Below are 144,179 nucleotides of genomic sequence, written 5' to 3'. Positions count from 1 at the left end.
AGACCTTTATGACATTTTTTGAAAGATTTTATTTATTTTGAATTTTACAATTTTTCCCCCTCATCTTTCTTTCCTCCCCCCACCTACTCTCCAAAGAAGGTAGTTTGTTAGTCTTTACAATGTTTCCATGGTATGCAATGATCTAAGTTGAATGGGATGAGAGAGAAATCATATCCATAAGGAAGAAACATAAAGTATGAGATATAGCAAAATTACATAATAACATTTTTTAAAAAAATAAAGGTAATAATAGTCTTTGGTCTTTATTTAAACTCCACAATTCTTTCTCAGGATACAGATGGCATTCTCTGTCACAGATAACCCATATTTGTGCCTGACTATTGCCCTGTTGGAATGAGTAAGTCCATTAAGTTTGATCATCACTCCCTGTTGCTGTTAAGGGTATACAATGATCTTCTGGTTCTGCTCATTTTGCTCAGCATCAGTTCATGCAAATCCTTCCAGGATTCCCTGAATTCCCATCCTTCCAGTGTTCCATCACATACATATACCACAGTTTATTAATGTCCAATTAATGGACATTCACTCAATTTCCAATTCTTTGCCACCACAAAGAGGGCTACTATGAATATTTTTGAGCAGGTGATGTTTTTACCCTTTTCCATAATCTCTTCAGGGTATATAGACCCAGTAGTGGATCAAAAGGCATGCATATTTTTGTTGCGGTTTGGGCATAATTCCAAATTGCTCTCCAGAAAGGTTGGATGAGTTCACAGATCCACCAACAATGTATTAATGTCCCAGATTTCTCATATACCTTCCAACATTGATCATTGTCCTTTCTGGTCATATTGGCCAGTCTGAGAGTTGTGAGGTCATACCTCAGAGATGTTTTAATTTTTATTTCTCTAATAATTAGTGATTTATGTCTAAATACTGTATCCATTTTGATTTTATCTTGGTATAGGGTTGGAGGTGTTGGTTTAATCCAAGTTACTGCCATACTAACTTCCAATTTTCCCAACAGTTTTTATTGAAGAGAGAGTTTTTATCCCAATAGCTGGACTCTGTGTTTATCAGATAGCAGATTACTATAATCAATACCTGCTTTTGCAACTAGTCTATTCCACTGATCCATCACTCTATTTCTTAGCCAATGCCAGACAGTTTTGATGACTGATGCTTTATATTATAATTTTAGATCTGGTAGTACTAAGCCACCTTCTTTTGTACTTTTTTTTCATTAAATGCCTGGAGATACTTGACTTTTTATTTCTCATATGAATTTTCTTACAATTTTTTCTGACTCATAAAAGTAATTTTTTGGAATTTTGATTGGTAGGGCACTAAACAAGTAGTTTAATTTTGGTAGAATTGTCATTTTTATTATATTTGCTCAGCCTATCCATAAGCAGTTGATGTTTGCAGTTATTTAAATCTGATTTTATTTGTTTTGTAATTGCTTTCAAAGTTTCTGAGTTTGCCTTGACAGGTAGACTCCCAGGTATTTTATATTGTCTGAGGTTACTTTGAATGAGATTTCTCTTTCTAGCTCTTTCTGCTGCATCTTGCTAGTCATATATAGAAATGTTGAGCATTTATGAGGGTTTATTTTATATCCTGTGACCATGCTAAAATTGCTAATTATTTCTAGTAGTTTTTCAGATGATTTCTTGAAATTCTCTAGGTATACCATCATGTCATCTGCAAAGAGTGAGAGTTTTGTCTCTTCCTTCCCTATTCTAATTCCTTCCATTTCTTTTTCTTCTCTTATTGCTGAAGCCAACATTTCTAATGCGATATTGAATAGCAGTGGTGATAATGGGTATCCTTGTTTCACACCTGATCTTATTGGGAGTGCCTCTAGCCTCTCCCCATTGCATATAATGCTTGTTGATGGTTTCAGATAGATACTTCTTATTATTCTAAGAAACAGTCCTTTTATTCCTATGCTCTCTAGTTTTTTAGTAGGAATAGGTATTGTATTTTGTCAAAAGAGTTTTCAGCATCTATTGATATAATCATATGATTTCTGATAGGTTGTTAGTGATATAATTTTAACATTTTTCTCTTAGGTTTTTGCAAGGCAAATGGTGTTAAGTGGCTTTCCCAAGGCCACACAGCTAGGTAATTATTAAGTGTCTGAGGCCAGATTTGAACTCACGTACTCTTGACTCCAGGTCCAGTGCTCTATTCACTGTGCCACCTAGCTGCTCTGTGCCACCTAGTTGCCCTAGAGATATAATTAATTATACTGACAGTCTTCCTAATATTGAACCAACCCTGCATTCCTGGGATAAATCCTACTTGGTCATAATGTATTATCCTAGTGATAAGTTTGTTGTATTCATTTTGCTAAGATTTTATTTAAGATTTTTGCATCTATATTCATCAAGGAGATAGGTCTATAATTTCCTTTCTCTGCTTTAACTCTTCCTGATTTAGGTATCAGCGCCATATTGGTGTCATAGAAAGAGTTGGGCAGAGTTCCGTCTTCACCTATTCTTCCAAAGAGTTTATATAGATTTGGAACCAGTTGTTTCTTAAATATTTGATAGAATTCATTTGTGAATCCATCTGGCCCTGGGGTGAGTTTGATAATAGCTTGTTGAATTTCTTTTTTTCTGAGATAGGGTTATTTATGTATTTAATTTCCTCTTCATTTAACCTGGGCAACTTATATTTTAGTAAATATTCATCCATTTCATTTAGATTATCAAATTTATTGGCATAGAATTGGGCAAAATAATTCCAAATTATTACTTTAATTTCATCCTCATTGGTGATGAGTCCACCTTTTTCATTTATGATACTAGCAATTTAGTTTTCTTCTTTCTTTTTTTTAATCAAATTGACCAGAGGTTTATCAATTTTATTTTATTTATTTTTTTTGCAAGGCAAATGGGGTTAAGTGGCTTGCCCAAGGCCACACAGCTAGGTAACTATTAAGTGTCTGAGACCGGATTTGAACCTAGGTACTCGTGACTCCAAGGCCGGTGCTTTATCCACTACAACACCTAGTCACCTGGTTTATCAATTTTATTAGTTTTTTCATAAAACCAGTTCTTGGCTTTATTTATTAGTTCAATAGCTTTCTTGCTTTCAATTTTATTAATTTCTCCTTTAATTTTTAGAATTTCTAGTTTGGTATTTAACTAGGGGTTTTTAATTTGTTCTTTCTCTGATTTTTTTAGTTGCATATTTAGTTCATTGATTTCTTCTTTCTCTAATTTATTCATATAAGCATTTAAAGATATAATATATCACCTGACAGCTGCCTTGAGTGTATCCCATAGGTTTTTGTACATTGTTTCATTATTGTCATTATCTAGGATAAAATAATTAATTCTTTCCATAATTTGTTGTTTGATCCAATCATTCTTTAAAACGAAGTTATTTAGTTTCCAATTAGTTTTGGGTCTCTATCTCCCTGGCCCAATATTGCATGTGATTTTTATTGCATTATGATCTGAGAAGGATATATTCACTATTTCTGCCTTTCTGCACTTGGTTATTAGGTTTTTATGCCCTAGTATATGGTCAATTTTTGTGTAAGTGCCATGTACTGCAGAAAAGAAAGTATATTCCTTTCTATCCTCATTCAGTTTCCTCCATAAGTCTATCATGTCTAGGTTTTCTAACAATCTATTTACCTCCTTAACCTCCTTCTTGTTTATTTTATGGTTGGATTTATCTAAATCTGAGAGCGGGAAGTTGAGGTCTCCCACTAGTAGTGTTTTGCTATGTCTTCCTGTAACTCCTTCAACTTCTATTCTAAGAATTTGAATGCTATATCACTGGGTGCATACATATTTAGTATTGAAATTACTTTATTGTTTATGGTACGTTTTAGGAGTATATAGTTTCCTTCCTTATCTCTTTTAACACTATTTTTACAGCTGCTTTGTCTGCTTTTTTCACTTCAGCTGAAGCAAAATATATTTTGCTCCAACCTTTTACCTTCACTCTATATGTATCTGCTTCAAATGAGTTTCCTGTAAGCAGCATATTGTAGGATTCTGGTTTTTAATTTAGTCTGCTAACTTAAGGGAGAGTTCATCCCATTCACATTCAAAGTTATAATTACTGACTCTTTATTTCCTTCCATGTTATCTTCCCTCTGTTTGTATTTTTCCCTTTATCCATATTCCCTGACATTTTGTTTCTGAATAGCACCACCTTCAGTGTGTTTGCCCTCCTATATCCAACCCTTCTCCCTTTTATTTCCCCTTTCCCTTTGCCCCTTCTTCCTTCTGTTGGTTCCCCCTTTCCTCCTCCTCCCCTGGAATTCCCCCTTTTAACACTTTAAAGGTAAGATAAGTTTCTTAACTGAGTGTGTATATATGTTCATTTTAAGCCAATATGATAAGAGTAAGATTCAGGAGGTTCTTACCTCCTCCCATCTTCCCCTCTATTGTAATGAGTCTTTTGTACCTCTTAATGTTAAGAGATTTACCCCAGTCTCCTCTATCCTCCCATCTCTTTACTGTCCTCTTTTTAAAGGAGATATTATTTTTAAGTCATTCTATCTGAGAAAGGTCATGAGTGTCCATCACTTCTGGCTAAGTTTATTCTCTCTACTAGAATTACAGTTATTGAGTTATTAGTCTTTCTTCCAGGTAAGGATATAGCCAGTTTCATCTTGTTGGAAGCAGTTTCTTGAATAAGTCATGAGTGTCCATCTCTTCTGGCTAATTAAATTCTCTCTAATAGAGTTACAATTCTCTAGAATTATTAAAGTTTTTTTCTCCCAGATAGGGATATAACCAGTTTCATCTTATTTGATAACAGTTTTTTTCTCTCCCCCTTTTTTTATTTTACCTTTTCATGTGTCTGTTGAGTCTCCTGTTTGAAGTCCAAATTTTTCTATTAAGCTCTGATCTTTTCATCAGGAAATGTTGGAAGTCTCCTATTTCATTAAATGTTCATCTTTTGCCCTGAAAGAGAAGGCTTGGTTTTGCCAGATAATAGATTCTTGGCTGCATTCCAAGCCCCCTTGCTTTTCAGAATATTGCATTCCAGGCCCTTCAGTCCCTTACTATTGATGCTGCCAGGTCCTGGTAATCCTTATTGTGGCTCCTTGGTATCTAAATTGTTTCTTTCTAGCTGCTTTCAGGATTTTTCTCTTTTATCTGATAGTTTTGGAATTTGGACACAATATTCCTTGGCATTTGTATTTTCGGATCCCTTTCCAGAGGGGATTGATGTATTCTTTCAATAACTATTTTGTCCTCTGGTTCCATGATATCAGGGCAATTTCCCATCACTAAATCCTGTAATATTGAGTCTAGGCTTATTTCTCTTTAATGTTTTCAGGAAGACCAATAATTTTTAGGTATCTTTTCTCGATCTATTCTCAAGGTCAGTGGTTTTGCTGATGAAGTATTTTACATTTTCTTTTATTTTCTCAACTTTTTGGTTTTGTTTAACAGATTCTTGTTGTCTCATGAAGTCATTGGTTTTTACAGACTCCATTCTTTTTTTTTAGGGAAGAATTTCCTTCATTTGTATTTTTCAACTCCTTTTCCAATTGGTCAATTCTATTTTTGTAAAAGTTTTCCATTTGACCAATTGAGGCTTTGAAAGAATTATTTTCCTTTTGCATTTGTCCAATTGTATTTTCCAAGGATTTGTTTTCTTGTTGCAAGATGTTAATCTTCTTTTGGGTTTCTTTTCCCAAATTTTCCAAATTTTCCAATTGATTTTTAAACTCTTTCCTGATTTCTTCAAGGAAGTCTTTCTGTGCTGGTGACCAATTCATATTCTCTTCAGAAGTTCTATGTCTCTCTGAGTCAGGGTCTTTTCCTTCTAGGAATCTTTCTATGGACCCCTCTTACCAGTGGCCTTTCTTCATTTTCCTAAGATCTTATGTTGGGGGAGGGGCTGGTTCACAAAGGTTTGGTGTTGGGATCCCTAGAGGCTTTACTCGCTGGGTTTAGGAACTCAAAGTGGACCAGCCACTAGGGGTGCTAGAGGTTTTGCTCACTTAGTATAATTTCTCCTCCCAGCCAGTAGGGAGTGCTAGAGGCTGGAACTCACCCTTTAGCCCTTCCAGTAAGTCCCAGACTACCAGTCCCACTGCCATCTCCACATTCTGGTTGTTTCTCAGAGTGAAATCCTTCCAGGCTGATTTTAGGCTAGTCTGGCTCTCACCCCACCCCTGCTGGCTGTCAGCTTTCTGGGCTTGGCTCACCCAGGATCCCTGAAGACAGACTTTGAGATAGGTGTTATTCTCCTAGCTTCTCTTTTCTGGGTTTTTTGATAAGATTTCCATTAAGAGGTTGTTTCATATTATATAGGGGGGAAGATCAGGAGACTTTAGCACAGGACCTGGCTTCTCTCTGCCATCTTGTCCAGAAGTCCCTTATGGCATTTCTGATGAATATACAGGTCTTGTCTGGAACCCCATTGTCTATATCTGTGTTGTGTTTTGAGGACCCTCTAGTGTGAGAGCAATGTGGGTTTTCCCTGGAGTTTGGGGGCCTCTCTGACTTGAGGTGCTCTGCTTCAGTTTAGTTGTTTTAAATTGTGTGCTCCATATGGTACAGACAGAACTGGGCTCTCAGCTATCTCTGCCTGGTCAGGTTGTTTTTTTTTTAATTTTTATTTATTTAAGGCAATGGGGTTGAGTGACTTGTCCAAGGTCATATAAGTGTCTGAGGCCAGATTTGAACTCAGGTACTCCTGGCTCCAGGGGTGGTGCTCTATCCACTGTGCCACCTAGCTGCCACTGCCTGGTCAGGTTTGTTTTCGGTTTCTGTGCCTTGACTGGTCAATTTCCCTCTTCAGATTGGATCATTTTCTTTTCCCAAAACTCATGGTTTGGTGCCATAGGACAGGTTTTCCTGAAAATTCTGTTGTTTTTGAAAGAGAAAAGGTTTTTGTTTTTCTTTTTCCTAACTTTTGTTAAGTTCTGGTCTGATTGACTAGTAGGGTTCTCTCTCTTTCTCATGTTAATTTCTCCTATGATTTTTTTTCTCAATTGTAAAATGGGAAAAAAATAGAATTCTTTCTTAGAATTTTATTTTTCCTATTCTGTTAAACTGGCTGCACATATCTTGCTCTGTTCCCTCTATGATAAATTATTATTCTAAAACTCTGACAACAGTTGGGAAATAAGATCCATGGGCAACAAGCCCATTACTTTTTTTAATAGACGATATTATTTTTTTTTAAATTTTTATTTATTTAAGACAATGGGGTTAAGAGTGACTTGCCCAAGGTCACACAGCTAAAAATTATTAAGTGTCTGAGGTCAAATTTGAACTCAGGTCTTCCTGACTCTAGGACCAGTGCTCTATATACTATGTCACTTAGCTGCCACTAACTGAGTTTGTTTCTAACCTGATCTAAATGAAATGAAAGTCCTAAATTGTGAATTACTACTTTTATTTGTTTGGAGTTTGAATTTAATTGCTTTAATGAGGCTAATTCAAAATTAATAAGCAAAAATAGATTACCATCTAAGGATGACATCATTTTTAAGATTTCAGGGCCCAGCTCCTTGCTAGGGAATTTTTAATAGTATAAATATCTTGGCTTTAGTTAGAAACTATAAGGATAATCTTTGCCTTTAGAAACCCAGTTAGTAAATTGGATTTAAGTAGAAGAAAGGGTTTGAGATAACTATATAAAGGAAGTTTCTTAAAGCAAGTCACAAATCATAGTTGGTTTCAGAAACAAAAATCTGTAGTTTTTCAGAGCCAAGATTCAGCCCTGAAAAGGAAAAAGGAACAGGACTTCCTATTGTTAATTGATATTATTTTTTTTTTAGGTTTTTGCAAGGCAAACGGGGTTAAGTGGCTTGCCCAAGGCCACACAGCTAGGTAATTATTAAGTGTCTGAGACCGGATTTGAACCCAGGTATTCCTGATCCCAGGTACTCCTGACTCCAGGGCCGGTACTTTATCCACTATGACACCTAGCCACCCTTGATATTACTTTTTAATTGGAAAACCATATATATGTGTTTGGGCTGATTCATGCCCTACTAAAATATATTGTATTAACTTAAAGGCTTTTTTCTTCATTTTTGAAAGCATAATTGTGATCATGGTATTTTGAGGGTTCTAATTGTTATATTAAGAAATCCTGGTAAATTTAACAGGATTATTAAAGGAAAGATTCTCTTATAAACTAATCATTTGAGAATTTAAAATTGTAGTTAATTATAAACACTGTATCTGTCCTAAAGTTATGGCCCTTATTGCCTTTCCTCTGACAAGTTTTTATTGGCTTGATCTGATTGGAATTTAAAAACTAGTTTCCTTGGGGTGGTCAGAGATGATCACTTATGTTGTTTCTATAATAGCATAGGCCACTGCATGCCTACAAGAGTGTTTTGTAATTATTACAAATAAGGGAAAGATGTGGAACTCTTTGAAAGGAGAATACCCCTGGGGTTAAACAAAATTAGGGATTTAGTAAAGGAATTTGACTTAAGGTTGTTTGAAAATTGTGAATTTTTTAATTCGAATTATTGGGGCATGTAGTAGATGAAACATTTTGGACAGGGAAATATATTTAATAATTAATAAATTGTTCCCTTTGCACTGACCATGTATCTTACATTGCTCAAAGCAATGTATGCCCCAACCCCATCCTAGTTTTCAAGTTCTTGAGACGAGATCAATAAACTTGTAGTAAAGTCCCTTGTCCCTCCATGACAAGGATTTCCCCAGGCAAGTCCTTTTAACTAAACAATGGATCCCTGGGCTAGCCTGAAAGGATGAAATCTTTGAACCTTGCCCCTCATCTACATGTCTTTAATTACCTCATCTCTGAACTGAATATTTGGGGTTACTTTGAGTGTTTTACTTGAGGAAGAGTATCCGAGTTGTAGAAATCTGGTAAATTCCTTCCACAAAATAAGAATGTAATTATAATTGTCAAGCTTGCTTCAACTATTCCAACTTTGATTAATGAACCCTGTATATTTTCATTGTACTGGTTTTTTGATGCAGAGTTTTTGTTTTGACTCAGCTGAAGTTAATTGTTGCTAATCCTTCTGTTCTCAGTGAACTGTGACTCAAAATAAATTGGAATTCTCTTTTGTAATGAAGTGAGCCTTGAATGTTTCTGTTGGAGTTTTCCTAGGTCTTGTTCACCTGATTAAACTATGTCCTTGCTTATAGGTTTCATAGAAAAGTTTCTATTTTTCAAGTAAATTAAAAAGTGGAAGTTTATTATTTATGAAATATTTTGTCATTGGATAGAAGCACTTAAAGTTACTGTAATAATTGTAAGTAGAAAGCCTGGCTGATGTGTTACATTTGAAATTAGCAACACCTGTTGAAATTTTTTTAAGTGATCTAAGATGTTCTAATTGTTCAAAAGAATTCTAAAATCAAAGACTTGTATTTATGTCTATTTTTTAAACATGATTAATAACTAAACATTCTACTATAAACACATTTTTATAAAGTCTGTTTCAAGAGGCAGTTAGGATTATCGATACATTTTTTCATCCCAGTTTATATTTCATTTTTTAAGCACAGTCCTTATGAGCAACAATAGAATGTTGTGAAATTTTTATGTGATATTATTGTTACCATGATAAGATGTCTCCAAATGGCATATTTTGATCCTTTAGATAATAAAGTTTAGAGTTAAATCTCTGTATGATTATAGGAAAATTCCATTAAAGAGTATGAGATTGAAAATGGCTTTCTGAGTCTGTAATCCAGGTATCAAGGATATTTAGGTTGGACCACTTTCTATAAGGCAGGCAACCCTGTGTGGTTCATGGATATTTGTGGGGGGACAGGATCATTGAGAAAGGTGGGGAAAGCAATTATCAATATATTCTGAGATTGGTTTTTCTAACTTGATTTCTCAAATATGACATTTGGAAATATCTAGCCTGGAAGATTTAAAATTTGGCTCAATATATTTGGTCATCCATCTAGCCTTACCTGGAAACTGATATCTAAATGAAAAAGGATAGTTGTCCTTTCTTATGTCTTGGTCCACATGATAAATTCCAATAATTATGTCAGATGATCAGTATAAAAAAATACATTCAAAGAAAGATGACCTGTGATCTACTTTAAAATTTTTTTTTTATTTTTGTTAATTTTCAAGAGCAATACAATTTTTTCTCTTTCTGTTTCTTTCAAACATAGGCAAAAGATTAAAACTGATTTATAAACCACCCTCTAGATTCATACTGTTCCAAAAATAATTACTTTATGGAAGTTATTTTTCTTAGTGGAACAACATCTTCCAAATGGGGGAAATAAAGTAATGCCAAGTGCTTTAAAATAAGTCTTTTAAAACTGGATTGTATATAATTAATTTGGTTCTTAAAATTTTCTATTTGTAAACCAAGGACTCTGTGTGACAATTAATAAATCAAAGAGGTTCCAAAATCATAGGCTTTGATCGAAAATTTGTGTTGAGACATTTCTTTTACCAGAAGGGAAGATATACACAAGTAACCTGAATGTACTTGGAAAGATCTGGCCGTTGACAGACTCCTGGAGATACAAAAGACACCCTAGCTAGCTAGCTAGCTATCCCCGCCCCCCGCCCCCCATATATCTGTCTCCTCTCCTCTCATGGAAGCTCCTTCCATTTGGAGCTCCTGGTGTGGAAATTCATTTCTCTGTCTCAGATTGGCACCTCATGATTCTGTCATTTACAGTCTTAGAGAGCTACCTGATGGTTAAAGTGGCATAGACAATATGCATTAGAGGCAGGATGGAAACTCAGAGAACTACTAGTTGACTGTATTTTAATAGAGATTCCTTTTATATAATTTGGACTCTATGGATGACTTCTAAAGTTCCATCCAAATCTCAAATTCTGTGACTCAATGATTCTGTCAAGCTAAGTCTTCTTGACTCCAAGGAAAACCCCTAGCAGATAGGTAATGTTGCTGATATGCTAAAAGAGATGGGAAAAAAAAACAGTTTTACTCTTAGAAACTTAGTATCTAATAGTTAATAAATATATGAGCATTTATTAAGTCCTTAATATTTCCCTGTTATTGTCCTAAGTGTTAGGGATTGGGGACAAAGACAGGGACTGCAATGGTGATTTCATGGGTAAATAGAACTCCTGTAGGAAGAAACTTACTCTACCCATGCAGGTAGGCATCTTCTCTATACCTTACAATCTTAGAGCAGGGTCACACAATCAGTATGTCATGCAGGGAGGAGCTAGAAGTCAGTGCTTCCTGGATTTGAGGCTAGGACAGCTAATCTGGGAATGCAAATGAAAAAAAGCAATATAATTTCTGTCTTCCCAGTTTACATCTTAATTGAGGAAGACAATATATAAGGAAGTGGTAGCTGGAAAGAGGTGTTCGATTTGCTAAGCTGTTGGGATTCTGAGCAGGGTCTTAGAAATGTATTCATTGTCAATCATTTCCAGGGAAAATGTATTGATTTTTTATCCCTAGAAGTAGAGGAAGAAAGTTAGTGGGGAGACAATGAAGGAATGAAAAAGTATTTATACAGGGTTTACTATTTGCAGAGCAATGTGGGGATAGAAATAAAAAAAAGTAAAGCAATCCTTTGTCCTCAAGGACCTAAGGGTGACTTTGGAAAGATAATTTTGTTCTAGAATTGGAAAACAGGGGAAGGAAGGGAAAGGGAAGTCAGGGCAAGTGTGAAGTAAAATTTAGGCAGAACTGCTTCTGACTGAGGCAACTACCATTCAGCCATAACTGCCCAGGGCAGGATTCTGGACATAAAAGATCATAGGTTTGGAATTGGTAGGTTCACCTTATCATCTGTCAACTCCTACTTTCTCATTTTACATATGAGGCACTCAGAGGTCAGGACAGTTAAGTGAGTTGCCAAGGTCATATAACTAGTGTCTGAAGCAGGATTTGAACTCAGATTTCTGACTCAAAGCCTAGCATTCTAGGCCCTGACCCATGTAGTCAGTAGAGTTTAAGTGAACATTCAGCTTTCAGAGCCAGAGCCTTAGGGCAGGACCTGCCCTGAATTTAGGGTTGTGAGCCAAGTAGAGATCTGTTTTAGGAAGAAGAGTTGTACACAAGTTCGAGATGTACTGGTAAAGATAGAGAAGAAAGCAAATGATCAGCAAATATTGCACAATATGTAGCTAGGCAAAGCACTGGGAAACAAATAGAAACAGAAAGCTAATCCCTGCCCCCAAGGAACTTACATTTTAATGGAGGAAAATATCACACAAAGGAAAACTGAAAAGGAGTGGGAAAGGGAGACATGGTATTTTTGGAGGTAGGATGGGGAAAATGGAAGAGAAAGTATATAAAATATAAATATGTGTAAATACACACACACACACACACACACACACACACACTCATCCTGGAGAAGTCTGAAGACATGCATTGTCTGGGCATCAGCCTTAAAATCGAGGTTCTAAAAGGAACTAGTCAATCAGAAGAAGCAGCCAGGGTGGCTAGGTGGCGCACTGGGGCGGCTAGGTGGTGCAGTGAATAGAGCACCAGCCTTGGAGTCAGGAGTACCTGGGTTCAAATCTGGTCTCAGACACTTAATAATTACCTAGCTGTGTGGCCTTGGGCAAGCCACTTAACCCCATTGCCTTGAAAAATATATATTAAAAAAAAAGAAGAAGAAGAAGCAGCCAAAGTGAAAAGCTCAGAGGTAAAGTGAACTTGCAGAGTGAGGACAAAATACTATAAGATATAGGATGAAGAGATCATTTTCAGTTGAAGGAGAAGGGCACAGTCAGAGAAGGTTTCATAGGGAGGAACTGACTTAGATGTGTTTTAAAAGAACAGAGGGACTACAAGAGAGATGTGGAATGGGAATAGGGAATCCATTTCAACAACAGCGGACAGCTTGAGGAAAAGAATGGAGATAGGAGACAAGTAGGCCTTTACCCATAGTCTTGTATATATACAAAAATAAGGATTTTAGATTCAACTGGGCAGATATAGATTATATGGATAAGAGCATTATGAACAAAGGTAAGAAAAGAAGGATCTTGAATGCTAGAATCAAGAATTTATATTTTTTTTAAAGTAGGTAATGGGGGCAGCTAGGTGGTCCAGTGGATAGAGCACAGGCCCTGGAGTTAGGAGTACCTGGGTTCAAATCCTGTCTCAGACACTTAATAATTACCTAGCTGTGTGGCCTTGGGCAAGCCACTTAACCCCACTGTCTTGCTAAAACCTAAAACAAACAAACAAACAAACAAATAAATAAATAAATAAAGTGGGTAATGAAGTTACTCTGAATAGGGAGAGGTTTCAAGGGATCAAACATGTAACTTAGAAAAGTCAATTGTGACAGATGAATTGGAAGAGGAGATAAAGACCAGTTATTAAGATCCAGGTGAGAGGTAATGAAAGCCTGAACTAGGGTGGTGTCTGTGGGAGTGGAGAGAAGATAGTTTGGAAAGATATTGCCTAGGTGTGATCAAAAAGAATTGGCAAATAATTCCTTGTGTGGGTGAGAAAGGGAGGAGTCAAAAAGCGATTACTCAAGTAATGAGCTTGAGTCCCAGGAAGGATTGCAGAATTAAGATTGTTTGTGTGTGTGTGTGTGTGTGTGTGTGTGTGTGTGTGTGTGTGTGTGTGTGTGTATTAAAGAGGAGTCACACACATCAGAGACCATGAGCCTCTAAGCACTTGTTCCAGGAGTGGGGTACCTTCTGGTTACACTTCAATCTCTACCATCTCGAGATGTTAAAGATATCAAGGAAATGGTCCTTAATCACCAATATTTATTGGTTTTTCCAATTGATATTTTATTTTATTTTTCCAATTATATACTATGAAATTTTTCAACATTCATCCACATGCATATGCATATTTTTAAGTTATATAATTTCCATCCACCCTCCCTTCCCACCCCCACCACACAATGGTGAACCATCTGGTGAATATTGTGCATATTTGTGTTTAACGTATTTGAGGATTAGTCATTTTTCTGTATGAGGAATTTGGATTAAGGGAAAAGAAAGAAAGTCATGAGATAGGAAAGAAAAACTTAAGGGAAAAAAATTTTTAAAAGTGAATGTAGTGTTCATTCAGATGTGGTAGGGTTTTTTTGGTTTTGTTTTATTTTTCTTTCTCTGGATGATCACCAATATTTATAAGACAGTTGGCTGACCAGAATTTCCTATCATTACTACCTACAACCTGTCCTTGTAAGTTCCCATAATTGAGTCTCATCCTCAATTCTTCATTCTCTTATTCTATATAGCTATTCTTTTCTCTACCTTAAAAATATCTCTTGAACTTATCTTTTTCTCTTCATTCATATAACTACAACTCTAATCAGACCCTCATCATTTCTCCATAGACATTGCAAGTCTTTTAACTGGTATCTCTGCCTCAATCCTTTTCTCATACCAATTCATCCTCCATTTAGACTTCAAGATGATTTTTCTAAAGTGTAGGTCTGATCATGTCATCACCTTGCTCAGTGGGTCCCTGCTACTATAGAATCAAATATAAAAGTCCCATTTGGCATTTAAAGCTAAATAATGTGGTACTTTCCTACCTTTAGAACCTCGTTGTACCTTATACCTTCCCTCCATACATTCTTCAGTCCAACTGCACTGGCCAATTTTCTATTTCTTGCAATGACCATTCATTCTCAATCTTATACCTTTGTATTGAATGACCCCCATATCTGGAAGTCTCTCCAGTCTTACCTTGATAGGCCTGGCTTCTTTCACATCTCAATTGAGAACCCACCTTCTGCAAGAGGCCTTGGTACTTTCTTCACCAAGGTTATTTTGCTTCTATTCTGTATATATACATATATATATATATATATATATATATATATGTCTATATGTACAGATATACATATTTCCACATAATGTAAATAGGTATTTAGATACTTTAGTATTATGTTATATATAATATAATGCTCAATACATGATATAAACAATCTAATTATTGTTTAATGTATACTATGTATGATATACTGTATATAATATATTCATTTTATTTACATTTTGTCTCCCCCCATTAGTATGTAAGCTTATTGAGGATAGGAATTGCTTTTGCCTTTCTTTGTAAGAGAAATAACTAGCATTAATTACTAATGATTGGTGGGATAGCTAGGTGGTACAGCTAGGTGGGTTAAAATCCAGCCTCAGGCATTTAAAACTTACTTAGCTCTGTGACCTTGGGCAAGTCACGTAACCCCACTGCCTTGCAAAAACCAAAAAATAAAACAACTGATTTGGGGAAGATTCAGATTTCCCCCTTTTTCTATCCTCACAAGACCTCATTGCAATAACCTCCTCTATCTGACCTTATCCAACCTTAGAAGAGTGATGGCTTTCACTCAATCAAACTTTGGTGTCTAAATTGAATGGAGACAAAACTTTAAATCTAAATTGCTCAAGGCTAGGAGTGGTTTGGATTTAGAGATAATTGCTCTGCCCAGGGTGACATCATAGCACTCTCAGTCCTTTAATGTCATATTCATTCTCTCATTACTTGTTACCTAATCAGAGTTGATTGTCACCCTGGAGAACACACCTCTTTCAAAAGGACACATGAGCCCTATGGCCCTAATTGTCTAGTCTATTATAATGCTGGTGTTATTGATAAAAATGATTAAATTACCTATCTAGTTACCATTTAGTTTTTCTTATATTCTCTAGTTCAACAAATAAAAATAATGCTCTTTGTGACTGAGAGTTTAATAAATGTAATTCAGAAACAGCAAGTTGGTCAGTGCAATTGGACTATAACTGTCTGGGAAAATTTATTTGAGGGAACAAAGGAGTGGTATTTGTCAATGCAGAGGAAAATATCATAGTTATGTGAAAGGGGGAGATAATCCCTGACCAAATGATCCCTTTTTCCCCAGGGCATAAACACAGATGACATGTATTAAACATTTCAGAATTGAAAGATGTGGCATCACTGGACTGGTAAACCCCATTTACCTTCCTGATCACCCATAAAGAAAGCTCTGCAGACAATTCAGGTAGGACCCAAAAGTTGAGAAAGAATCTGGCCCATGAGATGGAAACATTAGTGATTAGAGAGAGAGATTTATTTCTCCTCTCCTATCTCTCCTCCATCCTGGCCACAGGGCTTTGAAGCAGATCTATTTAATCAGTAAGAGATACAATATTCATTAGGGAGCAGAGACACATACCCTCTTCTATAGACAGACACACTGAAGCAGCTTTCCAGTAGCTTCAATGAGTTGAACTTTTTACAAGTACGAATAAAGCCATCTATGGATTCAACCAAGAAAAATCTCAGGCAATCAAGTTGAACTGCAGATAAAAACAAATTGATGAGTTCAGCTGAGTAACCCATCTAGCACATTCTGCCCGGAAAATAACTGTGTGAGAAGTCCAAAAGAAAACACCAAACCTTACAAAATCAGTTGCAAATTACATGGTATGAATTATATACATGGGTTCTTTTCTATCATTGTTTGTAAAACTCATTAATGCCCACTAGTTCCATGGACCTTGGTGGCTTTGTTAGAATGCACCCCAGTTTTATGGGAGAAATATTTTTTAGCCACTATCCTTAATATTATAATAAATGCCTTTGCTTTGAAATGATGTCTTCTGGCTGACAATTAAAGGGAAGAACAGCAGTGGGAACTTGTTAACTATAGTTTTATGAGTGTGGAAATATGGAACTTCAAGAAACCTTGATACCTGGGGTATCAGCCAGCCCAGGTGGAATCAATTTACAGGTGTGAGTGCAGATTTGGAGAGTAGTACAGATATATAATCCTTCTAGGAGGACTCAGTTGTTTCCTCAGAAAATATGGTCCTTGGGGCAGCTAGGTGGCGCAGTGGATAAAGCACCAGTCCTGGAGTCAGGAGTACCTGAGTTCAAAACTGACCTTAGACACTTAATAATTACCCAGCTGTGTGGCCTTGGGAAAGCCACTTAACCCCATTTGCCTTGCAAAAACCTAAAAAAAAAAAAGTATGGTCCTTTATCATTTTTTGGCAGCTGAGGAACTGGGCATTAGGAAATGGGCATCATAGCAAGAATATTCTGAGGGTGGTAGCCAGGAATCTCCAAGGAATGAAGTATTCCCTATGAAATTAAGAAGGAGGTATAAACCTAAAGATAGATGCCTTTGGGACCTTGGGATAAAGTTCTATAAACCTGTACTAGACTCACATCTGGAATCAGTAAGAATTGTTGGTTTCTTCCATCATCAATAGGGGAGGGGATTGACAATTACTTGAGTGGGAAAGATGGAAAGGAGTAAAGGGTGGAGGAGATTGAAGTATTAGAATCAATATTGTGGAATCACTTAGTATCAGTATTGAGTCAAGATGAAATGGAGGACAGAACAGAATGAACCGATTACTAGAATAGGGAGAAATAAAGGAACTCAAAATTTTGGTGAGATTGAAGAACAAGAAAAGGAGAAATAGGGGAGTGGGACAAGTGGAAAGAAAGATAAGATTCCATGGTCAGAGAGGAATTTCAGTTTAGAATCCTGATCAGAGAGTAGTTTAGGGTGATAGTGAGACCTTGACAAGTACCTGAAGAAAAGTAAGAATGGATCTCATAATAGTTGAGGTCAGATTGCAGGAAGCATGTGTCCCCCTTCTTACCAGAAAAGTAAAAGTAGAGTTAGACATACATGTTCAGATATGGCCAATCTATGGGTTTGTTTTGCTTGACTGTATTTATTGGTTACATGGAAAGGTTTCTATGGAGGTGGGGATAGGGAAGGATAAGAAGTTGGGCCCATCAGTTAGGTCCCTGCCCAGTGTGCCCCAATACAGCTCCAGTGTCCTAACCGATATGAAAAGAGAATCCCTCTGGCAATAAATTAAAGCAGAAATGTCTGCATTACCTAGCCAGTGAATATAATAATGTGTAAAAGGTTGGAATTAAATTCAATAAACTCTTATTATCAAGTATATGCAGAACACTTTGTATTCCTACTCCCTTTCTTATTCTTTTCTAAATCCTTTCTAATCAACTTTCTGACATCACTCAATAGAAAAATGCTATTTTCAGAGTTTAGAAATATTCATATTCAAGTAAAACAAATTACTAAATTGGCTACATTAAAAAATATGTCTCAATCTGTACTATGAATCCATCATCTCTCAAGAGGTGGAAAGTGTTTCATCATGAATCCTCAAATTGTAATTGGTTATTGTGTTGATTAGCATTCCTAAATGTTTTAAAGTTGTTTTTCTTTACAAAATTGTTGTTATTATATAATTTTGTTTGGTTCTGATTACTTCACTCTGAATCTATTCATATAAATCTCCATATAAAGTTATCACATTCATATAACATAATTTGTTCAGTCATTTCCCAAATGAAGGGCAACATTTTAATTTCCAGTTCTTTGTACTGCAGAAATAATTGCAATAAATACTTTTGTATGCATATATATATGTATGAGTCCTTTTCCTTTTTCTTAGATCTTTTTAGGGTACATTCCTAGTATTGTTATTGTTGGGTTAAATGGTAGGGATGGTTAGGTAACTTTTGTGGCATAGTTCCAAATTTTTTCCTAGAATGACTAGACCAATTCATAGGTCCCCAACAATGCATTAATTTATTTTCCTGCAGTATCTCTTACATTTGTTGTTTTCCTTTTTTTTAAGTTTGCCAAATTGAATAAATATGAGGTTGAATCTCATGGTTGCTTTAATTTGTATTTCTCTATTAGTTGGAAGAATTGGAGCATTTTTAAATGGCTTGGATTTTTTTCCTGAGAAAATTTTCTTTTCATATCCTTTAATAATTTATCAATTGACAACTTACTCATATTACAGATGGAGAAACAGGCTCAGGAGATTAAATGACTTGCCCAAGATCACACAGTAAGTATCAAAAGTAAATTATGAAAATCAATTCCTCTGATTCCAATCCTTGTTCTTTACACTGTATCATGCTGCCATCTCCAACTTTATGCTATACATTTTTAGGGCTAAGGATTCTAAAGCCCTTAACTAATGGAGTGAAGTATCTTTTCAAAACAAAACTTTTCTCTGTAATATTGTGAATTCCATCCCTTCCCCAAAATTGAAATAGATATTTTCAGGTTTTCTTCAGAGAAGCCATAGATTAAATAAATAAGTGTCTTTCATTGTACCCAGGTCCATTATAACATGAGACAGTCTCTGACACAAGGATTATATCACTACCTCTGGATTCCACACCACCAACTCCCCTCTCCTACCAGATTCTAGAGCTCTTCCTTCCTTGTTTTGCTGACTCCTTGAATTCAACCAGTTACCTATTTGTTGTCTTCTTGAAATTCTAGCTGACTCAATGGTTTCAATCTGTTGCCTGTTTGATCTATAATGATCAAATAGATATTTCCTACCTAGTCAGACTCTCATCTCGGTCACTCTTGACCCATCTGTTCTATTGATATACAGCTACATTCTTTGGTGTTGCACTATTATAAAGAGACTTGGTAATCAGAATTGTGTTATTATAAAGGACTTTACAGGTCATCTAGGTCAGTGGTTTCCAACTTTTGTGACTTCCACATATCATGGTTCACCTCATGACAGTCATTGTTGACAATTATTGTTCTATTAGTAATCTGTCTTGTCCTTCATTCCTGAAGAAGATCATGACATCAGGGAGGTGATGCCATGACAAGCACATTGAGGTGCTGTGCTAAGTCACCAACTTTACTTTCTTCTCCAGAGCCATCTGGATCCAGTGGAGATGGTCCTGGATGCCAGATAATCAGGGTTAAGTGACCTGCCCAAGGTCACACAGGTAGTAAACTTCTGAGGCTGGATTCAAACTCCCATCCTCCTGATTCCAAAGTCAGTGCTCTAACCATTGAACCATCTAGCTGCCCTTGTTCTATTAGTAGCTATTGATACAGAAAACATATGACACCTGGGGCATTATACAGGTTACCCAAAATGAAGGGTATTTTATGTATCTATATCCACTAAGAAACCATAACTCATCAGCCCCTATCAATAACCTTACCTTTACTAGCCATCTGAACAACAAAATTTGTTAAAATCAAAAGTATTTAATGAAAAAGAACAGAAAAAAAATAGCAACAATTTTTTTCCCATAAACCTAAGGAACAGTTGACCAGAAATCCAATACAACATCAGTGGGAAAAGGAGGCACACACAAAAACATGCAAGGACAGGTGCATAAACAAGGAAGGCCTTACTCAGAACACAAGACAATATATTTGTCTCTTTATTGTTCTCATAATTCCTTGACAATGAAAACAATGTTATAAAATTTTTGTAGATATTTTCCCCTCTCCTTCTATTCTCATCTTTAAATGTCCTTAGTATTACTTTGCTTAGCTGGATATGTCATAAAATTTTCTTTAAACTAGTCTTATCCTGTATTGCTTCTCATGTTTTTGAGGCAACTGTTCAGAATCATGCATCATTATAATCTGTAGGATTTTTACAAATGTATTTATATTCTAAACTAGTATTGCCTTTGTCATTGCTCTCTATTTGTCAAGGAAATCAAATATTTACTGACTATAATACTTTTGGGCTCTTTGGTATTTTTATTATGACTATTGATCTATACTAGCAAAGCTTCATGAAATTCTTGTAATTGTTATCTATGTCCTTTTTTCCAAATTTTCCATTTCTTGTCATTAATAAATTATTTAAATCTGTTAACATTGCTTTAATGGAGTTATTTTAATACACCATTTATCTTTTTCTTTTCTTCTAGCTTTGTGCTAAACTCATTACTTATTTTCACAGGTGTATGGTCTCACTATACATGTAGCTAAATTAGGAATGACTCCTAAAAATTGTTTTATGACTACTAAAACTAGTTTTGGAGGATGATATGAAAAATAGAAATAAGAAATAACAGTGTTAAGCAAAATTTCAAAGAGAAAACAGATCTGGTTTAAAGGACAGAGTCACAAAAATTTATTTATAAAGAATATGACTATTGACTAGACCATGACAAGTATATGCTGTTAGTCCTTCAAGAAAGGTAGCTTAGCTGAGCTTTTAGGATGGCAAGGCAGTAGTTGTAGGCAACAGCCCTAAAGAATGTTCCAACCTTCCTCCCATACTGGAGGTAGCTTCTGACAAATAATAATAGAACTTTCCCTGGTGCTATTTAAGAACAATCTTCTTGATGCTGTTTATGTAGCATACAGTGTTTGCCAAGGAAGAGTAGACAAAAGGGAACATCTTGTTGCATGCATCAAAGCAAGATGGACACAAGAACCAGACTTTTTTGGGTGTACTTCTCTGCATGTTTCTATGTATATTCCCTCAGTGTTCCTTAGAGAGTCTTGCATACTGGACCAGGTTAATAAGCTACCCAAGGCCAGAAAAGAAAAACAGTCTTCTCCATTATGATTGTAAAGGCTGAATACAACAGATAAAATTTTGCCTTAGAAGAGGGATTTGGTCAAAAGCAGTATGATAGCCAAGAATTAATCATGTATGGAACCCTTGCTTCATCCATTTATTTGAAAAGTATTTTTCCATGCATGTTAAATGCAATAGAACGACCTCTGACTTTAAGGAGTTTACCTTCATTTGGGTATGGAGTAGGAGGTCAACATGTAAAAAAAATATGATATATGTATATATATATATATATATATATATATACACACAAAATATATACACAAAGTAATTTCTGGAGAAGGGCACTAGCAATGAGGGAAACATCATAGGCTTCCTGGAGGAGTTGGCATTTGAGTTAAACTTTGAAGGGAGTTGGGGGTTCTAAAAGCAGAGGTTAAGAGGGAATGCAGGTCAGACAAGAGGGACAAGCTGTGAAGAGACTGTTGTGTATGGGGAATAGAAAGCAAGCTAGTTTGACCACAACCAAGAGTGAATAAAATTTAGCCATGTGCAGTAAGCCTGGAAAGATAGGTTGAGGAGGCTTTGAGAAAAACTTTAAAAGGCAAAGGTAAGGGCTTATATTTTACTCTGCAGGCAAGGGTTTCTTATGCAGGCAAGTGGTGGTCTTTATCTTAAGTCATACCTGTCCTGGCAAGTCAGGACAGAGAGCAGCTTATCTACATGGAAAAGAATGGAATAAACAATTAGATAGGGTCTACTGGAGCAGTTAGATGGTACAGTGGTTAAAATACCAGTCCTGGAGTCATCAGAATTTGAATTCAAATCTGGAACTTGGATACTGTGTGACCTTGGACAAGTCATTTTACCCTGAGTGCCTCACATCCAGGATCATTTCCAGTTGTCCTGATTCACATCTGGCCACTGGACCCAGAAAACTCCAGAAGAGAAAGTGAGACTGTGACTTAGCACAACAATCCCTCACTCAAATCCAATTCACTTGAATGTCATGACAGCACCTCCCTGATGTCATGGCCTTAACTTTGAGAATGGAGGACCAACAATAACAACTCTGTGTCAGTCACTTTATTAAGGCTTTACAACTACTGTCTCATTGGATCCAGACAACTCTGAGAGGTAGCTGCTATTATTATCATCTCCATTTTATCTCTGAAGAAACTGAGGCTAAGTGGCTTGCCTAATGTGTGAGGGTAGATTTGAATTCAGCTCTTTATGACAGCAGGTTCTGTTTACTGAACCATCCAACTAGTCAGCATCTCCCCTTCACCCCTGAAGCTTTGAGGCAGCTTTCTAATGCTATTGGTCTGAGTACACATTCTGGTGTGTTCTTTCCAATATCAATCAATAGTTAGTTTATAACTTCTTTATATCATTAACTCGGTGATTAGCACCCCCAACTTAAATAAAATAGCTTTCATAGATGGATATTTGCCTTTACAAAGATATAGCAAGGGTGGCTAGATGGCACTTTGGATAGAGCACCAGCCCTGGAGTCAGGAGTACCTGAGTTCAAATCTGACCTCAGACACTTAAATAAATACCTAGCTGTGTGTCCTTGGGCAAGTCACTTAACCCCATTACCTAGCAAAAAGCTAAAAACAAAACAAAAACAAAAAGATATAGCAAGAACCAAAGTACAAAAATATCCCCTTGAGTATAATCTCTCCTTCATCATCTGTCTTTGGAAAGAATGGGTTCAAAGATAAAGTGACTGCTATTCCCTTACAAAGTTCATAGCTTCTGGATAATTCACTCCTTTTTTGGAGGACTGGGAGACCAAGGTCCCTTGTTGGGTTAGGTTAATTGAGCAATTTATTCCTTTGGGCTGTGATGCTATGCCAGGCTCAGCTACTGGCAAACTCTGGTATGGGATCCTGCCACTGAACTTTGGTTCCTTTGACCTTTGGAAGTTCACCAGGCCCCATGCTGATGCAGAGAATATACAAACATGACATGCTTAATCCTGGGTTCAGACTTGCCTAGGAGGGCCATACCCTTACTAGCCTTCCCAAGTTGGCATGGCAGCTTTTGAATGTAGGGATAGAAAGAAAAATTATTTTAAAAAATAATGACTATAATTTCTTCTTATCTTTATACCAAAACTTCAGAAGAGAAAAATTAGGAGCTGTTGCCACAGTTCAAATTGAGAGGAAATGAGAGCCTGAGCTAGGGGCATGACTGAAGAGTGGGGAAAAGGGGGATAGATATAAAATGTATTCCTCCAAGAGACATACTCAACAAAAACTGAACACTCATTATACATACATCTGAGAGATCATTTATCAGTCTACCTAAAGACCCCTCTTCACTGTGAAGACCAGAAGCAGTCACAGAATCTTTGTATACACTCTGAAGTGGACTCTTTGGCTCCTGCATTATACATAAACAGAAACAGGTTCATCCATAACCATGTGGGTCCCTTGCACATGCTCTCAGGATTGGGCCTTCATTGGCCAGTCCCCCTTACACTAATATCATTTTGGTAGCTGTGAGAAAGATGAGTTAGGGCAAGGAGATACTGCAGATTGATGTACAGGTAGGTTATTGCAATAACCCAGATAAGAGGAGTTTGGATGGTAGTTATGTGAGTGGAGAGAAAGCACAGACATAATAGTTTTTTAGAAATAAAATCAACAACATTTAGCAACTGATTGGTTATGGGATAGATTGAATGAAATGCTATTTGCAACATGTTTGATGTATATGATAGTATTTTTAAAAATTCTTCATGAAGACACTGCATTTTTAAAGGACCTGTTAGAAATAAAAAAATCTATTCACTAAAATTCCATTTATTTTTATGCGCAAGTATTTTTAAGAAGTCTAGAAACAGCACCACCTTGTGTCAAACAATGCACCATTCTGGGACTCAAAATCCCCAGCTTATAAATTTATATAACTTTGAGATACTTCAGTTTGAGGGATAGGTTACTTTTATATCGAGAGGGAGAGAGAGAGAGAGAGAGAGAGAGAGAGAGAGAGAGAGAGAGAGAGAGAGAGAGATGAATGTGTGTCTTCCACTATGATTAGTACAATTCTAGGCAAATAGTTTGTGCTTAAGGAATATTCAAAGAACTAAAATGTTATTCCTATACTATCCTTTACCCAGTCCTTCATCATGAGTAAGAGGCAGTGATCAATTAGATTTGTATAATTCCTTAGAACAAGAAAGACTGATGATATACTAATCACTTAGGTAGAAGCACGCTTGATTCTCTCCTAAGATAGGTGCAGATTGAAACATATTTTTGGACATGCCTAAAGCAAGAATATCCTTTACTTATGTATATTTGTTATGAGGAATTTCTTTTTCTTTCCTTTTTTTGTTCAGTTGGAGGAAGGAAAAGGAAAGGAATAGAAAGAAAAATTATTATTTTTTTTTGTAAGGCAAACAGGGTTAAGGCCACACAGCTAGGTAATTATTAAGTGTCTGAGGTTGGATTTGAACCCAGGTACTCCTGACTTCAGGGCTGGTACTTTATCCACTACACCACCTAGCTGCCCCTTTTCTTATCTTTATACCAAAACTTCAGAAGAGAAAAATTAGGAGACTGTTGCAACAGTTCAAATTGAGAGGTAATGAGAGTCTGAGCTAGGGGCTTGACTGAAAAGTGGAGAAAAGAGAGATAAGATAGAAAATATATTGCTCCAAGAGATAGACTCAACAAAAACTGAAAACTGTTTACATGGGTTGTGACCAGGGACAAATTGTTTTTATCCCATGATAGCTCAGTTCTCTTATTACAACAATGGGGTTTTAGTGCCTGCACTATCTCATAGAGCTGTTTGGAGCAAGCATTTTGTAAACCTTTAAGCTCTCTTTGTAGGCTATTATTACAAGAAACTTGGTTCTGAACAAGTTAAAATTGGTCTGCTGAGGGCTCAGGAATTAGAATGGCTTCAGCCCATAAAGGAGATAAAATAATTCAAAGTTATGCAGCACAGCATCTCTTGCCGTTGTTCAGTCAGGTCCTTTCTCTCTCTCTTTTCATTTTTAAGTTTTTGCAAGGCAATGGTGTTAAGTGGCTTGCCCAAGGCCACACAGCTAGATAATTATTAAGTGTCTGAGGCCACATTTGAACTCAGGTCCTCCTGACTCCAGGGTCGGTGCTCTATCTATTGCACCACCTAGCCTTCTTCTCCATGACTCTAATTGGGGTTTTCTTGGCAAAGATATTGGTTTGCCATTTCCTTCTCCAGGCCATTTTACACATAAAGAAACTGAGGCAACCACGGTTATATGATTCTCCCCGTCCGAGGCTGGATTTGAATTCAGATAGGAGAGCCTCTAGGCTATCTACAATATAATAAATATTTATTAAGCTCCTGCCTAGTACATAGTAGGCGCTTAATAAATATTTATTATATTGTATCACGTAGATAATGCTGGAACACACACTGAACCGCAACTGCAGGGACACAGAACAACACTTTCAGACCAAAAGTTTGGGGCCGAGGGACCCTTAAAGGCCAGAAGCTGTCAAATGCTTTCTCTAAATAACCAATTAGACTGCACTCGTTCAACATGGAGGGAAAGCGACTCGCCCGGGTCACACAGGCTGGACGCGCCCCGGTGACCCCGGCTTTGGGGCTCCGACTCGAAGCCGCCTGCTCGGGTCTCCCGGGGAACCGCAGCCTCAAGGCCAGACCGTCCAGTAAGAGCCACGCCCCCACTGGGAGCCTCGCCGGGAGGCACCGGAAGAGGAAGTCGACGCTCCTTCCCGGAACCCCCCGGGCATCCGGTCCCGCCCCCCTCGCCTCCTCTCATTGGTCGTCACCCGTTGCTTCCTGACGCCAGGGGCGTGACGTCACGTCCGGGTCGCCTCCGGGTATCCCGTGATTCAGCGCGGCGGACTCGCCGCCTTCGTTTGAATTTGAAAACAAGGAACGCGCCTCCGGCCCGGGCAGCAGCGAGACCTCGGCTTCCTGGGCCGAACAAGGCCGAGGTAGGTGACTGAGAGCACGGGGAGCCTCGGGGGCAGCGAGGGGGCTTGGATGAAGGAATGAAGCGGTTGTAGGCGCTAACTGTGTGTCCAGCGGTTGGATAAACGGAGGAGCATTTACTGAGATCCTCGGTACCGAGGGCGCGTGAGAGGGCGTGAGAGCGACGCCTTCCCTGTGGGGGGGATGGGGTCCGCCTGGCGGGGGCGAGGCCCCGGGGAGGGGGGCGGGTCCCGGGGCGCATTTTACCTCCGTTGCAGCGAGCTGAGACCAAGCGAACCCCTTCTTTTCAAGAATAGCCCTCGTCCCCGGCACCAAGTGTACATCACTTCGTTTATGCTTCCCCTTTCTGGCTTCTGGAGGCTGCGGATAGAGCTTGGCCCTGGAGTCAGGAGGACCTGGGTTCAAATTCGGCCTAAGACACTTAATAATTACCTAGCTGTGTGGCCTTGGGCAAGCCACTTCACGCCATTGCCTTGCAAAAAAATAAATTAATAATAATAACAACAACAACAATAATGATTACCTAGCTGTGTGGCCTTGGGCAAGCCACTTCACCCCATTGCCTTACAAAAACTAAAAAAAAAGAATGGGAGCTTCTGGGGGCAGCATTCCCCCCCCCCCCCCCTTAACATACTACCAGGCAAATAATAAGCCCTTCATGGATCCTAGTTGATGGACTGTTGAAACAGAAGGTGCTGGGCTTCTCCAGTTGCTCAGGAATAGAGAGACAAGGAACACCTAAATTCAAAAGCAGCCTCAGATGCTTATTAGCAGTATGTGTGTCTCTTAGCCTCAGATTCCTCATCTGGAAAAGGAGGATAATAAATGCATTTACCTCCCAGGGTGGTTGTGAGAATAAAAATGAGGTTATTTGTTAAACATTTTGCAGACTGTCAAGTCATTCCTTTCCCCCTTCCTCTCTCTTTGGTTCAATGAATAGGAACTGTTGGCAGTATTTAACTTTTTCATTTTTTTTTCCAAGTGTAGCTGTAATCATAATTGGCTCAAATTCATGCTTTAGTGGATTCTATTCCTCAAGGATCTTTGATTTTCATTTTGTAAACAATTGTGCTGCACAAATCTTCTTGTTTTGCTCTCAGTAACTGTTAGCATAAGGAGGATACTGTTTGTGCATGTGGTTAAATTTAAGGTATGCATAAAAAGAAAATTTTATTATGAAGTCATGATTTCATATACAATTCTCTTTTTCTATCCTTATGGCAGGAATATTCTTTTTCTTTTTTTTTTTTTGCAAGGCAATGGGATTAAGTGGCTTGCCCAAGGTCACAAAACTAGATAATTATTAAATGTCTGAGGTCAGATTTGAACTTAGGTACTCCTTACTCCAGGGCGGTGCTCTATCCACTGCACCACCCAGCCACCCCTGTGGCAGGAATTCTTAACCTTTTTGTGTGATGACACTTGGCAGTTTGGTGAAAATTTAAAGACTCCTGAGAATCATGCTTTAAAATGAATAAAATAAAATGCATTATAAAGGAAATGAATTACACTGAAAACATGCTTGTAAAAATATTTTAAAAAGCAAATTCATTGTCCTTAAGAACTGACAGCACAGAGAATTATAGTCATGTCATGTTTGTTAATGTGTTTATCTAGTTAATATTTGTTTTTTAGTTTTAAAAAGTTGCTATGGTAGCATTATCCTTATAGACCAACTTAATATTATAAAACTCCAAATTTGGCTAAACTGCTTCTGGGAAACAGTCTAATTCTTGAAGCCTTTCCAGCTTTTTAAAAAATTTTATTTATTTAAGGCAGTGGGATTAAGTGACTTGCCCAAGGTCATGCAGCTAGGCAATTATTAAGTGTCTGAGGTTGGATTTGAACTCAGGTCCTCCTGACTCTAGGGCCGGTGCTTTATTCACTGTACTACCTTTCCAGCTTTTTTTTAAAGCTTGCCTTTAAGAAATGAGAATTACCACTACACCTTGAAGCATGAAAGTTGATCAAACATATTTTGGAAGATCTTTTAAGTTGTAAATTTGCAAGAAAAATCCTAAGTTATAAGAAAAACCCTTGGGAGGTTAAGAAACATTTATGAAGGTTATATTTATAATACAATGAATGAAATGCAGAAACCAGCCTATTCTTGGAAAATATAGGAATGAGAAAATAGATTCCCCCCATGAGAATTACATCCAATTAGAAAAATAGTAGCTTCCTGCAACTAGCAGAACAGGAGTAGTTTGCCTTTTGGGTAGCAGAGATTTATTTAATTTAAATTCCAAATCAAATTATTAGCAAAAAAAAATCATTGCTGATCATTGGTCACTATTTAGGAATATTCCTTCCCTCCTCAACCCTCTCTTAGGGAAAAAAATTGACCAGGACATATATGTACTAGTACAAGATTCTGTTCACAGAAGCAAAAATCACTGTTCCTCTCCTGTAGTTTATATTGGGAAAGAAAGAAAACCAAGACAAATGTAAACTTATGTAAGGGAAAAAGTTCCCATAATGCCTTATGATATTTTTTTCTACTGATAAATTGCCAAACGAATGACATAGAGAAGTGGTGAATTATGTTAAACCTTGATGATCATCTGTGTAACCAAGGTATATGTGTTTCTGAGGCATAAACATAGCTTTTTAAATTTTTTTTCAGGTTTTTGCAAGGCCGTGGGGTTAAGTGACTTGCCTAAGGCCACACAACTAGGTCATTATTAAGTGTTTGAGGGCAGATTTGAACTCAGGTACTCCTGACTCCAGGGCTGGTGCGCTATCTACTGCGCCACCTAGCCGCCCCACAAATATAGCTTTTTAAAGGTAGTGATTCATTTTTTTAACTACACCAAGACGTACTTCTTTGGTTATTTTACTTAATAAAGTTAGTTGAAACTGTGTGGGATAAAAATCCACTTAAAAAATATAGAGACACCTCTGAGCAAAAAAGAAAGCTTATTTTGGCTTTTCTCTAGAAAAGGTAGTGAAGATCAAGGAGCTACCCTGAGGTGACAGTCAAGCAAGATTATATGGCCTAGAGGGATTCCTCCTTCCCTAGCCCCCTCTTTTCCAACCTGATTGGTTAAGGTTTTCAGAGTTACTATCTTTTTTTTTTTTTTAAGGATTTTGCAAGGCAAATGGGGTTAAGTGGCTTGCCCAAGACCACACAGCTAGGTAATTAGCAAATGTCTGAGGTCAGATTCGAATTCAGGTACTCCTGACTAAAGGACCAGTGTTCTATCCACTGCCACCTAGCCTCCCCCAGAGTTACAATCTTTATGTGAAAAATCTACCCAGTAACAAAGAGAAGAATAAAATGCTTTCATAGAACATTACCTCACCATCCAGATGGTGAGAGTATCTGAAGATTTCTAATGACCTTCTGTTATCTATCTAAATGAATTAATGTCTGAGTATGCAAGGTCTTCTTAGTATTTATCATCAAATAAGAGAAGGCAGTCTACTATTCTCCCAGTCTATCATCAAATAGGTGGCTAGCTAAGAATGCAAGGTCTCTTCTCTAGTATTCCACTATTTCCCTCCCTAACAGAATCAGGAGGGTGTCTGACTGGGAATGCAAGGCCTCTCTCCCTCTTTCTTCCAAGAATAGTCTAAGAGTAATCTGTCTTTGTTAACCCTGAGAGGACTTCACTAGGAATATTAACTCTTAAGAGGGAATATTCCACTCAAAACAATTCATTACTATGGACTTTTCTGCCTAGTTACTTTGTAAGATCTGTTAAATAATGGAATTTTTGTAAAAGCAGCAGGATAAAAGGTATTCTTTTAACTCCCTTGTCTTCCTTTTTGATCATTTATCAAATGAAGCCAGTTCCAAGCAAATCTCCTAAAATGAACTTGTTACGCATCTTTGTATATAAAAAAGCAGAAAATAATATGTACTTATGTTTTAATTGGACAAGAATACATATATGGGGAGGCAAAGCCAGAGAGGTATCATTATAGAATGATCCAAGTGCTCTGGGAGGAAGTTGACACAGCTTCTCTAGTGGGCCCTAGCAGCTGATTTTCTGGAGAAGAATTGGTCTTAGAGTGAAATTAAGTATGTTGGCTGGTGCTAGGCCTTGGGGATCAGTGTCTTTATTTCATAAAGACATTCTATGTGGAATGCATTGGACCAGTAGAAATAATTTTTTTACATAAGCAGAACTTAATTATTATGCTCAAGCATTTATTTATTTACTTATTTTTGGCAAGGCAAGAGGGTTAAGTGGCTTGCCCAAGGCCACACAGCTAGGTAATTATTAAGTGTCTGAGGCCAGATTTGTACTCAGGTCCTCCTACTCCAAGGCCGGTGCTCTATTCTGTACTACCTAGCTGTCCCTATTTTTACTATTTTTGATGGGAAATAAGAATATTAAATATTTTATGTGAATGGATGGTGGATAAGGTTGAATGGGTATCAACCCCAAGAGTTGGCCTGAATCTTTTTCTTAAAAAAGTACCCAATACCTGTATTAATTTGCTATTTTGGATTGCCATATGAGGATAAGTCTTTCGTTTTGGAGTAGTTCATTGCTTTGAAACAAAAATTAATTAGACATTTTTTATGTGATATTTTTGAAAGTTTTAGGATAATTATGATTCTATATCAGGAAATGAGGTTAAATTTCTTTTTAATGAGATCCTTGAGTATCAAGAGCTGAGCCTGCAGTACAAGGAGGACAGCAATACAGCAATATGAATGAAAGTGAAATGCAAAGCTATTCATTGAAGGAAAGAACAGCAGGCTTAAACTCCCAACAGTGTGTAATTGGGGAACATGCATACTATAGGAAATTAGGGTATTGTGGTTTCCATAGGGATTGAGAGTTGTTTGGGGTCTCCCTGGAGATTGAGTTGTTTGGAGTTTCTTTGAAACTTAGGATTCATTTTCTTAGGAAATAATACTCAACTGAACTCACCTGGGCGAGAGTGAAACCTAGTCCTGGATCCAACATTCCAGCCTTTTGTTTTACTATTTTGGGATTAGGGTTTATTAGGGGGAAAGCAACTGCATTTACACACTGGTCAAGGGAAAGTACCTTGTCAGCAAAAACCATGAGAGATTCATTAGCATCTCTGGACAGTGAGGGGACACAGTGTTACTAACCACACATTGATGCTTGGAGGGTTTCTATCCACTATTTCTAACAACATAACATGAGGGTTTTTCTAGCTGAATAGGGGTAGTGATATCAGATACAGTAAGGGGTAAAGAGTGGGTCCGAAGTAGCATTATGAATTTGACCACTTGAGACATTCACTGTCTTGTGTATGAAGGATGTAAGCATCTGGAAGTAGGACCCAAGAGGAGTGCCAGAAAGACCATGATTAGTGACGTTAATATGGGAACGAGTTGAAAGAGTATGCTGGTGTTAGCTCCTATGACAGTCTTTTTCCCTCTAATATCTTACTCCCTCACTACCATCCCCAGTTGTGATTTCTCTGTCCCTCATGAAATTATTTTGTGTTTGCTTATATGTATCTCCAGTAGGATGTAAGCTCCTTAAGGACAGGAACTAATTAGTTTTGCTCTCTTGCATTTGGCATCATATTTTGCACATAGCAGTGATTAATGAATGCTTATTTGAATTGTAAGTGCCACCTGGTAGGTCGTCCTGGTTTGAATTCTTGGAGCTGACATTGACTTCCTTTTCTTCATCTTTCACACATCCTTTCACTTGCTAAGTCCTGCTGACCCTTAGTTCCTCCCATTTGGGCTATTGTGATATTGTTCTTGATCTATCTCCCTTCAGTTCCTTCCTTTTCTCAGTTCATCTTCACATAGATGCCAAAATTATTTTCCTGTCATAGGTCCAGTCATGTCATTCACATGCTCAAAAACCCTTAGTGGCTCCCGATTTGCTCACAGGATAAAAAGTAAATTCAGCCCAGCATTGAAGACCTTTTATAACCTGACTTTGCATTCTCCTTTATCAAATCTCCATTCCATCCAAGTTTAAAAGTTTCTTGAACTTGATATGTTACTATGTTCTGCTTTTGGTTTTTTTGTGGGTCCTTTCTCTGTAACCTCTCCTCCCCTCACCCCACCCCCTTAGAATGTGCTCTTTGGATTTCTTTTCATAGATAGTCCTATAGAGATCATGAAACCTGAGACCTGTCCTAAATCCACTCTACACAGCCCCTACTCCCACTAGCTAGTCTCTCTTTCCTAAGATTTTCCTGCAGCATTTGTCAGGATCTTCTGTTTGGATTTTTTTTTTTTTTGCAAGGCAAATGGGGTTAAGTGGCTTGTCCAAGGCCACACAGCTAGCTAATTATTGAGTGTCTGAGACCGAATTTGAACCCAGGTACTCCTGACTCCAGGGCCGGTGCTTTGTCCACTGGACCACCTAGCCTCCCCTTCTGTTGGGATTTGTGTATATCTTGCTCTTCTGGAAAAATGAAGTTTCTTAAGGACAGAGAATTAGTTATCTTTTTTTCAGTCCAGTAACTAACATGGTACCTTTGCACTTAGCAGGTGCTGTCAAAATGTTGAATTGTTTTTTCTTTTTATTTTAAAATTCTTAATGGGGAATGAACAGGGGAGAAGTATATGGGAGAATTTGATTTCAAGTGTGGGTTAAATTACCAAAAAATTCTCTTTAATGTAGTTGGGTTTATTATTGCAGAATGGAGTCTATTTCAGATGGAGCAGCGATACAGAGACCATCCTACCTTGTTAGTGCTGAACTAGTTGAAAGACCCACAGGAATAGATGTTGATGATATTAAACTTGACTTGTCCCATGAATTTTCCTTGGTTGCTTCTAGTTCTGAGGTAAGTCTGAGAGAATGATGATTAATATGCTGATTCAGAAGGAGAGTTTTGTTTATTAATGCATAAGCCATTTTGTTGATACAAGATAACTGTATACTATACCTAAAGAGCTGGTTATGAAACTATTCTGTTTATATTTCTGCTTAAGTGATATTAAAAAGATTCCCTCATTCAAATTCATTCTATATTTGTTTCTCCAATATTCTGAACTTCCTTGGAGGAATTTGAAGAGAGACTTAAAGATTAATGATATATAGTATTCAACATAGCTTTCTTGGAAACAGCTTTGTTTTGGCTTCCTGGGCTATCTGTCACGTTTGATAGGATTTCCAATGTTTTTTGTTAAAATTCTTTTATATGCCTGGGGAAATTTTACTACTTGACAGTACAGTCCCTTAGCTCGCGAGGTCATGCAAATACCTCCTTAACTTTCCATTCTTGCTTCAATTCCAGTTGAATGAAGAGAGACCTGTGGTATCAATTAGAAAATATGTCGTGATCCTGAACTGGTGATTTTGGATTCTTCATTTTTTTTCTTTTCTTCATCTTAGAAGAATCCAGGATCTCTAGACAATGGACTAGTGATAGCTCTTCTTTTTAAAGTATAGTTGCATCGCTGATTTCTCTCTCTGGTGACAGAGTAATAGAGACATGATAAAAAATTCTTTGAGTTGTAAATTTAAAAAGTTTAAGACTTGATGGTAAAAGTATCCTTAAATTTCTCAGAAATAAAAGTGACAAAACGCATGAAGCTTACATACTCTTTACCTATTATGGTGGACCCCCCCCCACCCCAAACCTGGATATGTACTCCTTTCTTTATCTGGATCTTTAGGCATCACAGCTCCAACTTGGGAAAGTTCCCCTTATTTTTTATAGTCGGACAACAAAGGATTTCTTGAAATCCAATGCTCAATATTTTCTACTGTCTCTGTTCAGAATTTTATCCTATTAATAGGTTGTTGTTGTTGTTAGTAACAGATGAGGGGCAAAAATATTCAAAACCAGTAAAAGCTAGTCAATTAGGCAAAACCTAGGTAACACTTCATTTGTTGTCTTCTATAGCACAGAACCTCTTTCTGTAGGATTTGCTAGCTAAATAAAATTAAAGTTTACTTAGTTTGTAAGAAAATTATGCAATTATGCCATATTGTGTAATGGAATTTGTGATTTAATCAGTGTACTCCCTCCAGCAAGGCAGATTGCACTATATACTGTGGAGTTTTAGATTTTTTTTTTTTGCAAGGCAATGGGGTTAAGTGGCTTGCCCAAGGCCACACAGCTAGGTAATTATTAAGTGACTGAGGCCAGATTTGAACTCAGGTACTCCTGACTCCAGGGCCAGTGCTCTATCCACTGTGCCACCTAGCCACCCCCAATAGAGTGATTTTGAAAGAATTGCTATGCATCTGTAACCTTTATCTGATTGCTTACCATCCCAGGGAGAAGGGAGGATAGGAGGGAAAGAAGAATAGAATTTGTAACTCAAAACTTTAGAAAAAGTTGACAAATTATTTTAATGTCTGATTGGGGAAAAATATTTTTTAAAAAAGCATTGCTATGTACTCAGTACTGTGACCAACTGGATAATACATAACTCTCTGTATTTAAATAGACTGGACTACTGCTAACAGATATATGGTCCATTGATGTTGCAATCCTCAAACCTTTTTACTTTCGTTAAGATCTGCCAGAACTTGCATGTATGTTCCTGACATAGCCTATAGAGTCCCAGGGCCATGTCCATCTTATAACAAGGCATAGGTGTAAGATTAGTCTCACATCAATAAATATTTGTCAAGTAACTATCACATTAAGGAGGGGAGCAATTAGATGGTTTCTAAACATAGAACTAGAAACCATGATGTGTTAAAACAACCAAAGAAAGATTTGTTATATATTGAGTGTTCTGCCATGAGATATGATTAAGAGCTGCATAGAATGAAACGATAAGATAGAGTTATCTATGCCAATCTCCTCACGAAGGAGACCTTATTGACATCATTTCCTGAAATATTAAAAAAATTCTTATAGTTGTATTAATTTACTCATTTAAGTGGATCTATTGGAAAAAAAGCATTTAAGTGGTAATGTTTTGGTTCAAGACCTCTAATCATTCGCCTTACTGGACCATACTGCCTAAAGAACAACCTAGTTAAGAGTAGATAAAGTCATCATCAGATTGGCCATAGGGTTCTGAATTTTTTCTTTAATTTTATTTATTTAAAGCAGTGGGGTTATGTGACTTGCCTAAAGTCACACAGCTATGGCAATTAAGTGTCTGACATAAGATTTGAACTCAAGTCCTCCTGACTCCAAGGCTGGTGCTCTGTCCACTGAGCCACCGAAGTGCCTGCTTCTGAATATTTTGACCACACAATTCATGAAGACTTCACCAAGTTACACAGGCAGGCATTGTCATTAGTGTCAGTAGAAGTGTCACCTACCTGACAAAACCATACACTTTTTTCTTTTTTATTAAAGATTTTATTTATTTTGAGTTTTACAATTTTTCCTCTAATCTTACTTTCCTCTAATCTTACCACTCCCCACAGAAAGCAATTTGCCAGTCTTTACATTGTTTCCATGTTGTACATTGATCCAAATTGAGTGTGATGAGAGAGAAATCATATCCTTTAGGAAGAAATGTAAAGTATAAGAGATGACAAGATCAGACAATATGATATCCGTTTTTTTCCCTAAATTAAAGGAAATAGTCCTTGGACTTTGTTCAAACTCCACGGTTCTTTATCTGGATACAAATGGTATTTTCCGTCGCAGACAGCCCCAAATTGTCCCTGATTGTTGCACTGATGAAACGAGTGAGTCCATGAAGGTTGATCATCGCCCCCTTGTTGCTGTTAGGGTGTACAGTGTTTTTCTGGTTCTGCTCATCACACTCAGCATCAGTTCATGCAAATTGCTCCAGGCTTCCCTGAATTCTCATCCCTCCTGGTTTCTAATAGAACAATAGTATTCCATGACATACATATACCACAGTTTGCTATGCCATTCCCCAATTGAAGGACATTTACTTGATTTCCAATTCTTTGCCACCACAAACAGGGCTGCTATGAATAATTTTGTACAAGTAATGTTTTTACCCTTTTTCATCATCTCTTCAGGGTATAGACCCAGTAGTGGTATTGCTGGATCAAAGGGTATACACATTTTTGTTGTCCTTTGGACATAGTTCCAAATTTCTCTCCAGAAAGGATGGATGAGTTCGCAGCTCCACCAACAATGTAATAGTGTCCCAGATTTCCCACAACCCTTCCAACAATGATCATTATCCTTTCTGGTCATATTGGCCAGTCTGAGAGGTGTGAGGTGGTACCTCAGAGAAGCTTTAATTTGCATTTCTCTAATAAGTAATGATTTAGAACAATTTTTCATATGACTATGGATTGCTTTGATCTCATCTGTAAATTGCTTTTGCATATCCTTTGACCATTTGTCAACTGGGGAAAATAATACACTTTTAAACATTGAAGGTAAGGGTAATGTAATTATTTTTTAAAATTCTTATTTAATCTACTTTGTTTCTCTTTTAAGGAAAGTGGATTGCAGTCCAAGGACCATGTACAAGTTTGCCTTCGAATAAGACCTTTCACACCATCAGAAAAAGAAAATGACTCCCAGGTTTCTTTGTGGTAGTTTTATTAGCTAAGTTTTTGATACTTTTGAACTTCAATAGAAAGGCAACAGATACTCATTTTTTTTTTCTGTGCCTAGAGTTGCATATATGTCCAAGATTCGAATACCGTTCTACTAAAAGATCCCCAAAGTCTAGCTGGTCGGTTGAGTGAAAAGTGTTGTGGGCAGATGGCACAGAAATTCAGTTTTTCCAAGGTAAGTACAGTTTTAGTAAAGATGATGAGCTTTGTTTAAATAACAATAGACAGCTTTGCTGAAAGTAATGGCTAATTAGGAGACTGAATACAATTATACTTGTTAAATTTCATCTTATTCAATTTAATGCCACTGCCTATTAACCTTTTTAATTCTGAATTCATCTAATTTTTTTATATTCATCATTTCTTATGGCATAATAGTATTACATTATGCTCATATACTCAGTTTGTTTAGCCATTTCTCAATTGATGGGCAACTATTTTGTTTTTGCTTCTCTGATATACCAAAAAGTGTTGCTATAAATATTTTGGGGTAAATGGAGACTTTATTTTATCTTTGACTTCCTTATAGTTTATGTCTAACAAATGGTATAGATATTTCAGTCATTTTATTAGAATAAATCCAAATTGCTTTTTAGAGTAGTTGAGCTCCATATGTGGTTAATAGTTTGCCTGACAATCTTCTCAAATCCCTCCAAAACTGGCAAAGACAAAAGAGAATTTTCATTTTTCTTTTTATTAGTGATTTGGAGCAGTTTTTCATATGGTTGTTGATGATTTGCAGTTTTTTTTTTTTGATTATTGTTTGTTGGGATCCTTTGACCAATTTTATAACTGGTAATGGCTTTTAGTTTATTACATATTTACCCATGTTGTTACCAGGACTAGACTCCAGGCTTTTTTTTTTTTTTTGCAAAGCAAATGGGGTTAAGTGGCTTGCCCAAGGCCACACAGCTAGGTAATTAGCAAATGTCTGAGGTCAGATTCGAATTCAGGTACTCCTGACTAAAGGACCAGTGTTCTGTCCACTGCCACCTAGCCGCCTCATTTTAAGTCTTTTTCTACTGTATACCTCAAAACTCTAAAGATCTGTTACTTATTTATTGTTAGTTCTCTACTAATAACAGATGCAACCCACTCTGTAAGTTAGAAGATGGTCTTTGAAGAAATGTTATGGCTAAGTAATTTATTTCTCTGCAGCTACCATGGTAAAGAGCCTTTCTGAACCACAGGGTGATCATTGGAGAGCAAACTTTGGGCTTGTACTTGGTTGGAGATAATTGTTTTTTTTTTTAATTCTTTCTTTTTCCTTCCTTCCTTCCCTCTGTCCATCCTTCTGTCTGTCCTTCCTTTCATGGAGTTAAGTAACTTGTCCAAGGTCACATAGCTAGGCAATTATTAAGTGTCTGAGGCCAGATTTGAACTCAGGTACTCCTGATTCCAGGGTTGCCCCACCTAGCTGCCCCCAGAGACAGTCTTTCTATAATATCATAACAAAACAATTAGGCAGAGCAAAGTGTCATAAATGCTACACAAGTGGGACAAATTGGGCTAAGGGAGATCAGGGGAGGGAAAAATGAAATTTGTTGGATAGCAGAGAAAGCTTGATGCAGGTGGCATTAGATATAGTTAGAATTTCAGCATTTGGGAGAGGGGCAGAGGATAAAAGAAAGAGAAAATCATTTCAAGAAGAAGAAATGTTTGCATGAAGGGTTAGCAATGTGAAAACAGTGATTTTAGAAAAATACCCTGACATAAATCTTTTATTTGTGAAATAATAGAATTGAGGATATGTTCTGGTACTGCCAAGTTAGTGATTCAACTTCGTGATTTCTAGCTGACATACAAAATTATCTTGGAAATGTTCATTTAGGTATTTGGTCCTGAAACTACACAGAAAGAATTCTTTGAAGGAAGTATTATGCAGCTGGTGAAAGACTTTTTGAAAGGCGAAAATCGTCTGATTTTTACTTATGGTGTAACCAACTCTGGCAAAACATACACATTCCAAGGTAAAGATGAAACTCATTTTTTTTCTGAAAGATTAAAAGTTGCAGCATAATCCTTTTTTTAAATTAATTTTTATTAAAGATATTATTTGAGTTTTACAATTTTCCCCCCAATCTTAACTTCCTTCCCCCCACTCTCACAGAAAGCAATCTGTCAGTCTTTGTTTCCATGTTGTACCTTGATCCAAATTGGGTGTGATGAGAGAGAAATCATATCCTTAGAGAAGAGACAAGAAGTCTAAGACGTAACAAGGTCAGATAATAAGATATCTGTGTTTTTCTAAATTAAAGGGAATAGTCCTTGAACTTTGTTCAAACTCCACAGCTGCTTATTTGGATACATATGGGACTCTCCTTTTCAGACAGCCCAAAATTGCTCCCGATTGTTGCACTGATGGAATGAGCGAGTCCTTCAAGGTTGATCATCACTCCCATGTTGCTGTTAGGGTGTACAGTGTTTTTCTGGTTCTGCTCATCTCACTCAGCATCAGTTCATGCAAATTGCTCCAGGCTTCCCTGAAATCCTGTCCTTCCTGGTTTCTAATAGAACAATAGTGTTCCATGACTTACATATACCAGTTTGCTAAGCCATTCCCCAATTGAAGGACATTTACTTGATTTCCAATTCTTTGCCACCACAAACAGGGCAGGTATAAATATTTTTGTACAAGTAATGTTTTTACCCTTTTTCATCATCTCTTCAGGATATAGACCTAGTAGTGGTATTTCTGGGTCAAAGGGTATGCACATTTTTGGTGCTCTTTGGGTGTAGTTCCAAATAGCTCTTCAGAAAGGTTGGATGAGTTCACAGCTCCAGCAACAGTGTAATAGTGTCCCAGATTTCCCACAACCCTTCCAACAATGATCATTATCCTTTCTGGTCATATTGGCCAATCTGAGAGGTGTGAGGTGGTACCTCAGAGAAGCTTTAATTTGCATTTCTCTAATAATTAATGATTTAAAGCATTTTTTCATATGGCTATGGATTGCTTTGATCTCCTCATTTGTAAATTGTCTTTGCATATCCTTTGACTTTGTCAACTGGGGAATGGCTTTTTGTTTTAAAAATATTACTCACAGGTGTGGCTAGGTGGCATAGTGGATAAAGCACCGACCTTGGAGTCAGGAGTACCTGCGTTCAAATCTGGTCTCAGACACTTAATAATTACCTAGCTATGTGGCCTTGGGCAAGCCACTTAACCCCCTTTGCCTTGCAAAAACATAAAAAAAAAAAAGAAAAATATGACTCAGTTCTCTGTATATTTTAGAAATGAGTCCTTTTCTCAGAATCATTAGTTGTAAAGATTGTTTCCCAATTTACTACATTTCTTTTGATCTTGGTTACAGTGGTTTTATCTGTGCAAAAGCTTTTTAATTTAATGTAATCGAAATCATCTAATTGGTTTTTGGTGGTATTCTCCAACTCTTCCTTAGTCATAAACTGCTCCCCTTTCTATAGATCTGACAGGTAAACTAGTCCTTGATCTTCTAATTTGCTTATAGTATTGTTTTTTATGTCTAAGTCCTGTAACCATTTGGATCTTACCTTGGTAAAGGGTGTGAGGTGTTCTAATCTTAAGTTTCTTCCATACTAACTTCAAATTATCCCAGCAGTTTTTATCAAAGAGGGAGTTTTTATCCCAATGGCTGGACTCTTTGGGTTTATCAAACAGCAGATTAATATAATTGTCTCCTGCTTTTATACCTAGTCTATTCCACTGGTCCACCACTCTATTTCTTAGCCAGTACCAAACAGTTTTGATGACTGATGCTTTATAATATAATTTTAGATCAGGTAGGGCCAAGCTCTCCCTTCTTTTGCACTTTTTTTCATTAAGCTCCTGGCCATTCTTGACTTTTCATTTCTCCATATGAATTTATTTACAATTTTTTCTAACTCATTAAAGTAATTTTTTGGAATTTTGATTGGTAGGGCACTAAACAGATAGTTTAGTTTTGGTAGAATTGTCATTTTCATTTTCATTATATTAGCTCTACCTGTCCATGAGAAGTTGATATTTGCCCAGTTATTTAAATCTGATTTAATTTCTGTGAGAAGTAATTATTTTCAAAAATTATTTTCAAAAAGATTCTGAATCTGTCTTGGCAAATAGACTCCCAAGTATTTTATATTGTCTGAGGTTACTTTGAATGGGATTTCTCTTTCTAGCTCTTCCTGCTGTATCTTGCTAGACATATATAGAAAAGTTTTGGATTTATGAGGGTTTATTTTATAACCTGCAACTTTGCTAAAATTGCTAATTGTTTCCCAGTAGTTTTTTGGATGATTCCTTGGGATTCTCTAGGTAGACCATCATGTCATCAGTTGCAGCGTAATCTTTAAGTTTTCTTAGTATATAGATTAGCTTTATATCAATGAACTAATAGAAATGTTTACCATTTTTAATGAAGCTGAAGAATCAATTATCCATATTACGTAAAAATTATTTTACATTGACATTTAATAGCATTTAAAAAAAATTTAATGCAGTGGGGTTAAGTGACTTTTCCAAGGTTACATTAGCTAGGCAATTATTGGTATTTGAGGCCGGATTTGGACTTGGGTCCTCCTGACTCTATCCACTACACCACCTAGCTGCCCCTATGTCCTCATATCTTTTAATTGAGACCAATATCTTTAACTTCAATGAAACAGCCTGATAAAATCAGAAAATAAAAATTCACAAAATTCACCTACAAGTAGAGATTAGTAAAAAAAAAATGAAAAATTAGGCCAGGGAAAACTTGAATTTTAGACTTTATTTAAACTACATATTTAGTTGTAACAGATCTGGAACTAGAGCAGTTGAGTATCAGGGACTTTGAGTAGTTCTGAAGTTGGAGAGTGACTGATGTCTACTTTCTTTTCTAAGTCATTTTTTAAAGAGTCCCAATCTTAAGATTGGGAAAGGCTTTTGACAGTTTTTCCTCAACCCCTGCCAATAATACTTTGAAATAATTTTTCATTGTATTTTCAGGAACAGAAGAAAATACTGGTATTTTGCCTAGGACAATGAATATGTTGTTTCATAATGTTCAAGATAAACTATATCAAAAGATGGACCTAAAGCCACATAGATGTAGAGATTATTTACGGTTATCCTCTGACCAAGTGAAAGAAGAAGTTGCTATTAAAAATACCTTGCTTCGGCAAATTAAAGAGGTATGACATAATTTAAATATATGTATAAACAGTATGATGTCTAGAAAATCTTCAAATATCTTAGTTTTAATTTTAATCCTTATGCTTGTTAAAATAGGGAATGTTATAATTTAAGTGTATGAGAAAAAGAATAAGAACACAGATAACTCAAACATATCACAACCTCTCAGATCTCATGATGTTTAAAATCTATTTCTAAAATTGTGGGGGAGTTTCTTTTAAAGGTGGCAGTTAAGTTCACCAGTCTTTTAGGGTTTCTCAATGAGGTGAGAAAGGAACTGTCATTCTTAGAGTTGTTCAGAGACTATTATACAATTCAAGGAAGAATTGAGCCTTTTACTAATTTTGAAAGAATTAATTTTGATGGGAACTATTCCTTGCCTTCTTTGTAAGTTTCAGGGACTTTGCCTGTTTTCCCATGAGACTCCATGATGGAGCATAAAGCTTTTAAGACTCTGTATTCCCTACTCAGGAGGCATTCTGCCAACCCACTGCTAGTTTTTTTTGGTGAGCAAAGTAGTACTATTAAGAACATTTTTTCACTTCTATCCTTTATCCTTTCCTGTGAAGGGAACTTTTATTATTGTTACAAGGCTAAAAAGGTTACTACAAGCTTTTCTTCCTAGAAATTCTATCCAACATGGGAAATCAGCAAAGAAAGCATGTCTAATTGTGTTAGTTACTTTGTATATTGGCTGTTGTGAAAAATCCTTACATGTGCCTCCTTATCTAAATTTATTTTAATATTTGCTTTTATTTTTAGACTGTTAATCAAAATGGCAGTTGTGACACCTTGTATGGTAAGTTTTCCTTCCTTATCTCATTTTTTCAGCTTGTGGATCTTTTTCTTTTAGGTTTTTTTTTTGTTTTGTTTTTTGTTTTTTTTAGGGTTTTTTTTTGCAAGGCAAATGGTTGCTTAAGTGGCTTGCCCAAGGTCACACAGCTAGGTAATTATTAAGTGGCCGGTGCTTTATCCACTGCGCCACCTAGCTGCCCCTCAGCTGATTTCAAAAATATATGTCTAAATCTAATCCATATTAATGATATAGTAACTTGTATTTGTAACTAAAATGCATCTCTTTTGAAATGTTCATAGAAAATTTGATAAATTATATCCATAGAGAATTTTATTCTCTGTGGGTTTTACTATTTTTGGATATAGCTTTCTTATGTCTATACAATATTGATGCTTAATAAACATTTCTCAGTTTGAATTAATGATAAAATCGGAGTCGGGGTGAAAAAATGCAGCTTTGTAATCTTATAGATTCTTGTTCATTGACAAAAATGTATTAGAAGGGATGTTTTATTGTTCATTAGTATTTCTAAATGGAAGAGAAATAGGAAGAAGAGGTGAAAAAATAATTTAAAAATAACCCATTGCTTTTTTTTCTTTTACTTGATATAAATAATTTTCTTTTCTTTTTTTGGACAGGAAGTTGGAACTCTGTGAACATCTCAGATTTTGAGGATTCTAAAGATTTTGAACAACCTAGTTTGAATGTGGAAAATACAGTGAAATTTTCAATCTGGGTTTCCTTTTTTGAGATTTACAATGAATTTATTTATGATTTATTTGTTCCTGTATCAAGTGACAAATTTCAGAAGAGAAAGATGCTGCGTCTTTCCCAAGATATCAAAGGCTGCTCATTTATAAAAGGTAAATAGATAGGAAGTGTGGAAGAAGATCTCAAATACTTAAACCTTTCGATAGTAAACAGCATAAAATGAAATTTTACTAATTTAATCTTTAATAAACCTTTGTCAGAGAAATTAACTTAATCTTTCTTGTATATTAATAAGGGAAGAGTCCATGTCTGAGTTATAAATATGAGTTAGGCATTCTTCTGTAGTAAACAATTTACAAGTATTGTAAATACCTGCATGACTTTGCCTAGATTGACTGGTTAAAAATCATAAACCTTAACCTTGCTCATTTTATTTTTAAAATATTGACCTTTTTTTCCGTTTCTGTTCTTTAAGATCTACAGTGGATTCAAGTTTCTGATTCCAAAGAGGCATACAAACTTCTCAAACTAGGACTGAAGCATCAGAGTTTTGCTTCTACAAAACTCAACAGTGCATCTAGCAGAAGGCAAGTGAGGAAAAATAGTGACTTGAAAGCAACTCTCCATTTTTGCAGACCAAATGATCATTAGGCTGTTGTGATGCTATATTTTCTTTTTTCTTTTAAAATATTTAAAATATTTAAAATTTATTTTTCCAATTATATGTAAATATAATTTTTTTTTCTGACAAGGCGGTGGGGTTAAGTAACTTGCCTAAGATCACATAGCCAGGTAATTATTAAATGTTTGATGTCAGATTTGAACTCAGGTACTCCTGTCTCCAGGGCCGGTGCTCTATCCACTGTACCACCTAACTGCCCTGAAATAATTTTCAGTATTAATTTTTCTAAAGTTTTCTTCCCTTCCCCCACACTAGGATACAAGTAATCTGATATAGGTTATGCATGTACAATTGTATCACATATTTCCATATTAGTTACACTGAAAGAAAGAACATAAAGGGAAAGACTAAAAAACAAATTTAAAAAGTTGAAAATACTGTGTTTTGAGCTGCATTCAGAGGCCATGGTTCTTTTTTTGGATGTGGATGGGTGCCATGTTTTCAGCAGTGGTGCTAGCCACTCCTCGGCCATCTATTGGAACAAGGAAACAGATTGGATCTGGAAGTAGAGGTTTGAGTCTTCTTTATAGAGATAATAACTGAGATCTCTGGCTTTAAAAACCATGTTTTTAAAATTAATGCATTTTACAGTCATATGTGAGATTTTAAGATAAAAATCTGTCACTAAAAATGTAATGACAATCATTGTTTAATCTTTGTTGTAGTCATAGCATATTCACTATTAGAACATTGCAGATAGAGGATTCTGAAGTGCCCCATGTAACAGGAGTCAGTGAGTAAGTAAATGTTCTCCTGAATTTAACTGCTTTAAAAGTATATTGCAGTGCTACTCTCCAGACTAATTCCCCTTTTCTCCCCTCCATCATGCCCAGATTGTCACTATGTGATCTGGCTGGTTCAGAACGAAGTATGAAGACACAAAATGAAGGTGAAAGATTAAGAGAGACTGGAAACATTAACACTTCTTTGCTAACTCTGGGAAAATGTATTAATGCTCTAAGGAACAGTCAGAAGTCAAAGTAAGTGTCACTAAAAATAGACAAAGCACTTAGACATAACTTTGGACGAATTAATACAAGACTCTCAGAGGATTTAAAGGTAAATATGTACAACAAGAATTATAAAGCAGAAGGGTCTGTGATCTGAGATAGATGGTGAACTCACATTGGTGAAATTATAAGTAGTGTATTAAAGAATGAAATACTAAGAAGGGGCAGCTGGATGGCACAGTGGGTAGAGTACTGATCCTGGAGTCAGGAGGGCAAGAGTTCATATCCTGCCTCAGACCCTTGACAGTTCTAGCTGTGTGACTTTGGGCAAGTCCCTTTACCTTGATTGCCTCACATCCAAGGCCATCTGCAGTTGTCCTGATTCATATCTGGTTTACTGGGACCCAGATGGCTCCAGAGGAGAAAGTGAGGCTGGTGACTTAGCACAGTCCTCCTCATTCAAATCCAATTCATGTGCTTATCATGGCATCACCTCCCTTGATGTCATGGTCTTCTTTAAGAATGAAAGACCAGGGGCGGCTAGGTGGTGCAGTGGATAAAGTACCGGCCCTGGAGTCAGGAGTACCTGGGTTCAAATATGGTCTCAGACACCTAATAATTACCTAGCTGTGTGGCCTCAGGCAAGCCACTTAACCCCATTTGCCTTGCAAAAACCTAAAAAAAAAAAAAAAAAAAAAAAAAAAAGACCAAAATCATCACTAAAACTTTATGCATATAATTCCCAGAAAGGTTTTACATAATTCTCCCCCAGTCCCCCAGGACTCCTTCCAGTCCTTCAGGTTTATTGTTTTCTTTTTAAAATAAATTTCTATTGATAATATTTTTAATAATAGATTTTTATTGATATTATCAGTTTCTTTTTATCATATTTTTACCAGATAGATCATTCTCCTGTATATCCATGCTAGTTAATAGTACTCTTTTAGGGATAACCAAATTAATTAAACTAATTGATATATTGAAAAAGTCTGAAAATGTGCAATGCATAACACCTGTGGAATTCTTATGTCCACAAAGGGGCAGATTGGGAGTGTTATCATATCTATTCATTCCACTCTTGCTTGATATCTATAATTTTCTTGTATTTACTGTTGATTTTTTTTGGTGTATAGTTGTTTTCATACTATTAATATCTTTTGTTTCTACACCACTCAGTTTTCCTGCTATCCTCCCCCCCCCCCCTCAGATAACCATTCTATTTAACAAAAGAAATTTTTAGGGGGAAAAAAATGAAAGAAGAGCAAAAATCAGCAGAAGTTTTCAATATATTGAAAATTTTATATTCTACATCTTTGGTACTCCTTCATCCCCTTTTTTTTTTTGGTTTTTACAAAGCAATGGTGTTAAATGACTTGCCCAAGGTCACATAGCTAAATAATTCTTCAGTTCTCAGGCCATATTTGAAATTAGGTCCTTTGGACTCTACTCCTTTGCACCACTAATTTGCCCCTCACCTCTTCTTTGGTAATAAGCTCCTTCATTGTACTTTTAAAATACTTGTCTTGATTATTTTATGATTTGTTTTCTCATTCTCAGTGTTGTCATTAGTTCTGTTTATTTTACAACTATTAATGTCTTTTTGTGCTTGTCTGTAATTCATTATATTTGTTGTTTTTAAAGCAGTAATAGTTGATTACATTTAGATACAACAGGTTTTTTTAGTCATTCTTCAATTGTTGGACTTATTCTTTTTTCCAGTTTTTTTGCTAGTACAAAAGTGCTGTTATTTGATTATTTTTTAAAATTTTTAAAATTTGCTTCCCACATCATGATTTGTGGATTGTGGTTAGTTTTGAGAAACATTGGCTAAAAGGCATTCTGGAAATATAGTAGTGTAAATACTTAGTGAGTAGAGGATATTTTTCATATAGTTTACAGAAATGTAGCTCTTTAAGGTTTGCAAAATGCTTTATATAATTACCTCATTTACTTCTACAGTAATCTTATCAGATGGTTTCTATTATTATCATCCCCATTTTTATGAATGAAGACACTGGGGGGGGTGTTAAGTGACTTATTGAGCAGGGATTAAGTATCAAAGGGGGCATTGCAACTCAGGCCTCCTTGACACAATCATCTGGTATATTGCAGGTATTTTGAAATAATAAACTTCTGATGTTATCTTTTCAGTATTTGTAAAATAACTTCACTCTTACTAATATAATTTGCTTGTTTAATCAAATTCAACATTATTCAAGATCAGTTAGCATCAGTCATCATGTACCACCAAAGTACATCACAAACTAATTACACAGAACACTAGAAAACTGAGCCCGTTTAAGAATTTTTAAATGTTATTTCCTTTTATGATGACAGTGATATGAACATAGATTTCTTGTGTGATTCTTTTTTTTTAAGGCCAAAAAAGTCCCCAAACCCAGAGACTTTACAGATATTGTATAGAATTAATAGAAGGCCGTTGCTACTTAAGAAAATGTTGTCCAAATAGGCATTATCTTTTGCCTATAGTTGCTGAATTATTATTCATTCCTATATAAGTTGTGAGCAGTTGGCTTTTAAATCTATTTAAACACATACTCACTTTAAAATTTTTTCTTTTTTTAGGTTGCAACAGCATGTGCCCTTCCGAGAAAGCAAACTTACCCATTATTTTCAAAGCTTTTTTAATGGCAAAGGGAAAATATACATGATAGTCAACATTAGTCAGTGTTGTTCTGCCTATGATGAAACATTTAACGTGTTGAAGTTCTCAACTGTTGCACAAAAAGTAAATATATTTTAATCATCATAGTTGCTTTTATTATTTTCTCATTCATTTCTGCCATTAGAGTATACTGAATATTTTTCCCTTGAAAAGATAAAAGCAAGTTAATAAAATTTATATTATTGGTTTTAAAAGATTTATTTGAAAATGAAACTTTAAATAGTGGTCTAAAAGGAATACAAGTACTGAACACACATCATTCTGGTGCTTAAGATATGCACTAATGGAAGCATTATTTTCAGTCATCTGTACTGCAATTTTATACCTGAGATTAGTTGATTCTGTTGTCTTAATGATCATTGGGCTTGAGGACCTGGTATAGACCCATCTACACAGGTGATTTGTGTGTTCTTTCTTTACCCATGTCTTTCTCTTAATAGTTTGAATAATCAAGTTGATTAAACATAAAACATGCTTAAAATATCTTTTCACTACTTTTGGAATCTTAAAAATCTTGAATTGTCTGTTGATTTAATTTATCTAGAAGCTTTAAAAATAAAAAAAAAAATGATCCTGGCTATTTTAACAGGTTTTTGTTCCAGAAACTTTAAGTTTTTCTCAAGAGAAACCATTTGACCAGACTAAATCTTCTAGAGATACATCATTCATTGCTAATAATGCAGCCACAAAAATGTTAGGAATGAAGCGAGCCACCATTGAATGGGAGAGGAGTCTTGAAGATTTGATAGAAGATGATGTGGTAGAAAATTCTGATGAAGTTCAAGATGACCATAATATGCACGAATTAGATGTGACATCAGAAGAAGAAAAAGTTTTCAGCAAACGGGAGTATGCAGTATGTATTATGACAGGCTGTTTTCTATTATTCTAGGACTTTAAGATCTGTTAGTCTTCATTCATCACTCAGAATTCTTTTCAAATTTATGTGTTTCTCTAGTTTCCTATAACTAGTTTTCCCTACTTCTTCTAAAATATCTATAAGTAGGAGAGCATTCAAGAGCAGGGAGCCACCAGGCTGCCTAAGGAGGGGAGCAAGCTGTCCCAGGTAGGATGAGCAGATCCAAACTTCCATACACCAAATTAGTTGGATTGAACTTATGAATGGTTGTTGCACTTCCAACTTGGGCAAAATCTAATATTGTCCCCATCCATCAAAATGAAAAGGGTAATGCTATTTGTGTTTGGGCAACATTAATCTTAATATTTAGAGGAAGCATGTATATAAGCACTGTTACTTTAAAAAAATCAAAATTTATGGATATAATATATATAAGATTATACAAAGAAGAATTAACATGGTACAAGAAATGAATATTTTGTCTTGAAATGATCTGTGGGCTTTTGTTAAAAATTTTTTAGAAACTATTGTCACTGATAGAAGACTTGAAGAACAAATTGATAAATGAAAAGAAAGAAAAGTTAACCTTGGAATTAAAAATTCGTGATGAAGTTACACAAGAATTTACTCAATACTTGGCTCAACGAGAGGCTGATTTTAAGTAAGTTTAAAAAAATTTTTAAGAGTTTGATTTCAGTAACATTTATTGAATCCCTTACCTAGGCCAGGCATTATTAGGTTCATTCTCTCTCTCTCTCTCTCTCTCTCTCTCTCTCTCTCTCCATATATATAAATATATATTTGTCTTTGCCTTCAAGAAACTTGAATTCTAGTGAGGGGGGAGGAGAACAAGGTGTAAATAAATATTTATATACCAAGTAAAAAGTTATAATGTAGGGGGACTAATAGAATCAGAAGCAGTTATTTGTAGGAGTTAGCATTTTAGTTGGTCCTTGAATGCAGATAGGAATTCCAAGAAGCAGAGATAAGAAGGGAGAACATTCTAGGCAGCAAAATTCTTGGAAACATTAAGTAGTCTAGTTGTTCTAGAAATCAGAGTGCATAAAATGTAAAATCAGTATGGAAAGATAGATTGTTGACTCATTATGAAAGACTTGACCTGCCATGCAAAGGAGTTCTTTTTGTCCTTAAGCAGAAGATCTTAACCTTTTTTGGTGTCATATATGCATTTGATAGTTTGACAAAGATTAGGAATTCCTTCTTCAAATTATGATTTTAAATAATTGAAGGACATTTCAGTTAGAGTTTAGTAAACATAGATATGTAATTGTTTTCCATCTAGGTTACTGGACATTTGATATTCTATTGCTGAACCCTTTGGTAGACTTACTGTATGTGAAGTGCCCCTACCCTAGAGACGATAAGGACTTCCAGTGTCTTATGAATTGGGATGGGATAGAAAGAGTTGTTCTTCAGGAATATTAGTTTGGCAATGATGGGGATGGGTTGGAGAGAATAATTTTTCAGTAGTTTTTATGAGAGATTTTAAGGTCTTAAATGTGATTGGTTTGTCATATGAATGGAGAAAAACAGGTGGATGTGAGAGATATGGAGGCACAGTTGACAAAGTTTAGGGTTAGGGATAGTTCTGAGAATGGTGACTTTGGATGACTGGAAGTTTTGGTGATAACCCTTGTCAGGAATGGAGAAATCAGAATTGATTTTGGGGAAAAGATATCAAGTTAAATTTTGGACTTTGAGGTCAAAGTGCCTGTAGGACAGCCTAGTAGAGTTGTTCAGAATTAGAGATGTTAAGACTGGAGCTCTTAGGAGAAGAATGTGGTAGTCATACTGCAGGCAGTCACTAATGGTTGAATCTATTAGAACTGATGAAGAGAGAAGAAACCTCAGGGAAGGACCTTGGGGAGTGCCCATAAAAAAGGACTTTGGAGGGAGTTCCAGACCTGCAAAGATGACGGAGAAGGATCAGATAGATGGATAAGGTGCAGGGGCACTGTTAAGAGACCATGGAGAAGACTATCTGTTGTTGTTTGGGGATGTATTTTCCCAATGGCTATTAATGCAGTATGGTCCTTTTTTGTAAGAAAATTTGACCTAGTCATAATATCCCTGTTTATTACTTTAGGAAAACTTTTGATTCTTCTGGGCCTAGTCTTGAAATATGTCCCTTTCTCCTATCTGGTTTACCTCTTTTCTGAAACCCCAGCACTCAATCTATGGATTTTTTTTTCCCCTGGAAGTTTTAGCTTTTTCAATTATCACTCAACCTAACTATAGAATTAAAGAATCAGATGGACACCTAAATGAGACCACAGCCCTCCTTAGAAAAAGTCTGTTTTTTTTCACAGCTTTACTCTGTGTGATAATCCAAATATTCTCACTTTGAATTGAAAGATCAAAATCTGATAGAAGCTGGACTCTAGATCCAGAGGGAACTCTATCCATGATCATACATTTTTGCACCATATGTGGTATCTTTGTGGCCATTGCAGTAATGTCCAACTCTTTGTGATTATCTTTAGGATTTTCTTGGCAAAAACAATAGAGTGATTTGCCATTTTATTCTCCAGCTCATTTTACAGATGAGCAAACTGAGACAAACAGGGTTAAGTGACTTACCTAGGATCATGCAGTAAGTCTTAGGCCGAATTTGATCGAAAGGTCTTCCTGATTTCAGGCCCAACATCTGTCCACTGTGCCACCTAGCTGCCAAATTATATCCTTGTTTCTCAGGTGACAATGATGGATTATTCTTGTGCTACTTGCCCCTCCTCTAATGCTATAAGGCCATTTTCCTAGGGAGAGTAAAAATCTACCAAATCATGACCTTTTGCTTTTTAGTTCATTTTCTTAATAAATGGGAAATATGAGTTCTACAAAACTGTTAAAAAAGATTGTGGGAGAAAATCAACATTGGTTATTTTCATTACCTTTTTATTTTTATCTTTTTTGATAACATTCTGAAACATTGGAAAAGAAATACTTTTCTTTCCAAAGGTGAATATATTTTGATGCTGAAGTATTTATTTGCTTTATGAAGGGAATCCCTTCTTCAGGAACGGGAAATGCTAGAAGAAAATTCTGAACGTCGCATGGCAATCTTTAAGGATTTAGTGGGTGACTTTGAAACTTCTCGTGAGGAACCAATGGATGAAACTTTTACTGTGAAAATTGAATCCAAGGTACGTATATATATTTTTAATTTAAAGAAATTATGAGGAGGGACTTCTAGTATTAGGGATTGCATCATTTAACAAAAATAATGTTATTTTAATATACTTTTGAAAACCATTATTTTATCTGGATATTTATTAAGCATTTTAGAGTGAAGGGTGAGTTAAAAAAAGATTAGTACCTCTGTTGTGAGGGCTGCTGAGCCCCTTTCAGGATTGCTTTCTCCCTTTCATGTTACATGAGTCACCTAACTCTCACTTGGAGCTCTAAGAAGCTCTAGCATGTACAGCAGCCACACCCTGGTAAACCATTTCAGCAGAGGAACAGAACCAGGTGTAGGGTAACCTAGGGAGTCTTGGACCTGTAGGTGAGTTGGGATTGTGGGTATCTCAAGCATGTTCCACTAGTGCAATGGGTGGATGAGAACAATTTATTCAACAAGGTAATGAAGGCAACTGAAGCAAGTGTAATGAAATGCTTAGAGCTTGGTTAGAATCAAAAGATACCAGTCATTTGTTGCATCTTGAGCTATCACCAGTTATCTTGGCTCTGTTTTGCCACTGGATCTTGATGTTTTTAGAAGAGAGTGAGGCCTACAACCTCTTGTAACTCTGCCTCACTTAAATCCAATTACACATGAATCAAAAGACATCTCTGACATGTGATGAGGAAGGAGAAGAACCAACCAAGTGTTTTATAATTAAGGATATGTAAATATCTGACTAATTGTTGATCAACCTTGGCTACATTATCTTAAAGTTAGATGGGTAAAGAATTTTGAGTCTCAGACTTGTCTATTTTTCCCCTGAATCCTGCTTTCATGATTTTCTCTCTATTTTCTCTTTGAGGTTTGTCCCTGAACTGTTACTATTTACATGTGAATGGCAGGTTTGGCTAAAGACTAAACATGCCTCAACTATAAGAAAGTCCATTCTTACCATGGCTGGGGGGTGCTGTTCCCTTCCTTATCATTTTCTTTTTTTTTGTCATTTTAGATTTCATCTAATTGTTGTTCTTGTAGCCCCATGAAGGGCTTGTTTTTATGCCTCTTAAATCAGACCACCACACCCAGCTATCAAAAGTCAGAAAGGATTACTTTTATGAGATTAATCCCTTTTCCTGGGCTATTGATCAAAGCTTTCTACAATTACCTTGAAGTTAGTGAATCTTAAATCTCCTTAATAATCTTCTCTAGTCTAGATGTTAACAAATATGAGCCAGAGAATTTTGTCTTAAGAAGACAAGATCAGTTTTCTCCTCTTACTTAGCAATGTCCTTGTCTTTGTTTCATCTTTAAGACTTTTGATGCTACAAAGCCTGATTGCTTTGGGGCTGAAAACCCCCAATTTCTCCACATTTTCCCTCAGGTAAAGAATTTGTTGTTTCAGCCGGTTGCTTAGATTTGCAAGAACATCTTTGAACAAATATCAGGATAAGTTTGGCTATAATATCTAACAATATAATATATTTTAAAGACAAGTACCTAATTTGTGACATGTATGGTTAGAACTTCATTTAACTAGTATAGTGCATGTGATTATATTATTTATAATTCAGTAGCATTCATAACAACTTGGCATATTTTGAACTAAGTGTCCAAATCTCAGATATGAAACACATATCACACATGCCAGTTCCACCCAGTGACCAAGTACATACTCCAAGGCTGTAGTAGATGCATGCCATGGCTTAACTGATGTCTAATACAGCAATACATAGAAAACCAATAAGTCCTCTGTACCATGTAGTTGAATTGTACAGAGACTACATGTTCTCTGCCCTGACACAAATGACATTGTTTGATTGACTAGGTAAACAGTTCCATATTTCCCAAACCATCACATTGTGAGTCTGGCACTTGATTGACCTGGTACTTCTGTTTGGAGTTGGTGTATCAGCAGGTTGCCTATCAGTATTTGCAGACCGACTAGTTTGTGGTCCCAATCCAAGCTTGTAGCTGACTTAGATCATCGCTGTCTCTAGGCTTGATAAGGGTCCCTAATAATTTCCTTAAGTTTATTTATTCCTTAATGCTTATTGTCTTTAAAATATTTCTGAAAGAATGTGAGCTATTTGTAACATTGTAATAGTGAAAGCCACTATTAAAATTAGTCCTGTGGTTTTTGCTATTTTTAGGAATCAGATAATCTTGTAGGAATTGAAGACATTATTGATTCTCTTCAAGATGATATCACTGATATTAAGAAACAAGCTAAATCTGCTCACTTATTCATTGCATCTCTTGCTGACCCCCAGGAAGCTATTGATTGTTTAGAACTAAAGTATAATCAAGTTGCAGCTGAATTAGCTAAAATCCAAGAAGAATATGCTAAAGTCCAGCAAGAATTAGTCAAAACTCAAGAAGAATTAAAGAGAGAAAATAGTAAGTACTTTTTTGAACATAGTTTGGACTTTTTAAAGTATTTGTAACAATATGAAACACAATGTATTTAATTTTATAATTATGGAGAATGTTCTTTAATAAGTCTTAAGATTTCATAATATATTAGACTTTTTTAAAAAATGACTTTGAATATTAAAAACAAAGCTAAAAAATACTTTTAAAAACCTAAAAAAATAAAATAAAATCTACTTTGAACTAAGTTCTGTTCTAATGTTCATATGATATTTAAGGGAATAACTGCATTATTCTTCATCTTTTCTTATAAACAATAAAAACATAAACAATGTCAAGTCAATAAATACTTCTAAGCGTTATACTTCCAAGCATTAACAATACAAAGAAAGGAAAAAAGATAGCACATCTATTCTCCAAGTGTTTACTTTCTAATGGAGAAGAGAGAGGCAGTGGTAAGAAGAGAAAATATGCTCTGTACCAGTGATAAAAAGCAGATGATCACTAAAGAAAGGGTACTTGAATTAAAGGGACTTAGAAAAAGTTTCTTGTAAGAGGTGAGATTTTAGTGGGAACTTGAAGTATTGATGAAGAAGGAGGGAATTCTAGGTATGAGAAATACTGGTGGGGTGTCTTGAGGGAGGAGCAGCAAGGATGCCAAGTCACTTGGGGATGGGGAAGTAAGGTGTAAGAAGTCTAAGACTGGAAAGCTATAAAGGGGTTTAAATGCCAAGTTATATTTTGTGTACTCAAAATGGTATTTATTTCAAACAAATGTTCTTATAATTATATTTTAAAATTAAAATATATTTATATTTAACATTAAAGTGATAGGGAGCCCCTGGTATTAAGTTGTCTTTTAAGTGAATAATAATCTTTTCTTTTTCATCCCATATCTTTCCCATTGGAAAAAAAAGAAAAGGAAAAACAAAACCTTGTAACAAATATGTATAGTCAAATAAAACAAATCGCCTGTCAGTTTGTTCTAAAATATATATTTCAATTTGTTTACTGAGTCCATTGTGTCTGTTAGAAGTGTGGAGTAGCATGCTTCCATTATTAATCCTCTGGAATAGTGGTTGGTCATTGTGTTGATCAAGAATTATTAAGTCTTTCAAACTGATTTTCTTTAGTGTTTTTTTTTTTTGCAAGGTAATGAGCTTAAGTGAGTTGCCCAAGGTCACATAGCTAGGCAATTATTAAGTGTCTGAGGCCAGATTTGAACTTGGGTACTCCTGACCTCCAGGGCCACTTCTCTATCCACTGCATCACCTAGCTACCCTGCCCCCAGTGTTGTTATTTTTAATTCATTCTCTTGGCTCTGCTCACTTCACTGCATAAATTCATGTCTTGACAGCTTTTTCTGAAACTTCCTTTCATCATTTCTTTTAGCACAATATTATTACATTATTTCATACTATATATTTCAGCCTAATTTGTTCAGATATTTTGCCATCACAAAAAAGAGCAGCTTCAACTGTTTCTGTTTTTATGACTCCTATTTCCTTTTTCTTGGATCTCTTGGGGGTAGTAGATATAATATGGGATAAAGTGTCACTGGATCACTTGTTGGGCATAGTTCCAAATTGTTTTTCCAGGATGAAAGTGAATGGCTAGACCAGTTCTTAGTTCTACCAGTAATTTGTTAATATGCCTGTTTTCCCAAAGTCATTCCAATATTTGTCATTTTCATTTTGGCCAATGTTACAATCTGATGAGCCCATTATTTGGTTTCAAGGCCTATAAACATACTATATCATGTTACTGTGGAAGCAATATGGTAAATGTATTATAATTGTAATAGGTTTGTCTACTTTGTGAAATATTCAACAAATAAACTTGCCCCCAGATTTTACTTGCCTTCCTTATGCTTCCAAAAGTTAGTTAGTTACACTGGTAGGAAATTATGGTCAATACTTATTACTTAATTGACACTAATCATTATTTATCTGGAATGAGTAACAGGTCTATCTAGTCTTCAACTCCTTATTTTATCTTCTGACTGCCCCTTCCACATCCTTGTATGGCAAAGTTGAGAGACACTTTTAAATATTAATACTACTGTGGTTATCACAACTAGTACTTTTCTTTAGAGAAATCTATAATTAAGGTAATGGGGAGCTGCTCAATGATATGTGTTTGGGATACTGTCTGTTTTCTTTTAAGGCTACATAAAATTAACGTCTGCTTTTCTATGTCCAATTTTCTCAGAGGCAGAAGAGCACACACCTGATTACAAGATATGTGTTCATGAGCTTGAAAATGCTAATAAGGTGATGCCTTAGAATTTTATGAGATAGCATTATTAGTGCTTTGAATGTGCTTCTTCATGCTGTTCTTTCAGTTTCTTTTATGGTTTTTGTTAGTGTCTTGGACCAAGTGAATCTGTCTATTCTATTGGCCTTATTTTTCTTCCTTATAAAGTATTGAATGTTTTATAAAACTTTTGGTGTCAGTGTGAATGTCAGATTGTTGCTAAGTTCTCATAGAATTGAGAGAATTTTCATTTAAGAAACTGTTTTAGATCTGAATCTAATATCTTGACTTTCATAACTATATCTTTACTCTAAAAATGTCTTTCTTCTTTTCCAAAAGAAAATAGTTGCACAGAATCAGAGAATTCAAGAGTTAATGGATATCATTGATCAAAAAGAAGATACTATCAACAAATTACAGAACTTGGTGTCACATATGGAAGATACATTTAAAGGCTGTGTAAGAGTCTGACTACTGGTTTTATAAACTAGTTTCATTTCCCAATTTATAAGACACGTTAGAATTTATGAAAGAAGCTTATGACATGTTACTTGATAAACTTTTAAAATTTAGAAAAATTGATTGTAATTTCATATCCTTTATAAGCTTTTGAAATGTTGACTCAGTTAATCATTACTTTTTCCCTTTTGGCTTATAGACATGTTTTACTTATGTTAACATGCCCCTTACTTAGGGATAGATATATTTTTTGACTCTCTAATAATGGTGATTTACTGGCAATATTGAATGGGGGCACAGGAATCCTTAAAATATAAGATCCCATAAATTAGAATGGGATTACATGTATAATAGGGAGGAAGACATGCAGTCTTACTAAATTTTCTCTTATAAATATTTACAAAGTTCAGTTATATTTAATTGTGTTTTCAATCAACTATTCATAGTGATAATGAATATTCATGTTTCTCTATAATATATATATATGTATATATATATATACATATATATATTATATAGTGACCTATATCTTGATTTTTAAGATTGTTATTTTTCTTTAAGTTGGAATTGATTTATATATTAGGTATACTGCTGGCAGCTGTTCCTTTCTAATCCCAATTCCCTTCAGGAGTATTTTATTGTTTGTACAAGGAGTAGATTGACATTTTGGGTCTTGACTGTTGCATATAAATGCTACCTTTTAAGAAGCCACAAGTCATCACATTTAATATTATATATGAATTTTGAGATGACAAAGGGTGAAGTACAGTGGTTAAGAAAGTACTGCTTTTCTAATTAGACTACTTCTCTTTAGAATACTTAATTTAGGCACAGAGATGGTAGAGACTGTAATTATACTTTGATGTTCTTCTATACCAGCCCCTTTTTGGAGATACAGTATGGTATAATAGAGAGTTAAATTTGTGATCAAAGGAGTTGTATTGCCATTTATCAAGTCACTTTAATTCTTCTCAGCCTCAGTTTCCTTATCAATAAAATAAGGGAATTAGACTTTATACTCCAAGCTTTCCTCTCAATTCAAAATTTGTCAATTATATGACTTTTTAGCATGTACATTTTCTGTATAACTTCCAAACCAGGATAAAATGGCCCCCCTTGATAAGAAAACAAAAATAAATTTAAAAGCTCTATCAGGTGACCTGGGGCAAAGTACTTAACCTTTTAGTACCTCAAACAGCTGTAAAATTAAATATCAGCAGTTTCTGGAGGGGGGGTGCACAGTACCCCTCACCAGCGAAATTAAAAGTCTACTTTCAAATAAGAAACGTCTCCAAGTTATTAAAGAAGTATAGTACTGGTTTTACTTAAGGGATTTAGTTGAAAGATTTTAATTAAGGGATTAATTTAAGAGATTGTGAAGTTGTACAAAACCTTTATAATTTATAATTGTTTTGTATGGACTTAGTATAGAAGGAAATATTTGAAGCCTTCTTTCACTGGTAATTAAAAATGCTTAATCCAGCTTTGTCTGAATTTATAGCTTTTAGTGGCAAAAACGTAAAGTTCCAGCAGATGGAGATATTGTAATAGAAAAGAATGTTTAGTGAGTAAAACGTGTTACGTCCTTAACTCCCTGTACTTCCTAAAGAGAAGACTTGCCTTTAAAAGCAAAAAAAGAGGCATTAACCAATGATAATATTTCCTAGGTTGGGTGAGGACTCCTGGCTTTAATCCTGAGTAGTGAAAGCTTCTAAAAGGATGTCTTAGTTTCTTAGTTGCAGTTTTGCTTCTCTATAAATTTCGGAAAAAGCATTTTGTATGTTTACAGGCAAAGCTGAAGTGTTTGATTGCATACATAGTTTACTTAATCAGTTTATTTAATAAATAGAACTTTTAGGGAGTGGAATGATGAATGGAAAGTTAAAATAAACTTTATTCCCATTTATCTTTTTTATGCTTATGTACTCGTATCTAACATGTGTGAATTTAATGATTTTTATTTATATCTATATTGCTTTCATAAGCATCAAAATTATATTAAGGATTTTCTTAGTTAATCATTATAATACTAATGATACCTGATATTGTATAATACTTCAAGGTTTGCGAATTATTTGTATTATCCAGAGTTCTCCAGTGTTTCATTTATATATATATATATAAAATAGAATACCTGTGAAGAGCTTACATTTCTACTTTGCATACCTATGGAGACTCATGCACTTATATATTCAGAATTCCAAGGATTTTGGAGGACTTAGGGTTGAAAACACTTATCTTACAGATGAGAAAACTAAGACTCAGAGATGGGGAGTGATCTTGGATCATCGAGGTAGTAAGTGGTGGAGCCAGGATTTGAACCTGGATATTTCCATTCTAAAATCCAGCCCTCTTTCCATTGTACTACCCTGTCTGCCAAAAAGCCATGCCAAAGATGATTTTTAAAAATGTTTATTTTGAGTGAAATCACTGAGTTTTAAAGCTTTAGGAAAACAAGTTTGGAAATAGCCCAGGTAGAAGGTTCCCTAGAACTGAGAGGCATCTTATCTACAAATCAAATCACCCGAAATAGGATTGTCCTCAGGTACAACTACAAATATAAATGGAGGCAGATCATTAAATTTTTAATTTTTAATTTTAGTCTTTCAGTTTGCAGTGAATGCAATTACTTCCTCCTCCCCCACCCCCCCCACCCCTTACTTTTTTGTTCAGAGCTCTGATTTTATTGGGTGAGGAATGCCTAGGATGGATGTTTTTTCTACTGATGAAGATCTGGAACACTTAAGAGGCAGCACTTGTAAAAAGGTTTTCTCAACCCAAGACTGGTCTTCTGACTGCTATACCATAGTCTCTCACTGATATATATGTGTTAGTGTAAAAATAGGTGAAAAATATATGAAGTCAAGAAATAGTCTCTGGAGGAAACAGAAGAATCAGAAACAAGTCTCAGGAAATAACTTGCTCACAAATTTGAAAATTTTTATGTTCTATCATTAGAGTAAGAATTTGAGCTGTGTTGTGAGGCATCTTGTACTACAGTGCTTAGAATGCAATTCTTAGAATCAGGACTACTGCTTCAGACATTTAATAGTTTTCTGAGCTTGAGAAAGTCTTTTAGTCCTATTTTACAGATAAGGAAATTGAGGTTCTTTGACATTAATATTTGTACTGCCTAACCACAGGGCTATTGTGAGGAAAACAGTTTGTAATTTTTAAGCTTTTAAACTTGTCCTATATACATAAATTGTCTGTAAGTTTTATGTTGTTGTTAGAAGCTTGCCTGAAAAGTAATTTAAACTTATTTTGTTCTAGGATGAGACTTTGTTTACTATTAAAAAGGAAATATCAAAGATGAATAATAATGAAAGAATTGAGACTGAGCCGGATAAGGAGAATAAAATCTATTCAGTAAGAAAACGCCCATTTGAAGATAGTCCACTCCAACAGGAAAAGCCTATAAAGAAAGGTACCACTTCTTCAACTACCAACTGGGCCTACTTCAGAAAACTAACTCCTGTACCAGAACTAAACAGGAGGATTGCAGACAGGAATAAATTTCTTCATCTAAGGAAAAAACTTGAATTAAAAACTAAATGCCCTTCATTTCGACTCTGAGATGATTGGCAGTTTTTTAGAGGAGGCCTGTATTTCAAAACTGTTTTCTAAGCATTATAATAAATGTCTATTAGATTTTATACTTTTATCCTTTTGCTGCTTTTGCATGCTTATTAATTCTTTAGTTTTTGTGTTTGTGTCTCTTGATTAAATTCAGTAATTCATTTCTTTCTCCTCTCTCCTTCCTTGTTATTGTCCTAATGTGAAAAAAAATTGCAACACCTTTCTGTGAAACACTCACTCTCTTCCCTTTTCAAGATTGCATGCCGCTGTTCTTTGTGCAAAATATTAGAAGACAAGACAAATCTGTCAAGTTTCCTGTCTCAAATACACAGGAGTTAATGTGTTCCCTATAGATTGCTGAAAATGATGGAATATCATTCGGTTCTACATCTCCAATACAAAAGGAATAAACATTGTTTTTGTTTAAAAGGCAAGATTTAGAAGCATGAACTGAGATGGAAAAATCTTGGAGATCACTTGATAGTTAAAGAAATTGAAGCCTAGAGAGATGATGTGATTTGCTCAGTTTTCAGCTAGACAGAAATAGACAATATTTGAATCCATATTGCCTGACTTTGAGTTTCAGCACTTTTTCCAGATATAGAGTCCATCTCTCCCATTCTATTTTTTTATAAGGAGAGACTCCTCCATAATCCTACTTAAAAATATTCAGCTATTCCATAATGCCTTTTCAAAGTTTTGTATAATATGTCACAATTGAAGTTTTACTTTTATCTATGTACACTTGCCTTTTAAGGTAAAGGAAAGGGAAAAATTACCTGGATAATTTGTTTTAAAAATGTTGAATATCTAAACAGGAACTTTGATGTGAGATTTAGAAGAAAAGTACATTATTAACTCAGATAATATTAAATAACTCCTTAATTTTTTCCTCTCATTCTTCTTCCTCCCCCCCCCCCAACCTAGAAGATACTTCCTTATCTATATCAAGGCTGTAGGAACAGATTGAAATATTTGGTAATATATGATTTTTCTGTTACTGGAGTAAAGCTTTTATCCTATCTTCAGGGCTGTATCTTCTAATTCTTAGAACTTCCACAGCATTGCTTTAGGCATATATATTTACTCTAAAAATAAACCAAATGTTAGAAATAAAGTAGCTGTCCTCCTATTTCCAGACTTCATGTTGTGAGATAATCTTTGCTCTTGAAATGAGGAAAAATTTAGAGAGCAACATTGCTGATTACAAATATTTCTTCATTTCTTTCATTGTTACACACAAGCATGGAGTGAACACTGGGTTCAACCTTGTCTCTGATATTTTCTAGCTATGATGTTGGGTAACATGATTTCCTTTTCTGGGCTTCGGTTTTTCTCATTTGTTAAGTGAGATGGTTGGGGCCCGTTGGTCTCTAGAGTCATTTTCACTGTTACATTTTTTTGGTCAAGATTGTAAGTGTACGGAGTTTATGGCATTGACCATTTCTCTCCAGGACTTTTGGATCTAATTTATAACTTCCAGTCCCTCTATACCATTATGCTATCATGAAGTTAATTTCTAAATTGGAGTTACTTAAGGTCCCTGTGGCTTTTGGTCATGCCTCCCCTCCAATCTTATTTTATAAAGAGGCTTGGCCATTCCCTCTTTTCTTTGAACACTCAATAGTCACCATAATCAGAATTTGTTTTGGAGATGAACATAGAAGTTTCTTACTTTAAAAAGCAATATAACAGTTACAAAGAAGTTTCTCATGCTCAAAAGCAAGAAAATAGATTGATTACGATAGATTTAGTACATATCAGAAGTGTAAATATAGTTTTATGGCAAATTGAAATTAAAAATTTTTTTAACTGAAATCTGAAATTAATGGAAAAGTCAGATATTATCGCATTTTTGATATTGAATTGTATAATAAGGAACTTATTCTAAATATCTTTTAAAAACAATACAGTCATGGGGCAGCTAGGTGGCACAGTGGATAGAGCACCAGCCCTGAAGTCAGGAGTACCTGAATTCAAATCCGGCCTCAGACACTTAATAATTAACCTAGCTGTGTGGCCTTGGGCAAGCCACTTAACCCCATTTGCCTCACCAAAACCTAAAAAAAAAAATAGTCCCATATTACTATAAAATATATTATTTAATATATATTATTATAAAAATAAAGTAGGAACAATATAGTGGAGCAGAATAAATGATTGGGGCATATGTCCTCAAACATATGAGCCATCATCAGATTGGTGGAATGGAGAATCTAGAGGAGGAAAAAACTGGAAAAGCTAATAAGTTTCTAAATATTAAAAAAAACTGGTTTAAAGGTGAACTCAAAAGATCAACAATGCAAAGTTGTGTTAAGAGAATGAACTCGTCTTCACCTTCAGAGAGCATAGTAAACTGATTTGTAATAGTACAAGGAAGCACTTGTTCAGTTGTTAGGTCAAAATGGGAAGAATAGAATTTCCTGTTGTAAGTAAAGTGCTTTGAAAATTGTAGCATTGTCTAACTTAGCCATTGTCAACAGCCTGGCCTTTAGAAAGCTGATTTTGGAGCCAGGAAGACCATTGCTTCTGACATGGGGTTTTGCCTGTGTGACCCTGGGTCTGTCACTTAACCTCTCAAGTCAGTGTTTGTAGGCAGAGATGGGACTGACCTGCATTAGAAGGCATTTCCTCAGCCAGATCCTATATCAGTGAAGATCTAGATCCAGAGCATTCTGCTATGAAATCAGTCAGTCAACTAGCATTTATCATGCCCAGTTAACTAGCATTTATCATGTGCTGTATCTAAGGCCTGGGGATACAAAGAAAAGCAAAAGACAGTTCCTGCCCTGAAGGAGCTCACCATCTAATGGAGGAGGTCACTTGGAAAAACTCTGTACAAATAAGATGCATACAGGATAAATTTAGGTCCTCTCAGAAGGAAGGCAGTTAGAATTGTTAAAAGTTTTTAGACAGTTCTCTCTGTCAAGGAAAAGATAATCTAGTATTTCAGAGAGCCAGCATATAAAACAGCTAATTCTAAATGGTCTTCCAGTGTCCTTGTCTTAGTCTTAACTGTTTTCTAATCTAATTTAAATGTCATCTAATAGTGACTAGAATATCAGAAGTAAGGCAAATGCATTTAAGTCTGTAAATATCAACATCAGTAAGTTTTCATATTTCATGTTCAACCTTATAAAAGTGCTGTCTTCCTGCCTGGCAAACTTTCTCCATTGCTAGTGGAACAAATAGGAGGTTTAAATACATTACATGCTTATCTTAGCATTAGCAGAACATCTCAGTTGAAACTTCTTGTCATGTTGGTGGTTTTCTTTTTTTCACCTAAAGGGTAAGGGCCCTTATCCTGAAATCAGAACTGAAGTTTGTCTCCCATAAATAGACCACATGGAGCAGGGCTGCTTACCTTTATTTTATTTTGTTTTTGTCCAAGGTCACACAGCTAGGTAATTATTAGATTCTGAGGTTGGATTTGAACTCAGGTCCTCCTGACTCTAGGTCCCATACTCTATGCACCTAGCTGCCCCAGGGCAGCATGCCCTTAGGCAAAGTTGCATCTTCTATACACTTAGCTGTAAAGCCACTTTTTAATTTAACCTTCCAAGCAGTTTTTAAAAGTAAGTGCCTAGAGAATCGAAAATGAAAAGTGCGTTCTTCATCAGATCAAAAAACCAAAGCAAAATAAACCAGCCTCAGTAATTGTCTCCTGGTAAAGACAATTTGAGGTAAGCAGTTTCATTTAGGTACTTGGATAGGCCCTGAACCATGCCTATAATTAGCAATTTGTGAACAGTATTAATGAGGCAGAACTGACATAATTTATAGGACTTAATGTTAAAAGTGATTTTAATTTTGATAACATCACTCAATGTAATAGATGAAAGAAATAATGACAATCTACCTAGATTCTGTAACAGTAATAATTTTGTTCCATATGACTTTCATAATCAACTTAGAAAAATCAAGTAGAATATGTTTGGCAACATATTAAGGAACCCTGATTGCATGGGAGTGAGTTTTCCTTCCACCAATGCAGTTTTAATGAATCTAGTGGAGAAAATTCTTATTTTGTCCTACTTTTTGAATTTAGCTGATTTTTTTTTTTGTCTTTCGTTCTCAAAGAAGACTGTGTCTTCAGGGAAGTCATGCCATGCCTAGCAAGTGAATGGGATTTGAGTTAGGGGGTGCTGTGCAAAGTGATCAAACCTCACTTTCTCCTCTTGAGCCATCTGGGTCCAGTGGCCAGATATGGAGATGGCCCTGGAAGCAAAGCAGTGAGGGAGGGCTAAGTGACTTGTCCAAGGTTACACAGCTTATAAGTGTCAAGTGTCTCAGGCCCCCTGTTACTCTATTCACTGTAGCACCTAGTTGAATTTAGCCATGACAGTCTTTAAATAATAGACCTTTTGAAAGCCTTTCCAGTTTGGTCAGACCTATACTTTCAGTAGCCTTTGAGTCATTCACCCTTTTCATGCTATGACCATTAGACATCAGAGTAGGATTTCAGTGGATGACATTACAAAAACAACTTCCTGTGATATAAATGAGAACTGGTACCAAGTGTAAAATAATGTTTTGTTAATACTGGTTCATTCAAGACTTATATTCCTTCTTTACTTTTATGGGGTAATTTACCTGTTAAACATGGGTGAAATTAGAAGTGACCAAATTTGTTTCAGAAATGATACTGGTTATAAACATGGATGGTAAAAAATAGAATTCAAAGCAATGCTGACAAATCAGAGAATTTTCCAGAAATAGAATGAAGTTAAGAGTATCTGGATACTTACGAAGATTTAGAAGAACAAGAAAAATATTTCTCTGTTAAACATAAGATCTTTGAGGAAATACTTTAAGGACCTGATTTTAGGATGGAGACAAATTACTGAATTAATGACCAAAATACACCTTAGAAATTCTATTTTTGGTTGGTGATTTTAATATAGTAGGTAGGGGATCTGTCAATGGCGAATTCAAGAAATAAATATCAACCAGTATTAAGTAACTACTATAGGCCAGGTGGTGTTCAAGATGTTAGGAATAGAAATATAATGAATGAAACAATACCTAAATTGCCAGGAACTTAATGTTTTAATGGGAGATCTAAGTCCATATATAAGTATATGCAGAACAAATAAGAGAGGACATAACACAGAAGCTAAAAAGGGAGTTTGTAATGGGCAGGACACCAGCAACTGTGGGAGAGCAGCTATATCTTTAAAGATAAAAAGGGAGTCCGTGAAGTGAAGATGAGAGTGTACATTTTGGATATGGGAGATAGCCAGTTTGAAGATAGGATGTTTGGGAGGTAGATTGTCCTATAAAAGGAACAGAAAGGTCCAGTTTGGCCAGATTACTGAATGTGGGAGGGGAAATAATATCCAGTAAGGTTGATAAAATGGGGCTAGCCAAGTTGTTTAGGCCTTTAAAAGCTAAACAGAAGAGTTTCTGTTTGACTGTAGAAATAGTAAATAGCCACTGGTGTCGATTAAAATGGAGAATGACAAGTCAGATCTAATTAAGGAAATGATATGGTTAGCATGTGGAGAATGTGCTAGAATAGTAGGAAACATGATGCAGACTAATTAGTAATGTTTAAGTATTCTTGGTCAGAGATGAGGAAGGCCTAAATTGAGTTGGTAGTTTAGGTTAGTTGGCATCTGAATGTATATATGAGGTGAGGGAGAGTGAAGAGTCATTATGAAGCTGCAAAATTAGAAGAATTCCCTAAAAAGTGAAGTCTGGAAAAGTGTTTCATGGAGGCAATCTCATGGTAGTTCTGAAATGAGTCAATTCCAGCTTTACCAATTTAGCCATGAGCTTTAGACTTTTCTTACAATTCTAAGAATTTTGTAAATAACTGAAGGAAATGAAAACTTGAAAAATAAAACCAAAGTTGGGAACAAAATAGCTAGTTTTTCCCCTCCTATCTTTTTAATATTTTGAGGAAACTCCAGGTCTTGAAATGAGATATTTTATTACATTAGGATCAGTATTGAGTATATACCTTTTGTCCAACCCTAGTAGAGACCTGTAAAAAAAAATTTTCATGATCTCTTATATCACGTAATTTAACTATATAAGGAGAAAATGTTATAGAGGAAAAAATTAGAAGTAAGAGCTCTTCTATTATTGTTCATTATAAATATAATCAAAGTACCTAAATGTTGAGCTTCAGAGAGAAGAAAAAGCTACATTCCTCCACCTCTGTGGAACTTTCTCTTGGCACAGTGGATAGAGCACCAGCCCTGAAGTCAGGAGTACCTGAGTTCAAATCCAGCCTCAGAGACTTAATAATTAACCTAGTTGTATGGCCTTGGGCAAGCCACTTAACCCCATTTGCCTTGCAAAAACCTAAATTAAAAAAAAAGAATTGACTAAAGTTTATTATGAGCCACATATTGTAAGCTTAGGCATACAAAGCAATATGAGAATAGTCCTGCCCACGACATTCTAATGGGGGAGCTAACATGTAAATAGATATATTGGTAATGTAAGAGAGGTATGTAATATATAGTTATATAAAGGTAACTGGGGGAGAAGACTTTTGGAGAAGGTGGAAGTTGAGCCGAGTTTGAATGAAGACAGGGAAGCTCAAGAGATGGAGGCTATCCTAAGCATGGGGGTCAGGCATGGAGGTAGAGAAATATTCTGTCATTGATGAAGAACTACAAATAGACCTAGTATATGTATGAGAGGAAGGTAGAAGAAGACTAGAAAGATAGGAAAGATTAGGTTATGAAGTGCTTTATATGCCAAAGAGAGGACTTTATATATTTAATCTTGGAGGAAGCCAGGAACCCCTGGAGCTCTTTGGGGAGGTTCAGAAATATACTTTAAAAATTTAAAATATACTTTAAAAATAAACATCTAAGCAGAGCATGGATTGAAGTAGGGAGAGACTTGAGGTTCATAAACTCATTATTAGCATTGATTCATCTCTCCTTTTGACCCCACATATCTAATCAACTGCTAATCAACCTGAACTGGGAGAACATTTAAAAGGCAAGGGTAGTAGGGAAGGTTAAGAGGTAAGGAAAACCTGAATTAGTCTTATGACTGTATGAAGGAGAGAAAAGCACATAGACAGATTTTGTGAAGATAAAAATGACTTTTGGGAGACAAGATCTGGAACAGATTTTGGAGAGTAGCATAGTGAGAGTAGCATAGCTTTTCCAAAAGCCCAGTTAGGATACAAAAAAGTACTTTTGGTTTTAAAAGTCAAACGTTTAGGGGAATTAATCCAAGATAAGACTTCTTATTATCGTATAAAATTCTTTTGATTAATATTTGATGTTTAATATATATTCACCAAAGAAGCTTTTATGTAGATATTCTGTATTTCTCATGGGCCATAGATGTTACGAATTAGTAGTATTTAATACAGGGGAGCTAGGTGGTACAATGGATAGCATCCTGAGCTTGGAATCAAGAATACTTATCTTCCCAAGTTCAAATTTGGCCTCAAATTCACCCTGGGCCTTGTTTACCAGTTTATCTGTAAAATGAATGGCAAACTACCCCAATTTTATTGTCAAGAAAACCTCAAAGAGCGTCACAAATAAATTTAATGCAAGATAAAAGGTAACAAAGTATACATATATAATTGTTATTTTATTATATTACTGAAAAAGGCATCCAAGTTTTATTATCAAATTACTTAAAGTTCTTGCTACAATAACTTTCATTAATTTTTCCTTTAATAAAAAGAAACCACAGTGTTTCAGTAAAGGCAACTGAAAACAGCATAACATTGTGAAACATAATAGTCTTGTACTATGGGATAATGTCTTTCAGAACTATTTAATAAGGTGGAGTCTAGGGAAAATAAAGAATAGAATAATACCTTTCCTCTGAGACCCCCTATTCTAAAAAGTTATTATTTTACCAGGAAGCCAGTGTGATTAATGGGAAGAACACTGAATCAGTTTTAAAATATATTTAAGGAAATTATATTTAAGGAAAATATATTCAAAATTGGAATGAAATCCCCAAACCAAAAGGTTAATACTTTTTTGTAGTATAGTTGACGGAGAAATAGGTAAGAGCTGAAATATATTATTAATGGTGTACTAGGTTTGAAACTTTTTGAGAAAGAATTTCCCTTCGTATTGTTGTTTATATCCTGAAGTCCAGTATAAAATCATGTAATTTGGGAATGCCTACCTATAAATTAAACTTATTTTTTATGATTTCATTTTCTTCAAAATAATCCTGCGACTGAGCTATCATGCGGAGTCTTGGAATTCTACATAGGGTAAAATACAGACATTTAGTAGACTCTACCTGTGTGGGAATAAACCATGACTTCCATATCAGTTACATGATCCAAGATTTCTTGGTTTAATGTGCTATTCAGATTAATTTTTTTTGGAATAAATGTAGACATTTTTATTAGAAGGTTTCAAAATGTTGCCTATTTAATTACTGTTTCTTTTTAAAGAGATTTTTTTTTATTCTTACTGAAATTTTCCTGAATAGTAACAATTTTCTTTTCATAGGATGTGTTAATATTAGCACCACCCTCCCTGAAGAGCAGAAGGAAACAGGAGATCTGCATCAAAACATTTCAGAAAAAGAAGCAGAAATTAGAGATTTGCAAGAGGAAAATGAAAGATTACAGAAAAATGTACTTGCTATAGAGAAGGAGTTTTTAAATGAGAAGGCAATGAAAGAGGAATTACATCAAGAAATTGTAAATTTGCTACAGGAGTTGTCCTGCTCAAAAGAGAAAACTTCTATGCTGAATATAGAGGTTCAACAAATTAGATCTAATTATGAGAGTGCAGTTTCTGAGTTACATGCACAGAAAACCATAAACCAAGAACAGGAAGAAAAAGTTATAGAACTGCTAAAGGAGATAGCAACAACCAGACAAAATGTTACAAATAAAGTGGCACAAATTAAAATAATACAAACAAAAATAGACCAATTGCATAAGATGGATTCTGTGCCCCAGACTCTAAAGACAGAATCACAAAATCTAAATGACTCTCTGAAAGACTATCCTCTTGATAATTTGCCAAATATTCCTTCCACCACAGATACTGAGGACTCTTCTATAAATGTTCAGATTGAAGAATCTGGTGCTGAATGCATTAGGAGAAAGAGTTCTTTTCATTGTAGTATTGAAGCCATTTGGGAAGAATGCAAGGCAATGGTGAATATCTCCTCCAATAAAAATAACCAGATTCAGGAATTGGAGCAACAAATTGAAAAACTAAATCAAGAAATGGGAAATATTAAGGAGGAAAATAATCATCTAAAACTGAAAATCAATGAAAATCAGAATCAGGATCATCTACTAAAGGAAAAGGAAAAAACAATTAAATGTCTTTTAAAAGAAATAGAAGAAAAAACAATTAGACTTGCTGTTGAAGAACAGCGTGTAGCTGAGTCAGAGAAAACACTTTCAGAATTTACTCAAAAAATCACCAACCTGAAGGAGAAAATAAAAGAACTTGAAACTATCTTGGGGTCCAAAAAGGACACAGATAATCAGTTAACTAGGTTGGAACAAGTAGTTCTGGAAAAAGAATCTGTTATTTTGAAACTGGAAAAAAATCTGAAAGAGTTTAAAGAAAATCTTGACAATTCCAGCAAAAATACTAAAGAACTAAGTGACAAGGAAGCTAAATTAAAGGAGGAAGTCACACAGCTGATGAACAGTTTGCAAAATGTGAATAATTTACTGGAGATAAAAGAAAAAGAAAATGAGAACAATAGCCAAGAAATAAAAAAGTAAGTCAAAGGTTATTAATAATAAATTATTTTAAATGCTAAGCAGCTACATGACTATAAATTTTTAACATGGCTAAACTTAACTCCCACAACAATTTATCTGCATTTTGTTTAGGTACAATAATCATTTCCTAAAATCTGTGCAATAAGTAACTTTTCCATGCCAAAAAACAAAACAACTGAAAATATGTTTCTGATAGAGTGCTTTCAAGGGATGGACAAAGCAGTAAGAAATTCAGAGTGGCACAGTGTTATGGAGTCTGGTTCTGGAGTCAGATGATTTGGTTTTGAGTCCTAGCTCTGCTACTTTCTACCTCTGGGACCCTGGGCAGGTCCCTTTACTTCTGATTTCTAGTTCTTATCTCTTTGAAACTAAGACTTGATGACAGCTAAGGTCCTTTTCAGTTCCAAATCCATTTTCTATGTAAGTAATAGCTCATCATTTTTTATCTGAGGGGAAGAAAATGTATTCTGACATCAGTAATCTAGAACCCAATCATTGGTTGTATTTCTATCTGTCATTGTATTTGAACTGAATTGTCTTCTCATGTTTCTCCTTTTATGTTATGGGAATCATTTGTATATTTTCTTAGTTTTTTTTCTCATAACTATCATTTAAATTGTTCTGTTTGTCTGAACTATTCATATTTATCATGATTTAAGGCATAATAATTTTCTGTTGTGTTCATATGCCACAATTAAAGCCAGCCAATCCCTAATTTATTTAAAAAAATACTTATTTGCAATTTTTGCTTGAAAAAAATACTGATAAGAATATTTTCATTTCCATGAGACTTTTCTGTCGTTCATTGTACTTCTGGGATAGACTTCATGTTATTGGGCTTTGAATGGTTGAATTATTTACCCATGTAATTATAAATTATTTTCCAATTCTCTGCCCCACCAGTAGTGTAATTGTCTTTCCATACCTCCAATATTGACTGTCTTTTATCTTGTTGATTTGACATATATGTCAAATCTCAGAGCAATTTAATTTTGATTATTTTTGATTGGAGCAATTTTTATATGATTGTTCTCTAATGTATTCACTTAATTTTGCATCTTTTAAAATTCCTTGATTTCTTTAAAATCATATCTTATATTCTTATGGCACAATAATATTCCAATTCATTCATCTACCACAATTTATTTAGCTATTCCCCATTTGATTGACATCCCTTAGATTTCAAAATCTTTGCTCTTTCCCATTTTAACTATAATTATTCCCTCCTTCCCAGTTGTTATCACTCTCCCTGCTCACTTATTTCTCTGTTGAATGTGTATGTGTGTCTGTGTCAACATTGAAATGTCAGCACTGAATCATCATTTTGCTGCTTCCAGTTGCTTATATAAATTTATTTTTCTAGGTTTCTCTTGAACCTTGTTGCATTTCAAAATTCCCTTTCAGCTCTGATCTTTTCATTAGATTGCTTGAAAGTTCCCATTAAAGGTCTACTTTGTAACATTATGCTTAACCTTTCAGGACAAATGAATTTTTGTCTTTATTCCTTAATCTCCTTTTTTGTTGTAGAAACTGCTAAATTTTGTGTGATTCTTATTTTGGGTGCTTGGTATTTGCCTCTTTTCTTACAGAATTTTTTCTTTGACCTAAAGGTTCTAGATTTTGGCTATGCTATTCCTGGAATTTTCCTTCTTTGATTTTCTTTGAAGATGACTTGTAGAGTCTATCTTTACTTCTTTGTTTCTAATAAATCTGAGTAGTTTGCATTTATGATTTTTTTGAAATGTAGTGACCAGGCTTTAAAAAGAAAATCATTGTTTTTAGAGAACCCAGTGAACTATGTCCTGTTTTTCAGGTCATTATTTTATATATATATCAAACACTTTATATTTTCTTCTAATAAATTTTTTAACTTTGTTTTCATATTTTCCTAGTTCTTTTTAGTTGTAGTTCTTCTTGTCTCAAAGAGTTATCGATTTCTCTATGGTCTTTTCTGATTATCAGGGAGTCCATTTTTGGGTATGGCTTATTTCTGTTTTTCCCCCTAAGTTGTATATTCTAATTCTTCAAGAGTTTTTAATTTTTAAAATCTTTTGCATTTCTCATAAATATTCATTTCAACTTTGTGAGAAATATTTTTTTCCTTTGGGTCTTTGTTCCAGAATTGCTATTTTCTTTCTCAGTTAGATTTTGGGGCACCTCTATATCTGTAATAGTTATTTTACAATGGTCACTATCTTCTTCCATTGACCTATATTTCTAGTCTTATTTCCTGAAATGAGGATTTGTGCCAAGGCTATTGTCCATCCCCTACTGCACTTTGAGATGGAGTGATTGGCCCTGATTGGATTCTCTCCTTTGTTGATCTCTGCCTCTTTTCAGAGGCTCTATCCTAACTAAATATTTGATGTGCACAGTACTGGATAGTCCAAGTCTTTATATTGTCTAAGGGATGTTTAAGTCCTGCTTCTCCTGAACTGGCTATTATACTTCTTCCAAAACTCACACTATGGGTTTCTGACTGCATTAGGGAGCAGTTTCTGTTTTCTCTGCCTGTGAATACTGAATCTTCCAATCTGCATCTCTGACCTGTATACTTTGAGGCTGTTGGTTTGTTTGTACTGATGCTGGGTCTGCTACTGATTCCCTTTGCTATTATTGCTTATGGTCTCCTGACTGACTTTTTTTTTTGTAATTCTGGAATAGGAAAAGTTATGGTTATTTTTCAGATTTCTTTTTCATCTCTTAGACTGATGCATTTTGTACAGTTTTGTTGGAACAGGTATGTGAGATCTAGGCTGCCAGTCTCTGATCAGGCAGCTATTGTATCTGAAAGTCCTGGTGTTTTTTTTTTTTGAATACAAGATATTATGAACTTGGTTTACTATGATTTATTATAATTTGAATTTTTAAACATTTGTGATGTTATAATTGTGTAACACATAACATCTATAATCTTAGAATAATACTTGCAGCTCTCCTTTACTATTGGAAAGTAACTTTATGGTATTTTTAAGATTGAAGGAAGAACTCTCTGCCAACTCTACTGTTACATATAAGCTGAAAGAAGATCTTCAGCAGAAAGAAGAAAACTACATTGATCTGAAAGAGAAATTTGCTGATGCCAAAAAACAGATTGAGCAAGTACAGAAAGAAGTAAGTTATTTTAGATTGGTCACAGATTTTCAATCAAGCAGATATGATGTTGTGACATAGTTTTAGCAATGGAATCTTTAGTCCTAAAGTCAAGAGTTTCAAAAAAAATTTAATTAGTGATAATTAATATAGGGGTTAGGTACTTCTTGGAAGTCTGATAGAAAAAAAATTAATTGCTAGGCTCATAAAAGAAACCACAAAGAACAATTTAAAAAATGTTCTAACCTAAAATAATCACTATCTCAATGTACAAACTTTAACACAGTATTAAATAGTTAATGAAAAATCGAGAGTAAATGTTCAACTCTTCAGTTTTGTATTCTTCCTCTTAAGGGAGAAAAAACAAAGGAAAATGGAATCAGTGAGGTGGGGAAATAAAAAAGGTAGGAAGAAAAGGAAAGAGAAAATACAAAATCTATTCCTTTGTACTGTGGAGCCAATGCTTTGTTCTATGACTAAGACTGTTCATTTGGCACTTGAGAGCTTTGTATTAAACCCTGATGACATCTTTTTTTCAGGCAATATTCTTTAAATGTTTTGCTACTGTTAGAAATTTTTCAAATTAAGCTAAAATCTCACAATTTATCAGTGGCAAAGATTATGAAAAATGGAGTTATATATAAGTTTATCTACTGTTATTCAGTCATTTATGGAGACGAAATATAACACTCTTCACTGTCAAGTAAATAGAGCCATCGCTTTTGTCCTCTGATATCATAACCTGGGTGTGCTTTAAATAGATGTGGCACCAAAGACAAAAATGGTGAGAAAAATCATCTGAATTAGACATCTTTGGCTATACATTTGCTTGGATCCTGAAGGGTTGAATCATAAGGGGTCTGAAAAAAAATGCCAAATATGTGGAGTAATTCTTGAATTCATTAATATTGAAGAAACTTATTCAAGAAAACATCAATCACTGCTAACCTATAGTGCTTTTTTCTCATGAAAATATTTGTGAGTCATCCTGATATGCATCTAGACTCTTCTAGAGCATCATTAGTAGTAGAATTTATAAATGATAGTATTAATATACTGTTTTTACTCTCACAGAATTGACTAGATTTCCTTCTATTATTTGTTTTTATAAAAAATGCATTTGATTTAGTAGAGTAAAATGCCTCTTTAAAGACTTTGTTCTACCAAGTAAATTTCATATACATATATATATATGTGTGTGTGTGTGTGTGTGTGTGTGTATATATATATATATATCAACATCATTGATTCCTTTAGCGATATCTCTACAGAGATAACCTTGTTCAATGACCTTCTGATCAACAAACAGTCATATTGCCATTGTAAAGGTGGAGACCTAGCTCATAGTCTAAGGTAAAGAGAGTTTGAGTTCTCCAGATGCTCATATTTGTGTACTAGATAGGAAAAACCAAGTGAATTAATAATGTCTCTTACCAGATCATGATGTAAAATTAGATGGACAACTTGGAGAGCTTGTCTCTATGTATGTGCATGTGAACATTTGTCTTAAGACAGACAAATCAAATGGACAAATTGCTTCCAGGATTAAACAGAAGAATAAATTAGATTGTCTTTAGGAAATTGTGTAGCTCCTTTGAAAAACTCTAAATACCCTTCCCAGAAACATGAGCTGATCTTTAAAAAAGTTGTTTAATTTTTTAAAATAAATTTTTTCATCTATTTTTTGTATATTGTCCTAATTTTCCCTTATTGTCTTTTTTCTTCCAAAGAATTTTATTTATATAATGAAAATCTTTTTGTTTTAAAGAAAAAGAGGAAGAACAGAGGGGAAAAAATCAGTAAAATTATTTAGAACATTGAAAAATTGTTTGGTATATCACCCTCCCTGTCCTAATCTTTGCATTGTAGACCTTTCCTTGTAGCAAATAGTTTCTTTTTAAATGGTGAAAAACAAAACTAACACTTAAACCAATTTGGAATAGTATATACAATGTTCCAAATCTATATTCCCCAACTCTACAACAAAATGAAAGAAATATTTTTTCATCTTTGGGGTCAAGCATGGTTTTCATATTTACACATTGTTTAATGATTTTTTTTGTTATTTTTTCAGTATTGTCCTTTAAGATTATTATTTTCGTGGTTCTTCTTTCTTTATGTTGTATCAATTCATTTAAGTCTTTCCTTGCTTCTTTGTATTCTTTATCATAATTTATTTCATATTTAATGTTTTTAATAATTTAATTTAATCATTTACTACAATTTGTTTAGCCATTCCCCAATTGATAGCGCCTTCTTTATTTCAAGTTCTTTTTTGTTACATAAAATGATGCTATTGGTGTCCATGGGACTTTTTTCTCTGTCTTTGCTTGACTTATTTGTAAGGCCTAAACTGAGATTTTTGGGTTGAAGGGTAGAGATTTAAATAATTTTGGGGGCATAATTTCAAGCTTTCCAGAATAGTTGGACCAATTCATAGCTCTACTAATAATTTATTTGTATGCTTGTCTTTCCATAGCTCTTCCATCACTAACTATTCTCATCTTTTGCCATCTCTGCCAGTTTGCCAGATAATGAGTTGAATCCTCAGGGTTTATTTGCTTTTCATTTCTTAATAATGATTTGAAATGCTTTTTCATTGGGTTAATAATAGTTTGTACTTCTCTTGAACTATTCTTTTTTTATAAATTTATTTTTCCATCTACATGCAAAGAGAGTTTTCAACAATTATTTTTTAGTAAGGCTTTGAGTTCCATATTTTTCTGTCTCCCTGCTTTGCCTCCCCCCTTCCCCCTCCCCTCTCTCCTTAACAATGAGTAATCTACTATAGATTATACATGTTTAACTATTTTAAACATTTTCATATTAATCATATTGGGAAAGAAGAATCAGAACAAAAAGAAAAAATCAGGAGAGGGGGGAAAAACCATAAAAGATAAAACAAATTTTAAAAATTATTCATACCTTATTGACCACATATACATTAGGGAATGATTCTTGGTCTTTATTTTTGTTCTAGTTCCTATGTTGTCTTATGTAATAGACCTTTGATATTTGGACAAGCCATTTAACATCATTGTACCTCCATTTCTTCATATTATAAAATAGAGATTCAGAACTAGATAGCCTCCAAAGCCCCTTCCAACTCTAGTTATGTGATATTATGAATCATTCTAGGGAAATTATCCAGAGTAGGAGAAAGAAGAGTGGAAAGGGCAGTGGGTGGTGTGGTACAGTAGATAGAGAACTGGAGTTGGAGTCAGGAAGTTGTTAGGTCAACCATCTCCATTTTTTTTCCCTCAGTTGACATCTTGTTATCTTAATTGAACTGTTTTGTTTATAGGAAAAGCTTTTTAGTTTCATGTAATTGAAATGATTTTTTTTTAATCTCTTATGACTGCTTTAATCCCTTGTTTGGCCAAGAACTGTGAAAGGTGCTTTATTTTTCAATATTTAAAAATTTTGGTTTTTAGTCTTCAGAGCATGTAACCATTTCGAACTGTGGTATATAAAATATAAGATGTTATCTAAAACCTAATATTGCCAAGACTGTTTTCCAGTTTTCTCACATCCTCCAAGTAATTTTTATTCTTGAATATGATAAATGCTTAGCAATTTTCATTTTATTTTATTTTTTTGAAGCATTTGGGGTTAAGTGATTTGCCCAAGGTCACATAGCTTGTAAGTGTCTGAGACTGGATTTGAACTTGGGTTTTCTGACTCCAGGGCTGATGTTCTGTATCCATTGTGCAGTCTACCTGCCCCTGAAGTTTATTTGAATTTGATTCTTCCTTATCAAGTGCATTTATTGAACAATTTTTTTTTTCATTTTTTAGACCGTTAAACCAAGTCTAACAAGGTTCTTCTTTTAAAAAAAGAGCAGAAAAAGTTTTATGGATATCTTTTGACTTTACATTTTAAAGGTAGCCCTCCTCTAGATTAAACCCTGTCTTGTAACAAAGAGAAATAACTAAGTAGATACATCTGATAGAGTAGCCTTAGTAGACTAAACATGTATTAGTCTCCCAACTCTGCTTTGAAAGAGGTTTTTCCAGTTACTTAAGAATTCATCTTTATTTTTGTGATTTTATATTTAGTCATTTATTTTAGTGATTTCTTAATGTGAATGACTGTAGTCATTGTATGAAGTGCCTTGATTCTGCATATTTCTTCACTTAGTTTCATATAAATCTTTCATATTTCAGTTCTTCCTATTTGTCATTTCTTACTATTGGAAATAGTCCATGACATTCATATGACAATAATTTCACATGTCAGTTTGTTTCTAATTCGAATTGCAAAAAAATTCTTCTATTAACATTTTGGCATATACTGGACTTTTTGATTCTTCTTTGATTTATTGAGCTCTAGGTTAAATTGTAGGTTTACTTAGACATAGGGCACAGATAATTCCATCACTTTTTATTGCATTTCTACTAACTGATATTTGTAATTGTTGAAAACATTTTTCAGATTCACCAAGAGTGCATTACTTTTTTGTTTTTTAAGATTTTGTTTTTCAAAGCAACGGGTTTAAGTGGCTTGCCCAAGGCCACACAGCCAGGCAATTACTAAGTGTCTGAGGCCAGATTTGAACTCAGGTACTCCTGACTCCAGGGCTGGTACTCTATATCCACTGTGCCACCTAGCCACCCCAAGAGTACATTACTTTTAAGGTTGAATCTTTTTAATACCAATATTTTACTGGTATTATTTAATGGTGAATCATCAAACATGTGGGTCTCTGAAAGCTTAAAAATGAATTTTAAAGAAAGATGATAGAATGTGTGTCTGATGTGTGTGCAGACTGCAACAGATATCAAATAAGAAATATGGAACAAAATCTGGTATATGTGTAATATCGGGAGATACGAGCAAAAAACATGACCCAAGGCACTTGGAAATTATAAGTAGGCAATTCTTTTGTGATGGATTTTAAAAAAAAACCAAGCCAAAACAATTATCAAGTGTGGCAAAACTTAATTTAACCAAATTTACATTTAGAAGTCTTAAATAAGCAACCTTAAACTCTGAAGAAAAATGCTATATGTAAATTGTCTTATTATAATAGATTTTCATAATTCTGAAAAATTCATAAAACCTTCTAAGATATAAAAATGGCTTTTCTGCATTATAGAAAAAAAAGCCTCTATAAGCCAAAATTTAATAAAGTAACTCCCAACCAAACTTCTAACCCAGGTCAAACTAAACTGAGATGAAGACACATCAAAAAAATTCTATAATTGCCCATACAAAACAAAATCCCAAATATAAAAATATACTGTTAATTTCATGAAAAAGAAAAGTTCCTGCCTGTAAGACTAATTTATAGTTGTAAAAAGTGGACCATTTTAAAAATTTCTTTAGATAGTTTTCTTAAACCATAATTGCTTTTACTGAAAATACAATTTTATTTCAAATTTATATTCTAGTTACTTCTAAAGGAAACCATGCTAGTGTAGTTCTTTATATCTGAATAGTTACTAGTTATTATTTCATGGGCCATTCAGATAAAGCCACAAGTATCACTATTAAGAAATACAATTCTTTAGGCACTTAGATATATGAGATGATTTGGAAATTACTGATCTTTTCAATATATGCAGTGTATCAAACGATATTGCAACACATTCATCTGACACATGAAAAGAGACTTCAAATCCTGTAGTTTTTGACTTGAGTCACTGTGCACCAGGTGCTTGATTTGTACTTAGTGAATGACCTTGTTAATATCTATTGAAGGGTGGCTAGGTGGCTCAGTGGATAAAGTGTACCGGTCCTGGATTCAGGAGTACCTGGGTTCAAATCCGGTCTCAGACACTTAATAATTATCTAGCTGTGTGGCCTTGGGCAAGCCACTTAACTCCATTTGCCTTGCAAAAACCTAAAAAAAAATATCTACTGAAATTCTTCATGGACTAAGCAACTTTTGTGAAAAATGCTGTAATAGGTGCTACCAAGCAATGGCTCCCTCTACCCCCATTAATGAATTAAAAAAAATTTTTTATTGACTATTTGCAGAATTTTGTCCTTTGATTTCTGTGGTTGACAATGGTTTCTGCTAAACCTCCAAAGCAAACTTTTTTGTTGGCCCCTTTCATGTTTAGGATCATTATTTCCTGTTTTCTTCATATTTTTTTCAATTTTTATTATAACCTCATTATTAAAATGTGGATATACTGAGAGTTTCTTCAGTGTTAAAACCTTTGATGTTGAAATCACCTTCAGTATTTGGAGAGAAACCTTTTAGAAAATTAATTGTGCATCTTCTCTTCAAAATACAGCTTGTTTCCTATTTTCTAAATTTGAGCAACGCAATAATAAGTGTCTTCTTGAATGAGCAACACAATAATAAGTATCTTGAATACCTTCTTGCTGATCTGCTGATTGATTGATGAGGAAAGATTATTTATCAATAAGAATTAATTAAGGTGCCTTCTGCCCAGATATCATTGTCAAACATTCTGCGGGTAGATGTGAGGGTGACTTCAATAAAAAAAAAAATTGGGGCCAGCTGGATGGCACAGAAGATAGAACACCAGAAGTTAGGAGAGCCTGAGTTCAACTTTGGCCTCAGACACTTAAAAATTACCTGTGTGACCTTGGGCAAGTCACTTAACTCCATTCCCCTTGCAAAAACTAAAACATAAAAAATAAAAGAATAACAACCATTATCCCTTGTTCCCAGGATGACAACCAGAAGTGCCAGAGTTTTGAGAGTAGCTTGGGGTACACTCTAACTGTGATCCAAAAAATCTTCAGCCTCAGATCTGCTTTCTACTTCTCCTTATGGTAGACTTGTAGGAAGATATGGTTTGTAGGAGAATGAAAAATCTAAGATGGGTGGCAATATTCATGGTTGGAGGAGGTATGCACATTGGTGTGAACACAGATCTTTTTGCCAGAAGAGCAGCTGGGTGGTGCAGTGGATGGAATCATAAGAATGGGAGTTTGAATCCAACTTTTGATGCTTACTGTGTGACCTTGGTCAAGTACTTGACCCTGATTGCCTCACATCCAGGACCATCTCTAGTTGTCCTAATTCAGATCAGGCCACTGAACCCAGATGACTCTGGAGGAGAAAGTGAGACTGGTGACTTAGCACAACCCCCACCCCCACCCCCAATCCAATTCACCTGCTTGTCATGGCACCGTCTCTCTGAAGTCATGATCTTCTTCGAGAACAAAGTACAGACATCATCATCATCATCATCATCAAAAAGCTCTGAAATTGTTCTTTTTTGATGCAATATATTGTAACAAGAATAGTCAATTGCAGTACCAACATGTGTTGAAAAACTTAATAAAAATGTAACTTGTAATTGCCGACTTAAGTCAAAGTAAAATAAAGCTAATAGAAAAATGTTAGATCTTCCTAAAATTTTATACAAGAAGCAGAATACTTTAGAACAGAATGACAAATAGATACTTACAAATAAAATTGGAATAGTAATGTTTGAACCTAGAGATGGTCTGAAAAATACTAGTTACATTTTCAGCAGTGGTAGGAATGTAAATCTGAATCACTTCTAGAGTGGAATAAACCTAAATTCTAACTCAGTTTTTATTCAGAAATGCTAGCATCAGGTTGTACTTAGAGAAATTTATAAGAAGAAAGATTTAGAAGTTCTTGGGAAACAACAGGTAAAAAAATGAAGATCCCTAAAGTTTATTTGCCATTGCTTTAAACTCCTTCTTGGATTGTCCCTCCTTAGTTCTTGCCTCATGCTGTCTTTAAGCCAAACTGAATTCCTTTCTGTTTTCCCCTAGCTTAAAAGTGATGTAGAGGCTACTTCAGATTTGCATTTCAAATGTCAGCCTTTATACTTACTCTTAAGAGGAGGTATCCCCTAGATTGTTAGTGCAAAATTCAAATGGGGCCACCACTCTGCATGTGAGGATTTCTGCAGGCTATATATTTGCTTGATTTTAAAATGGAATAATTGGTTATGTTTTGTTGTATTTTTATTTTGTAAATATTTTTCATTTTAATCTTATTTGTACTTAATATGGGAATGTTATGGACCAAATGTGACCTATTTGATGCTTCTGTTACAGGTAACAAAGATAGAAAGTAAACAGCAGATTAATGCTTATAATGTTTTTCATGTCTATAAATAGATGGGATATAGTGAGGCCTGAGAAATCTTAGGCTTAGGTACCTTTAGTATTAGTTCAGCCATAGTTCTTACTAACTTTAACACCTAAAGTCATCCTTTGTAAGTCAGTTTTAGGAATTAGGAATTTCATTTTAAGGTAACGTATAGATGTAGATTTCTAGATTTTAAGTAACTTTTGTAGCTTAATAACTTTGGTAAAGTACCTACTAATTTTAGGTAACATACTTTTTATTGTTTGGTTAAGATGATTTGCTGTCATTATTCTCAGCAATCATGTATTTACTATTTAGATCAATTATTTCACTTATTGCTTCTAGATTTAAATAGACCAATCTTCTCAATGCTTGAAGAAATACTCAAAGAGCAGCCATTATCCTATATTCATAATAAAACAAATTAAGGTAGTAATAGGATCCAGTGCTGGAAGGAACCTTAGAGATCATTTAGACCAATTAACGTCATTTCACGAGGGGGGGGGGATCATACAAAGTAATAGACCCAGGAATCAGTTTCAAACCTGATTTCAGCTTCAGTATTCTTTTCATTATACCAGGCTTATGCAGGAGTATTGCTCAGGAGAAAGAATAATTAACTTGGATTCATTAATTGTTGTAGAATTGTAGCATTGGAAGGGACCTTTGAAGTCATTGGGTCTGACCTCTGATTTTACAGATTAGGAATCCAAGGGACTTAACTAAGGTCACCCAGGGAGTAAGTAATTGATGGCAAAACTGGGATTTGAAATCATATGCTCTAAATTTAAATACAATACTCTTTACACTGGATTTTTCACATAATTAAGAAGTTTGCCACTACATAAAAATATTCTGTTGATTCTTATACTATTTATTTTAAAAGTTTGTGTTTCTTAAAACAATGTAAGATGAAAATGTCTGGTGATAATCTGTATTCTGTGTTAGAATAACATAAAAATATTCTGTTGATTCTTATACTATTTATTTTAAAAGTTTGTGTTTCTTAAAACAATGTAAGATGAAAATGTCTGGTGATAATCTGTATTCTGTGTTAGAATAATGAGGAATGATCTTAACACCTGATATAATGGTGGGATCTAGAATTTTTTAAATATCTATTAAAAGATAGAAATTGCCTAAAAACGCTGAAGATTGTTAATTGTGTCTTTAAAAAGTGCTCCATCTGTTTAATAAACATTACTCTTTGCAGGTATCTGTAATGCGTGACCAAGAGAAATTACTGAGGAATAAAGTTAATGAACTTGAGAAAATTAAAAACCAGTTTTCCCAGGAATTAGATATCAAACAGCGAACTATTCAACAGCTTAAGGTAAAATATATATATATACACACACACACACACACACACACACACACACACATATATATATATATATTTTAATGAGATTGCAACGATTTCTTTTTTATTTCTTTTTTATTTTTTTTATTTTTATTTTTTTGCAAGGCAAATGGGGTTAAATGGCTTGCCCAAGGCCACACAGCCAGGTAATTATTCTGAGACCGAATTTGAACCCAGGTCCTCCTGACTCCAAAGCCAGTGCTTTATCCACTGCGCCACCTAGCTGCCCCTGCAACAATTTCTTTTGACTGTAATTTAATGGTAAAGTGCAGCAGAAAATTGTTTTAGGGGTTTTTAAATAGGTCTCTTTTTAACTTCATTTCAGAAAAGAAAATTTCTTTAAATTTAATATTCCTTAATTCTTATGACAAAGAAAGCTTTTAATTCAGTTAATTCAATTCTATTTGACAAATATATTAAGTTTTTATTATGTACATATTGTTGTGTTAGGTCTTGGGAATAGATAAAAATTAAAATAAGACACTATGTGTTATCTCATGGAATCTAGTTGGGAGATGTGACATTTGCAGACAACTATTATAAAACAATACTTTAATGATGTTTTGTGGGGCAGGTTAAGAGAATTGGGAAATATTAATGATGGAGGTATTATTTAAGTTGAGCTTTAAAGTATGGGTCAGAGTTCAGCAAGTTGGAGAAAGGAAACTTCATATGGGAGAAAGATATCAGCAAGGCATGGAGAGCCATATACTGATGACTTCACTTTGACTAAGGCCTAGAATAGATGGAGTAGCATGTGTGCCAGATTGTGTTGTAAGAGATTATATAGAGCCTTGGATAGCACACAATGGAGTTTGGATTTTATGTATAGACAGTAGGTAGTCACTAAAGACTTAAGCAAAGAAATGGCTTGACTAAATCTTGGTTGAAAAGAATGATTACTGGAGTAAGGTCTTCTGGAATCTTGAGGGAATCGTAATCCAAAGTGTAGTTAGAGGGATTAGTGTTAGCAAAGAGTAACATCTCTTTCTTCTTCCTGTCCCAGAGGAAGAGTGTTGCTTTTGTTGCTCAAAAATCAAGAGAATTATTAAATGACCTCTTTCATCTCTTTATAGTAGGAGTCTGTTATCTGCTGAGAAGAGAAGAAACTGCTTAGAATACTCCTTAGGAGGAATAAGAGAGGGAGTCCAAAAATTAGAGTAGAGGGATGACTAGGCAGCAGTGAAAGCCCAGTTTATGCTCCATGAATTTATTCTGAGTAAATTTAGCTTTGTTTTTAATGACTTCTCCCCGTGTGTTTAGCATCCTGGGAGCAAGATTAGTTGCAGTTACCAAGGGTTACAGATTAACTAGCTAGAAAAAAGATCTGGGAGGCAAGGAAGTAGCTGTTGAATTATTAAAATGTGCTAGGAGCAAGGTACATAAAGGAAAAAACATAACTGTTTTTGTCTTCAATGAACTTACATTTAATTGGGGGCTAAACAATGTACATAGAAAATTAGATGCAATTATTTCTATCTTTCCATGTCTATATCTCCATCTAGCTGGTAATATCTAGCAACAGAGTATGGAAATCAGGAAAGCATGAGGAAATCAAGGTCAGTTTTTTAATAGATGGTGATACTTATAAGGAAGCCAGTGATTTTCTTTGAAGCAGAAATTGGGAGGAACACATTCTAGGCATATATGAGACTTGGGAGATGGAATGTTTTGTACGGGAAATAGCAAGCATACTATCTCAACTGGAATGCATATTATGTGGGCAAAGCAATGTTCAACAAGCTTGGCATAAAAGATTTCAAAAGCCAAAAGAGAAAATTTATATTTTATCCCAAAGGTAAAAAGGAGTCACTAGAAATTTTTGAGCAAGGGTTTTTCAGATTTGTGTTTTAGTAGTATGTATCTGGTATCTGATTGGAGGAAGAATTGGAGAAGGGAGAGATTGGAAGCAATGAGACACATTAAGGAAGCAGCTGAAATTGGGCTGAGGTAGAGGGTCCTAAGCAAAGGAGGTGGTCATGTGAGAAGAGAGAAGGTGGTGGATTCTATGGAAGTAGAATCAATAAATAACACTTAGCAATAATTGGATGTGAAGTGTGAGTAGAGGATGACTGTGAATCAGTTCATAGAAACTGTAATACTTTTAAAAGTGTTTTTAAGGTTTTTAAAGTGTCTGTTTTCTTTCTCTCTTTGACTTTAATTTTTATAGTTTCTATTTTGTGAATCATATTTAAAACCTTGATAATGAAGATAATTATTAAATTCTGCCTTTTCTATGTAAAGTTTAGAAATTTACCAGGCATTTGTTTTATCTTTTTCCATTTTGTGGCTTTTTTAACATCTAAATTTTATTCCCTTGTATCTAGTAATCAAAGCCTCATCCTTATCCCTAAAAACTTTTGTTATAGACTGCCATAAGTTTTAAAATGCAATATGAAAATCATTTGTTATTTCATGTCTTCTTTGGTAGGTGATTTCCAGTGGACATGATGTTTTACTATTCTTTGTGATCTTGGATATAAGTAAACCTCAGTTTCCTTAAATGTAAAATGAGGAGGGAGATGTTTTGTTGTTAGAGATTTTCTCTCATTTCACTTGTTTTTGATGAATTGATATGAACTAGGGTAGGATTTGCTATGATTACCTCTTCATTCCTCTTCTAAAAAATTCCCAAACTTCTAAATTGTAGCTATGATGACAAATAAGTTTAGATCCTAGTTTATTTCTGCAAAGATGTCTTGTGTTTTTCCTTCTAAAATATTACTAAATTTCACCTACCATCTTCTGACATTTATTTCTAAATTTCTTTTTTTTATTTATTATTGTGTCAAAAATTTTGGTGTTTAGAGGGAACTTGAATATAAATTTAATAAGAATTTAACAGTGATTGTCCAATACTAGACAACAAAAAAACAAAAATAAACTAATTATGCAAATTAAAACCTATTCAAAAGTTAGACTTCTATTTTCTTTGGGATTTATTTTAATAGTTGAATTTTGAGACCATTTCCTATCTGATTTTATCATTAACTTCATTCATATTACCATTGTTTACCTAAATTTATTTATATACTTATCTAGTCCCTATTCACTAATCCTCTTACTTTCCTTTTTTTTTTTTGCAAGGCAATGGGGTTAAGTGTCTTGCCCAAGGCCACACCGCTACGTAATTATCAAGTGTCTGAGGTCCAATTTGAACCCAGGTACTCCTGACTCCAAGGCAGTTGCTCTATCCACTGCACCACCTAGCCACCCCTTATCTCATGTGCTCTTACCATGTCCCTTAAAAAAAAATCCTGATCCCTTTGACTGTTTTCTCTAGTCCTATTTCCTTACCTATTAATTAACTATAGCCAGGGCAGCTAGGTGGCACAGTGGATAGAATACCAGCCCTGGAGTCAGGAGGACCTGAATTCAAATCTGCCCTCAGACACTTGATAATTACCTAGCTGTGTGACCTTGGGCCAAGTCATTTAACTCCTGTGCCTTGTAAAAATAAAAAAAAAAATTAACTATAGCCTCATCCTGACTTTAAATATTAAAATATAGTAAGTAATGTAAGTAATATAAATAGATGTCTGTCTATATGTAGCTACATGTACACACACACATACACACACACACACACACACACACACACATATATATATATACATATATATATGTGTATATATATATATATTACACCTTTGATATTTGGACATAAGTAAAATAGAAATTCAGGATTAGAAAGCCTCTACAGCCCCTTCCAGCTCTATCAATGTGATGTTATGATCAGTCTAAGGAAGCTATCTAGGATAGGAGAAAGAAGCGTGGAAAGGGCAGCAGGTGGTACAGTAGATAGAGCACTGGAGCTAGAGTCAGGAAGTTTTACAGCCATCTCCATTGTGTCCAACTCTTTGGACCCCATTGGAGTTTTAATCAAAGATTATTGGTGTGGTTATAGTCAAAGATATTGGGGTGGTTTGCTATTGCCTACTCTAGGTTATTTTGTAGATTAGGAAGCCTGAGGTAAATAGGGTACCAAAGCTGGTAAATGTTTGAGACCAGATTTGAACTTAAGACATTAAATCTTCCTGACTCCAGGTCTGGCCTTCTATTCACAGTGACCTGCATTCCAATCTTATTTCAGATGCTAGCTGTGTGACCTTGGACAAGTTACTTAATTTTTGTTTGTTTCAGTTTCCTCATTTGTAAAAAGAGAATAATAATAGTACCCATCTCCCAGGGTGATGATGAGATTATAATTGTGAAGCACAAACCACAATTACTGGCACATGATAAATGCTATATAAATATTAACTGATAGTGGCAGCAGCAATGGTGGTAAGTTTGAGTTTGAGTTCCTTTGTTAGTTTTGTGATCTTTGGTAAGCCATACTTCACCAATTTCTTTTTCTGTAAAATGAGATCTTGCCATGTTAGGTGAAAATCACAGAAGTATGGGTACTTTTCTTTTCACTCACATGATATTCAGAAATGACGTGGGAGATAGAATAAATAAATATTTTAGAAAGCAAATACAGGCCTTGGAGTTAGACTTATGTCTTGTTCATCTCTTGCTTCTGACATGACCATGAACACATCATTTAACTTATAAGTTGCTGACCTGCCTTAATAGGGAGAGAGTTTTCTATCCCAGCAATACCTCACACCAGTGAAATCACAGGTTAATGATGCTTTCATTCCTGAATGTAAAAGGGTATAGAATTTATTTGATTGGCCTAGACCTCTAAAATAACAGAGTTCCTTGAGTCATTCCTCTTTTTTCAAGTCCTGGATAATCAATTCTGAAAATAACATTTAATGGGCCTTTTCTTCTCCCTGATCTTGCCTCTTAAGTTTGGAGAGAGAGAGAGAGAGAGAGAGAGAGAGAGAGAGAGAGAGAGAGAGAGAGCGCGAGAGCGCAAACATGATGATGTTTAGAATTAGATATAGAAGTAAAGCGAGAGTTTGTGTTGTTTTGATTGTTCTTGTTCTCTGAGTTAAGAACAACTTTGAAATGCTGATCTGGCACTGTCTTAGACATGACAAATTATAAATTGAATAAATGTGTTTCCTATTTTTTCAGTTTCTAAAGTTTGAGGTGCAGATTTATTAACCTGTTTTCTTTAAATTTTTCAGGAACAGCTGAGTAAGCAGAATACTAAAGAAATAGAACAATATCAAAACATATGTAAAGGTAAGAAATAATAGACTTTATATAATAAAATGGCTGTGCTCTATCATAAATTTGTTTTGAAATTTCTTTTAGAATTCTTAAGTGAAATGGAATTAATTATACTTATTTTTACAAAATGGAAATTGACTAGGTTTTACTGATTTTTTTTCTTTTTATATTCTTCTTGGAAAAACACTAGTACAAATCATAAACCCTATAAAAACCTAAACTGGATACTTGCTAATAAGCATTTGTTTTACACAGAGTAAAGTATTTTGCTGAATTAGTTTAAAGGTTATATATAACTTTCAAATAGTATATATATATATATATACATATATATATATATATATGTATATATATATATATATACACACACATATACATATACACACACACATATGTATAAATGAATTACTTCATTAATAGTAAAATAATTTTTTATTTAATAATAAAACATTATTCTCATGGACTCATTATGGTAATGAATCATTTTCAAAAATTATGTGCCTTTTTCTAAAAGGAAAATATTTATATTTGGGGGAAGTATAACTTCATTCTTTTAAAACCTCTTTAATATCAAATTCTTTTGGTAAATGATAAGTATTTATTAAGTGCCCAGTGTAAGGCACTGGGGATAAAACTATAATGAATAAAATAATTTTTCTTGTTCTTTAATCATTTTCAGTTGTATCCTAATCTTTTTGATCCCATTTGGTTTTTTTGGTGTTTTTTTTTTAGGTTTTTTGCAAGGCAAATGGGGTTAAGTGGCTTGCCCAAGGCCACACAGCTAGGTAATTATTAAGTGTCTGAGACCGGACTTGAACTCAGGTACTCCTGATTCCAGGGCTGGTGCTTTATCCACTGCCACCTACCCGCCCCCAATTTGGGTTTTTCTTGACAAAGATACTAGAATGGTTTGCCATTTCCTTCTCCAGATCATTGTACATATGAGGAAATTGGGCAATATTGTATTTAAAAGTATTTTAAAAAAAATCATTCTTAGTTTGTGGGCCAGATCTGGTACTTGGCTGTATTTTTCTTATTCCTGATCTGAAAGAAAGGTGAAGAGGGCATGAATTAAGGTGATAACTATGTGAGTGGAGGAAATCAGCATAATTTGAGAGAGATTGTGAAGGTAGAAATGGCAAGATTTGACAGAACTGATTGGGTATTTGGGGTTGCAAGAAAGTGAGAAGTCCATAATGTCTAGGTTGCAAAGCTAGAAGTATGGTTTAGTGCTGTCTTGGACAAAAATGGAGAATTTTGAAAGAGGTAGGATTTGGGCAGAAGTAGTGGATTCAGTTTAGGGCCTGTCAATTTTAAGATGTTGGGGAGACATCCAGTTTGAAATGTCCAGTAGGTGACTATTCATGTTTGAGACTTTGAAAGAGTCATGTGTACAGAGATGATAGTTAATGAAATTGCCAAAAGGGGAAGTACAGATGGAGAAGAAAAGAGACTTTGGCTAGATTCTTGGGAAACACTCACAGGAAGGATGATGTTGGTGGTGACCTGGAAAGAAGACTGAGAAGAATCAGTCAGGTAGAAAAACCAGACAGTAGGGCCATGAAAACCTAGAGAGAGAGTATCCAGAAGGACTAGGTGTTTGTTAATTAACCCTGCAAAGAGATCAGGAGACTAAGAACAAAGAAAAGACTATCAGATTTGACAATTAAAACAATCATTGGTAGATTTAGAGGGCAGATTCAGTAGAATTATGAGATTGGAAAATTGACAGCATCAGTGGAATAAATACACAATTTCTCCAAGTGTTTACTTGGAAGAGCATTGCTCACGTACATGTATAAGTCTTAGTACATTTATTAAACCTAGACTTAATTACTTTGTGATCATGCCAAATATAACTTCTTAAAATTCAGATGAAGGATTTTATATGTATACATAGTGGTTACAAAACTATATATTGAAACATTAAGACTTATATAAAGATAAAGTCTCATTTTTTTTTCTTCTTTAAGAACATAAAATAGGGGCAACTAGGTGGTACAGGAGATAGAGCAACAGCCCTGGAGTCAGGAGGATCTGACCTCAAATCCGACCACAGACACTCAATACTTACTTAGCTGAGTGACCTTGGGCAAGTTACTTAACTCCATTGACCTGTAAAAAGTCAAATATTATAAATTTTCTACCAGGATCCAGATAAAAGTATTTGACAAAAAAAAAAGAAAAATATTATTAAATCTAAATTAAAGTGATCTTTGTTATTCTTTGTGCTAAATTTTTAGATTTTTTTTATATTTTGCTATGTATTCTTTTATATAAAAAATGGAATAATAATTGCTTGTTTACCCAGTCCTATGTAATTTGTATAAAAATGTAAATGAAATATATATTTTTTAAAGTTTATTTTAGTTCATCCAGATTTGTTTTTTATTTAAAGCCTTAATTTTTGGATTGAGTCTCTGAGTACCAGATACAGAAATGAGTCCTGATAAAATTTATGAAAACTGTAGGATGTCAGAAATGTAGCTTGATAAAGTCTTGATATTAAAGAATTTTGACTGTTTTAAGTATATTTCAAAGTGTTACCTTTACCTAGAAAATACTTTTGTGTACCATAGAAGTATCACTCATTTGAGAAGGAAAATGGAATACTAATAAGAATGAATGGTAATTATATTTGAATTGATTCTTTAAAAAAATTTAGATCTGGATGTTAAAGAGAAAATAATTGAAGGAATGCGAGCAACAATGGAAGAACAGGAACAAACTCAAATAGAAATGGAGGAAATACTTGAGGCCAGATCAGAAGAAATTGTAAAGCTAACTTTTGGTAAAAAAACAAAAACTAAAAGAGTGAGAGAGTGTGTGTGTGTGTGTGTGTGTGTGTGTGTGTGTGTGTGTTTGTGTGTGTGTGTGTGTGTGTGTGTGTGAGATTTGAAATATCAGACTACAGATTTGATTTTCCTATTTTTTAAAAAAATATCCTTTTCTACTTATATAATTACCATAATTATATATGTAATAAGTACAGAAGGTGCTAAATATGTGTGGATAAAGTAGGAAGATTTTGAAGAAATATGGAGTAGAATCACAAGATTGAATAGTTGGAAGAGACCTCAGGGAGCCTCTAGTTCAGCCCTATACCCAAAAGGAATTCCCACTATGACATACCCTGACTGGTGACTGTCCAGTTAGCAAACTTAACCCTCTTTGAGTCATTTTGTTACACTGGTGATTAGCTCTAATTATTAGGAAGTTTTTCCTAACAAGAATAAATTGGCTTCTTGGCAGCTACTACTCCATTGCTCATGGTTCTGCCCTGTGGGTCCAGATTAAAACTATTGTTGATCCCTGGATACTCTCATCTCCAGGCTAAACATACCCATTTCCTTCAGATGATCCTCATATGTTATGTACTCCAGGCCTTTCAGTGTCCTGGTTTTCCTCCTCTGGACGCTCAGCTGACCAGGGAGGAGGACAGTGTATACTATTCCTTTCTACCCATCTTGAACAAACCAAGATTCTGCTCATTTCTTTGGCCATCATCACATACTAACTTTTGTTGCTATTGAAGTCCTCAAAAACCCTCGAATTTTTTTCAGAAGAGTTGCCATCTTCTTTATCTGGTGAAGTTAATTTATTGTTTGTACTAAGTACAAGACTTCACACAGCCTTATTTCATCTTATTGAAATCAGTCACATATTCCAGCTTGTCAAGAAACAGGCTGAAAAACTCAAGCATTATGGAGAGTAGACAAAACTCTGCAGGCTTACTTGCTTTGAGCATGCACAGTGTTCTCTTTCTGCAGGTTACCTGAGAATGCCTTGAGTTGGGATCTACCTGCTCTCACCTCAATCCCCACTCAGAGCCTTGCATTTTAGCAGTACTCCAGGTGTGTCCTTGGACATACCTTCAGAATTGAGCTCCAGGAGTACTTGGGTAGGCACAGTACTACATTTAATAAAAGGAAGGATGGTACTCTAGGACAGAAGAGTGGCCTGGGGGCTAAGATGATGTGGGTTCAGCACCTGTCTCTGACACACACCAATTAGATGTGAGTAAGCTACAATGCTCCATGTGCCAGGCAAACTCTGATTATCACTCTGATTATCATTATGATTAGGGAGTTTTCCCATAAAAGTTCCTCTCTTATGTTGAAATCAGCCCTGGACAAAACATTAATAAAGGTAAAATTGTGTACCTGTATGGCTTTTTATGTTTTTCAAATTTTTTTTCATGTCCCACTTTCTCTTGGTCTACTTATGTTTAATGCTAGAGTTGGAAGAATGGAAGGAAAAATACAAAAATCTGGAAACTAAAATCAGTCATCAAGAACCACAAAACCGAAGTCAAAATGATGAGGATAACACAGATGTGCTTAATGAAAAGCTCAGTCAGTTGCAAGAAGAATTAGAGGTAATATTATCTTTCTTTGAGCTTTGTTCCTAATTTTAGGTAATGAACTACCTGCTATCTATTAAAACCCAAGGCCTGGGATTTGTTTATATACACATATACTCATACATACAATTATATATGTGTGTGTGTACGTGTCACTATACATATACTTATGTTTGAGTGTACATATATAAATACATGACACATATAAATGCACACAAAAACGTATATGTTTGATTTTGTACATGGGAAAGCTAAATGGTAGAGATGCTTTTTTTAAAATTTATTTTTATTAAAGATATTATTTGAGTTTTACAATTTTCCCCCCAATCTTGCCCCCCCCCCCCCCCCCCCCCCACGGAAAGCACTCTGTCAGTCTTTACTTTGTTTCCATGTTGTACCTTGATCCAAATTGGGTGTGATGAGAGAGAAATCATATCCTTATAGAAGAGAAGAGAAATCTACAAGATCAGACAATAAGATATCTGTTTTTTTCCCTAAATTAAAGGGAATAGTTCTTGCACTTTGTTCAAACTCCACAGCTCCTTATCTGGACACAGATGGTACTCTCCTTTGCAGACAACCCAAAATTGTTCCGGATTGTTGCACTGATGGAATGAGCGAGTCCTTCAAGGTTGAACATCACCCCCATGCTGCTGTTAGGGTATACAGTGTTTTTCTGGTTCTGCTCATCTCACTTAGCATCAGTTCATGCAAATCCCTCCAGGCTTCCCTGAAATCCTGTCTCTCCTGGTTTCATACATATACCACAGTTTGCTAAGCCATTCCCCAATTGAAGGACATTTACTTGATTTCCAATTCTTTGCCACCACAAACAGGACTGCTATAAATATTTTTGTACAAGTAATGTTTTTACCCTTTTTTATCATAGAGATGTTTTTTTTAAAACAAGTGTTGTGCCATAAAAATCAAATTTGCAGCAATTAAGTCAATGACTTTAGACTTTGGTCTGAGATTTTCTTCTTTCACTGGATGATTGTGAATTTCATCCATTTCAGTATTGGCCATTCCTTTTTTTTTTTTTTTTTAGGTTTTTGGCAAGGCAAATGGGGTTTAAGTGGCTTGCCCAAGGCCACACAGCTAGGTAATTATTAAGTGTCTGAGACCGGATTTGAACCCAGGTACTCCTGACTCCAAGGTCGATGCTTTATCCACTATGCCACCTAGCTGCCCCCATTCCTTATTATTTCTTTTGTTCTTTTGTTTTTTCTTTTTTTTTTGTAAGTGGCTATGGGATAAGTGACTTCCCCAAGATCACACATTGGTATCAAGTATCCTAAAGCCAAATTTGAACTCAGTTCCTCCTGACTCCAGGGCCACTGCTCTATCCACTGAATCACCTAGCTGCCCTAATTCCTTATAATGTTTTTAAAAATATTTTTTTATTTTCTTTTATTTACACATTACTAAAATATTCTTGTTTAAGAGTAAAGATAATACTCCTTCCCCCATAAAAATATAAAACCTCATGAAAAATAAAATGGAAGGAGGAGATAAAAAAAATATATTTCATTCTGTGTTCTGATACCATCAGCTCTGTTTTGCGTGGATCCCATTCTTTATCATAAGTCTAACATAAAAGTTACTTCCATATTTTCTACAGTTGCTGTTGCTGATTGTAATTCCCTCCATCCATTCCTCCCCACTAGTATCTATTATATTTTCTCTCTCCTTTCACTCTGCCCCTCTTCAAAAATGTGCTATTGGGGCAGTGGAGTGGCGCAGAGTCCCCAAGCCCACATCTCCCCTCAGAGACCCAGGAACCCTGGCCTCATGGCCCTGGACAAGCCATCCAATCCCACATCTTACAAAAAGTAAAAAAGAAAATGTGTTTTATATACTGTCTTCTCCTATGATCTACCCTCTTCCTGTATCACCTGCATCCCTCCTCCCTTCCCCCGTCCCCTTCTCTCCTTTTTGTCCTAGATTTCTATACCCTATTGAGTGTGTATGTTCTTTCCTCTCTGAACCATTTCCAATGAGAATGAAGGGCTCCCTCATTCCCCCCTCGCCTTCCCCCCTTCCATACAATTGCAAAAGCTATGTGAAATATCTTTTACTTGAAATATCTTAGCCTATTCTACCTCTCCTTTCTCTTACTCCCAGTACATTTCCTTTTCATCCATTGACTTCATTTTTACAATATATTATTCTTTCAAATTCAGCTTTCCTCTGTGCCCTGTCTACATATGCTCCTTTTAACTGCTGTAATAGTTGAGAAGGTTCATGTGAGTGTTATCAGTATCATCTTCCCATGCAGGAATACATGCATTTCATCATCATTAACTCCTTCATAATTTACCCTTCTCGTCCACCCTCTCTAAGCTTCACCTGAGTCCTCCTGTACTTGAAGGTCAAACTTTCTGTTCAGCTCTGGTCGTTTCAACAGGAACATTTGAAATTCCCCTGCTTCACTGAAAGTCCATCTTTCCCTTGGAAGAGGATGTTCAGTTTTGCTAGGTAGTTGATTCTAGATTGCATCCCAAGGTTTTTTGCCTTCTGGATTATTATATTCCAAGCCCTATGAGCCCTTATTGTAGTTGCTGCTAAGTCCTGGGTAATCCTGACTGTAGCTTCACCATATTTGAATTGTGTCCTTCTGGCTGCTTGTAATATTTTCTCTTGACTTGGGAGTTCTGGAATTTGGCTGTAATATTCCTTAGGGTTGTTTTTTGGGGATCTCTTTCCAGAGGAGATTGGTGGACTCTCTCAATTTCTATTTTACCTTCTGTTTCTAGGATATCAGGGCAATTTTCCGGTAGAAATTCTTTAAAAATGAGGTCAAGGCTCTTTTTCTGATCATGACTTTCAGGCAACCCAATAATTTTTTTTTAAATTTATTTTCTCCTGGATCTGTTTTCCAGATCAGTTATTTTTTCAATGAGATATTTCTTCTTCTAGTTTTTCATTTTTTTAGAGTTGAATTAGTGTGTCTTGATTTCTGACAAAGTCATCAGCTTCCTTTATCTCCATTCTATTTCTGAAGGATTTGTTTTCCTCAGAGAGCTTTTTTATCTCCTTTTCCATCTGACCAATTCTGCTTTTTTAAAGCATTCTTCTCAATAACTTTTTGAACTGTTTTATCCCTTTGACCTAAACTAGTTTTTAATACCTTATTTTATTTATTTTTTAGGGTTTTTTTGTTTGTTGTTTTTGTTTTTGTTTTTGCAAGGTAACGGGGTTTAAGTGGCTTGCCCAAGGCCACACAGCTAGGTAATGACTAAGTGTCTGAGGCCCGATTTGAACTCAGGTACTCCTGACTTGAGGGCCAGTGCTCTATCTACTGTGCCACCTAGCCGCCCCCTATGTTATTTTCTTTAGCATTTTTTTTTTGCATCTCCTTGACTAAGTTGCTGACTTCGTTTTCATGTTTTTCCTGCATCTCTCTCATCTCTTTTCCCAACTTTTCTTCTACCTCATTTATTTGATTTTCAAAATCTTTTTTGAGCTCTATCATAGCCTGAGCCCAACTTCTATATTTCTTGGAGTCTTTAGATGCAAAATGTTGGATTTTCTTATCTTCAGATTGAGAATTTTGGTCCTCCATGGGACCAAAGTCATTGTCTATGGTCAGGTTCTTTTTTTTTTTTTTTTTTTTTCTGTTTACTCATTTCCCCACCCTGTGCCTGGTTTCAGGGTGCTTCCTGAGCTTTTGAGTATTATTGGCACCCCACAAGAACCTCTGTGTGAAGCTCTGATTGGTCTCCTGCTCTTTAAATGATCACAAGCACATCTCTCCGCCAGGATCTATGGGGGTGGGGGGAGGTCTCTGTTCTATGGTTCTGAATATGTTCACTTGGCCAGAGTCCTGTCCCAGGGACAGAGGACAGACCTCGGCTGTCTCCCTCCACTCCTTTACCTTTCGTGGGCTGAGCACTTGGGGAGTAGCTGCCGGGTGACTCCTGTTGGGTGGCTCCATGGGCCTGCTTCCATTTCCTGGGATCTACCTGGTCTGTGCTGAGGGCTGTGGAGGGCCATGAAGGCATGAACTTCACACTTGCTCTGGCAGAGGTCTCCCTGCTGATCTTCCAAGTTGTGCTTGGTGCTCCCTGGGGTGCAGGTCAGGAAACTGCTTCTGCTGTGCTTCCAGGAGCTGGTGTTCCCAGCTGTCCTGGGGTTTTTCCCAGAAGGCTGAAGCTCCTTTGTTCCTGCCCCCCAACTCCGGTAGAACAGAGCCCTTCCACTATTTTCCAGGTTACCTTGGGTTAGAGAATGGCCTCACTGGATCCTTCTGTGGGTTCTGTCTCTCAAAAATTTAGTTTGTCATAATTTTAAGGTTTTTGAAATATTTTGAAGAGAGCGCCTAAGAGAGGTTGTTCTCCTGCCACCATCTTGGCCCCCCCCTTCCTTTTTATTTTTAGCATTTCACTCGGGAAATTGGCATCTACGAAAATTGAATTTCTGTTCTATTGATTTCATTTTTATTAAAAAAAATAGAAGTGCTAAATCAAGGCTTGAATACTGCATGCCTAATTCCTTTTGTGGGATTTACCAAATATTGCATCCATTCTGTATTTCTCCTTAAAAATAGTTTTGAGGTAGAGGATCACAGGGCAACAACAGGTTAGTAAATTTTGCTTACTTTGACGTGTTTCTTCAAAATTTAGTTTGTTCATTTGCACATACCAATACATAGAAAAGATAAGGCAGCTTCTTTTATACCTTAAGCTCCTGGACTGCACTGGAGCTGTTCAGTGTATTCCTTTGTCTGACAGTGCCAACACATAGCTTTCATTTCACAATCTCATCGCTTTAGAGCTGGGAGGGATCTTTAGAAGGGATCACTTCAGCATTTATAATTCACAAGATTTTCTGAATTAAACCCTTTAGGAAGGGATCACTTCAGCATTTATAATTCACAAGATTTTCTGAATTAAACCCTAAAACCATAACTTTTTGTGTGAAAATCCAAATGTGTCAAAGCAACTTTATAAAATTATGAAGCTAAATGATTTTCTATTGTGAAAATGAAGTTATTAGAAATATTGAAATTGTTTCTCTTAAGTCTAGAATGAGACTGCACATCCAAGAGTCATAATCTTAGCTCAAGAGAACTCATCAAGTATGTTAATTTGCTTCCAAGTTCAGTTTGCCTAAAATGGAGTGAATAGACTATAGACATGGGCTCTAGAAGGTGAGGGTTAGTTTTGACCCTTTACCTTGAGGAAGTTTTTAAATAACCTTTGGACAGATAACTCCTCATCTGTAAATCAAATAACATTTATGAAAATTGAATTTCTATTCTATTAATGTCATTTTTATTTAACAAAAAAAGTTGCATCAGTAGCTAATTTAATAGATCACTAATTTCTTTTATGGAATTTACAAATGTACCTTTAATTCTATGATTCTCCTTTTAAAATAATCATCTTAAAATTTCTAGTTGGACTAGATTCCTGAGATTTTTTCCAATATTGATATTCTTCAAGTCTATGTTATCTTAGGCATGTTGTTTTAAAATTCTCTTATATTTACCCTTCCTAAATTAAGGAATATTTGAATATTTTATAACTTTAATTCTGACTAGAAGAGATCCCCAGAAACTAGTCCATTCTGCTCTTTCCAGGAAATCTTAGTATGTTGAATTATAGAAGCTTTTTTTTAAAGGAACTTTTTTAAATCTCTGTGTATTCTAAACAATTTTGTTCTCAATTTTTCTGCATTTAGGAGTCAGGACAGAAACATCAAAATGACAGAAAGAAATGGTTAGAAGAAAAAACAATGCTTATCACTCAAGCGAAAGAAGCTGAGAACCATCGGAACAGAGAGATTAAAAAATATGTTGAAGACCGAGCCCGGTGTTTACAACTTCATAGTGAAGTGGTAAGTGGGAGACTTGGAGAACTTTTGGTTACTTAACTTATCCTTCATCACAACCCCTGGGGCATTAATTAATTTTGAAAAACAATTTTTCTCTGTCTCCTTCCTAAATTTCTAGTTTTCCTCAGGCACAGAAAAGAGTCCACTTGCTCTCCTCCGGGTGTGGTCTCAGCTAGGCTTTTGTGAGTGTGCCAAAAAATGAAGAAGATCTTTGCCTTATGTCCTGGTGGGACTCAGAAAAGCAAGAAAAAACCCAACTTCTCTGCATTCTTCTTAGGGGGAGAATTTCCTTTTACACATAATTCTTCTGTTCCCCAAGCAGTGAGACAGTTCAGTTCATTCAGACCTTTTATGGTGGTGCTTGATGATACTGAGAAGGATAAAATTTGAATATGGCTACCTTTAGGAATGATAGAAAGGTGAAACACCACACAGCATATTCTGTCCAAGTCTTTCATAGGTAGTTCTCACATTCTTTCTTATATTATATTCACTTCTGTGCTGTGTCTATATATTTGATATATAAAACCTTGATCTGAGTCCATAAAAATAACAGCACATAGTTTTTCAGAGAAGGATGTAAGAACTCAACATTGGTCACAGACTAGCTAGAAAGAAATCATTGAAAGCAACTTCAAATGAAAAATCTTTGATTTATCCTCTACTTGGATAATTTGGTAGTTACTTTTGACATTTTTAGTAGTTTTATGAGAATTCTTTGGAGTTTCATCTTCATTATTAAAATTTAATTTTAATTAATTAAATTCATTAAAAATTTGTTTTCTATATCCCCAAATTATATTTTAATATAAAATTTATTAAAATATTAGATAAATTTTTTAAAATTGCTTCTTAATTAATGTATTCTTTCCTCCTGTGTCCACCTCTTACTTAATAACAATTTTTTACTTTGGAGTACTGAACTTTTTCTGGAAAAAAAAACCCTATCTAGATTTGATGACAAAAATGTATCCTACTTTTACTTTGAATCATCTAAATGTATTATGATGATCTAATCATCTAAATCACTGGAGTGTTAAGTGCCAAATAAGGTTGCATATCCCAAATGTTGCAGATGTGGGATGTACACATGGGGTTTTTCGGATTCTAAGGCTAGGTTTCTGTTTTTTTTTTAATTTAACAATTTCCCCCTCAATCTCGCTTCCTTCCCCCCATCCCTGCACAGAAGGCAGTCTGATAGTCTTTACATTGTTTTCATGCTATGCATTGATCAAAATTGAATGTGTATCAGAGAAATCATATTCTTAAAGAAAAAATAAAATATAAGAAATAGCAAATTTACATAATATATAAGATAATTTTTTTTTTAATTAATGGTGATAGTCTTTGGTCTTTTTAAACTCCACAATTCTTTCTTTGGATCCAGATGGTATTCTCCATCGCAGATACCCTAAAATTGTCCCAAATTGTCCCTGATATATATATTTATATATTTATATATGCTGTATACACATACATATTATAAATAAAACCAAGGACCATAGATAAGCAATAAGAATATGAACAATTTTCAAAGAAATTGCCATCTCCTAACCACTATAAATAAACATTCCAGATAACCTAAGAGAAATGAAAATTTAAAAATTAATGAGAATTTTCAAACTTCACATCCATCAAATTGTCAAAGATAAAATTTGGAAGAGTCTACATGGATACTAAAACATTGTCAGTGAAACTAGGAGAACCATATATATACAATGACTTTGTTATTAATCATCTGTTTCAATTCTGTCTAACGCTTCATGACCCTATTTGGAATTTTCTTGGCAAAGATACTGGAGTGGTTAGCTATTTCCTTCTCCAGTTCATTTTATAGATGAACTGAGGCAAACAGGGTTAAGTGACTTGTCCAGGGTCACTCACTAGATGGTTGTTATCCTTTGTTCTGGAAGAAAAGACCAAAATGGTATCACTGTGACTTGCCCAGAAATATTCACATAACTAGTAAGTGTCTAAGCCCCAATTAGAACTTGGGAAGATGAGAATATCTGAGTCCAAACCCAGCACTCTTTGCCCATCTATACAATGAAAAGGATATGGATTAAGGCAAACATGATGTAATTGCCTGGGGAAAAAAGCTTCCCTCTTCTCAGTAGAAATGTAGGGGTCTATAAAATGTACTACTTTATAAAACACCTCTACTGAGAAGAGGGAAGCATATTTTATCACTAATTACCCAGTGCTGGTCTCCATTTCTGTGTTCTTTTCAGTTACTGTACATTATTACTTTATAATCCACTTTTATCCTCTTGGGGGGGGGTAAGTAACTTATGTCAGTGTGGTTAGTCTGTCCAATTACTCTCTGCTATCCACTTTCCTCCTTCACTGATTGTCTAAAGCTGTAGGATTGATTTGATTGTCTGTGCTTCTTTTGAGTTCTTGCTTCTCCACCCAGCATCCAAACCCCATTATTTGAAAATGGAAGACTTTTTTCCTTTACTTAAGGAATTTGAACCCAAGAAATTTATGATATAGTTGGTAAATTTTATTCTTTACATTTTTAACCTTAAATAGAGTATGATTATATAAATCATAAAAAAAATTTTGAGGAAAAGAATACTTCATTTTTTTTATTTTGTATATGTCTTTGTTTTTTTTAATTTATTTTTTATTCTCATTTTGTACAAATGTTTTTTTACATTAATAAAATATTCTTGTTTACAAGTAAACAAAATACCCCTCCCCCCATGAATATAGATAGACTTGCTTGGGCGAAAAAAGTAAAGGGGAGAGAAAAAAATTAAAATTAAAAAAAATAATAGTAATAATTGTAGGTATGGCCAGGTGGCGCAATGGATGAAGCACCAGCCCTGGAGCCACGAGCACCTGAGTCCATATCCAGCCTCATAGACCCAACAATCACCCAGCCATGTGACATGCAAGCCGCCCGATCCCCGCTGCCCTGCAAAAACCAAAAAGAAGAAAAAAAAGAAAGACCCAAAATAAAATAAAATAGTAATAATAGTAGGGGTGGCTGGGTGGCAGACAGAGCATTGGCCCTTGAGCCAGGAGCACCTGGGTCCAAATCCGGCTTCAGACACCCAAAGATCATTCTGCTATGTGGCCCCAGGCAGGCCACCCAGTCCCACTTGCCCTGCACCCTCCCCCAAATAATAATAACAAAAAATGTGCTTCAGTCTTTGTCCCAACACCAACAACTCTGTCACGGGTGCATCGCATTCTTTATGATAAGTCCATCACAAAAGTTACTTTCATATTTTTCCAACGTTGCCATTGCTGATCGCAACTCCCTCCTTTCTTATTTCTCCACTACCATGTACTATATTTTCTCCTTTCACTCTGACTCTACTTTAGGGTCACTGAGTGGCGCAGCAGACAGATCCCTGGTCCTGGGGCCAAGAAGCCCTGAGCCCCCATACCACCCCTTAGGCCCAGAATCTACCTGGCCCTGTGTTACTGGGCAGGCCTTCCAATCCCAGCCAAGAAGTAAAAAAGAAAATGTGTTATATCTGACCACTCTCCCCCCGTGGTCCATCCTGTCCTCCTTTATTCACATCCCCACCCCTTCCCCCTGCTCCCCTCTCCTTCTTACCCCAGATGTCTATACCCCATTGAGTATATTTGCTGTTTCCTCTCCTAGCCATCTCTGATGAGAGCAAAGGTTCCCTCATTCCCCCTTGCCTCCCCCCTTCCATATCATTGCAATAGCTCATGGTGATAAGAAAAATCTTATTATGTGAAATATCTTGGGCTATTCCCCCTCTCCTTTTTCTCCCATTCCATTTCCCTTTTTTTCTATTGACTCCATTTTTACACCATATTTTATCTTCGAATTCAGCTTTCTCTTGTGCTTCAACTATAAAAGCTCCCTCTACCTGCTCTATTAACTGAGAAGGTTTGTATGAATATTATCAGTATCATTTTTCTATACATGCAGTTCATCCTCATTAAGTCCCTATTTCCACCCCCCCCTCCAATCTCCATGCTTCACTTGAGTCCTGTATCTGAAGATCAAACCTTCTGTTCAGTTCTGGCCATTCCAAAAGGAACCTTTGAAATTCCCCTGGTTCATTGAAAGTCCATCTTTTTCCCTGGAAGAGGACATTCATCCTTGCTGGGTAGTTCATTCTTGGCTGCATTCTAAGCTCTTTTGCCTTCTGGTATATTATATTCCAAACCCTACGAGCTTCCAATGTAGTTGCTGCTAAGTCCTGTGTGATCCTGACTGCAGCTCCACAATATTTGAACTGTGTCCTTCTGGCTACTTGTAATATTTTCTCTTTGACTTGGGAGTTTTATTTGTTTATTAACATTAAGTTGCGACCTGATCATTAATGAATTGTTTTAATCTCTATAGAACATTTGGTATTATTGACTATAGGGCTAAAGACAAAAAAAATCAAAAAGAAATAGATAGTTTGTATAATTGCCATGGATGATGTTCAAGATTCTTGTTTTTTTTTTTAAATAACTTATTTTTCTATAGCACTTTACGTTTTTGAAGTTAACTATTATACAACATTAGATGTGGTAGATGGCACCAGATATTAATAATTCAAAAACATCCAACCCCTAAATGATGGATAGGGGAAAAGTGTCAGGTTAATTTGGTCATGACCTATCTTGTTCTTCTTTTGACCCAAATATATTTCATTTTTTTCATTTTGATAAGTTGAGACTTTTTTTTCACAGTGAACCTTGGAATTTTAATTTCATTCAGTTTTTCAGAAAATCAAGAGTCATTTTGACTTTATTCAGGTTTTTAGAATACATTTGGAAAATTGGGGAATTATTTTATGTAAAACTATAAAACATTTCCAAAAAAGATTCATTTAATGCATTACCTTGATGCTTTTATAATGACAATGTTCATGGACAACCAGTTTATTTTTTGGAGCTGGAGTTGTTCATAATAATTTAATTGGAATCCTTTAATAAAATTTCTTTAGGTTCTGGTTATTTCTTGACTTTTTTTTCATGATTTTCTTTTTTTTCTTTTTCTTTTTTTTTTGTTTGTTTAGGAAAGGCTTACTGCACAGCTAGCCAATAAAGATAATGACCTACAGAAATGGCGAGAAGAAAGAGATCAGCTGGTTTTGGCATTAGAAGTACAGCTCAAAACACTGGTCTCCAGTAACATGCAGAAAGATAATGAAATTGAGCAGCTGAAAAAGATCACGTCAGAGGATGACCCTGGAAAGGTTGGTGAAAGATTGTTTTCTTTACCTTTTGATTTACTTTGGAACACAAGATTTGTTGGTTAATTTTTAAAGTTTTAAATTTTTAAAAAGTTGCAGTTCAGTACTATAAAGAATTTGAAATGTTAGGTTCAAATAAGAGAAGAAGCCTTGGAATGGGAATCAGATCATCCTAGTTTCGATTTCATTGTACTACCCATTCACAAGGTGCTTATAATTGTCAAATAAGATGTAAATGCATGTGTAAGTGCTGTATGAATATGATCTATTATTGTCTACAAAATTCTTAATGTGTTTTCTCATTTCTGTAAATGTCATATTTCAATTTCTGTAATTCTCCCTTGTTTCCTGAGATTTTCTGGGTTTTTTTGGTTGTTGTTTTTATTTAAGGTAATGGGTTACAGTGATTTGTGCAAGATCACACAGCTAGGTAATTATTAAGTGACTGAGACCGGATTTGAACTTAGGTCCTCATGACTTAGGGCTGGTGCTCTATTCACTGTGCCACCTGAGCTGTTATTTGGGTTATTGTATTTTCTAATGGTGTGGATTATTTAGTCATTTTAAAGTTTTTTTTTTTCACCTTTCTGATGAACAAAATTCAATTCTGCCTCTTCAGATTCTTTTGGGTTTTGGTTTTAACACTCCTTTACTGCTGATAATCTGCAATATGGAGAAATATTATTCAATTCTTATTACTTTTCTTTGAATCAGTTGAATAAGTTGAGATTTGTTATATAACTTGATGTTGATTATGATCTTGTTCCAAGTTAAACTGATTAATGAGTACTTTTCAGACATTTAAGCCTTATTATCATTTCATTTTTTGACAAATACCAAGCAATATCTCAAAAAATGAAATTAATAACCCAGAAATTCAGGGATTCATAATCCTTATGTGTTTTACAGATCCTTTTGGCAGACTGGCGAAGCCTATGCTTCCTTTTTGAAAATAGCATTTGTTGTCTGCATTCATAATTTGAAAAAAAAAGTGAAATTTCAGACAGAAGTTAGTGAAAAGAAAAATGTAACATTTTTCTCATCTAAGTTCACAGACACACTCTCTCTGTCCCCTTCCAAATCTAGCCAAAGATCATGGACCATATGGTAAGACATCCTGCAATAATGTAAAGGAAATGAATGGTAATAGATTTAAATATGGTATCTGAATGTGTTTGGGCTACTGACCTATTAAGATCTAATTAAAAGTAAGGTTAAAGATGAGAAGACAAAGTATACAATTAAAACAACTTCACTTTAATGCAATAGGAGATGAAATTTTTATGTATCTGGTTAGGTTATTTGAATTTTCAAAGGATACATTCTACTTCCCTTTTGATATAACCTTTTGGAGCCATAAAATTATTTTTAAAATTTAAAAATGAAGGAAATAGCTGCATAAAGATATCTCAACACAATTTAGCTTTCAAGTATTTTTTCTGTTTAATCCTGTTTTAAATGTAGGATTATGAACATACAATAAAAGAATTGAAGACTCTGTTATCTGAGAAGGAAGACATCATTAATAAATTTAAAGAATTGAATTGTGAGAATTCTAAAGCTTTCCAGGTAACAGCTTTGATTACATCTGATGTAGAGATGAAAACAGGGAAGCTGTTGTCTCCTAACATACAGGTAAATTGGAGTTGAAGTTTAAAAACAAAAGTTATTTGAATGTGTGTTTATTGAAATATAATTGAATGATGACTAAAAACAACACAGTGTCAGGATATAATTTGATATAAATTTTGATGACTGAAATTTTAAATGATATTGTATTTTTTTTTCAATGCAGCCTGAGAGTGACTATAATGTAATGACATTGTTTTGTAGAAATCAGTTTTTTGCTGTAGTTCTGTATTTTTTCAAAGTGAATTCTAATTTTTATAGAAAAAGTATGCAGCAACTCAGGAAGGTAATTAAAAATCTGTATTTTTTTCCCTTAATCCTTTGTGGCATTGGAACTTTAAACATATTATTAATATTGAGAATAATAATAATAATGAACATTTTGATTTATATTATTGTAACATACTTTCATGATAGGACACCACCTGAGTTGGGCTTTGAGTCAGGAAGATTCACCTGAGTGACTTAATTGAGACCTTTGTTTTTGAGGGAATAAAAAAATAATTCAGGGAACAGTCTTTCCTGTCCTTCCTAACTGCCTCCATTCCCCAGCATTTCACTCATACAAGACCTTGGTTCAGTTAAGACTTCATTTCATTAAAAATCCATTAAGCACTTACTGTATGCCAAACACTGGTGATACAAATAAGAAAATAAGGCCTGCCCCCAAGGGGCTTACAAGAGGCCAGCCTACAAAAATAGTTAAATAGAGTGATGGTACTCCACCATCATGGATTTGAGAACTGCTTGTGAAAAATCGAATTACTTAGAAGATTGCTGAACCTCTGTCAATGGTTTTGGAAGAATTTATTGCTCCTCCCTCAAGCCCTCCTATCAGAAGGGAAAGCAACCAGGAAGAGTTAAGAATGTGTTAAGTATCAAAATCTGAGTCAATTTGCATGGTGATGAGATTTTAGATTTTTCTCTTACCCTTGGAAGATAGATTTTTTAAAATATTTCTGTGAGTACAGCAAGCTGTCATTTACCATAAACTGGGGAGTTAATGACATTTATATGTTTGGCTGAATAAACATTTCATCCCTTAACTTTTTTAAAGTTAAAAGGAGAGAGAGAGAGAGAGAGAGAGAGAGAGAGAGAGAACGAGAACGGTGATTGTTGACCAGTGACCGGTGACCTACAAGAGTTAGTTTTTACATGATCTGGATGCTCTGTTCATTGGTTTGGTATAAATGTTAAGGTTGTCAGTTGAGGCACACAGGGAAGAACAGAGTGAAACTCAGAATACATAGAAGCAGATCAAAGGAAACAAATGACTTCAGAGGTTTTTACTATTACTGTCATCCAGATATGAGTTAATCAGGGTGTAGACCCAGTGAAGCATGAAGTGAAACAGAATGGGGGGGAAAAACAATGTGAGACATCATAAAAGTGTAATTTGCAGGTCTAAAATCAAAGATGACACTGAAGTTTGAGCTTTGAGGACTGGGAGAATGGTAGCCAGAAGGCCAAGCAAATCATTTAAGGATTGGAGGAAGATAAATGTTTAATGTGCATACTTTAATCTAGTTTACAATTTGTACCAATCAGTTTCTGGTTTATATTCCTTATGAGGGCTATTTAAAAATATTTTTCAAAGTTTCAAAACAAATTTTAATCTCCTTTAAGGAAAAGAGCAAACAAAATATGGATAGTAGCAGGTCTGGAAATACTCTTCTTCAGAAATCCAGCCCAGTCAAGAGGAAGATATCATCAGTGCCCTGCCCAACGGATGAACTCTCTGTGCCTGAAACTGAGGTGGGTCTCTTTTTTGTAGAATTAATGATTTTTGATGACATTATCACTGGTGATACAGATTTAGAGAAGTTATACTTTAAAACTTTATTTGAGCAATGCCTAGGTTAAATGTTTATTTAAGATAAATTACTTTCTATTGAGAATATTTAACTATTTGATGAGATACTTAAGTAGCCCTGCCTCTAAAAGAAAGAGTATATACACACACACACACACACACACACACACACTCACTCACTCACTCACACACATATATAGACATAAACAAACCTGATATATGGAGGTAGAGATTTGCACAACATTTTAGTTTTCAGGTGATTATTTACAGTATCTTAATATTACAAGTTGATTCCTATAGGTTTCCTTTAAATAATGAACTCCAGAAGCCACTGGAAATCCTAGCACTTAAAAAAATATGGAACAGAATTTTCCTTTATACAATTATTGTATCAACTAAAGTACACCTTTTGTGGGGAATGAGATAAATAAAGTACAATCTTCATGTTCTTCTCTGTTCCTCCCCTCTTTCTCTTTTCTACTTTTTGGATAAGGTTGGATGTCAGACATTGAGAACTGAAATTGGAAATTAGTAGTTTTAGAAATTCCCAGTGGAGATTTACCCCCCCCCCCCACTTACTGTCTTTTATGTCATTTTCAGGGAGAACATAAATCATTTAAAATTATTTTTTATGTTGTTTTTTACAATTTCTAACAAACACCAAAAAACTGTTTCTATATACAATGCAGATCAAAAAAAGGATTGTATATAAAACTGAACAGCATAGGATGAATGGGCTTCACTGAAGAGGTAGAATTCTATTATCTATAGGAACTTGAAGGCTAACCAACACTACTTCATTTAGACTGATAGAGTTAAAATTGAGAAGGGCAGCATTATTTGAGTCATAATTTTGTCAACACTAATATATAACTTTATAGCAAACTAAATAAGTTTTTAAAGACTAAATTTAATGTTTAAAATTATATTTACAAAAAATAGTAAATGAATATAAACAAAACATTCTGGCTTTTAGAAAGACTAAAAGGTAGGAGTCAGCATGATGGATTTGTCTGTTAATATTTGACTTCTACCTATGGACTACCCAAAATAAAGAGTTCTTCTAATAATGAAGATAAATACATGTTTTCATTTAAGATTTTTGTAACTTCAAGTGCTATCCTCATGCTTTGAATCCAAACAAGTTGATATCACTTATTAGAAAATATATAAACACAGTGATATCACTCACCAAATATCTAAACAAAGCAGTATTGATCAATTAAGGCTTTCTCTCTTATATTTATCCACCAAAGGATAGAATTCTAAGTAAACCATCTAACTGCTTAAAGCAAAGCCATTATCTGTTGTCCAAAAGAATATGCCTCAAGGTCTCTGCAGTGGTAAAATTATTTAGGTTTGATAACTGTTTAGAGTTCAGTTCTTTCTTATGGTTTCAGTCTGCTTACCTGTGTAATCTGCTGCCCTTAATAACTTAGCATTGGTACAAAAAAATAGGATTTGAAACATACAAAGTTATATATTTTTCATTTAAAAGTCATATACTTTTTATTTGCATTTTTTTCTTACCTTTGGTGACAATAAGCAGGCAATACAGTTTAAGAATTAGTTTTGTTTGAATCGGCATAGCTATTGTAGGGTTTTTGATTTCCTTTTATTTCTTTTCAGTGGTGGGTGGGAAGATGTCTGTCTGCTTATGGAAAATGACACATCCTTTACTCCAGCCCTTCTCCCAGTGGCAATGTTGAAGGAGTCATAGTTCAGACAGATGGACTTAGACCCATCAGCAGGTGTCAATCATGGCTTTAGCTCCTCTGCTAACTTTCTCTTCTTTTTTAATTTTTTTTTAAATTTTTAAATTTTTTTTTTTAGATTTTGCAAGGCAATGGGGTTAAGTGGCTTGCCCAAGGCCACACAGCTAGGTAATTATTAAGTGTCTGAGGTCGGATTTGAACACAGGTACTCCTGACTCCAAGGCCGGTGCCCTATCCACTGCACCACCTAGCTGCCCCTAGCTTTCTCTTCTTAACAGTCATGATTATTCTGCTTAACTCAATCCCACAAGTTCTTGATTCTTTCCTCATTTTATTGTTCCTCTCATTTCTAAGTAGTTATTAAGCTCTCTCTGCTTTGCCTTATTATTATTTGTCTCATTTGCTTCCTCTTTTCTGTTTCCACTATCTCCATCCTCCTACAAGCTTCTCTCTTCACCTGCAGAACTCTCACTTTTAGTTTCTAATAGGATTTTGCCTCCAGCTGTCTGGAAGAAGGAATCCATCTCTATCCAGACCACTCCAATTGGTTTTTTCCCCACTGGGAGAAGGGCTGGATGAAGGGTGGGGTCTAAGCTTAATGTTTAGGACTGGGATTCTATTTTCATGCTAAACTGAAGTTTAGTTGGGTGGGACCCTTCTCAAAATAGAGAAGCATTTTTCCAGAGGATTTGGGCAATTTCATAAGTAAGCCATGTCTTTCAGAGACTGACTTATTAGGTACTGGTCCCTGACTGTGCAAATAAAGAGGAAAAAACTTTAATCCTAATTTAATAATTGGAAAAATAGGAAATTATTAGAGGGAAGGCCCTACAATTAAGAAAGATGGGGAGGCTTCCAGTAAAAGTTGGGATTTTAGTTGGGACTTAACAGATGTCAGCATGCAGTTTTGAGGAGGAAGAGCCTTCTAGACATGGGATATAGAGAAACTACCTGGAGCCAAGATATGGGGTGTCTTGTGTGTGAAACTACCAGAAGGCCATGCTACTGAATGGAGACTGTATTGGGAAGTGAATTGTAAGATGACTGGCAAGGCTGGAGAAGATTGGACTATGAAAGGCTTAGTGTATTTTCTGGTAGTAACTGGAGTTTGAGGAGGGCTGAGACATGATCTGACCCTGTGCTTTAGGAAAACCTATAGTGGTTGAATGGAAGATGATTGGAGTGGGAAAAGATCTGCTGTGAGATACTGCATGTCTGCATCAGAGGGGTGATTGCCAGAGGGGGAGGGATTATAAAGGGGAAACTGACTGACCTTGTTAACAACTTGGATATGGGGGTCAGAGATAGGGAGGAATTTAGGGGGATTCCTAAGGTATGAACCTGAGGTGAGACGGGAGGGGAGCTCTTGCTCTCTAGCTCATTTCTGTTTTTGTAGCCTCAGCTCCTGGCACGTGGTAGATGCATAGTGAAATGCTGTTGATTGAATTGATTAAACAATTAAGTAGTAAGATGGCTGGAAACCCCTTACTCAGTTGATCAGGGGGATACCTTCCTGACAGAAGGTAAACTGGCATTTGGAGAACAGGTAAATGGGATGTGGGGCTGTTTGAGCTAAAGGTTGTTCTTGGTTCATGGTCACAAAGAAACAGTTATTTCAGGCACTACAAAAATCATGAAGAACCCAGTTAGGTCCTGAGATACTGTAGCTAGGGAGAGACTAGCTTGGTGGCATTCATGAAACCTCAGAATATTAGAGCTGGAAGGGGAAAGATCTTTGATATCATTGATTCTAACTCTCTCATTTTATAGATAAGAAAATGGATCTCAGAGGAATGACATGATCAGCCTCAAGTCACATAGCTGGTCCTGAAACCTGGGGTTAGGGCTTTGGTTAGGATCAGTGCTCTTTTCTATGTTTATTCCATTTGGAATAAGGTCTATTTTTTTTTAATTAATGTATTATTTCTGAATTTGTATGTTCTCTTTTCAATAAATGAATCCTAGAAGATAGGTTCTCATTTGGTAAATGGGGTGAGTAATGACTAGAAAAAGAAGAGAGAAAGTGCTGATATAAACTAAGTAACAGGATAATAATGGTGGGACTGATTGAAGAAAGGGGAAGTCACTAGCTGTAGGGCGAATATTTCAGAATTTATTCATTCAACAAGTATCTACTATGTGCTATTATGCTAGTTCCCATAGATGAAAAAAGAAAACACAAAAATAGTTCCTGCCTTTAATTATCTCATATTCTATTGGGGAAGGAAACAACTTGTACATAGAAAATGAAATACAAAATGTTAGTTTTTCATCTTCAGAGATCATAGCATCAGGGAGGTGATGCCTTGACAAGCACGTGAATTGGATTGGGGCGGGGGAGAATGTTAAGTCACCAGCCCTCACGTTCTCCTCCAGAGCCATCCAGGGGCCAGATATAAATTATGAATTAGGATGACTGGAGACGGTCTTGGATATGGGGCAGTCAGGGTAAAGTGACTTGCCCAGAGTCACACAGTTAGTTGTGTCTGAGGATAGATTTGAACTCCTGTCCTACTGACTCCAAGGTCAGTGCTCTATTCACTGTGCCAGCTAACTGCCCTATGTGTGAGGTAATTACCGGGGAGGGCATCAGTGAAGAGGAAGTTCAGATTAGACTTCTTGTAGAGTCATGAACTAAAATTTGAAGAAATTTAGGGATTTTTGCAAGCAGAGGTGAGAGTGACCTGGGGACCAGCTTGTAATAGAAGTAAAGAAAGGAGCTGGAATGCCAGGAAAGAGGACTAAGAGAAGGTCCAGGAGGCCCAGTGACTTGATTTGGGATTTAGAAATTAGTGAAAATCTCTGGGGTCAAAGGCAAAAGTTCCTAGTAATAGTTTTAAGTGGTGCAAGGATGCTAAAGGATTTTGATAGGGTTCATTAAAACCTAAGACCTGGAGCAGGCTCTTTGACAGATTTTCAATTGCACTTTGTTTCTACCTTCTTTATTATTTACCATGCATAATGTATATTACAATTATTTGTATATGTGCCCTTGTTTCACAACAAGTTATATTACCCAGGCAAGAACCTCTTGTATTTATTATCTCTTCCATAGCCCCAGTGCTTTATTTTTTTTAAAAATTCTTGGGTTGGCTAGGTGGCGCAGTGAATGGAGCACTGGCCCTGGAGTCAGGAGTACCTGAGTTCAAATCCGACCTCAGACACTGAATAATTACCTACCTGTGTGGCCTTTGGGCAAGTCACTTAACCCCATTTACCTTGCAGAAACCTAAAAGAAAAGTTTTTTGTTTTTTCCACAATACTTGATTAATGTTTGTTTAATTGAATTGAAGACTTTTGTAGCAATATAAAGTTTAAATTTGTAAAGTTCATATCTTGATAATCAGAAGTAGAAAAAGCTACTGTGATCCAGTATAATTTAGTTATGAGTTCATCACTTTGTAAATTTTTTTTTTGTCTTTCCATTTCATCTCTAGGATGGTTCAGTTGTAGTCCTTGACTCGTCTGAAGTATCTACAGAAAATGAACACATTACTCGGTTTCCAAAATCAGAATTAGAGATCCAGTTTACACCTCTGCAGCCTAACAAGATGTCAGTTAAGCATCCTGGCAGTTCTGTACCAGTGACGGTTAAGATATCCAAGCCAAGGAAGAGAAAGAGCAGTGAGATGGAAGAGGTAAGTCCTTCCCTGACAAGTCTGTTTCCAAGAACATTTATTTATCCTGTGCTATGTCTAGTCAATACATCATTAGTGCAAAGCCTTCCTTTATATTTCCAAGAAAGAAACATAAATCTTTGTTCTGTGACAGCTTATGTGGCAGTGTCTAATGGTCACCATCGTTCTCTTGGCTGAAATGTTTTCTTTGTTCCACAGCTTAGGGACTTCCTTTGAAATGCTTTCTGTTCCACAGGGCTTGCTTCTTCTCTATACTTAGCCACCTTCATCTGCTTTCACTTTTACCTTAGCACTCTGCATATGTGGACCAATTTAGAATGATAGACTTTGATGATCTTTGCCCATACATATCAACGAAAAGTGGCCCGATATTTGATAAGGAAAAATAAACTATGACACGCCCAAATGGCACTCTGTAACCCCTATGCCTGCTCTTCCTCTTTAGATCTTGTCTGAGGGTCGTAGGTAGGAACCATCTTTGCTTTTCTTTTGTTATGTAAGAGATCTTTGGAGTATAGATTTTTTGATTTCTTTTTGATCACGGCCATTTATGATACTTGTGGTACTCCATTTCTTCATTATCTCTTGTCTGTGCCCACTCACCACACACCCCATATGCTCTTAGTCATACTCATTTTTAATTTTTCTGAAGACTATACAGTTGCATATCTTTTAGCCCTACAAAAACATCAGCAGAACACTGGTATAAAAAGATGGGCTGGGTTCTCTGAGAGCAGTCTGGAGACATTTGAAGAGCTCTGTAGTTTCATGAAGGCCATCAAGGCCAGCATCCTCCTTTCATTTAATTTTGGTCTGAATATTATCTGAGTAGACTCTGTCCCACACACAGTCTTCATCTATTTGGTTTTTTCCTTCATGGAAGGTTGGACCAAACTCTTTGGAGTGGGTATGGTTCCTTCCATGAAACTACAGCTTTCTAGAACTTGATCCACCTAACCCAGTGTCATTGCAAGAAAGAACATCTGGAGGGCTTTATCTTCTTTAGTGAATCCCTCTTTAACTTGGACTCTGTGCTGGATCTTTCCCCACACAAATGAACACATCTTTGGTTGAGGGATAACTGAAACAGACTTATTACTATTTTTATCACTCAAATATATCCTCCTATTCTCTTCATCTCCTTTTTCCTCTAAGAACCATCCCTTATGACATAATTTTTTAAGAGGAAGAATAGAAAAGAAAATTAGCAAAACAGTTCATCTACTGAAAAAATGTAATATTATATTCTGTGTTCCATACTGGTGGACCTTGATCTCTGCAAAAGAACTGGGAGAAATATTAGGCTTGTTCTTTACAATTTCACAACATTTGATCTTGATAGTTTTGTGGTTATTCTTTCTATTTATATTGTTGTTTGTCATACATATTGTTTTCCTGACTTTGCTTATTTGCATCAGTTCATAAAAGTCTTCCCATGCCCCTCTATTCATTATGTTTTTCACTTCCTATAGCACAGTAATATCCCATTACATTCACAGAAGACAATTTATTTAGGCATTTCCCATGGAATTTATTTTTAGTTCTTTGTTACTATGGAAAGTCTTCTCATAGCTATTTTACTCTCTTTGAGGTCTTTTTGTCTATCTTCTTCTTAGGGTATATGTCTACCATAGGAATCTGTAGTTTGTGGTCATTTTAGTCAAATGAAAGTGTACAACACTTAAGTGCTTATGAATTATTGAGGGTGAGATAGCTATTATAGTTAGAGTGAGATAGCTATTATATTCACTGAAGAATGAATAGAAAAGGAAAGTTGTCTTTTTTTCTAATTAATTGCTGTTTAGCAGGTTTAGATTTTGTATTTGATGCCATTTTTATGACATTGAAGTAAATAAGTTAATGTCTTATGTAGCATAGTTTTTTTGAAGAAGTTACTAGAGAAAAATTCATTATTGATAGATCTATGTTGTAATTTTTTTTCAGAATTTTGTGAAGCATGAAAATAAGAAAAATGTTACCACACCCAGAAAAAATTTGCCAGGCTCGGATGGTTGCGGTTCTCTCAAAAAGGAACAAAAGGTTTATTTTTTTTTATTCCCCTAATAGTGGCCATTAGTTTGAATTTTGTTTATAAAAATTTTAAATTACAATGACATATCATTAGTTATTATCTTAAGACCAGTCATATTAATTTATTATAAGAAGTACTACACAAACCTTTAAAGCTCTATGCGGAATACTTTGGGTGCAGTAAACTTGATCAAATATAACAGAAGCTTGTCAAATCCAACTTGATTAAGACTTAACATGTCAACTTTTGCTACCCTTCTTTTTTCTTCCTCATCTTTCCTCCCAGGAGCAAGGAAGTTGTTTATCCCTAGTCCACTAACAGTGACCTTATAATGTGGACAAGCCTTAATCTATCAAGTATTCCTTATTCACAACCCTTAAGTGGGCTCTTGAATCACCTTCCTTGATGTAACCAATCATGATTATTATTTTTATATTATAATTATATATCATTATAAAAATATTTTTCTCCCTATAACCAATCACATTGACTTTCCCACCTGTCCAACTCTTTTCTTACTCTCCAAACTGTATGATGGCTAGTAAACCCTAAATAGATGTCTTTTTTTTTTTTTTGGCAAGGCAATGGGGTTAAGTGGCTTGCCCAAGGCCACACAGCTAGGTAATTATTAAGGTCCAAGGCCGGATTTGAACTCGGGTACTCCTGATTCCAGGGCCAGTGCTCTATCCACTGCGCCCCCTAGCTGCCCCCTCTACATTGGTGTCTTTACTTATTGAGCAGTCATAGACTTACTTTATTGGGTACTGCTAGCCTAACTAATAAATTGATGATACTCAGACCACTATCTCTCAGTTTACCTTAATTTTCTTTTTTCTTTTTTTTTTTTTTTTAGTTTTTGCAATGCAATGCAATGGGATTAAGTGATTTGCCCAAGGTTACACAGCTAAATAATAATTAAGTTTCTGAGGTCAGATTTGAACTCAAGTCCTCCTGACTCCAGGACTGGTGCTCTATTGTACCACCTGGTTGCCCCCCCCCCCCCCCCCCCCCAGTTTACCTTAATTTCCAAACATAACTGGCAGACTATAATGAGCCTCAACAATTTGTAAAAAAAAAAAAAAAAAAAAAAAAAAAAAAAATCACATTGCTTTATTGTCTACCATTTGATTAAAGATATCTTGGAATTTCTAAAAGGTAAGTTACAAAAAAGACTTGCTATACTGTAATAGTAAGGAATAAAGACAAAAGCAAAGTTAAAGTCATTTAATTCCTAGTATTTTTCTACCTTTTTTATAAATTTTTGTAAAGTAAAAATATTTGGATGCCCACTAGGTTTCTACTACTCTATCACCTAGAAAGGCATATCCTTTACGGAATCCACTGCCTACTATCAACACAAAGTCATCTACTAAGAAAATAGATGGAACATTACAAAAATTTGGGGATTTCTTGCAACATTCACCGACAATTCTTCATTCAAAAGGTTTGTAGAAAATTAGTTAAATGGATATGGTTTAAATGGATGTCTCCCTCCTTTTTCCCCTGAAGAATCTTAATGATTTTTTGCTTTTGTTTCTGTTATCCTAGTTAAATCTTTTCCTCTTTTTTAATTTTTAAGTCACACCTGCCTGTTGATTAAATGAAGAAGGTTGAACAGAAAAACCTATAAGAGGAAAAAGTTAGTGGAGGAATCTTCTGGAATACACTGTACCCTGTCTACCTTCTCCAATATTGATTGCTTCTTCTCTTATGATCCCTGAGCATACTAGGCTAGGAGGAGAAGTATGCATATTTCTTCCAACAAGGGTTTATTAATCCATGCTCCTTTTTGCCACTTCTAGAACCATCGCTTTTTTTCACTCTTTCCTTGTTTGAGGTTCTCTTCAATTATATCACCATGCCAGATTCTTGTCACAGTATCTGTTGGCATCTAGGTAATTTATCCTTATTTATCTAAGAGTTTAGAAGCTGGCCTGTAGTTTTTCTTTCCATCCCAACCTCTGCCTATTATGTGGGGACTTTAGTCTGTAAATTGATATCCCCTCAAATACCCAGGCCTCTCCCTTGATTCTCAGCTACCATACCCTACAATTTCACTCCATCTCAGCTGTCTTTATGGACAGCCATACTCTTGGTCTTGCCATCATTCTGCACTGAAGTTAATCTATTTTTTTGGTCTTCTACTTTACTATTCTTTGTTTTCACTGTGACTTTAATCTCTCCCTCTCCTGATATATCGTCTGATACAAAACCCTGACTTTATAGCCCTCCCTTAAGAGACCTGACTTTATTACAGAACACTTCCACAATCCTGTAATCCTTTGTTGTCCTGCTGCTTGTTTCTTGCCAAATACCCTCATTGGGATTTGCTGAATCTTTGTGAGTTTCCTTTAAGTTCTGTCCAGGGTCCATTCATCTCTGATAATTCTCTCCTTTGGTATCCATATGATGAAGACTCCCTAAATCTTTACATTCAATTCAGGAAATATTACTGTGATATTTTTCCTTTGTACATGAAGAAGACCATGACATCAGGGAGATGATGCCATGACATGCATATGAATTGGATTTGAGTGAGGGGTGCCGTGCTAAGTCATTAGCTTCTCTTTCTTCTCTGGAACTAGTTTTGAATCAGGACAAATGGAGTTGGCCTTGGATTCAAAGCAATCAGGGTTAGATGACTTGCTCAGGGTCACATGGTAACTGTCAAATGTCTGAGACTGAGTTTGAACTCAGGTCGTCCTCCTGACTTCAGGGCCTGTGCCCTATCCATCATGCCACCTGGCGCTATCCAAAGTTCTAGTCAAACAGTTATTCCATGTGATAGACTCAGGATGGAAATATGTTTAGCCTTGTTGTGCTTTTTTTTGCAAGGCAATGGAATTAAGTGGCTTGCCCAAGGTCACACAGCTAGGTAATTATGAAGTGTCTTAGGCTTCATTTGAACTCAGGTTCTCCTGACTCCAGGACCGGTGCTCTATCCACTGTACCACCCAGCTGCCCCAAAATATATTTAGCCTTAATCTCTTTCCTGAATTCAGTCCCACATCTTGGCTACTGAATATCTTCACTTAAAAATCCTATTGGCAACACAAATTTATCATGTTCTAAATATTTTCTTTCCCCCACATATCATTCCTCAAAATTTCCCTGTTTTTGTTGATGGCAACTCCCCTCCTTACAATCACTGATTGCCTACTTCTTTTCTACTACCCATGTCTAAATATGTTAAAAACGTCGATTCTATCTTCACATCCATTCCTGTCTCACCTATCATATGGTCACCACTCAAAATATAGGGCTTTTATCAACTTCTCATTTCAACCCTTATATTGGTATCCCAATTGGAAATCTTTCCAGTTGCATTTTAATACAATCTATCCTTCACATGAATGCTAAATTAACTTTCCTTTGAAATAGGTCTGACTTTATCATTTTTCTGTTTAAAAATCATTAATAACTTCTTGTTACCTTGAGGATAAAATTAAACCCCCTCAGCCTGTTAATTTATTTTTACTTCTTCAAATTTAATTTTTTTCATTTCTTCTATATATATGCTTCTCATAAAAAAAAAGAGATAAAAACACAGTAACAAATATATAGAGTAAAGCAAAACAATTCTGACTTTGACCTTGTCTAAAAATATATGTCTTGGTCTTCAGTCTGACTTCATTACTTCTTTCAGGAGGTAAGTGACATGGTTCATCATTTATCCTCTGGAATCATAATTAGTCATTGCTTGATCAGAGTTCCAAAGTCTTTTAAAGTTGTTTGTCTTTCAAGAATTGTTTTTGTATAAGTTCTCTCTTCTCTTCTCTTCTCTTCTCGGTTCACTCTGCTTCAGTTCATATGAATCTCTTCAGGTTTCTCTGTAATCATCTCCTGCCTTATTTCTTTCATTCCCATAGTATTCAATGGGTATATGGGATATTCAGGGAGAACTAGAATGTCTGTTGTGAGAGCTTGCTGGACCCTTTTGGGCTGCCAATCTACCTTTAGTGTCCACCTGATTCACTCCAAGTAGCTTCAAGAAACTGTAACCGGTGCAGCAGTTGTCTTGGCAGAAGGGTTAAACCAAGATGAGAGTAACTGACAGGTCTTAACCTGGCAGCGAGCTGGATGTAGCCTAACTTCCCCTGGCAAAATGGACAGCCATGAAGGCGGCTGAAGAAGGAGTTATGGAAGACTTAGAGCTTGGTCAGATGTCGAAGACACCAAGGTTATCTACTACATCCTGGCTATGACCAGTCTTCCTGATTTTTGTCCTGCCACTGGACTTTGATGGCTCAGGAAGAGAGAGTGGGACTGATAACATTGTGTTGCTCTGTTCACTGAAATCCAATTCATGATGTTATTGGTCCATCCTCAAAAGGTGAAGGATGGACAACAATTCTAGCACATTCATATGCCATAATTTGTTTAATCATTTCACAGTTGATGGGCACTCACCTCAATTTGCTATTCTTTACCTCCACAAAAAGTTAGCTGATATTTTCAAGCCTTATTTCATAATATTATCTTTTTATAGACTCTTTCAGTCAAACTGGGCTCCCAGCTAGTCTCCAGATGCAACATTCTATCTCCTCCCTTAGTGACTGTTGCCCTTGTGTCTGGGATTTACTTCTTCCTTACCTTTCCTCCTCATCTCCCCCCCCCACCCCTGCCAACTCCTCAATTCCTAGCTTCCTTAAAAGCTTAGCTCCTTTATTATCTCCTTTTTTATGATCCTCCTGGTTGTTAGTGCTCTCCTTTTTTCTAAAATTACTTTGTAAAATAAACTCCTTCATGGCAGGGGCTATTTCATTTCTGTCTGTATTGCTTAGCTCCGGGAAGGGTATCTTGTATATATTTTTATGGCAGGAACTTATTAAATATTAGTCATATTTTTTGAGAAGAGCATTGGAAATTTTTATTTTACCTTCTCTTCTCAAAATGCCATTTCAGGAGCTATTACCTCTGGTAGCTTTTCAAGGAATTGCCCCTAGTAATGTAAATTATTTTGTTGGACATATTTTAAGAAAGCATACTTCACTTTTCAGCCAAGAAGTTGATGGAAAAACTGAGTCCTTCAAAGCCTGCTATTGCTGAGACAGGTAAAGAAAATGGATCCCGACCTAGGCGAGCCAAACGGAAATTGTATACGAGTGAGATTTCCAGTCCTTTAGATATTGCAGGCCAAGTGGTAAGTGAGGTTCCTGTGTCTGGGGTTTGGCAATCAGGGATGGTTGACATTCCAAATGATGGTGTTATTTTCTATCCTGATGCAGTTGAGGTTCGAAACAAATGCTTTTTATGCATCTGTAGGAGTGCATCTTGTTTCTGCTTCAACCATGCTAATTCTATATTCGTAAAAGTTCTAATTATGTGCATAAAAGCCACCTTCGTTTTAATTTTTTAAAAGTCATTACCAATTTCTGCTATTACTTTCAACAGTGCTCTAGTTAGTAATTTACTTGCCTTGGTAATCCCCTAATTTTTGGAGGATGAAAACGGAAGATGACAGGGTCCAATAAGAAGTGTCAGGAGTGTTAAAACTCAATGTTGATTTTCTGGTGGGGGAAAATCAAGGGTAATCGAGATTTTTAAGCCATATGGGTGTAACAGAGAGAATCAAAGAAGCCTCATGCTTTAGGGTGATCACCTGCTGGAGTGGACATTTGCTCCTTGGTTATTTTGCTTATGTTCTTTTTATGAAGAGAAGAATCTTTGAATTGGAAAGGACAACACAGAAATGGCTAATTAGGGTTTTGATGCTGTTATTGATGACTTCTAATTGCCAGACCCAGATGGGTTACCTCCAAAGGCCCTGCAAGAACTGATGGGATACATTATAGCCACTTTAGGTCATCAGTCAGTCACCAAGTGTTTATTAAGCCCTTGTTACTTACTAGTGGTCTTTGAAAGATTGTGGAGAAGGGGAGACATACCACGGGACTGGAGAAGGGCCCAGTTTTTCACAAGAGAGAAGGGTGTGTCCAGTAAGCTTGATTTCAAATCCAGGAAAAATTCTGGAATATGTTATTAAAGGGATACTTGATAGTTTTTAGGAAAGGAAGTGACTTCATCCAGTGCAGGTCATGGCAGATTAACCTTGGATCCTATTTTGACAAGTATATGAGTCTGGGAGATTAGGGGGGTGCTGCTATGTAAATAATTTACTTAGATTTTGGCAAAGCATTCAGTCGTCTAATATTGTTTTTGTTGAAAAGCTAGTTAGATGTGGGCCATACAACAATGTCTTTAGTTGAATTTAAAACTAGTTGAATATTCATGCATATGGGGTGCTTATTAAAAAAAAAATCAGTCAGCTCCAAAGATTTGCTGCATCTTCAGGTTTAAAAAATATTTGTGTGTGTGTGTGTGTGTGTGTGTGTGTGTGTGTGTGTGTGTGTGTTATATGGCAGTCAAGCAAGAATTGGAATGCACATAACAAAGGCTGGTAAGATGGTGTTTGTAAGATGTGAGATGAGTACAATCATAAAGGGCTCTGGAAAGAAAGTGGGGAGGTAATAGTGCATACATCAGGGAGAGAAGACTTCCTAGCTAAAATCTACCTCACCTAGGCATCGTACAATACAAGGTAGGGGTTATCAGGCTTTAGCCAGCTCAAGGAGCAGTTCTGACCTTAGATTTCTAGAACAGACCATGAGCTAAGAATGATTTTTTTGTATATCTTCAGATATAGTGAAACTTTATTTTTAAAATGTTATAGGGGGCAGCTAGGTGGCACAGTGGATAGAACACCAACCCTGGAGTCAGGAGTATATGAGTTCAAATCTGGCCTCAGACACTTAATAATCACCTGTGTGGCCTTGGGCAAGCCACTTAATCCCATTGCCTTGCCAAAAAAAAAAAAAATGTTATAAACATTCATAACGCTTAAGCAATATAAAAACAATTGACAGGCAGTATAAAAACAGGTGGCATCCTGGATTTGACCTATGGGCCATAGTTTATCTGGTGTAGGACACAAAAATTGAGAATCCCTGGTCTAGAGAATGTTCTCATAAGATTTTCAGATGACACAAAGCTGGAAGAGATTGATAATAAGCTAAACAAGAGAGTCTATATCCAATCCACAAAGTTTTTGACTAACTTGCTTATTGGATCAAATTGTAAATGATAAAATTAATTGATTAATAAGATAATTATTAAATTTATATTAAGGGATAAGTAGTTTTAAGATTGAATCAAAAAACTTGGACTGTTTACAAGGGTCTAGAGAGGCATCACGAATAGGGCATGTTTAGTTTAAAGAAGAGAAGATTTAGGGGGGGAATATGGCAGCTACTTATTTCCAGGTATTTAAAGGGCTAGCATGTGAAAGAGTTACTGGACTTGCTCTCCCTCAAAGAGGCAAAATGAGGCTTAATGATAGGAAAAACTTCCTAACAATTAAAATTGACCAAAATTGCATCAGTCTTGGAAGGTGGAGGGTGGTGTATTCTCCCTCACTAGAGGTTGAAACAGACTGGACACTTTAGGGTTAGATGTAGTGCAGATTCTGTTTTAAATTTAGATTGGATCATAATGTCTTCTGGGAATCCTTTTATCTCTGAATTTCTGTAGTGCTGCATCTCACTATTATTATCATCACTTTTGCTATTAGGACATAAATGAATAGCTGCTAAAAAAAATCTTTTCAGATTAGTACCCAGTCTCTTTTTTACCCCTTTTATATGAAATTGAATTATAGATGACTATAAGAAAAGTTTTGGTTTTTCAAATGTACATTTGCTTGGTTAAACAAGCAGGGGAAAAGCTGAATGAAGAAGAAGAAGAGAATTGAGCAGGAATCCATAAACATTTTTTTTAGGGGTTTTTTTTGCACGGCAAATGGGGTTAAGTGGCTTGCCCAAGGCCACACAGCTAGGTAATTATTAAGTATCTGAGACTGCATTTGAACCCAGGTACTCCTGACTCCAGGACCCTACTGTGCCACCTAGCTGCCCCTTGGAATCCATAAACATTTTGAAAGATCTACTAGCAACAGTAGCAATCCACCAAAGGAAAGAAACTTAGAGCTGGCAGAATGGGAGGGAAAAGGAGTTGTTCATTTATTTTGAAATATATTTGTATGTTTGATCACTTTCCTATCTATAATTCCTTGCAAATTAAAATTATAAAATTTTAGTTTGGAAAAAAAACCCCAACCTAATCCCTTAGTGATAATTTTAGTCCATCCCTATAATTTTACTAAGAGGAAAATATGAAGCCTAGAGGGAGAGCTGATTTGTCTATAGTCACCTGACATAAAACACAGTGGATGTGATTGAAACCACTGGGCTAGTTAGGCCCTGGAGGAGTTAGAATAACCCTCATCTATTTCTTCTTTTTACTATTTGAGTCTCACTTCTCCCCCTTGTTAGGTTGTAGATCTCACAGCTGTATGCTTCTCTTTGACCTGATCCTCTACATCTACCATAAGCCACTTAAAATTTTGCTCTTTCTGTGTTTCTGTAGAACAGCATAATTTATGTTTCTATAATTAAATATTTTTTAATAATTTTTTTAGTAATATTTCCACACTTCATGCACTATTAGATGCTTTTGTTTTATGGTTAAGTATTTCCTAAGGGTAAGGAAGTATTGCTCTATTTCTTTAAAAACTGTTTTTCCAAACCTTTAAATGGGGTTCCTCAATAGTCAGGATATCAAAACAAATTACAGTTATTTATACCTGTGTTACTACTTTTAATTCATAATAAACATAATAAATAGTAATTTATTACCATTGTTCTTGCTTTTAGTCATATAAATCTTAAACATGTGAAATAACTTCATTTCAGATTTTTATGGATCAAAAAGAAAAAGAAAGCGATCACCAGATTCTCAAACGAAGACTCCGAAGCAGAACAGCCAAATGAATCTGATTTGGAGAATATTTTAATGGACTTCTTGTTCTTAATCAGTGTAATTTATGCTCTAGTTGTTTTTTTTTTAAAGATCATTTGTACATATTATGATGCCTTAATTCTCTCTGTATACATTCATGTTTTATATAGATACTTTATACTTATAATTCATTAAAGAAGAATTTATCAAGCACTATTCATTTTGTGAATATTGAGGCTTGGAAAAATAGCCTTTTTGTGCGTATGAATTTTTCCAGATGATTTAATTTGAAGGTAGGAGGTTAATGGGAAGCATTAAGCAGAATACCACCTTCTGATTTGTTTTTCCTGGGCAAGAAGCTGTTTTCTGTCTGTATACAATATCTATCAGGGCTGGAAAGGGAAAAGATTAAAAATATATTTACCATGAATATTCATGAATCTGGAACCTCATTAGTTTGGAAGTTCTCCCCTCCAGTGGTGATCACAAGCTGTCCATAATGACCTATTTTATACTCTTCTTGTCCTTGTCTTCCCCTCCGTTTTTCATAGGCAATCCATCTAGAATACTGGAAGGCTCCCATTTTTCCTGATATTGATATCATCCCTCAACCTCATTGTGTATACTGCTCTTTAAAATATTTCTATGCATCACATATGTTTGCAAAACTTGCTCCTATGTATGTATAGAGGTTGAAATAATAACTTTTTCAGACTATTCTGATAAATCTTTGGTCTAAGTGATAGAACATTTTCCTCTGAAGAAGTCTTTGCCAAACAGATTCACACTTGCTAATGCTGGGTAACTTCCATGTCCCCCTATCAATTTTCATGGGCTCTCTCTATTGTGCTGGGGTCTTTGTCATATTTTATTGATACCAACTGAGCATGCATGTAAATTGTCCACCAAATATCTCCTGCTCTGCCCACTTGATCAACTAATCTTTTTTGATCATATATTTCTTTGAGGACATCTGTTAGGCCATTAGTATTTTGTTATCCTTATTTGTAATTTAGTTTAGCCTATGCATACCTCTCCTTTGCCCTTTAAGTGATCTCCATCTTCAGTTTCTTAGAGAATATGTTTTTCAACTTTGATACATAGAACATCAATGAAAAAATATGGATGTTAAGAACATGGGTTTTTGTTTCATCAGCTGCTGTTCTTCAGCAATTGAAAGGATTGCATTTGTAATCCCTGCCTAAAAATCTTCTAAAGAATGAGGTTTTGGTCCCTATGAGATCAAAAAAAAGATTAAATGATTATATAGATCAAGTGGTCAAGCAAGAGGACTGCCTCTATGACCCCACTAGTTTGAAAAAGTTATCTAGAAATCATCACATATGTAATATATAATGACAGGATGCCCCATCTTGTTAAAATAAAACGAAAAAATGTTCAAAATTCAGAAAGCTAAATTTAAAAGAAATTTAAATGATTTAATTTCCAAATGATGTTTTGGGGTTAAGCTTGTCACATTGATACTTCTGAAGTTATTGAAACTTCAAACTGCCCTAAGACTTTTTGGGACACTCTGAATTTTTACTGATAGAAAGTAGACTGTGAGAGTTGATCTACTCAAACATATATAATTATCACATAAAGATAACTCCAAAATAATCTTTATAAGACTAATTAAAAATTTAAATAACTGGAGATTTAATAGATATTACTGGCTTACAATATAATAATGATGATTATAGTTAAAATATCTTGTAATATTCATATTAATATCACTCAAACTTCCAGGGAGTTGCTTTGCATAGTGCAACACAATAATAAAATCCAGGTGGAGGAACAAAAAGGTCAAGATTTCAAGGAAGAGACCTATAAATGAAGCACAGCCAGTATTATTAATATTCTGATTGTATTAAAAGGCAACCATCATCAAAACTATTTAGTACCGATTAATCAATTTAACAAAATAGATTAGAAAAACCTAGAAGTAAGTTAGACTAAGAAGACTAAGGTCCAATAAATTCAGTGGTACACTGCTGGAAATGGGTTGCTTTATTTGGCAAGAACTGCTAAGAAAACCACAACACAATTTGGCAGAAAATAGTTTTAGGCAACCTCTGAAATCATAATAAGAGCTGACATGTATAGAGTATTTCAAAGTTTTATAAGTAGTTAAGTAGATATTTTTGGTCCCTTATAGTCACCCTGTAGCTAGTTACTAGAGGTGTGCTTATTGCCATTTTACAGATTGGGGAATGTTGGGGGAGGAATTTAAGTTCAGTGAGTTTTCAACTATACTAAGTTGCTTCTCATTCCTATAGGTTCCAAATAGATAAAATTGATACATGTTAGCAGTGATGTAGAGGGAAAAATACTAGGGAGGAATGGAAAGTCATATTCACAGTTATCAGGGTAAAAAGTTAATAGGAAAAATAGAAAAAAGTTGAGGGGACTGGGAAGACACAAGTACATGGGCACACTTATTTGGAAAGTAATTTAGAATTATGTGAGAAAAGGAAGGAAGGGAATAAGCATTTATTAGGGGTCCAGTGTGTGTGTATATATATATTTCATGTCCATATGTACATATAGATTACATGTCCTTCTGGTGCTTTACACATATCTCACTTGATCTTCTCAATGACCCTGGGAAGTAGGTTTCATAATCCTCATTTCACATTTCAGGAACCTTGGACTGAGAGGTTATGTGACTTGCTCAGGGTCAAAAAACTAGGAAGTATCTAAATTTGAAATCAAATCTTGACTGAAGGCCCTGCATTCAGTGATCAAAAGAAAAGTTCCAAGTATACAAAAATATTCTTAGCAGATCTATTTGTAGTAGCAAAAAGGTAGAAACAAATTGTTAGTCTATCATAGATTTAGAGCTGGACAGTACATTAGAGTTAGGACTGAAGTCCAGACAAGTAAAATGGTTGAGCAAGGCCACATAAGTAGGGATCAATGGCCAAACAAGTTGTCAAATATGAATGTAAGGAAATAAATTGTTATTCTGTAAAAATATACAGAATTGAGAAGCAATGGGAAGCATATCTGAACTGATGCAATGCAAAGAAAACCATAGGAAGAAGCTACAGATGTAATGATGTAAATGAAGACAATCGAACAACAATTCAAGTCAAATACTTTGGCTAATTTGGAGTCCAGATGACTATTTTTTGAAAAATAAAAATTTAATTTATATTTTTGTTCTTAAATCATGTACCCTTCCCTTAGAATGTTCCCTTTTGTTCTTAACATCATGTACCTATTTCCTGAGAATAAAGAAGAAAAGGAAATTGAAAGTATTTTAAAGTCATACCATTTAGTTTGGATTTTATTTTTTTCATTTCCATTGCTGTCACTTCAATATATATTGTTTGTCAGTTCTACTTGTTATTCCATATTTCTCTATTCATATATATCATTATCTTAAAAGTTTCATAATATTCATTATTACAATATTTAATAATTCCCAATCAATGGTTATCTTTTTGTTTTTAGTTTATTGTTACCATCAAAAGGCTGATGCATAGTCAGTCCTCAACATTCACGTTTAAATTTGGGGACTTAATACTTTCACATGATTTTATTAGTAACCTCATTTTCATTTTCTTGTTGGCAATCACATTTGTAGCTATATGAAGTAGAGAAAAGCTTAAAAGTCATGATGTGGGCAAGGTTGTGGAGTGGCACTTCACTGATTTGTTTACCCTACCATTATAAAGAGCTTCCAATGCATTTAGATGCATGTTTTCAATTGTTTGCCTTTAAAACTCAGGGTTTGTATTGCAATTATATCTCTGCTGATCTGTTCAAGATGGTATGTCCTTCACAATCTCCAATGCCATCCACTAGCCATGAAGGACACTATCTGAAGTTCTTTTGAGAGCTGTTAGTCTCAGCATCTTCTGACAGCAATGATAGAGATTTACAGCCACTACCATCTGACAAAGTGCAAGGGAAGAGACAGCAAAAAAAAAAAAACAACCCCAAAAAACTTTTTTGCTGTAAACTACGGTGTTATAGAAGTGAATATTGTCTGAAGTTTCTTTTTTTAAATTTATTTTTATTAAAGATACTTGAGTTTTACAATTGTCCCCCCCCCCCCCCCATGGAAAGCAATCTGTCAGCCTTTGTTTCCATGTTGTACATTGATCCAAATTGAGTGTGATGAGAGAGAAATCATATCCTTAAGGAAGAGATGAGAAGTCAGAGAGGTAACAAGATCAGACAATAAGATATCTTTTTTTTTTTTCTAAATTAAAGGGAATAGTCCTTGAACTTTGTTCAAACTCCACATATCCTTATTTGGATACAGATGGCACTCTCCTTTGCAGACAGCCCAAAATTGTGCCCGATTGTTGCACTGATGGAATGAGCGAGTCCTTCAAGATTGAACATCACCCCCATGCTGCTGTTAGGGTATACAGTGTTTTTCTGGTTCTGCTCATCTCACTTGACATCAGTTCATGCAAATCCCTCCAGACTTCCCTGAAATCCCATCCCTCCTGGTTTCTAATAGAACAATAGTGTTCCATGACATACATATACCACAGTTTGCTAAGCCATTCCCCAGTTGAAGGACATTTACTTGATTTCCAATTCTTTGGCACCACAAACAGGGCTGCTATGAATATTTTTGTACAAGTAATGTTTTTACCCTTTTTCATCATCTCTTCAGGGTATAGACCCAGTAGTGGTATTGCTGGGTCAAAGGGTATGCACATTTTTGTTGCCCTTTGGGCATAGTTCCAAATAGCTCTCCAGAAGGGTTGGATGAGTTCACAGCTCCACCAACAGTGTAATAGTGTCCCAGATTTCCCACAACCCTTCCAACAATGATCATTATCCTTCCTGGTCATATTGGCCAATCTGAGAGGTGTGAGGTGGTACCTCAGAGAAGCTTTAATTTGCATTTCTCCAATAATTAATGATTTAGAGCATTTTTTCATATAGCTATGGATTGCTTTGATCTCATCTGTAAATTGCCTTTGCATATCCTTTGGCCATTTGTCAATTGGGGAATAGCTTTTTGTTTTAAAAATATGACTCAGTTCTCTGTATATTTTAGAAATGAGTCCTTTGTCAGAATCATTAGTTGTAAAGATTGTTTCCCAATTTACTACATTTCTTTGGATCTTGGTTACAGTGGTTTTATCTGTGCAAAAGCTTTTTAATTTAATGTAATCAAAATCATCTAATTGGTTTTTGGTGATGTTCTCCAACTCTTTCTTAGTCATAAACTGCTCCCTTTCCTTAGATCTGACAGGTAAACTAGTCCTTGATCTTCTAATTTACTCATAGTACTGTTTTTTATGTCTTAAGTCCTGTAACCATTTGGATCTTATCTTGGTAAAGGGTGTGAGGTGTTGCTCTAATCTAAGTTTCTTCCATACTAACTTCCAATTATCCCAGCAGTTTTTATCCCAATAGCTGGACTCTTTGGGTTTATCAAACAGCAGATTACTATAATCATCTCCTGGTTTTACACCTAGTCCATTCCACTGGTCCACCACTCTATTTCTTAGCCAATACCAAACAGTTTTGATGACTGATGCTTTATAATATAATTTTAGATCAGGTAGGGCTAAGCCCCCTTCTTTTGCACTTTTTTCCCATTAAGCTCCTGGCAATTCTTGACTTTTTATTTCTCCATATGAATTTACTTAAAATTTTTTCTAACTCATTAAAGTAATTTTTTGGAATTTTGATTGGTAGGGCACTAAACAGGTAGTTTAGTTTTGGTAGAATTGTCATTTTTATTATATTAGCTCTACCTATCCATGAGAAGTTGATATTTGCCCAGTTATTTAAAACTGATTTAATTTGTGTGAGAAGTGTTTTATAATTGTTTTCAAAAAATTTCTGAGTCTGCCTTGGCAAATAGACTCCCAGGTATTTTATATTGTCTGAGGTTACTTTGAATGGGATTTCTCTTTCTAGCTCTTCCTGCTGTATCTTGCTAGACATATATAGAAAAGCTGAGGATTTATGAATATTTGTTTATAATCTGCAACTTTGCTAAAATTGCTGATTGTTTCCAGTAGTTTTGGATGATTCCTTGGGAATTCTCTAGGTAGACCATCATGTCATCTGCAAAGAGTGAGAGTTTTGTCTCTTCCTTCCCAATTCTAATTCCTTCAATTTCTTATTCTTTTCTTTTTTTTATTAAAGATATTATTTGAGTTTTACAATTTCCCCCCCAATCTTACCCCCCCCCCCCCCCACGGAAAGCAATCTCAGTCTTTACTTTGTTTCCATGTTGTACCTTGATCCAAATTGGGTGTGGTGAGAGAGAAATCATATCCTTAGAGAAGAGACAAGAATTCTAAGAGATAACAAGATCAGACAATAAGATATGTTTTTTTCTAAATTAAAGGGAATACTCCTTGAACTTTGTTCAAACTCTACAGCTCCTTAACTGGATACAGATGGCACTCTCCTTTGCAGACAGCCCCAAATTGCTCCCGATTGTTACAATGATGGAATGAGCGAGTCCTTCAAGGTTGATCATCAGTCCCATGTTGCTGTTAGGGTATACAGTGTTTTTCTGCTTCTGCTCATCAATTTCTTTTTCTTCTTTAATTGCTGAAGCTAACATTTCTAATACAATATTGAATAGTAGTGGTGATAATGGGCATCCTTGTTTCACCCCTGATCTTATTGGGAATGTCTCTAGCCTCTCCCCATTAAATATAATGCTTGTTGAATGTTTCAGATAGATACTGCTAATTATTCTAAGGAACAGTCTGTTTATTCCTACACTCTCTAGTGTTTTTAGTAGGAATGGATGCCATATTTTGTAAAAAGCTTTTTCAGCATCTATTGATAGGAACATTAAATTTCTGATAGGTTTGATATAATTGAGTATACTAACAGTTTTCCTAATATTGAACCAACCCTGCATTCCTGGGATAAGTCCTACTTGATCATAATGTATTATCCTAGTGATAACTTGTAATCGTTTTGCTAAGATTTTAAGATTTTTGCATCTACGCGGGTGGCTAGGTGGTGCAGTGGATAAAGCACCGGCCCTGGAGTCAGGAGTACCTAAGTTCAAATCTGGTCTCAGCCACTTAATAATTACCTAGCTGTGTGGCATTGGGCAAGCCACTTAACCCCATTTGCCTTGCAAAAACTTAAAAAATAAAGATTTTTGCATCTATATTCATCAGGGAGATAGGTCTATAATTTTGTTTCTCTGTTTTAACTCTTCCTGGTTTAGGTAACAGCACCATATTGGTTTCATAGAAAGAGTTAGGCAGAGTTCCATCTTTCCCTATTTTTCCAAAGAGTTTATATAGAATTGGAACCAATTGTTCCTTACATGTTTGGTAGAATTCACTTGTGAATCCATCAGGCCCTGGTGATTTTTTCTTAGGGAGTTCAATGATGGCTTGTTGAATTTCTTTTTCTGAGATAGGGTTGTTTAGGTATTTAATCTCTTCTTCATTTAACCTGGGCAATTTACATTTTTGTAAATATTCATCCATTTCACTTAGATTATCAAATTTATTGGCATAGAGTTGGGCAAAATAATTTCAAATTACTTTAATTTCCTCCTCATTTGTGGTGAGTTCACCTTTTTTCATTTATGATACTAGCAATTTGGTTTTCTTCTTTCTTTTTTTTAATCAAATTGAGCAGTGGTTTATCAATTTTATTGTTTTTTTTTAACAATACCAACTTTTGGTTTTATTTATTAATTCAATAGTTTTTTTTGCTTTCACTTTTATTAATTTCTCCTTTAATTTTTAGAATTTCTAATTTGGTATTTAATTGGGGATTTTTGATTTGTTCTTTTTTTTAGTTGCCTGTTTAGTTCATTGATTTCCTCTTTCTCCAATTTATTCATGTAAGCATTTAAAGCTATAATATATCCCCTGAGAGTCACTTTGAATGAATCCCATAGGTTTTGGTATGTTGTTTTATTATTGTCATTATCTAGGATAAAATGGTTAACTCTTTATATAATTTTTTTTGGTCCACTCATTTTTTAAAATGAAGTTATTCAATTTCCAATTTGTTCTGGGTCTGTATCTCCTTGGCCCAGTATTGCATATGACTTTTATTGCATTGTGATCTGAGAAAGATATATTCACTATTTCTGCCTTTCTGCAGTTGATCATTAGGTTTCTATGTCCTAGTACATGGTCAATTTTTGTATAAGTTCCATGTACTGCAGAGAAAAAGGTATATTCCTTTCTATCCCCATTCATTTTCCTCCATAAATCTACCATATCTAGTTTTTCTAACAATCTATTTACCTCCTTAACTTCTTTGTTTATTTTATGATTCAGTTTATCTGAGAGTGGGAGGTTGAGGTCTCCCATTAGTAGAGTTTTGCTGTCTATGTCTTCCTGTAATTCTTTCAGCTTCTCCTCTAAGAATTTGGATGCTATCCCGTTGGGTGCATATATTCCGTTTTGAAATAACTTTATTGTCTATGGTACCTCAAACCAGATATCCTGTAGAGATCTTAAATTCAGTATATACATAGCAGAACTCATGATCTCCCTCTCCTAATGCCTTTCCCCTTCTATACTTCCCAGTTGCTTTTGAGGACACAACAACTCTCCAGTTCTCCAGGCTAACAGTGTCCTCCCCAACTCTTGCTCATCCCCCACATCCAGTCTGGTGCCAAGGCTTTTCAATTTTGCATTTTGTATCATCTCTCACATTCCCCCTTCTCTTCTCTGATACTGCCACCACCCTAATACAGACCTTGGTCTCATAACCTATTACAATAACCTGCAATTGTCAGCTTCTCTGACTCATTTCTCCCCATTCCAGTCCATTCTCCACAGAGCCATCAAAGTGATTTTTCTCAATCCCAGGTCTGACCCCTTATTCAATATATGTCAACAGTTTCCTATCAAAACTCAAGATCAAACATCAAATTCTTTGGTATTTAAAGCTTTTCATAACCTCAACACGTTATACCCCATTTTTGATCCAGTGACACTGGTCTCCTTCCTCTTTCATTTAATAAGACATTCCACCTACTGACTTCAAGCATTTTTACTGCACTGATCATCCTCCATCTGAATGCTGTCCCTTCTCATCTCTGCCTCCTGGCTTTCCTGGCTTCCTTCAAGTCTCAGCTAAAAATCTCGCATTATACAACCTTTCCTAATCCCATTTAATCCTATTGAATCCCTTCTACTGAATACAGTTTTTCTGGTCCATTTTATATGTAATTTGTTTGTATATATTTATTAGTTCATCTTATATATAGTTTGTATATATTTGTTCATCTTATGTATAGTTTGTATATATTTGTTCATCATATATAGTTTATATATATTTGCTTGTTCATATTAGAGTTTGTTTATATACATTTTTATTCATCTTATATATAGTTTACATATATTTGTCATTCATCTTATATATGATTTATTTGTATATATTTGTTTGTGTTGTCTACCTATTTGATTGTGAGCTCCTTGAGGACAAGGATAGTCTCTTGCCTTTCTTTGTATCTTCAATGCCTAGCATAATGCTTGCCACATTGTAGGCAATAACAAATATTTTTTGACTGACTTTGCCCAGGTTTTGCTTTTTGCAACACTGAGTTTTCCTATATGAGCTCCTCTCAAATCAGGGTACACCTGAATATTCTATATAAATTCATATTTACATATCATTGATGAGGCAAGATGCTCATTAAAAGTAAGGGATTAGGAATCTAAATAAGTCTCTGAAAATGCAGAACAACTACTGAGTGCCCTTTTCTTTGTAATCTCTTGTGGTCTTTAGTATTAACTATATCTAATTAAAATGGTCACAATTGAGGGGAAAAGTTCAAAAGAATTTTGGATTTTCTCACAGAATGTGTTTTAATTGAACTGATTGATTCCCAAGGATTTCAAAAGGTTTGTTATCATCTTTCTTTTTAAAAACTGAGAATGTTTCACTGAACTCAAGTTCCCTTAAAAGTACCTTTTGTCTCTCATCCCCATACTTTTAAAAAAGCTTTTCCATGACTGGAATGGATCTCATTTCTTTCTGAGTCTGTATCTCTGCCAATTGAATCCTTTCTTCCTAATTCCACTAAGAAACCTCTGATTTCTTTGCCTTTCCCATGCCTAAGCTGACAGTGATCTCTCTCCTTCTTAGCTGATTTTTGGTTGGTTTGTAGTGATGCAGTTCAATAAAGTATAATTGGATATTCTATTCTGTCAGTAATAGTCTTGATTTGTGATTAACCTATTTATATCAAATTTCCCTCAAACAATGAATTTTTTTCATTCTTTTCTCTTACAAATATACACACAAAGGAACACACAAATGCACATACACACACAAAATAGGAGGCAAGGAAATGGGAAAAAGATGTTGTGGTCTGACAGAAGGAGTATTGGATCTAGATCCTAAAGACTTGGTCTTATATCCCAGATTTAACATTAACTGAATGTATACTTTCAGTCTCATTTCCTTCATCTTTAAAATGAGGGGACCTTAGACTAGATAGTTTGTAAGGTCATATCCAGTCCTAAAATTCTGTGACCACAGAAATAGCCTGCTGTTGAGGAAATCAATTATTTTGAGATAATGAGGTATTGGTAGAAAGAGTGTGGGATTTGAAGTCTGAGAAGATAGATTTGAATCTCAGCACTGGGATGAATCCTAGCTGTGGGCCTTTGCTTTTTATTTGTAAAATGTGTGTGTGTGTGTGTGTGTGTGTGTGTGTGTGTGTGTGTGTGTGTGTGTGTGTTTAGGGTAGGGGATTGAATTTACTGATTCCTAAGATTTTCTCCAGCTCTAAATCATATGTGACTTCAGACTTCATCATTATACTTGGCATGATCTAATTTGTCAGAGTTATTTATGCAATGTCTTCTCTTTTTCCATAGAACCACACAAAGTAAGTACTGGAGAGAAGCCTAGAGGTCATCTAGTCCAAGTTTTTCATTTTATACACTAGGGAAGTGAGAGGCCCACTAGTAGTTAAGTGACTAGTCCAAGGTTATGAAAGACTATCATATAGGTTCCTCAATTCATGACTCCAAAGTCAGTTCTTTCTATTTTAATGGCATTACTCCTTTACTAGGTGGTAAGCTCTTTGAGGACAGGCTCTCTTCTGTTTCATTTTTGTGTCCCTAGTACCTACTTATAATTCTTATATAACATGATATTAATTGTAATGTATTTTTATAATAAGTTTTCATCTTTGAGGATAGGCTCTCTTCTGTTTTATTTTTGTGTCCCTAGTGCCTACTAATAATTCTTATATAACATGATATTAGTTGTATTGTTATAATAAGTTTTCATCTTTGAGGATAGGCTCTCTTCTGTTTCCATTTTTGTGTCCCTAGTGCCTACTAATAATTCTTATATAACATGATATTGGTCCATTTATAGGCCTCATTTCACTTCCCACTCCTTAGACCATCTCAAGTGGGTGTGAATAATTGGTGCTATATATCAGATAACACATACATACATACATATATGATATATGAATCAAAATTATATCCTGCTATGGGAGAAATAGCTCCTCTTTGAGCTATTCATGTGCAAGTTACTGCTGACAAAATAAATCTACATGGCAGAAATTATAAAGATAAAATATCCTGGTTTTTATAATGTTAGGGGATGAAAAAATAACCTTGAACCAAGATTAGGATTCTAACAAGGTTTCTCACAGGTTGAATTATGTCAGAGAGACAGAAAATGAATTATTTTACCTACTGCAATCTTAGAATACTTTAAGGCCATGAAAGTTAAAAGAGGACTAAAAATAATCTCATGCTTCTTCCATATCATTAAAATTGAACAAACAGTTAACCTGAATCATAATTTTATATATTTCCCTAAGGAAACAAATCTAATTAAACAGACTCTGTGAGTAAACTAAGTCAGGTTCCAGATTAAATCATAGAGAGTTCACAATGAGTTGATTGAGAGGGAAGATTTACATGCCTACAGAGGCAGGATGAATCCTTTCCTCAAAGAAGTCAAATCAAATTACTTGAGAAACCTTGACTTTCTTTTTGGATTCATATCTAAGTAATGTTTCAAGTCTTATGTAAATTTTCACATCCCATGGGTCAGATTTCAGTCAACTCAATAAGCTCCCCACTAGGAAAAACAATCCTGACTTTCCTCCAACCAAAAACAAATTAACAAAAGGAAATAAAAGATGAAAATTTATTATAACAATACATTTGTTTTATAAATCTATTATACAACTTAATTCAAAGAAATTATAGAATTATAGTATCAGAGATTATAAAAGGAATTGAAGTCACTAATTTGGCCCCCTCATTTTACAGATAAGGAAATTGAGACTGAATAAGATTTAAGTGACTTGCCTTAAATCCAATTAAATTGATTGGTGGTAGGATTAGAATTTGAATCCAGGTGGACAAATTCACAGCTTTACCAACAGAATGAAGGTGTCCCTACCTTATTACCCCTCCTCCACTTTTGACATTGACTATTTAAGCCTTTTATTTTATCTTTCACAGTTTGGTGTCTTTGAGGTAAAACCTTAGATATCTTGTTAATATCCATTTCTCTTATTAATAATGACAAACATTTTTTAAACATTTTCTGTTGGGAGAGTATCTTGTGATATATTGAGAGGTCCCTGGGAGACTTAGTGTCCTTAAAAATTCCCTGTCTTTCTACAATGCTTAAGAATTATTTCTCTGGAGTTAAGCTTTGATTTGCTTAACCCCATGGTAAAATGGAACTTAAGAAATAATAAATTAAATTATTATCAGTTATTTGTATCTCAAGGAGGATGATTCTGTGAGATTGTTTTGTAAGTGTTGCCCAGATGAGAATTGGATGATAATTCAGCAACTTTTTGGTAACTGTAAAGATGGAGGGAAGAGTCCCCAAACATTAAGGAGAATTGTAAAATAGTGGACCGGGAGTCATAAAGATTCCCATTTCAAATCCTGGATCTGACTCTACTTTTGTGACTTCAGACAAATTAATTCATCTCTCTGGATCTCAGTTTTCTTCTCGGTAAAATGCATGATTTGGATTAGATGATTTGTAAGGATATATCTAGCTCTAACCTGCTAATATAGTATTATCCAATCAGGTCAAGATTGTATACTAGATACATGCAGTGGGGTCATTCCAATATAGATTTAGTCAAATTTCTAGGGCAAAATAGAAAGACATTTCTTTCAGGGAATTAGCATGTCACTGGTGCAGGTGACTTTCTTATTCAAAAACCCAACAGTGGCTCACCTTTGTCTTTAATAAAATACAAATTCCTTATCTTTCCAAATAAGAACCTCTTCAGACTGATTCCTACATATTTTTCTTAGGTGGGGCAGTGGATAGAACACAAGAATTGCAGTCAGGAAGACTTGAGTTTATGTGTCTTGTCTTACACCTTTCTGCCCCCTTGCAAGTTTCTTCATCTCTTGGTTTCTTGATTTCCTCATCTGTAAAACTGAGATGATAGCACCTATCTCATAGATTTATGAGAATCAAATAATTTAACATGTATAATCTATATAAACGCTAGCCATTACCTACCCCTCCTTTACAAGCTCTACTAAGATAGAGTACCTAGGTGAGGTTTCAGTAAATGCTGGAGGGTTAGAGGAGATAAAAGATAGAGACTTGAAATATAATGGATATGACTTAGAAAGTTTGGTTTGAGGATATAATAGTCTAACTGAATATGAAGAATCCAGGAAAAAAAATGAACTTGCCTCAAGGGCAGAGGGGACATTTGTTCTTTTCTTTCTAGCTACTCATCTTCAAGGAGTCTGGCAAGTGATCACTCTCAGTAAGACAAGTAAATCCCCCTAGAGAACTAGCTTTGAGTCTGGAAGGATTGTCAAAGGAGAGGTTTGACCTCTCCCACCTCCCACCTAGAGATAAGTTTTCAGAGCTTAGTCTCCGAGGGAGTAGAAGAGTAGAGGCTTCTGTCAATTCTGGACTATTGTTACACTTCAGATGAAGAGAACACATTGCCACCCACCTAGACTAGAGGTGAAAGACAATGCAGCTGCCCAGAGAGTGAAGACTGAATTCTGTGAAGAGCTGCCCGGAGGCAGAGGTTTGCCTAGACTTGCTTGTCAGCAGTTTCCCAGTGACTGAGTGACCTGCCCAACCAATCTCTGCAGTTGGCACATTCAGAGGCTGAATAACTGGTATGGTCTAGCTCAAGTGGGAGCCCCACAGTTAGCAGCTCAGGGCAGAGTCAGACCATTCTATGCTGTGTAAAGAGTGAGCCATCTGAGCAGAAGAGTGACTTATCAGTCCACCCCCCCCCCCCAACACTATGTCCTGCATCAAATTTCATGGGGATCCTTTGGGGAAAGAAAGACCCCATAGTTCCGGAGTTGTGAGTTGCCACAGTGATGTCAGGAGTGTTTTCTATCGTTGTACCTTATGATTTATTTTATTTTATTTTATTTTTTACTTTATGATTATTTAAGTGTGTATCTACTCTTCTCTCCATGGAATCTTGTTTAATCTTTCAGGAGAATGAACCTATGGATTTTGGGAAATGCTTTGTAACTTACTCTTCTTGTTAGTCCATTTGAATAACTACCTTTACTAAGGACCTAAAAATATCTACTGCCTGATTATTAAAGGAAAGTACACTAGTGGGGACTCATGAGCTGATATCAGGAGAATAGCCCACTTTCAGGCTTCTCCCTTAAATAGTGTTAACCCTCTGAGGACCCAGCCTTCCAATTCCAGTGCAACTTGAGAGAGGAAACTTAGAGGGGATATTATACTATGAATTTGTTAAATTGGACCTCTAAAAATGAACTAAAAATTCCATTTCCATCTCCTCATCCCAAATAATCCTCTTCTACCCAAAACATATGTCCTCCCCCTTAGGATCTTTAGCTTCCTTTAAGTCACAGCTGAGAGGTATAAAATGGTATCTCAGAGTTGTTTCAATTTGTATTTCTCTAATGAAAAAATGATTGAGTATTTTTTCATATATTTCATATGATTCATATAATTTCATATAAATTGACCTCACATGTATAAACGGTTTTCAAATTGAAGGGGAAGGAAAGAGAAAGAATTTGAAACTCAATTTGATAAAAAGAAGTTAAAATGCCTTTACATGTAAATGAGGAAAAATAAAATAGTAAATAAAAATAATACATAAGGAAAGATCTATTTGTGATCATTGCTACAAGCAAAAGAGATAAATCTTTGTCCTGTTATTTCCCAAGACTGAATGGTGGTCCCTTCCTTTACTGAAGCCCTAGCCATCCTTTAAAGGCCAATTTAAATGTTATCTCTTTCATGAAGCCTTTTCCTGATTGTCTCTAGGCTTTAGTGATATTCCCTTTCAGCCCTTAGTCCATTATTCTGTAATCTAAATATAATTTAGACCTGGAAGGGACCTTAGAGATCATTGAGTCCAACCTATTCATTTTACCTAGGAAAAAATTGAATGCCATGGAAGATAAGTGTCTTGAAAGCTTTGGTTCTATATTATTACCTTTTATCAGTTAGTTGAATCACTGAAAAATAAATCCTCCAACTAATTTTTTTCCATAAAGCAAAAAGTTTTTCCTAGAAGATAATAAGGTGATATCAGGCAAGTATTGCAGATATGTTATGCTTATCATATACTGTTGTCCATTATAGTTATTATGTCTGTGACCTTTCCCTTTCTATTAAACTATGAGTTGGAGGATGAGGCTACTTCTGATAGAATTCTTGCATCTCCTCCTTAACCAATAGAGCATACTGCAACACAGTAGGGAATGAATGAATGTACAGAATGGATAAATCAGGTAATTATTTGGATTTCTCAATTTGTGGATGAGACAATGGGAAGGTTCTACAGAAAGTTCTTCCTTTAGGAAGCAATCTACTTTTAGGTTCTAACTAATGCTAACAACTACATATATTGGAATTTCTCTTGTCATAACTTGGGTCACTGCTTAGCTTTTCTTTTCTCTTTTCCTTTTTAAATATTTAGCATTTTCTTTTTTCCCCAATAACATGTAGAAAGAATCTTTAACATGTGTTTTTTAAAATTTTGAGTTCCAAATTTTCTCCCTCTGTACCCCTCTCACTAAGAAGGCAAGCAATTTGATATAGGTTATATTTCCATATTAGTCATATTGTAAAAGAAAACAGACAAAAAACCCCAAGGAAAACAAAATAAAAAGGTATACTTTATTCTGTATTCAAACTAAAACAATTTTTTCTCTGAGGATAAATGAGATTTTTCATCAGAATTTCTTTAGAGTTGTCTTGGATTGTTGTTGTATTGCTGAGAATACTTTTCTGATCGAATTGAAAACACTTGTACAAAGGATTTAGATCCTTGTAAAAGTTGATGCAGTTAAGAAAATTTCCAACAGATGGGGCTAGAACACTTCTCTTTTTTGGGGGGTGGCAAGATGAACCGGATTTCCAACTGAATTCAATGATGACGTCTTCTGTCTGTCAGTCATGGGAAAATGGGGAAGAGGGGTCAAATGATCACAATCAACTATCCTTCCACATCTGACTTAGTCCTAACCATACTGATCATCTTCATCAAAAACTTCACAAATTCTACATCTGTCTTTTCCCAGTTCATCACTGTGGCTTCACAGATTTCTCCAGTCTTGACCTCGTGGATGATCAGTACAATTATATGCTGTTTTCTATCTCATATTCCCTAATCCTATCAATCTTCGGTGCTGCCAATGACTTCAGTGCCACTCAGAATAACCCCATTACCTTAGTCTGCCTTCACTGCTTAAGTTCTGAGAGTGAAAAAAGGTTGTTAATACCCCAGTACAAACTGGATCCACTACATATTTTTGTTCTCTAATCTCACTTGGACCTTACTACAAAATTTTTATTTCTTCTTGATTGACTTTTATCCTATTCCCTTCAGTAGCTTCTCCAAACTTTCTCTTCTCTCCTTTAACCCCTAATGTCTTTTCTATCTTCTTTCTTAATAGACGCTCTTAACTTCTACTTTACTGAATGAAAGAGATTATCTACTTCTTCTCACCTGCTTCTTACCTCCATGCTCCCTAATCCCCTATATATTTATATTACATATTGGGGTGTAGGTGTTTTCAAAAAAATTAATGCTATTCTTTGGGAAGGCTGCTTTCCATTTTTGATGTAGCATGCACAACAACTATACCCTGGTAATGTTTGTCCTTCATTTTTTTTTTTTTTAGATTTTTGCAAGGCAATGGGGTTAAGTGGCTTGCCCAAGGCCACACAGCTAGGTCATTATTAAATGTCTGAGGCTGGATTTGAACTCAGGTACTCCTGACTCCAGGGCCTGTGCTCTATCCACTGCACCACCTAACCTCCCCTGTCCTTCATTTTTGAAGACCATGTCATCAGGGAGGTGATGTCATGACAAGCACATGAACTGGATTTGAGTGAGGGGGTGCTGTGCTAATTCATCAGCATCAGTTTCTCCTCCAGAGCTATCTGGGTCCAGTGGTCAGATATGAATTAGGATGACTGGAGATGGCCCTGGATGCAAGGCAATCAAAGTTAAGTGAGTTGCTCAGTGTCTGAGGCTAGATTCAAACTCCCTTTTGCTTGACTGAAGGTCAGTGCTCTATCTACTGCACCTTAATCAGGTTGATGGTAATCAAGGGATCTCTTTGTGAGTTGGGGGTGTGTCTACCTCAAACATGCTTCCACTGGTGGAATGGAAAGATAAGAACAATTCATTCCAATAGTCATGAAGACAGCTTGATTAGACATCAAAGACACCAAGGTCATCCACTGCATCTAGAGCCATCAACAGTTGTCTTGATACTGTTTTTGCCACTGGATTATGATAACCAGTAAAGAGAGTGAGGTCAATGACCTCATGCAACTCTGCCTCACTTAAATCCAATTCATGCATGAATCAAAAGACATCACTTATACCATTTTATTATTTCTTTTAAAATCTTTGATGATCAACTATTTTAGGTTGGTAAGACACTAATTTATAGCACCTAGATGATGAGCAAACATCATCAAAAAATCCTCATTTTCTTCAGCATGTCTATGATAATAGTTTCTGCTTAACTTTGAAGTCTCTAGACTTCATAGTGAAACACTGCTCCCTCAGCATGGAAATAGCATCATGCACACAATTATATGTCCTTTGTTCTACTTTTATTCAGTGAAACCCACAAGGATCCATAGCTGTCCAATTCTAGTTGAATGGATACATGCACTAAGCAAAAGTCCATATTAGATGATATCCCTTCTGACTCATCATTTCTACAATTCCTTTTATGAGGAAAATGTAGGAAACATTTGAGAGAGTTCCATGGTCTGATTTATAGGTGAGAAGATGGAGTTCCCTTGTCATTGATCAACTGGAGGAATTGTTTAAATGATTCAGCAGTATGTAGAGAAAGGGATATCAGGTATGAGTGTTTCTTTGGAGAAGTTTGAAAGGCATAGGTAGAATGTACTATTGATGTGACTTTGAAAAGTGATCTTAAGATGAGTGGTGGAAATGGGCTTGGTTGTAGCAGGAATCGTGCATTGAGGTAGTCCCCAGCCCTTAGTGAGAGACTGTAGAATAGATGTGTCCTCCTCTCTAAATAAGCTTAAAGATGTAATTGAGAAATATTTAACAAAGTAAATAAAAATACAACAGAACATAGGTAATATTAAAAAGTGGTTTTCTAAGTTCATAGGTAGCCAGGAGGGATCCTTATATATGGTTTAGTGGCCCATTTCTATTTGAGTTTGACATCACTGCTTTAGAGTTCAGGTAGATGAAAATTAGGAAATTGTTTTTATATGGAATCAGATAGCCAATGTGAAACCTATCTTAGTTTACTAACCTATAGGATTCCTAATCCTCACTATTAAAAAATTATAAATATCTTCTCAAGGTTATTGGGAGGGTAAACTAAGTCAGGTATACAAGAACCTGGTGCTCCTGAGATTAAAAATGACAAAAAATCCCAAATTTACAAATCTGCCATGGTACAGAATATCAGTAAGAAGGAATATTATTAAATACTAATGAAGTCACTTAAACATAGTGCTACATCTAGACAAAATTTTCTTCTGCTTTGATTTGGAACCTAATTTTTTTAATCTCTGTTATTTTATCAGAGAATGATTTCTCCATGCTTTTAGGGGTTGTAAGACTTCTTGGGCTGAGGAAACAACCATTTCTAGTATGTTGTTTCATAAAGTAACATTTCTAGTACATGAGAAAAGATGTTTTAGTTTTATAAATGGAATTCAGAGTGGTACTCCCAAGGGACTGGAAATGTCCAGCTTCTGAAAGGCAGCTCTGTGCAGTGACTTACCTTCTCAGGTGTATCTGATCCTCTGGAGCTTGGTCATTGTTAAAGGCATCATGAACTATCTGCTACTGCAGTTATTTTGAGGATGTTATAAGTGAGACTACAAAGAATGGGCCTGACACTTTTATGCAACTACAAAAAGTAATGATTTTATCCTTCTATGAAATAGTATATATACATATATACACGCATATATTTATATACATATATATATATATATGCTGATAGCAACCTGTCTCAGGACCATTTTTAGAAAAATCATATTTTTTGTTCTGAACTCAACAAATACTAATTAAAATTGGCATTTACAAATACAGATTAGAACAGAAAGAGAAGATTGTACATAAGACTAAGGATCTGTTATTTACAATTTGCTTTTCATTTAAAATATATAATAAATTTAACATGTAAATGTTTCAAAGCTATCCTGCTTATTAATCTCTGATTCTTTCTTCCTGGATTTCTTTTGCAAAAAAACAAAAACAAAAAGCCAAGAAATTCATTAATGGCTATCTTCCTCCCTGTCCTTTCTGTCCATCCTTCCTTCCTTCCTTCCTTCCTTCCTTCCTTCCTTCCTTCCTTCCTTCCTTCCTTCCTTCCTTCCTCCCTCCCTCCCTCCCTTCCTCCCTCCCTTCTGTTTTCTACATTGTTGATGTCATTGTATAAAGCATTCTCCTAGTTCTGTTCATTCATTTTGCATCAGTTCATAAATATCTTTTTTATGTTTTCTGAAACTGTCCCCTTCATCATTTGTGTCCCACAATAGTACATTCACATACCATAATTTGTTTAGCCTTTTCTCAGTCAATGGGCTCATCCCTTTCTTTCCAGCATTGAGATAAAACATGAATATTTCTGTACATGTAGTCCTTTCCCTTTTCCTTTGGTCCCGCTGGGAATATAGGCTTAGTGGTGGTATTGCTTGGTTAAAAGGTATGCAAAAATTAGTGACTTTTGTATATAGCTTCAAATTGCTTTTCAGAATGACTGTACCATTCTATTTCTATCTGAATTCCATTAAACAAGATAAGAAGAATGATTTTCCTATAACACAAAGATCTCAAAATTTTGAGGTCATATAAAAGAAACAAACCTTATAACCATTTGGGAATGGGAAGAAGTACTAATTATCCTTGTCATCCTCTCAACTCTGGGATCATTCCCACATGAAGCACCTGCTCTAGTATGATTCTGTCACTAAACCACACATGTCCACCAGGATTCCTTGATCCCCATAGATACAAAGTGAAGCCACTTTGAGATCTAGAACTATTGAGAATATACATAGCAGGGAAGATAGTGTGATATTTTTATTTCATTGTTTTATTTTAAAAACTCATACTATCTTCTTTGATTTTTGTTTATATCTTTGCTTTTAATGTAGGTTGGATTTACTCCTGTATTCTTTTCCCATTATCTTCCCAGAGAATCATATTTTATAACAAAGAATTAAAAAAAATAAGAACAAAGGAAAAGAGGGAGAAGAAAAAGCCCCTAATATTTTTTGCAGTTTCACACACATATAGACACCCCCCCCCCGACCTCTGCAAAGTAGTGGGTGGGTAGATATTTTTATATATCTTTTAAAATCAAATTTGTTTTTCCACATCACTTCTATCATCTGATTTAGGTAGGAGACATTTGCTCTCATTTTAGGTTGATTCTCTGTATAATCAAGATTGCTATCAATAATGTGCTGAATTGAAATGACATTTGAGAAATATGGAAAGATGCCTTCTAGCTTTGATATCCTACACTCTAGGATCATAAACCAATAATCTGAATCATTCAGGCTGAAAAAAATGGTTTTTTCTAAATGTTAATGTTTTTATTTTTAGTTAGAAATAACCCAGAAAGTTCTATCAAGTCTCTTTCTAACTTTGCCTGAACTGACACCAAGTGCCTAGCTCTTTCTTCCATCCTAATGGAGGTTAAACACTTGACTTGAAGTAAGATAGGATTTAAATACACTAGTGCACAAAGGAATAGTTTCCTAATTGTGGGATAATAATTGAAATTATCTAACAGGGATCTGATTGCATATTTAAAGATAAATAAAGAAGGTCGCAATCTTCCTATGACCTTCAGGCAAACAGATGATGAGCAGTTTCTCCTGATTACATTAATTCATGTCTGTCAACAATGGCCTTATCCATGGACTTGTACCCAATTTGGAACATCTTATGTGAAATTAGTTTTATAGTCACACTGTTTGTTCCACAATTACCAATTACTGCCTGTTATGTATAAATGGCAGATGGATAGGGAAGCCAGAGACCTAACAAACTTTAAATGACAGCAGGATTTGACCTCTGAGAGGAGAAGAAGAATTAGGGAGGGAGAAATATTTATTTTGGGGCCATCTCCCCTTACTTTCTGTTCCAATTCTCTTCTCTTTTTTTAATAGTTTCCTGACATCCTTTCCTTTTCCTCCC

The 144,179-nt window shown here is 35.3% G+C and overlaps 1 protein-coding gene across 2 annotated transcripts; it reads left to right on the top strand.

The window, feature by feature from the left end:
• Window positions 1-26,035: 26,035 nt before the first annotated feature.
• KIF20B (kinesin family member 20B) lies at window positions 26,036-125,765 on the top strand. Of its 2 annotated transcripts, none has more exons than XM_074233397.1 (34): window positions 26,036-26,153; window positions 32,751-32,898; window positions 36,454-36,540; window positions 36,634-36,750; window positions 38,407-38,545; window positions 41,521-41,705; window positions 42,469-42,505; window positions 43,141-43,365; window positions 43,689-43,800; window positions 44,561-44,632; window positions 44,729-44,875; window positions 47,432-47,594; window positions 48,121-48,387; window positions 48,912-49,051; window positions 51,413-51,554; window positions 53,683-53,929; window positions 56,114-56,175; window positions 56,498-56,617; window positions 59,891-60,044; window positions 68,656-69,895; window positions 72,875-73,013; window positions 82,259-82,378; window positions 87,493-87,550; window positions 90,204-90,329; window positions 91,777-91,916; window positions 97,587-97,742; window positions 102,743-102,922; window positions 104,384-104,554; window positions 106,175-106,303; window positions 111,514-111,714; window positions 113,659-113,754; window positions 115,040-115,190; window positions 118,747-118,889; window positions 122,497-125,765. In XM_074233397.1, exons 2-34 carry the CDS (start codon window positions 32,752-32,754, stop codon window positions 122,572-122,574), a joined length of 5,691 nt encoding a protein of 1,896 aa, XP_074089498.1. In that variant the 5' UTR covers window positions 26,036-26,153; window position 32,751; the 3' UTR covers window positions 122,575-125,765. The 2 variants fall into 2 exon arrangements, with proteins under 2 accessions (XP_074089498.1, XP_074089499.1); XM_074233398.1 differs by having other exon boundaries at window positions 53,803-53,929; window positions 122,497-125,764.
• The last annotated feature ends 18,414 nt before the right edge of the window (window positions 125,766-144,179 follow it).

This window comes from Macrotis lagotis, chromosome 4, assembly GCF_037893015.1.
Source record: "Macrotis lagotis isolate mMagLag1 chromosome 4, bilby.v1.9.chrom.fasta, whole genome shotgun sequence".
NCBI classification, from domain to species: Eukaryota; Metazoa; Chordata; class Mammalia; order Peramelemorphia; family Peramelidae; genus Macrotis; species Macrotis lagotis.
The sequence above is the reverse complement of the archived record's forward strand: the minus strand, read 5'-3'. Positions and strand labels throughout refer to the sequence as shown.

Bases quoted from the DNA above. Each gene is read 5' to 3' on its own strand.
- KIF20B (XM_074233397.1), top strand. From the start codon at position 32,752: ATGGAGTCTATTTCAGATGGAGCAGCGATACAGAGACCATCCTACCTT. The intron at 48,388-48,911 runs GTATGTATTATG...AAAATTTTTTAG, and splicing joins TCAGCAAACGGGAGTATGCA to AAACTATTGTCACTGATAGA. The intron at 82,379-87,492 runs GTAAAATATATA...TAAATTTTTCAG, and splicing joins GAACTATTCAACAGCTTAAG to GAACAGCTGAGTAAGCAGAA.